Source organism: Pseudorca crassidens, chromosome 14 (assembly GCF_039906515.1).
Source record: "Pseudorca crassidens isolate mPseCra1 chromosome 14, mPseCra1.hap1, whole genome shotgun sequence".
Classification (NCBI taxonomy): Eukaryota; Metazoa; Chordata; class Mammalia; order Artiodactyla; family Delphinidae; genus Pseudorca; species Pseudorca crassidens.
This window is the reverse complement of record NC_090309.1, coordinates 33,787,245-33,931,423: the sequence shown is the minus strand read 5'-3', so window position 1 is coordinate 33,931,423 and position 144,179 is coordinate 33,787,245. Positions and strand designations below refer to the sequence as shown.

The 144,179-nt window shown below is 41.3% G+C and overlaps 1 protein-coding gene and 1 long non-coding RNA gene across 3 annotated transcripts; both read right to left on the bottom strand.

Annotated features, from left to right (window-relative positions):
• Positions 1-69,566: 69,566 nt before the first annotated feature.
• Positions 69,567-111,814, bottom strand: LOC137206164 (uncharacterized). The gene is made up of 4 exons (XR_010934492.1): positions 111,260-111,814; positions 108,218-108,401; positions 95,608-95,763; positions 69,567-70,508 (listed from the first exon to the last, which is right to left on the bottom strand). It is a non-coding gene; the product is annotated as an uncharacterized lncRNA (long non-coding RNA).
• Positions 111,815-124,695: 12,881 nt separating this feature from the next.
• On the bottom strand, positions 124,696-142,328 carry C1D (C1D nuclear receptor corepressor). 2 transcript variants are annotated; one of them, XM_067704871.1, is made up of 6 exons: positions 142,206-142,234; positions 133,548-133,679; positions 130,433-130,579; positions 129,600-129,666; positions 129,244-129,299; positions 124,696-126,332 (listed from the first exon to the last, which is right to left on the bottom strand). In XM_067704871.1, exons 3-6 carry the CDS (start codon positions 130,568-130,570, stop codon positions 126,168-126,170), a joined length of 426 nt encoding a protein of 141 aa, XP_067560972.1. In that variant the 5' UTR covers positions 130,571-130,579; positions 133,548-133,679; positions 142,206-142,234; the 3' UTR covers positions 124,696-126,167. The 2 variants fall into 2 exon arrangements, with proteins under 2 accessions (XP_067560972.1, XP_067560971.1); XM_067704870.1 differs by lacking the exon at positions 133,548-133,679 and having other exon boundaries at positions 142,206-142,328.
• Between the last annotated feature and the right edge of the window lie 1,851 nt (positions 142,329-144,179).

Here is a 144,179-nt window from a genome sequence, read left to right as displayed (position 1 = left end):
CTGATGGGATCAATAATTCCACATCCACCCAACACATCCATGAGACACAAATGTGTCCCTCCATATTGCTGGGAAGCTCTACTCCACGTCATTGGTTTTATTCTGATCGTTGCATTGTTGGCTGGTTGTTTTGTTTTCTTTTTTTTTTGCGGTACGCGGGCCTCTCACTGTTGTGGCCTCTCCCGTTGCGGAGCACAGGCTCCGGACGTGCAGGCTCAGCGGCCATGGCTCACGGGCCCAGCTGCTCTGCGGCATGTGGGATCTTCCCGGACCAGGGCACGAACCCACGTCCCCTGCATCGGCAGGCGGACTCTCAACTACTGCGCCACCAGGGAAGCCCTGTTTTGTTTTTTAACAGCCATAGCCCCCTGTGATTCTGGAGCCTGTGGTGGTCCAAAGCAATTGCTCTCAGCTTTGACTGTATATAAGAATCACTAGGGAAACTTTTAATAAACACCAACACTTGGGCATCACCCCAAGAAATTCCGATTTAATTGGTCTGGGGTGGGGCCTGAGCATGAGGTGCAGTTGAGAAACAGTGCTCTAAGCTGTGCTTCTGAAGCTTTAAAGTGCCATCAAATCACCCAGGGAACTTGTTAAAATGCAGATTCTGATTTAACAGATCTGAGAGAGAGGTGGGCCTGAGATACAGGATTTCTAGGAACCTCTTAGGATACTGATGCTGTGATCCACAGAGCACACTTTGGATAGCCTTAGTCTAAAGAAGGAGATCTCAGATTAGAGCATGCCTTGCAATCACATGGAAGGCCTTGCTGAAACAGACTGCCAGGCCCAACCCCAGAGCTTCTGATCCAGGAGGTCTAGTGTGGGGACTGATCATTTGCATTTCCATCCCCAAATCATGAGCACAGGTTACCTGTGGAAGTGGTTCAACCTGAGAGCCTGGAAAGGCCTGGATGCAGCCCTCCTGGAGAAGGTGGCTTCCTTTCTCCCTGTGTTGGGAAGACCCAGAGGAACCCTGCAAGCACTCAGTTTCTAGCCACACTGACCTCTCTGGTGACTCAGTCCACTGGCTCACAACAAAGCTGACATTCTTTCCCTGAGAGGTGAAAGGGGCTCAGCCTACCTTCAGAGCACAGAGCAGCATCTCATCCCATCCCACCACCCAGGAGCCCTGTACTGGGAAACCGAAACCCACGGGTTCCACCCCCTTTCATATTCCCATGAGTTTTAACTCGAAAGAAAAGAATGGAGCCAAGGAAGGTTAAGAGGAGTGATGCAGGGAAAACAATGCACCCAAAGCGCCCTGGAAATACACTCAGTGCCTCCCGGGTTTGCCAGTACTCCTCTAATGGGCTGCCGGTAATGACCATAACCACTACCCCTCAGCCAGTTTTCATCATTGGATCTGGACAGCTCCCAGGTAACAAACTCCAACGGGGAGGCTCGATCGCTATCAAGCCGAGCGAGGGAGGTCTTCAGCTCAGTAAAGCTGCCAGGCTGGCAGCAGCGCGTGTGTAATCCACGTGAGCGGTTTCCAGCTCCAGGATGCCCCAGAAGAAAAGTCTGCTAGCACAGCAGCTGGAAAGCCAGGCCAGGCTGGGGACCACTGGGGCTTCATCACATGATGATAATCATTCGATAGGACGTCCTGTCCAGCCCCGGGGCAAGCTCACCAGAATTACCACTGCCCTGTGTTTGCCGGCAGCCTCCAGGAGCATCACAGGACCCAGGGACAGCAGGAATTTGGTTGTCTGTTAATTACAGAGTAATTAACCAGGGTCATGGCAGGGGCTGGTTTCAGAGAAGCCTGCCTGGGGACTCACATCACGTTCCAGACCCCCAGGAGCTGGCCTCCGCTGCCTTATTCCTCTTCGTCTTGGAGTCACACGAGCCCCGAGTGAAGTGCTGCTGACCTGTGGGTCCCAGGCTCTACGATCCAGCCCTCACATTTCACTTCAGTGGACCCTGGACTCTGCAAAAGGTCCCCCCAATAATCAACAAGAGGGCTGTAACTTGGTATATTGGATAAACCTAGGATTTCAGCCAGAAGGACACTTATTCCAATACTGGATCCAGGACTTAACTAGTTTTTATCTGTAGTTTTTATCTGTGGGCAAAATAGCTTAACCATTCTGGGCCTCAGTTTTCTCATCTGTAAAATAATAACAAAAAACACCTACTCGTGATGTTGTAGGAATTAAAGAAAAGTAGGTATAAATCACCTGAAACACAGTGGACACTATATTATTATCATTATTATCATGATTATAGTTTTCAGCTATTTTTATTAGTAGTGTTACTATTCTTGGTTTCGACTTCTCTCCCTCACTTCCACCAAGTCTTTGTAATGTTCTTGAATAGAGCAGCCAAGGAGATTATTCTATTGAACAAGATCATAGACACAAATGGTGAGTTCCAAATATACCATAGATTTCAACCTCAAAATCTAGAATTCAGGAACTCAAAGAGTAAACTTCTCAATTCAGTTTTATCACCAGCATTTAATGAGTCCCTCTCTGCTTAAGCTGGTTTTGGAGTTTAAAGGAACATTGGCTAACCCAGCTGTCTCAATCAGGAGTTAAACACAGAGATCTCTGCCTTCTCAGCCCCCCGAACTGGAAACAAGAGTAGGAGAGGGGCTCACAGAAGTGGAAGCAGGATTTAGTGTCTTCTAGTCTCTCGGAACTTCTCCAGCACAAGAACATCGGGCCTAAAACAACTTTCCCACTCGGTAAATGTGGCCAATTCTGATAGGATCCACTAGAGTCGATCAACCAGCAAGTGTTATTTGAGCGAAGAATGGTGAAGGGGTATGAAAGATCCGCTCCTAAGAACTCAGAACAAGACTCCCAGATGCAACTGAGCTAGAGAAAATTCCACCGCTGAAAATCCTGGGCCACATACAGATGGTGTTCAAGTTCTATATGTGGGTGGGCTTAACTGGCAGCACGTCACCATAGAACATGACAAAGTGGTGCTGGGGAATCATTTTCAGGTGATTGTGCTCAGGGTGGGGTGGTATGGTGTGAAGGGAGTGTTGAGAGAGAGAGAAACCAAGCAGAAAGCCACACAGGAGCTCCCTGCAAAGGGAAAACTCCCTCTAGAGTAAATCACTGAGCACATGAACATTTGGGGTCAATGCTGTTGATAGTTGGAACCCCTTTAGTGGCAATGGAATGGAGTCAACAAGATGGATATGAGAGGCTCAGTACACAAAGAATGGACAGAAATTGGAATCCAATAAATGTCTAGGATATCTAGCCCTTAATGCTTCTTTCCAAAGAGGCCTCAGCCTATGGGATGACCCAGTAAAGTCCAGCTGAGCTTTGCTCACCCATTTCCCATATTATATGGACATCTGTATTTTAGACCAGGGTTAGCAAATAAAAGTATGAATAATTTGTAATCATTGTTTATCTGAAATTCAAATTTAACTTAGTGTTCTGTATTTTATCTGGCAAGCTGAGAAATCCTCCCCTAGAATTTGAGAGTCAGTTCCATTCTGTGAAAGAGCCTTTCCTCCAAAGCATGGGTAAATCCCATTCTTATTCTATAGTCTTAAAGTTAAGTACCAAGGATTGACCATCAACCTCCATGTCAACGCTCCTCCTTTCTTCAGAGCTGGACACCACCACAGGCCCTACAAGTAGAGAAGTCAGCTTTCTTGGCAATTAATTGGCTTGCTCACAGGGTCTAGTTGTTGGAAGGATTTTTTCATAAGTGGAATGATATTTATAGATCTTTACCCTTCTCTAACATCGCAGCCAGTGAAAGTCGCCATATTGCCAAAGCACGAAGCTGGATAAACAGAAAGCAACAAGGAGAGAGCTACGCCATATGCCAATCAAGCAGCTCTTCTTCCTGCACCCTGCTGTGCTAACAGAACCTTGATGGCTGGTGGCAAGGCTGCTAAACATGGACAGGAAAAGAGAGGCTAGATTCCTGCCAAGTCAGGGATTTATGGCCATTTGGGGAACTCCGGTGCCATTTGAAAAATTTTTCACTTGAAACAAGATTTTTTTTAACTGTCTTACTATTCATCTACTGCTCTCACTTCCCAGGAAAAGCAAATCCATGCTCCAGTTGACCCCACTATAACATCAGGGAAAGCTAACTTTTTCACATTTGCATTGCATGCCAGTTTAGGGTTGGAAGCATGCTCACTATAAATGAAACCGTTGATAATCAGTTCCCATGTGAGCCCACAGATTCTGAGACTGGCACCTGTGTTCCTTGTCCAGCTGCATGTGCGCGCACGCACGCGCACACACACACACACACACACACACACATCACATAGGCATCCAAGCTTCTGGATTTTTCTATCACATGTGGAGGACTCTGATGAATGCAATGAGTAGCACATAAAAGACAAGGAAGAGTAGCATGTCTTTCTTTCCTGCATGATCCCTAACCACTCTCATCTTTACTGCATCACTCTCTCAGCTGGCTCCTGGTATAGGTCCCATTCCCTCCTACTTGACTTTGACAGCATTTGATAGTGTTGAAATCCTGCTCTTCAAAATGCATCCTCCCCTAGCTTCCACTGCAGTCTCCTGATTCTTCCCCCCACATCTCTCCTTCTCTTCCCCTTCATGCCTCTTTTCATAATTCTTCCAGAATATACAAAAATCAATGGCTTTCCTAATGCAAACAAGATGCAAAATACGATGGAGGGAAGAAAAGAATCATCTGTCCAAGAACAAAAACAACTATAAAATATCTAACAATAAACTTAAGAAATGTGCAAGACCTATATGAAGAAAACTTGAGAACTCCATTTAATAACAAAAAACATTTGAATATGTAAAATAAACTTTCTTAAACAAGAAGATTTGTTATTATAAGGATGACAGTTCTGATTTATCTAGTAACTCAATTCCAATTACAAAAAAACATCCAGTAGAGCTTTTTTTTAATTTGATAAAATAATGTTAAAGTTCATCTGAAAAAATAAACATGTGAGAAAATTCTAAATAGGAAGGGTAATTGAGGATGACTTAGTCTTACCAGATATTAAAATGTGTTATAAAGCCAGTTATTAAAACAGTATAATATTAATGCTTGAATAGACAGATAATTGGAACAGAATAAAGAATCCAGAAACAAGTGCAAATGTATGTGGAAATTTAGTGTATGATAAAGAGAACATTCCAAATTACAAGAAATTACAAGAAAAAAACAATAAGAGCAAAGAACAGGAATAGAAGTTTGAACAGAAAGCCAAATAGCCAATGAACATATGAAAAGGTAATCAACTCCTCTCTTATGAAATAAATACAGACTAAAACAGATACCATTTTCCATCTCCAAAAGTAAACAACTTAAAATTTGAAAAATACACAGCATTTATAAGGGAATGAGGAACTTGTAGTTAGGCATATAAATTAGTACAACAATTTTGGAAGACAATTTGTTAATGCCTATCCAAATTTTCAATATACTTAACCACAGACCTAGTAATTCCATGTCTAAGGATTGGTCCTATGAATAAACAGAACTTCCAAAATTACACAAATGTATACACGAGAAGGTTCGCTGAAACATATTACAACACAGTGAACTACTAACACAACCTAAAGGGCTATCACAGGTTAGGGAAATTATGGGGTCATACCATGGAGTATCACACAACTGGCAATAAGTATGGGGTCATTCTAAATTCACAGACATGGTATGATAATCACTTAGCATGATCATACTAAGTGAAGTAAGTCAGAAAGAGAAAGACAAATACCACATGATATCACTTATATGTGGAATCTAAAATATGACCCAAATTAACCTATCTATAAAGCAGAAACAGACTCCCAGATATAGAGAACAGACTTGTGGTTGCCAAGGGGTGTGTAGGGGAGGGACGGACTGGGAGTGTGGGGTTAGTAGATGCAAACTATTACATATAGAATGGATGGACAACTAGGTCCTACTGTATAGCACAGAGAACTATGTTTAATGTCCTGGGATAAACCACAGTAGAAAAGAATGCATACATATGTATAACTGAGTCACTTTACTGTATAGCAGAAATTAACACAACGTTGTAAATCAACTATACTTCAATTAAAAAAAAAGACAAAGCTGAAAAAAAATACACAGACATGGAAAGATGTCAAAAATATATCGAAATGTGAAAACAAGTTACAGAACAATTTACACAACATGGTCCCATTTGTGTACAATATTAAATGTGCATACATATATGCTTATACACAAAAAGAAAAAAATGTTGATATATACACACAACATACCATCCCAAGAGGCTCTGGGAAATGGAACACAGGATGCTAGAAGAGAAACTTTTGCTTTATATTCTTCTGTAGAGTTTTAATTTTTCCTTTTTTCTACAAGTCTGTAGCACTCTTTGGATTAGAATTTTTAAAAAACAGTGTCATTCTAATTAAATAGATATTCCCTAAGGTTCTGACCATGGATGTCTCAAGTACAACACAACCCAGCATCAGTAAAACCAAACTGATGACAGAAAAGGAGAATTTTGCAACTCTTGAACTGAAAGAAATTTAGGGGCCATCAAGTTCAACTCTTCACTTTCCATATAAGGAAACTGAGGTCCCATAACAAATTCAAGGCAGAGCTGGGATGAGAATAATTTCTCAAGTTCTCTGTCCTTACCTCAGGTCCTTAATGGCGCTCCGGGCCCCAAATCTCCCAGAGTAGAATATGTGTAACATGACCTGTGGTTCTACGCTGACAGGACAAGGCTCTGCATGGCAGCCACTATCGCAGCCAGCCCAGTCTCTCCTCCCAGCTTTTCCCACATCACAACTGTTGTTTTGAGGTACTACAGTACTATGTTTCTTTCCCAGCACATTCCAGGCTCCGTAATTCCTCTTTGCCCATGCTCCTGTGGTTTCTTCCATCTCAAGTATTATCCACTTTGCACATTAGAATCACCTGGAAAGATTTAAAAGCTCCTTCCTTGCAAGTAGGTCACACCCAGAAATTCTATGAAATCAGAATCTCTGAGGGTGTAGAGCAGGCTCAGGAGTTTTGTAGGCTACCACAGTGATTCCAATGTGTACCCAAGGTTTGAGCACCTTCCAACCTCCTGCTTTGCCCGGTGATACTCAGTGATCCTTAGAAAACCCTCTCTGGGTATCCTCCCTGATCTGACCTTGACCCTATTCATCCTGTACATATCTGCACCATTGGCCTTTCCACATGGAACTGAGAATAATCTTTCATGTCTTAAGCTCCTGGGGGACAATAGTAACATCTTACTCTTCTTTGAGCTGCTGGTGTTTATCACAGTGACCCATAGTAAATACACAATAAACATTTGTGGAACTGAACTTCCTCCCTCATAGCTCCCATGAAATCAATTCATCTTCACACCACCTCTATATCAGCCTCCACCTTTCTAAACCCAGTACCACATCGTGATTTCTGCCTGAACTATTATCATAACCTTCTAACAAGGCTTTCTTTCTCTGCTTTCTCTCCTCTCCACTTGGTTTTCCCCCATAATCTTGCCATATGCTGGGACAGATCACAGCAATTCTGCTAAAACTTATCAGAATCAAGTCCAAGTTCATCACCACGTTCCTCCAAATCCATCCAGAACATTTTTCTTTTAGCCAAATGATCTGAACCTTGAAAATTAAGGAAGATGATGATTACACGCCTTTTCAAAGTCATTTTAGAGCACTGTGAAAAAAGTCTGCTTTGGAATCATCAGATGCTCTAGAAAAATGCAAATTTTGTTTGTCTTACATTTTACCATTGATTCTGGCCCAGGTTCTACAGAGTTGGGTGAACATGTATAAAATTGGCAAGCTACAAATGATTTTTTTGGCCCAGTACAATTGCAAATGAATACTGTCTGACAGAAAAAATAGCTCCACAGGTTATAACTTTATTGCTCTGTAGAACATTAACCAGATTCGTATCTAACTGTGCAGCCTTCTTTCAGCTTTCCTTCTTTTATTGATTATATATGCTTTGGTCTCTCCAATTCTTCTTTGAACCAATTTTCCACTCTGCTGGTTCCCTAATTAATGAGTTGAATAAGTCTTTGACATGGGCTCACCAGATGTTTGTATGAGAATTTTTTTTAGGTGTTTTAAAAAGTTATATTTTGACATTTCAGACCAGAAGCTCAGCCGCACTGCATACTTGCCAGTGCAGCTTTGTGCCTAGAAGCCTGTGCTCTTGTCATTGACACTAACCAAAAATCCCCATCTTGACCCAACATCTTTCAAAATCTCATCCTCCAAGGCTCTTCCCCCAGTGCCCCTCTCTGTGACGACATTCCTGGTCTCTCAGTCTAATTGATTCCGTCCTCTGTGTTCTCACTGCAGCTGGCTCGTCTCTATTCCTGTTGTGGCCGTTCCTACTCTGCATTCCACCAACTCCCTTGCATCTTTCTCCTACCACAGCATCCAGCTCGATGCCTCACCAATAAATGTTCACTGACTATCTGTTTAATTGGGAATAATCAGTCTTAAGCAACCCACGATTTCAACACTTGGCCTCCGCCAAAATCTAAGCAATCCAACAGAGGATGGCTGGGGTGTTTCCCAACTTTTTTCCAAAACCACAAAAGATGACTGAAATCGACCGGCATCTATGGAGCACCTTCTAGGTGCCAAAAGCAAAGATGACTAAGACATGGAACTAGGTTATCCTCTCAGGAATCACTGAGCTTGCTTTCCAAGCCTTCTGTGCTCTGTTTAAAAAGAAACATTAAATCCTAAATAAGTTACTGAGAGCTGCCCAGGCTAAGTTTACCAAGTGTTTTCCTTGGCCTGTGGTGTCTTCCTGAGATGGAGGCACTGGTGGCCACAGGGGTTCTCAGCCAGCTGTGGCCCCCAACCTCCCTGGGGTGGTTTGGCTCATGGCAGAAGGTAGCAGCTCCCCAGGGGGGCTGGGAGGAGCACAGTCGAGAGCCTGGGGACAGGATCTGGGCTAAACCCAGCCTCAGCCTGGGGGTTCCTTCTGTGGAATTCTCTAGTAGCCCTGTATTCCCAGAGTTCTCTGTACACCCCAAGTTTGCCTCAACTGTGCCAAAAGGTACAACTCAAGAGTCGACACCTTATCCAACTGCATCAAAGGGATGAGCTGGAGACTCCCCAGTCTCCCACCAACATTGCAAAACAGCTCTCCACTTGCTGCTCTGGGCTTCAAAGGGATATTATGTTTTAATGAGCTGCTGTGTAATTCATCAGCCTTCACCCTTCCTAGCTGAAATTACCGGCGGAAATAAGCAAACACCCCAAATTTGCTATTTCCCTTTCCCAATGCCAAGAGTCAGGAAACGTCCCCATGTAAATCAAAGCTGGGTGTGGATGGGTTTTGGGCTCCAACAAGTCTGCTCTCCAACCTCATACCTCAGACTCACAGCAGAGACCTTGGCTCCTCTAGGGGATGGCAGAGGTCACAAACCCTGCCCTCATCCATCCGCATCTACTGTGCAGAGGGCATGGCTCTTGGTGCCGTCTGCCTGGACACACTGAGGCCATTTAATCCATCCAGATGCCCAGGACCCAGCCACACAACCAACCATGGGCACAGGATGCCAGCAGCTTTCAATCTCAGCTCTGCCCAGGGCTGTGCTATGTTGAGCAAGTTATTTGCCTCTCTGGGACTCAGTTTTTTCGTCTGTAATAATAATAACAACAATGACAAACTCTTTCTCGAGTGGCAAGTATAGTAGCAAGACAACTAAGAGTAAGTGCTCTAGAGTCAAACAGCCCAGGTTATGACCTGACTCTATCATTTACTGGCCATGTGACGTGAGCAACTGCCTTAACCTCTCTGAGTCTCAGAGTCCTCATCTGTCAAATGGGGATGATAACCTCATAGGGTTATTGTGAGTATTAAATGAAATAATATAAGTAAAGTACTTCAATCAGTGCTTGGCACACAGCAAGAACACTTTAATGTTAGTTGTTGTTAATGTTATCATCATTATTATTACCTTTTTTTAGTATGCATCAGGTAGTATGCTATCAATGTTTTAATCTCCATTATATAGATGAAAAAACTGAGACTCAGAAAGGTGAAGGAACTCAGTCCAGGTCATAATAACGATTAATAGTAGATCCAGGATATTAAAAACCTATACAACTGCAGAACCACCATAAGGATTTGAGATGACAAGGCTGGCACAACAAATTCTCAAGAAATGTAATGATAGTTACTAGAAAAAGAAAAAAAAAATGTGCTAGGAAATAAGACAGAACACGTTTCCAAGCACTATTCCTGATTTATCTGTGCAATTCACACTTCACACCCAACCAGAGGAAAGATGCTTCCCTCCATAAAGAAGAAGGACCATGTTTGTCATGAGCAGGAGACTGGTAGGAAATTTGAGCAGAACTCTTTCCCATCTGTAGTATAACCTGAGTGTCGCTTGTCCTCCAAACTTCTGGGATCCCTTTTCCTCTCAATACCAAATAAGTACAAATGCTTCCACCCCACATAATATGGAAAATCCAGAGCCCACCTCAGTGCATCCACAGACACTCAAGAGAAGGCTGACACTTTCCTGGACAGCTCTGCCTCTGAATTCCCCGACTGGGCTAGACTCCCCAACTGGGCTAGACCTATGGCTACCCCCTTACTCTCTGCTGTCCACCAGCTGTGGATATAGACCCAGCCTCAGTCTCCAAGCACCACCAACATGCAGACATTGTGTGTAACAGACTATTTGAAGGTTGGGGAATTAGCACAACCCAACAAGGAAACAAGTTAAAACCGTCATTATGCATCGTCCCCAGCACGTGGAATTTCTTAACTACTACTCTCCTCTTTACACTTTGGCCAGCTGTCATTTTTCCCCTTCTCTCTCTTTGAATCAAAACAGGCCCTTCCCCCATATCCCTTCTCTGAGTTTTACACCCATTTACTAGCTCATCTGCCAAAAACAAAATACCTATGATTGTTCAATGGAAACTAGGTTAGTTCTCTTTTTGTTTGAAATCTCTTCCAGCTACAGTAGTGTTCCTTAAAGTGGAATCCACTCAGTGGTGTTGGTCCAAGAACTTTGGTTCCCAGTCCACAACGAGGTAAGTACAGATGTTAAGGTTTTACAACAACTTGACAGAGTAATTTTATGTCTCCTGAAGTAATTTTCTGTCTCCAGAGTAATTTTATGTCTCTTAATAATAAAAGAAAAATAGGATTTGTGCTTTGTATGTCTTTTTTATTTCATGTTTTTAAGACTACGTTTTATTGTATTTTACAAAAGTAACTGTCCACAATGGATTGGAATTTTAAATGGTCCTTCACCATAGGACATTTGAGAAGTCTGATCTAGACTGGCCCAGGGGATCTGTCTTATGAACAAAATATCCCATTTGTATATTCCCAAAGAAAAGGGTAGTTTTTCCTCTCCAAGGAATTCTGCTACTCTCCTAGGGAAACTGGAATAACTCATAAAATATTTTTTTCCTCCATGTCAGACACAAAAATACTAAAACATGACTTGCCAGGCAACACGTGTTATAGGACAAGAGAAGGATGTAGGGAGGACAAAAACATCCATTTGCACCACCCGCTGGTGTTTATAAATCACATTCCCATGCATCACGCCATTAGATCTTCCTGACAGTTCAATCAAGCAGCATTAGTATGCTCCCTACTGTGTGCATGAGGAAATCGAGGCATTGAGAAGGGTCTTGATGCCTCACCTAAAACATGAGACCAGGATTCAAAACCAGGTGCTTGGATTCTAGACTCCGTGTCCTACCAAGATGTCACAATATGATAAAACTCACTGGACAAACTCACTTCTGATTACAGTCTCCAGGTCTTGAATAGATACCCAAATCCTTTCAATCCTGATCAGCCATCTGGAACTAAAATTGTCCTCCATATCTCTAGCTAGTTAATAAAAGTAGCTGGTTTTGATTGTCTTTTCATGTTGCTTTGCCCAGAGATACACATGTCCCTCTCACCTCTGCTCCTTCCCTGTTCTGCTTTCCAGCCTTACCTACCTAGCTGCTACCTTCTTGACTAGAAGAAAACGGGTCAGGAGTTGCCAGGGACCTAGTTCAAGAACAAAAGCCAAGCTCAGAAGGGAACCTTGAGCTTCCCCAATGTTGTCCCTGACTTGAACCCAGCCATCTAGTACGTGCTGTTTTCTAATAAGGCAAATACTCTGGGTTGACATGAAATGCCTTTATGGGGCATAGCCACATGCTGACAAAAGAGGTGGCCAAAACAAGTGTGAGGCAAGAGTTGAAAAACGATTACGGTTTTAATTTGATTAAGTTGTTGCCCAAAAGAAAACCAGAGGGATTTTTTAGAACCCTACTTCTGTAATTCCAATTTCTTCCATTCTTATAGCATATAAATAATTAAAATTATGCCCACAATACATGTGGCTTCATTCAGCAGGTATACTGACGAACATTACATTTAGTAATTTACATACACCAGAAACATAATACATTAGATTATCCAGAAAGCTAAGAACAGCAGGCCAACGTGGACTAATCTCTTATGTAACGTCTGCAGTAGCCTATTGCAGACACATAAAGAGAGCTTGGATTTTCCTAGGAACCATATTCTTGCAAATGAAACATTTAATTACGGAGCTGAGTCCATAAATAGACCGTTAACATTGGGAGTGGGGGATGGATGCAGCTATATGGCTGGATTAGCAGGGGAATATCTTACAGGAAATTCATCAATGCCATAGATAATTAATTACAGCTCACCTTCTCCCCATATAGCCATGCCTTTATCAGCCAGCGCTGGAGAAACAGCAGATGGCCAACCAAACAGAATGCAATTTTCTGTCAACTCATTACTTACAGAATCATGGATTAGGTACAAGACCCCTGGAAGGTCACCTAAGCCATTCCCCTATGTCCAGAACAATCTGCACCAAAATCGTCTTGGTCACACAACTACCTATCTCCCTTACTCAGAAATCATCCCCAGAGAGAGAACTGTCAGTGTCTGCAGAAGCTTTGAATTCCACAGACTCTGAGCCCTTCCACTGGGAAATGTTCCCTGAAGACTAAATTTCTCAGGATTTTTTTTCTTCATCAGTCTTTGGACCAGTGTCCCCAAGTGATGCTGACTGTCCCAAATCTGCATGGCCCCCTGGGTTCAGCCAGGACGCTGTGCTCCAGGTCCCCTATTCTTTCCTTACTGAATACCAGCTGGATGGTACGACAAGGATACTTATTCCCAGGCGCTTTTCTTTTTTTTTTTTGGTACGCGGGCCTCTCACTGCTGCGGCCTCTCCCGCTAAGGAGCACAGGCTCCGGACGCGCAGGCTCAGCGGCCATGGCTCACGGGCCCAGCCGCTCCGTGGCATGCGGGATCCTCCCGGACCGGGGCACGAACCCATGTCCCCTGCATCGGCAGGCAGACTCCCAACCACTGAGCCACCAGGGAAGCCCCAGGCTATTTTTTATAAAAGTCTCAAAAGACAACTGAAAAGTTTCAAAAGGCTTCATGACTATTTTAAGTTTGTTTATTTAAGATTAAAGTTTTTTATTTGAAAGTTCACAACTTTCTTTTTATCCATATGTATCACGGTTGCTCTGTTATATCACAGTCAGTTGTACATGGAAATGAAGTTTCTTTATTCCCCGAAAAGGATCTGCTCCTAGCTAGGTAGCTGGGAAACTTAAACTTGAGAAACAGTAGTACAGTTGACCCTTGAACAACACAAGTGTGAACTGTGTGGTATATGAGGATTTTTTTCCCTAAATATATTGGAAAATTTTTCTGGAGATTTGCTACAATTTGAAAAGACTTGCTGATAAACTGCGTAGCCTAGAAATATCAAAAAAATTAAGAGATAGCTTCCGGGAAGATGGCGGAAGAGTAAGACGCGGAGATCACCTTCCTCCCCACAGAGACACCAGAAATACATCTACACGTGGAACAACTCCTACAGAACACCTACTGAACGCTGGCAGAAGGCCTCAGACCTACCAAAAGGCAAGAACCCCTCCCCCCCCACACGTACCTGGGTAGGGCAAAAGAAAAAACAGAGACAAAAGAATAGGGACGGGACCTGCACCAGTGGGAGGGAGCTGTGAAGGAGGAAAGGTTCCCACACACTAGGAAGCCCCTTCGCGGGCGGAGACTGCGGGTGGCTGAGCGGGAAAGCTTCAGAGCCGCGGAGGAGAGCGCAGTCACAGGGGTGCGGAGGGCAAAGCAGAGAGATTCCCGCACAGAGGATCAGTGCTGACCAGTACTCACCAGCCCGAGAGGCTTGTCTGCTCCCCCGCCGGGGCGGACGGGGCCTGGAGTTGAGACTCGGGCTTCGGTCAGAGCACCGGGAGAGGACTGGGGTTGGCAGCGTGAACACAGCCTGCAGGGGGTTAGCGCGCCACGGCTAGCCGGGAGGGAGTCTGGGGAAAAGTCTGGACCTGCCGAAGAGGCAAGAGACTTTTTCTTCCCTCTTTGTTTCCTGGTGCGCGAGGAGAGGGGATTAAGAGCGCTGCTTAAAGGAGCTCCAGAGACGGGTGCGAGCCGCGGCTAAAAGCGCGGGCCCCAGAGACGGGCATGAGACGCTAAGGCTGCTGCCGCCGCCACCAAGAAGCCTGTGTGCGAGCACAGGTCACTATCCACACCCCGCTTCCGGGAAGCCTCTGCAGCCCGCCACTGCCAGGGTCCCGGGATCCAGGGACAACTACCCCGGGGAAACGCACGGCGCGCCTCAGGCTGGTGCAACGTCACGCGGCGCGCCTCAGGCTGGTGCAACGTCACGCGGCGCGCCTCAGGCTGGTGCAACGTCACGCCGGCCGCTGCCGCTGCAGCCTCGCCCTGCACTCCGTGCCCCTCCCTCCCCCGGCCTGAGTGAGCCAGAGCCCCCGAAGCAGCGGCTCCTTTAACCCCGTCCTGTCTGAGCGAAGAACAGACGCCCTCCGGCGACGTACATGCAGAGGCGGGGCCAAATCCAAAGCTGAGCCCCTGGGAGCTGTGAGAACAAAACAGAGAAAGGGAAATCTCTCCCAGCAGCCTCAGAAGCAGCGGATTAAAGCTCCACAATCAACTTGATGTACCCTGCATCTGTGGAATACATGAATAGACAACCAATCATCCCAAATTAAGGAGGTGGGCTTTGAGAGCAAGATTTATGATTTTTTCCCCTTTTCCTCTTTTTGTGAGTGTGTATGTGTATGCTTCTGTGTGAGATTTTGTCTGTATAGCTTTGCTTCCACCATTTGTCCTAGGGTTCTATCTGTCCTTTTTTTTTCAATTTTTTTCTTTTTTTCTCTTAATAATTATTTTTTTATTTTAATAACTTTATTATATTTTATCTTACTTTATTTTACTTTATCTTCTTTCTTTCTTTTTTTCCTTCCTTCCCTCCTTCCTTCCTTCCTTCCTGCCTCTCTCCCTCCCTCCTTTCTTTCTTTCTTTCTTTATTTCTACTTCTACTAATTCTTTCTTTCTACTTTTTCTCCCTTTTATTCTGAGCCGTGTGGATGAAAGGCTCTTGGTGCTCCAGCCAGGAGTCAGTGCTGTGCCTCTGAGGTGGGAGAGCCAACTTCAGGACACTGGTCCACAAGAGACCTCCCAGCTCCACATAATATCAAACGGCGAAAATCTCCCAGAGATCTCCATCTCAACTCCAGCACCCAGCTTCACTCAACGACCAGCAAGCTGCAGTGCTGGACATCCTATGCCAAACAACTAGCAAGACAGGAACAGAACCCCACCCATTAGCAGAGAGGCTGCCTAAAATCATAATAAGGCCACAGACACCCCAAAACACACCTCCAGACGTGGACCTGCTCACCAAAAAGACAAGATCCAGCCTCATCCACCAGAACACAGGCACTAGTCCCCTCCACAGGAAGCCTACACAACCCACTGAACCAACCTTAGCCACTGGGGACAGAAACCAAAAACAACGGGAACTACGAACCTGCTGCCTGCAAAAAGGAGACCCCAAACACAGTAAGATAAGCAAAATGAGAAGACAGAAAAACATACAGCAAATGAAGGAGCAAGATAAAAACCCACCAGACCTAACATATGAAGAGGAAATAGGCAGTCTACCTGAAAAAGAATTCAGAATAATGATAGTAAAGATGATCCAAAATCTTGGAAATAGACAAAATGCAAGAAACATTTAACAAGGACCTAGAAGAACTAAAGATGAAACAAACAACAATGAACAACACAATAAATGAAATTAAAAATACTCTAGATGGGATCAATAGCAGAATAACTGAGGCAGAAGAACGGATAAGTGACCTGGAAGATAAAATAGTGGAAATAACTACTGCAGAGCAGAATAAAGAAAAACGAATGAAAAGAACTGAGGACAGTCTCAGAGACCTCTGGGACAACATTAAACGCACCAACATTCGAATTATAGGGGTTCCAGAAGAAGAAGAGAAAAAGAAAGGGACTGAGAAAATATTTGAAGAGATTATAGTTGAAAACTTCCCTAATATGGGGAAGGAAATAGTTAATCAAGTCCAGGAAGCACAGAGAGTCCCATACAGGATAAATCCAAGGAGAAATATGCCAAGACACATATTAATCAAACTGTCAAAAATTAAATACACAGAAAACGTATTAAAAGCAGCAAGGGAAAAACAACAAATAACACACAAGGGAATCCCCATAAGGTTAACAGCTGATCTTTCAGCAGAAACTCTGCAAGCCAGAAGGGACTGGCAGGACATATTTAAAGTGATGAAGGAGAAACACAAAAGACCCCGAATAGCCAAAGCAATCTTGAGAACAAGAAACGGAGCTGGAGGAAGCAGGCTCCCTGACTTCAGACTATACTACAAAGCTACAGTAATCAAGACAGTATGGTACTGGCACAAAAACAGAAAGATAAATCAATGGAACAGGATAGAAAGCCCAGAGATAAACTCATGCACATATGGTCACCTTATCTTTGATAAAGGAGGCAGGAATGTACAGTGGAGAAAGGACAGCCTCTTCAATAAGTGGTGCTGGGAAAACTGGACAGGTACATGGAAAAGTATGAGATTAGATCACTCCCTAACACCATACACAAAAATAAGCTCAAAATGGATTAAAGACCTGAATGTAAGGCCAGAAACTATCAAACTCTCAGAGGAAAACATAGGCAGAACACTCTATGACATAAAGCACAGCAAGATCTTTTTTGACCCACCTCCTAGAGAAATGGAAATAAAAACAAAATAAACAAATGGGACCTAATGAAACTTCAAAGCTTTTGCACAGCAAAGGAAACCATAAACAAGACCAAAAGACAACCCTCAAAATGGGAGAAAATATTTGCAAATGAAGCAACTGACAAAGGATTAATCTCCAAAATTTATAAGCAGCTCATGCAGCTCAATAACAAGAAAACAAACAACCCAATCCAAAAATGGGCAGAAGACCTGAATAGACATTTCTCCAAAGAAGATATACAGACTGCCAACAAACACATGAAAGAATGCTCAACATCATTAATCATTAGAGAAATGCAAATCAAAACTACAGTGAGATATCATCTCATACCAGTCAGAATGGCCATCATCAAAAAATCTAGAAACAATAAATGCTGGAGAGGGTGTGGAGAAAAGGGAACCCTCTTGCACTGTTGGTGGGAGACCGCCTGGAGGCGTGGGGTAGGGAGGGTGGGAGGGAGGGGGACGCAAGAGGGAAGAGATATGGGAACATATGTATATGTGTAACTGATTCACTTTGTTATGAAGCAGAAACTAACACACCATTGTAAAGCAATTATACTCCAATAAAGATGAAAAAAAAAAAGAAAGATGAAATAAATGATGTCTTACCTATGAAAATTAAAAAGAAAAAAATTAAGAAATGGCATGAATGCATAAATATATGTAGATATAGATGTAACACAAAAATATATATGTTAATCAACTGTGTATGTTATGGTAAGGCTTCTGGTCAAAAGTAGGCTATTAGTAGTTCACTTTGGGAGGAGTCAAAAATTAGACTTGAATTTTCGACTGTCTGTGTGGGATCAGTGTCCCTAACCTCTGCATTGTTCACGGGTCAACTGTATTTCTGTTCCATCCCTTAGAAAATGTCCCCTTAGACACTTAATCTTTTCAAAATAGAATTCCCTATTTAGATGAATTTTGGTCTCTTGGATTTCATCTCCCCTTCTTTTCCCTAAGATGTCGTCTTAATATATGAAGGGATCATTTTCTCCTCTTGCCAGCAAGGGAGAAGGTTCTCTGGATTATCCCTGGTCCCAGCTGCTTATCACCCAGAGCAGATCTGTTCCCTAGAGTAGTGACAGTAGAAGTGGTAATGACAGTGGTGTGCTTATTTCTTGGGGAAGGGGGGGAGGGAGCATTAGCACTTGAGGCCAACATGATGGCACTCACCACTAGAGTGTGTGGTCCCTGCCTACTGCAGCCTCTTCACTCTGACCACAGGCATCCAGCACATCAACAGACCCTCTCAGCCCTCCTCCATGCCCTCACCAGGTAGATGGGTCCTTCTGGGCTCCTTGCAAGCCCCAGTCAGATCATGGTAACCTGGCCTCTGGTCTTTCAATCTATCCTTCTTCTGTTGCCTAGCTTCCTCCTCACCAGACCTCCCAGGTCATGATGGAGGTCTGGGACCTCTTTTTCTCTCTCAGTCTCTCTCTCTCTCTCTCTCTCTCTCTCTCTCTCTCTCTCTCTCTCTCTCACACACACACACACACCACTACCAGCCCACTAGCCCAGTGTTCTCCTTCTCCATCATGCTTCTCTGAGCACAGAAGATGGGGACCAAAGAAGTGAGAGAAACAGAGACCCTTAGGTCTGCTTTCCTCCACTACTCGTCCCCATTCCATTCCAACCTTAGCTCAGTGCACGGGGTGGGTTTTCCCTTTTACTCCAGTCTGTCTTCCCCTTAGTCTAAGGCCACAACCTCACGACCCAGTCATCATGCCAGAAGGGCACTTTCCTTACACATAGGAGCATCTCAATGATCTAATCCTACAAATGTAATGGCTCTTCAACTCCAAGTTCATTTGCAACTAGGAATTCCTGAGGACAAAGAAAGTTGACTTGCCATCTCAATGTACTCTCACGACATCTAGTTTTCCTCTGTAAATTCTGTGGCTCCCAGCCAACTCCCTTCATACTCGCACAAACACACCCAGTTGTGCACATGTAGCAAACATACGCACATACGCACACTCCTCGTTACCTTGGATGAGAGAAAAGGGCAGCACCAAGATTCAGACCGGCAGATGGTCCAGGTTTACTAACAGCCCAAGGAGCAGGAGTGAGCCCTTAAATCCTTCTTCCAGAAAACGTATCATCATGGTAGAGGCATAAAGATCATGGAAATGGTTGTCTCATTCCATTATTATTTATTTTGAATCTTAGGGGCTTATAATATTCCACTGTATATGAAAAAGTGTGTCAAATGCCTCTAAGCAATGTTACCCTAAACTCCAAAACACATACATACACAGAGAGATAGAATTTTAATAACTAGATCTCAAATTGATATGTTTTCAAATTTCATTACCTTCTCAATTGTATCTTTAAATTGCAAGTTAATCCTATGTATATCCCCAGCACATATCACACAGTAGGCTCTTAAAAACTGTGTGATGAAAGTCAAACCTTCCATGCAATGCCATAGTGAGAGGAGGAATTGACATCACAGACAAATCTTACCCCCTCCTATAGTTTCTAGCAAAATGAGATCAAGCCTCTTAATCATAGGGTATTTTGTGAGAATTTTTTTTCCTCAGCTATTTATTTACTAGCTCACTTCTCATCATAATGTGTGGAATATGCAGCATTGTAAAGAGATTTATGGGACAGATTTTAATCTCAGCTGCAGGGCATGCATCAGTGCTTATCTCTAAATTGAGGTATGTTTTATGTGGTCATTGTTTCATGTGATCACAGGGCTCAACCAGCCAAATGACTGCATACCTGAGGCCCAGGAGAAAGAGCAACCTTGGGGGAGTAGAATGAGCTGGAACAGAGGGCAAGGTGCCTGAGAGAAAGGTGTTTGTTATGAACTCTTAAGCCATGGCACATAAATTCAATTCATCTCAAGCATGGTGAGTGGAGATGAGGAATTTGGGCCTGAGATGTGAAAATCTCATTGGTGTATCAGATGCCCCAAACCATGGAGCTTCCCTAGGTGTGAGCTCTCGGCTAAAGCACAGAAACTCAGAAGGCAGATTCTTTCCTGGAAATCTGATCCCTCCACTCCCTTCCTCTGCATTCCAGACTGAGAGAGGAGTGTGAGGGATGAAACTGAAGGGACCCACAAGATGTGGTTTAAAGTTGCCACTGAGGGAGTCTCAGTGACCTCCCCCTGCCCTCTGAGGCCCAGGCAAGCTGGCTTTCTCATCAGGGCTGTGGGGAGGGGTAGTTCTTGGCTCCTATTACAGGGCCAAGGAAAGCCCTACTTAAGGTCCCTGGGGCCTTTGACACTTGATCCTCTGTCACTGTCTTCCACTGACCTAATGGGCCAGAATATGTCTTTTAGATTGAAAAGATATTTTTGAACTTGAGAGCTCATCTGTTTTCTTCCAGAGAAGGCCCATTTTAAGCAGCCCTTGACTGTATTCCTTCATTCAGCAGTATCAATTAAGGGCCTATTCTACCAGATAGGGTGTACGATACTAGTTAAAGAACAGATCTCTGAAGGTTTGTGCTATTTTTGCCAAAATTTCTCTTCAGAGAAGATGGAAGATGATATAAGGAGACAACTGCCCAAACACAGCTTTATAAGAACCTTAGGCCAAGGTCACTCTACTCCTCACCCACCTGGGTTTGGAGGTGCAGAGCATGACTAAGTGGGAAGGCGACCCAGCCGTCCTAGACCACTTCCCCTCCTGACCTGCCATCATAAATCAGGAAGCAGATCACAGCCTGAAGGATGCTCTAGGAAGTCAGAGGGAAGTGTTAGGGCCAGGTCGCCAGCTCTGGTCCCGCCTTCCCCTCTCTCTAATCCTTTCTGTGCTGTGTGTTTATATGAGCAGTGAGTTGAATCGTGTCTCCCAGACATTCTTGTCCACCAAGAATCTCAGTATGTGACCTTATTTGGAAATAGGGTCTTTGCAGAAGTAATTAGTTATGGCTCTCAAGGTGAAATCACCTTGGAATTAGGGTGGGTGTCCCTAAATGACTGGTGTACTTACAAGAAGAGGAGAAGACACACAGAGAGACACACAGAGAAGGGCATGTGAAGATAGAGGTAGAGATTGGAATGTGTCTACAAGCCAAGAAGTGACACAGATGGCTGGTGATCACCAGAAACTAGGAGAAATGCAGGGTGGTTCCTCGCTTAGAGACTCCAGAAGGAACCAGCTGATGGGGTTCAGGGCAGGCTGCCCAGAATGTGCCACTTGGGCCTGTGAATTACTTTGAGCTGAACACAATCATGGCCCAACAGACTCAAGAAGGGCTTTTTACCTTTCCTTTAACTGCCTAAAATAATTTACATATGGGGCCTATACCAGGAAGAACACTATTACCAGAGATAACTTTTTTCTTTTTTCTTTTTTTTTTTTTGCGGTACGCGGGCCTCTCACTGTTGGGGCCTCTCCCATTGCGGAGCACAGGCTCCGGACGCGCAGGCTCAGCGGCCATGGCTCACGGGCCCAGCCGCTTCACAGCATGTGGGATCTTCCCGGACCGGGGCACGAACCCGTGTCCCCTGCATCGGCAGGCAGACTGCCAACCACTGAGCCACCAGGGAAGCCCCAGAGATAACTTTTTACATCAGAAAGACTCATCTGCATGGCATGGCAAACATTGTTTTCCAAACATTGCTCTTTCCATCTTCCTGTGAGTTCTTTTCCTCCCCTTTGAAGTCCTAGACCCCTTGCCCCTTCTTCTTATCTCAGGATGGCATATAAGCCTCACTTGCCTGACTGAGAGTCCCATATATTTAGGATTCCCATGTCTACAAAATTAAATTTGCTTTTCTCCTGTTAATCTGTCTTACACCAATTTAATTATTAGGCCAAGAACCTAGAAGAGAATAAGGGAGAAGTTTTCCTCCCCTACACAACCCTGTCAACACCTTGATTTTAGACTTCTGGACTCCAGAACTGTGAAAGCATACATTTCTGTTGTTCTAAGCCACCCAGTTTGCTACTGACCTAGGAAACTAATACAATATGGGAGTCACCAGTGTTTCCCAGCACTAGATCTGCCTCCCTCTTGTCATTGTCTTCCTCTGAACAGTTCCTGCCACCTAAGCTCCTAACATCAATTTTGGGACTAGAAGTGAGAAGAGGACAGGAAACAGGCAACCATCCCAATTTCTCTGTTCAGTGATGCGGAGGACCCAGGTGGTACTGACTTACATGAGCCAATTATATATTTCTTCCTAAATCCATGTTCAATGACATCACATGGGTACCTTGAAATCCAGCCATAGTGAGGGTATTTACACCATGGAAATTGGCAAACACTACAAACCAGAGCTTTTTTCACCAGAGGGCTGATTGCTAAACACTTACCAGTACACCACTGTCCCAACTGTGTTCCAACTACTTTCCCAACTCTCTGCATAGCTCCATTCTGTCCTATTCCTGCCAGAGGATGAGGGGATCAGGAAAATGACACTCATGTTACTGTAAGCAAAGCAGCAGCCACCTCCTTACTAGAGAAGGCCATCATTGAGCTCCATTTCCCTCTGAGCTCTGATCATTACTCTGTGTATTATTGTGTATGAGGTCAACCCTCCATGGGCATTTGATTATTTATAACTTCAGAAAGTCTCTTTTGCACAGTTATTTGCCAGGCTTTCATCTACAGCAGGCAGCATTTGATAGAAATATGGAAAATGGTCTGAACCTTAAATGACAAACAGATGAGGAGGTCTGATGAAAATCACACATGTTTGAAGACCATGTGTTTTCATGTGAAATATATATGGGATTTTTAATTGATGTTGACTTTAGCTCATGGTAACATTTTTAGTTATCTTAATTAGTGAGTTACAAGAAACAGTAAAGGAAGGAATGTGATCAAGGTCACCCTAGAGAAAACCTGGCTTTGAGTGACCTCTCTTTACCCCCATGGCCACCCCCACCCCCAGCACAGTATCCATTATCTCATTGAAAAGGAAACATTCTCTTGTCCAACCTGTCCCTCTGACCACAGTGCAATATTAGCAGCTCTGCCTGCCTGACTTTGCTAGCCTCCCCAGTCATGCAGGATTCTAAAGGGACATTGTGGCATTCGTATTGTAGGAGGTCGTTAATGCTGTTCTCCAAATATTCCCAATTGTCTGCCCTTGGGGCACATGGTTAAGATTGTACCTTCTACCCGCTATGGTTGGATGGGCCCGTGGGACTAGTTCTGGTTAGTGAGTCAGGAGAGACCGAGGCATATGCCGTTTTCTGGGCCAGAGTATTTAATTCCCAGCGTAATACCTTCCAGAGCTTTCTTTCCCTCAGGCAGAGTGCCCCTCAACATTAGAGATGGTAGCTTCCCCACCAGTCTGGATTCTGGGGGACCACTGCGTCCCTGGACCCCCGAAATGGACACCGAAACACACGAGATATAACAAACGCTGGGTTGTTTATGGCACTGAGATTTGAAGGCCATTTGTTACCACAAGATATCTTGACCATTAATTCATCCCTCTTTACAAGAACACCAGGGCTCAAATAGTGCTAGGGCTGAGCTCCAATCAGAGCTCAGGAAATGAACACTGAAGATCACAGACACAGACCACTTTAAAAATCATAGGTGAGACCTGAGATGGACTTACAAATTATCCCGGTCAACCCTTTGATTTGCCCCTGAGGAATCTGAGGCCAAGAGAGGGACATTTCTTACCTTACATCATCCAGCTAGATAGTGGTGTTTTGCATACACCACGTCTTCCACTAAGGAACCAGGTTCCCTTGATCCGATCACAATTCCTCTGCATGTCTGTATCCTCAGAGCATAATCCCACCAAGAGGTTTCAAGTTGACAAGGATAGGATTTGGAGTCAGACTGGCTGACTCAGCTCTTCGACTTACCAGCTGTGAGCCTCACCCAAGTCCCTTTAAGCTCTGTTGGCCTCATGTCCAACAGCTGCTAAGTGGGGATCGTAATAGGCTTATTGTGATGACATCTAAATGAGATCTATTTAAAATGCTTAACAGTGCCTAGAACACACACCAGTTAACGTCCACCACTGTTATTACATTCATGGGGTTCCTCTGTGCCATACTCCCAAGGAGGTGAATGGGGACAACCAAGAAAGCTTGCTGAAGTCCATTTGAGTATCCCCCAAAGAAAAGGTGCTTTCCTTTCCTAGAAGCTAAAAAGGACTGAGCAGATTCGGTGTATTGTTCTATTTGGGTAACTCCAAACTTTGCAACCCATTGAGGATAGTTGGTTGTTTTGTCCAAATTATCCAGACAATTACCTCAGCTCTCCCTTTGCTTTAACTGTAGTGACTACTGATGTATTAGACTTCATCAGCCCAGGAGGCAGTAAGTTCTATTTTAGCATCAAAAAGAGGAAGACATCCCTCAGAAAGCTGGCAACGGCCCAGGAAAGAAAAAATTATTCCGTGAACCCCGTTTGATCCTAAAATGCCAGCTCAAGGATTGTTACTCAGGTAACAGTGCGTGGCTGTGAGTGCTGTTTGCAAAACAGCAGGGAAAGAGTCCAAATTACAAAATACAATGTGCATTTGCTAGGAGGTTTCCTTATTTACTTTCTCTCCGGTCCCCAGGGGGCTCTAGAATGTTTCTGGCAAAAGAAAAGTGCCAGGACTGGGCTTCAGCCACAGGTTAGCATTTCAAGATCATTGAAACACACAAAACCCCATCCCCTTCAAAAGGATTTCCACCTTCTGGAGAAAATTCTTTCCAAACAGTAAAAATCTTGTATCCTGGTTAGAAACAAGACTTGAATTGTAAGATATACTGAGAAAGGCAACATTTAAATGTTTCCTGAGTTTAAGCAGATTCTTTCCTGAAATGAGACTGGTGGAAGGAGAGAGTTGTATATACCTTGGGTATAGGGAGGGAAGGAAGGAAAGAAGGGAGGGAGGGAGGGAGGGAAGGAGGGAGGAGGAAGAGAGAGAGGGAGGGCGGGCCATGGAAAGGAATAGCCTAGGGCTGGTGTGGTAGATGATTTTACCCACTTCACAGTTTCCTCCACCTCAGGCTTTACAGACAAGCCTAAGGGTTTCCCTAGGCCAAGACTTGAGTTTAGGATCCAGTTTTACTTGGCATCCTGGGACTTCTCACCAACCCAAGGACAGAAATACCGAGGAGATCATCATCAAGTAGCACCAGCAGCCAGAGGATGAAGCTGTGTCCAGCAAGGCCTGTCTGGCATCTGGTTTTCCTTGCTTCTGTCCATGGCCTCCTCTTCTCCTTAGGATGGGGTCCAGAGCATCACACCTGCAGAAGAGGTGTTCTTAAACCTCAAGCAGTAAGGGGATGGGGCTGGATGGTGCAGAAGGGAAGGCAGGGGATGTATTCATCCACACTAATAAATTACATATTTGATGCCATAGAATTTTGTTTTCCTCAGAGACGGCAGTGCTTGGTCTATGAGTCATCTGGGTCAGGCTTGGCTGATCTTGGCTGGTCATATTCACACACCTGTGTTTGTCTGGCAGGACTACTGGGATTTGACTGGTCTAGAATGGCCTGGATTTGGAGGTCCTGGCTCTTCTGCTTGTGCCTCTCACATTTCTCTGGCAGACTAGTAGCGGGATTCACAGGGCAAAAGACATGAAGACGGGGAGAACATTAATTGGGATGAGTAACAAAATCAATCTACTACAGCATCTATCTTTCGTGTTGGCAGGCTCTCTCAAATGGCTCATGATCCTTGGCTGTCCATTTATATTTAAGTGTGAGGCAACCGAAAGCCTGTTGGAAGTGCAGTATAGGAGGGTGGGACTAGCTGACAGCTGGAGATCACTGGAGGGTAATCAGATGACAGCTGGCCTTTTCACTAGGGTCCTCCAAACACTGGTATCTGGGTCTCTCCTTGGGGACATTTAGCTCCTCTAGATAAAAATATTCTGATCTTCTTGTAGCATTCTTTTATTTTTTTAAACTTTTTCCCAGCTTTATTGAGATACAATTGACATATAACATTGTCTGAGTTTAAAGTATACATTGTCTGATACAATTGACATATAACATTGTCTGAGTTTAAAGTATACAGTGTCATGATTTGCTACAGGTATATTGCAAAATGATTACCATAATAAGGTTAGTTAACACATCTACCACCTCACATAATTACTTGAGTGTGTGTGTGTGTGTGTGTGTGCGCGTGTGGTGAGAACATTTAAGATTTATTCTCCCAGCAACCTTCAAGTAAATAATACAGTATTGTTAACTATAGTCACCATGCTGTGCAATAGATCCCCAGAACTTATTCATCCTACAAATGGAAGTTTGTACCCTTTTGACCAACATCTCTCCATTTCCCCCACTTCCATTCTACTCTCTGTTTCTATGAGTTCAACTTTTTTACTTTCCACGTGTAAGATCATACAGTATTCATCCTTCTTTCTCTGACATATTTTACGTAGAAAAATGCCCTCAAGGTCCATTCATGCTGTCACAAATGACAGCGCTCCCTTCCTTTTCATGGCTGAGTAATATGCCATTGTATATATTTACCACATTTTCTTTGCCCATTTCATCTATTGATGGACACTTGTGTTGTTTCCATATCTTGGCTATTGCAAATAATGCTGCAATGGACATGGAGGTGTAGACGTCTTTTTGAGATAGTGTTTTCATTTCCTTTGGATAAATACACAGAAGTGGAACTGCTGGACTGTATGGTAGTTCTACTTTTAATTTTTTTTGGAACTTCAATACCATTTTCCATAGTGGCTGCACCAATTCAAACTCCCACCACCGGTGCCCTAAGGTTCCCATTGCTCTACATGCTCACCAACACTTGTCTCTCGTCTTTTCGATAATAGCCATCCTAACAGGTATGAGGTGGTATCTCATAATGGTCTTTGTTTGCATTTCTCTGATGATTAGTGATGTTTAGCCTCTTTTTTTTTTTATTTGGGGTATAGTTGCTTTACAATGTTACAATGTTGTAGTTTCTGCTGTACAATTAAGTGAATCAGCTAAATGTATACGTATATCCCCTCCCTCCTGGAACTCCCTCCCACCCCTCTAGGTCACTACAGAGCACCAAGCTGTGCTCCCTGCACTACACAGCAGGTTCCCACTCGCTGTTTTACACATGGCAGTGCACATGTGTCAATCCCAATCTCCCAGTTTATCCCACCCTCTCCTTCCCGCCCTGTGTCCACACATCTGTTCTTTACACCTGTGTCTCTATTCTTGTCCTGCAAATAGGTTCATCTGTACCATTTTTCTGGATTCCACATATGTGTTATATGCAATATTTGTTTTTCTCTTTCTGACTTACTTTACTCCTTTTTATATACCTGTTGGCCATTTATATGTCTTCTTTGGAAAATGTCTATTCAAGTCCACTGCCCATTTTTTTTTTTTTTCTTATTTTGCGGTACGCGGGCCTCTCACTGTTGTGGCCTATCCCGTTGTGGAGCACAGGCTCCGGATGCGCAGGCTCAGCCTCCACGGCTCACGAGCCCAGCTGCTCCGCGGCATGTGGGATCATCCCGGACCGGGGCATGAACCAATGTCCCCTGCATCGGCAGGCGGACTCTCAACCACTGCGCCACCAGGGAAGCCCCACTGCCCATTTTTTAATCAGATTGTTTGGGGGAGGTTTGTTTGTTGTTTTTGCTATTGAGTTGTACAAGTTCTTTATATATTTTGGATATTAGCCCCTTATCAGATAGGTGGTTTGCAAATATTTTCTCTTATTCCATAGGTTGTCTCCCCGCCCTGTTGATTATTTCCTCTGCTAGGCCACCTCTAGCTTTGATAATTCTGATAGCAAGTCAAAGAGAGGGCCTGGGGGTGGCACAGTTCAGCATGTAGACATTCACAGAACACTCTAGTTTTCAGCCCAAGCCTCACCTCTGCCTTCTGCTGCACCCAGCATTTCAGAGTCCAAAGTCCCTCAGATTCCTTTTTGCCAGAGCTTAAACGTCTGGACTTCTGTGGAGGGTGGGTGAAGGAGAGGGTATTGTGAGAAGAAATGTAGCAAGGAGGAGTTGCCTGGCTGTGACGGATGGGTGAGGTGGCCTCGGGGAAGTCCATGGTCCAACTGCTGTACGTTCAGACTTTCACACAACCTCCCCAATGGTGCATTGACAGTGCTGGTGTCTCCAGCACTGTGCCTGCTGGGGTTCTGTGGGGAAATCAGGGCATTTCCCTGCAGGATCCTCTTTCCATAAACACTGAAGTTCCAACTAGAAAGTGACTACTTCTGGGGAACCTGAACAGAACTTGGAGGGGAGGTACAGAAGACCCATGTTTTCTATCTTTGTACTGCTTGATTTTAAGGGACATGCATATATTTCTGTGATAAATCTAAATTTAATTTTAAAAGAAAGGTAGACATGAGGGGAAGAAGAGTTGTGACATTTTTGCCTGGGAGCGGGTTTCCAATTTGAACCACTAGGTTAAGCCAGTTTATTTGGAGGCTGTGGTCTAAAGAACAATTAGCCCAGTCCTCTCTTTGCCTATTTGCTTTTTTGGAGAAAAGGTAGCACTTTCCAACTTTATTCACTTCAAGGCACATGTAGAAAATGATAATATTTGTATAGTACTTTAATTACTCATGGCCAGAGGTAACTTGGTCTAATGGCTGGTCCCAAACTGGCCCAGGCTTCTCCCAGGTACCCCATGGGCCAAGGGCACAACTCCTAGGCACACCTGTAATTCAAGAATGGCATGCCATTGAGGAAGCTCTGCCTCAATCTGGCTGGTAACGAACTGACTTTTTTCTTTATTTCTAATCCATTACAGATCAAGACATGGTTCTACTTCAAGTGACTGGTACACAGCTCACGTCACATGCCACGCACTACCCACAGCTTCAAGAGCACCCAGACTGGTCCACACCCTATTGAAGGAAACGACCCGCTGATCATACACTTGGATGTCACAACAATGTCAAATGGATTTAAATGTTTCTAAACACTTCTCCAGTTCTGCATTGCTTTGTCATGGACCAGTCATGAAGAGCTTGCAGACACGCAGACAATGGGCGGCCCACACTTAATTTTCTAACCCTTTCCTGTCCAAGGAAAGCTGAGAAACAGAGTCATTTAGATCTAGAATAATTACTACTTTTCTTTGTTGTTTTTTTTTAATCTGTTTTATTCCAGTCAGCTTCACACGGCCATAGCCATGACCACAGCCTATGTGAAACAGTCTTCTGCCTTCGAGAATTAAATCAAATGCCTTGTTTTCTCAGATGAAGATGCTGAGAGCCAGAGACATAAGTGACTTTCCCAAAGTTCCACCATCAGTCTGTAACAAATCTCTGAATCCAGCTTGATGTTTTTATCCACAATTCCAATCTGACCTGAACTAGAAATGTATATTCTTGTTACTAGGTCTGTTTCATGAATATATAACATTTTATTTTATTTTATTTTATTTATATTTTATACAGCAGGTTCTTATTAGTTATCTATTTTATACATATTAGTGTATGTATTCAATCCCAATCTCCCAGTTCATCCCACCCCCACCCCGCTTTCCCCCCTTGGAGTCCATACATATAACATGACTTTTGGTGATGCTAATGTCCTAACTGCCAGCTATCACTTAAAGTAAGAATAGGGCTGCCAATTTGGTGTGTCTTAGTCTACTTGGGCTGCTGTAACAAAAATACCACAGACTGGATGGCTTATAAACAACAGAAATTTATTTCTCACAGTTCTGGAGGCTGGGAAGTCCAAGACCAAAGCACCGGCAGATATGGTGTCTGATAAGAGCTTGCTTCAGGTTCACAGATGGCCGTCTTCTCCCTGTGTCCTCACATGATAGAAGGGGCAAGGGGGTATCTTATACAGGCAGTAATCCTATTCATAAGGGATCCACCTTCATGACCTAATCACCTCCCAAAGGCATCACCTTCAAATACCATCACACTGGAGATTAAGTTTCAACATATGGACTTTGAGGGGGACACAAACATTCATCCTATAGCAAGGAGTGTTCACTTCTCCAACGACTCCTAAGTTCCACTCTGACGGCTAGCAGCACTGCTTCAGGAAAGGATCTGTGACTAAGCCCAGCTCAGGAGGCCAGAACTTCCCTGGCATGGTGAATGTGGACTTGTGACAACAGGCACAAAGCCATGTCTTTGGAGTCATTATTCAGGCCTCCAGATCCCACCTGATTACAAAGGCTCTAAACAAGCCAGAGCACATTTCACCGGAGGGTTTGCAGCCCTGAAACCACATCACTTGAGGAAAAATTTAAAGAGCAGGAGATGTTCAGGCTGAAGAAGAGAAAATTCAAGGAGACACAGGGCTGTTAATGAACATTTGGAGTGTTGTCACATGGCAGATGAATTAGGCATATTCCAAGGGGCCCCAGAAGTTCACACGAGCATCAGATGTGTAAGAATGCCATCTTAATATGCAGAAGAGCTTTCTAGCAATTGCCCCTGTCTGATGACAGAATGATTGTTTTGAAAGGTAGTGAGTCCCTGTCACCACAGGTATGTAAGCAGGGATGTTTAGAAAGTCATCACCTATTGCCAGATAAAATCCAGACTGCTCCATTAAATCTAAATTTCCAATAAAGCCACAAATACTTTTTTAGTAATAGTCTGTCCCCAATATTACATAGGACATACTTATACTAGAAAAATATCTGAAATTCAAATTTACCTATAGGTGTCCCCTATTTTATTTGCTAACTCTGGCCATGGTAAGTATTGGCAGAGCAATCTGGGCTCTGATTGTACCACTCTTTTTAAGATTATGGGAAGGTATGCTGAGACAGTCAGACTATTGTTGGTCTAAATGAAAAACATAATTTTCCTAAAGAAAAACGGTCCTCCTGGGTCTCTTAGAGTTAATACAAACTACCCAGCTGCTCCAGCTGGGCTGTCATTACAGAGCTCAATAAAATGGATCCTCTTCAGCTCTGGGGGATTGAGAGTTGCAGGGCGTCCTCACTCAACAATGAGAACTTGTCGGTTTTGTTTAGTAAACATAATGTTTGACACCAGGCCCTGCCCTCTGCTTGTTTATATCTGGCTGCACTGCCAGCTAGGGGCAAGGCCTGTGGCTCCCTGGTCAGCGATCTTGTCAGAAAGAAAGCACAGACCATAGGTGTTCCCGGGAGAAAAGACTTAAGAGCCAATCAGAAAAGAATTCATGCAAAACCTCACTGCTTCCACCCAAGACCCACAGCCCTGCCCCTGCCACCGCGTGGGAAAGAGGCTTCAGCATCTGGGATCTCCCCCAGCCTCCACCCTGAGCACTGTGCCCTCAACTCAAAAAACAAGCTTATTTCTGGGCCTTGGCAGCCCTCTGTCAGCTGGCCTTGAAGAACCCTAAACTGAAGCACAAAGGATCGGGACGTGATTCTGAATTTCCTGCCTTTCATCAGTTTAAGCCAGATGCCGGCCCTCCTCACCAGCTCAGCCCACCAAGGGAGGCTGACCACTGCACTCAGCCAATCGTTAATGCTGTCAAAGCTTCCAGAGGCTCATGGTCTTAAAAAGGGGAAACAGAAAATGAAGCAAGCCTTCAAATGCCTAGCCCGTCGTCCGTGGCTCTCCCCACACCGAGAGCCCTGTATACAACGGGTCCGCTGCACCTGCGCATTGTGCCTCAGAGGACCCATGAGAGGAGGGGGCGTGGCATCCGGTGCTGGGAGGAGCCGACACCACCCAGCTCCTGGCTGTGTGTTGGTCCAGCTTTGACTGCTCCACGATGTCCTCATGAACAGAGAGGGCCGCAGAGGAGGAGAAGCCCATCCTGGGGAGAGGACTCAAGAGATGGGGAAGAGGGAAGGGACCCAGTTCAAACTGCAAACAGCCAAGTCCATTCATTAACCGACAGAGCAGGAAGCAGGTGAGGGTGGCTTGTTCTAGACGTATCCAGAACCCCCATCACCTGCTCCAAAGCAGGTTGATGCTAAGCCAGAGTTTAAACCCAGCGACCTCATGGCTCAGACCAAGGTGAAGAGCAGAGCTGAAAATAGACCACGTTTATCTTTCTATTCAAGCAGCTCCTTGTTGGCTCGGCTCTCAGCTGGAAGACCCAAAGGCTGGGGGCTGGAATCATCTGGAGCCTCCTTCATTCACATCCCTGGCAGCTGATGGTGGCTGAAGCTGAGATAGTAGCAGGGTGTCGTCAGCCACAACACCTATTCGTAGCCTCTCCACGTGGTCTGGGTTTCCACGTGGTGGCTACACTCCCAGGGTGACCATCCCCTGACAGAAAGCCAATCAGAAGCCATATCACCTTATGACCTAGCTCAGAAGTCGCACGGCCCCTCTTTTGCCAATAACGGAGGCCCACCCCACTGCAAAAGTGGGTGATGATTCCCAAATCTCTATCTCCGGCCCATTTCTCTCTCCTAGATTCTGGACCTGATCAGCCAACTACCTATTAAATATGTCCCCCTGGTTGGTTATCAAACTTCATCCTGGCAATGCAGGCTCGACACATCCCACACTGAACTCAGTGTCTCTGCCCTGCTTCTCCTGAGAAAAAGTGGTTCTTCCAAGTCCCAGAGCTGGTTGGTTCTACTTTTTCTGGACATGCATCTGTCTCTTTTTCTCCCCAAAATACATGCTTTCCCAAATATTTCGTACAGACTGTTCATTTCCTATGTCCATATTACATACAGAAAAATTAATTTTTTTTTTTTTTTTTTTTTTGCGGTATGCGGGCCTCTCACTGTTGTGGCCCCTCCCGTTGCGGAGCACAGGCTCCGGACGCGCAGGCTCAGTGGTCATGGCTCACGGGCCCAGCCGCTCCGCGGCATGTGGGATCCTCCCGGACCGGGGAACTAACCCGTGTCCCCTGCATCGGCAGGCGGACTCTCAACCACTGCGCCACCAGGGAAGCCCGAAAAATTAATTTTATCAGATAAAGATAGTGATCATATTCCAAAATATTAAGGATGTTTTTGCAAGGAAACAAACTTGTATTTACATAATTCTAAAAGCCTGAGGATACACCATAGGAGACTTGATGAGGTAGAAAAATGATGCGATGGAAAGGTGGAGTCAGAAAAGTCACAGGAGAGAAGATAAGGAATAAGAGGAGGAGAACTAGGGGTTGGGAGAAGGAAGAGAATAATTATCAAAGTCTCTCCACATCCTCGCTCTCACAAGGAGGACCAGCCACGCCTGTAAAATAACACCTCATTTCTAGCCTCGCACACTTTCCTCAGTTGCTCTTTCATGAATGCTACTGATGGCTCTCTTCTTGAGGGGTGATATCTATCTCCAATCATCCATCCCCAGAATCCTTGCTGGTGAAGTGTTTAACAGACACCCAAGCCATCAAGCAGGCATCAGCAAACCACAATCCAGGCCAGATCCAACTCACTACCTGTTTTAGTACGGCACCCAAGCTAAGGATGGTTTTTCCATTTTTAAATGGTTGGAAAGTGTCTAAACAAGAATAATATCTCATGATACATGAAAAGTATATGAAATTGAAATTTGCGTGTCCATAAAGTTTTGTTGGAACACCCTGATGCCGATTCATTTACATATGGTCTATGGCTGCTTTCACGCTGCAATGGCAGAGTTGAATATTACAACAGAAACCACATTGTCCATAAATCCTAAAATATTTACTATCCTTGACTGAAAAAATGTGCTGACTTCTGACTTGAATCCACCCAAGTTATATCTCTTCCCTCCCCCAACTTCCTTGGAAGGAACCATGTGGATTCCTATACTGTCTACTAGGCTCTTTTCCTATCTAGCCCCAGAATCCTTAGCTGAAGTATGAGTTATGTCCAGACAATTTAAATTTACAACTCCTCTCCCCTTTGTCCACAAAGCCCTTTGCCACTCTTCCTGTCTACACTGAACTTTTCCTATCTCTGAATCCACCTGTGGTACTACTAGCTAGTGTGACAATTTACTATGTTACAGTCTTTACGTTTTGTTGTGTTACTGCTATAAATTCCTTGAAGTAGTTTCTATGTGTTACTCAAAATAATACACATGGTTTGAGCTCTTAGTATGTGCAAGGCACTGTAGAGAAATTGAAGAAGCATAAGACATAATCTCTGCTTTCGTGGATTTATAATCGGGGCAGGGAATAAATTGAATTTTACGATGCACACACACACGAAATATATATATATATATATATATATATATATATATATATATATATATATATATATATATATATATACACACACACACACACACACACACATAGGATGTGAGAGTTCAAAAGAGAGGAAAATATCATCCAATTGGGGCACAGAGAGTGGGAGGCAAACCAAGAACCAGCATGAGCCTTCAGGGGCCAAGAGAGGGCAGTGAAGTCAATAGGAATGGTGAACCCCAAGGAGACAAAAATTACCCCTGGGTTAGCGCTCTCTCCCCACCTGGTGAGTTGCCCTCTTTTCAATAGGAGAGTTGTTTCCTTGCCTTGCCATATGTATTGAACAGGACCAAGGACTAGAGCCAGGGCCAGTGATTGGCAGGTCCAAGGAGTGAGACCATGGCTGCAATATGAAGAAAAGCTAATATTCAGAATCATTCAAGATGGAACAGACGGCCTTAAGAGAATATGAGTACCTCCTACTAAGAGGGTTTAAACATACACTAGATGCTCATCATAAGAGAATGCAGGCTACGGTTGGGCTAGACCCTGTACTCAACAGGATGATTCACGGACCAGAAGCATCTACACGGCTTGGGGGTTAGATGCTATGCAGACTCTCAGCCCTAATCCAGAATTACTGGATTAGACTCTCCCAGACCCTAGTTATTAGAATTAACTAGTCCTCTAGGTGATTTGTAGACACATTAAACTTTGAGAAGTGTGAACTAGACAATCTTCAAATTTCCTCCCAACCCTGAGAATCTTGCCTTCAAAATTAGGAGTGGGGACGCCTTAAGAGACTAGACATTAATAATGTTATTCTGGATAACATCTTTGCTGCTTCTTTTAAAGAGATTCCTAAAAATCACCCATGAGCTTTCAGATATTCAGTATCATTAGGCCTATACTGTTGTCAGGGGCATCAAGTTTAAGGGTCAAGGAGATTATACCACAGATAAGAGCTTCTAAATGATGTACCGTTATGGACATTTGAACTTTCATACGTGCTCAATTCCAACACACCATCAAGGTTAACAACACCAACCAGTGCTTTCTTGGTTCACATCAGATCCATATCACGGTCTCAGTCACAGCCAAGAGGGGCCCATGGCCTATTTTGATCCAACTGCAGGAGAAAGACGACTCCCTGGGAGCCTCTGCAACCCTAACAATTGACATTGTGAGGCCCATTGCATGTCAAATACTCTCCGAGTGTAGTTCCCCACTCTCAACACAAAAGGAAAACGGAGGGCAAAGGACTTATGCAATCCCTTCCCAGTGTCCCCACCCCCGCCCATATTGTATTCTGCACACATGCTGAAACATTAGCATCGGCTGATTTGGAAGGAATATTGGAAATGAAGTGATAGCAGAGTAAATGTCAATGCATTCAGTGTGACACCGTGAGCACCAGATCTTAAACAGCTTCATCACTGTGGCATTTACTGTATCCTGAAATAATATTAATCCCACTGTTGTCCTTCTTGATGGAATCATCCGTGAATATGGTTTATGGGCCTGGCCAAAGTGATAATAGGTTAAAAGAACAGCCCATCCAGTGTTCCACTAAATTAAGGTTGCTTCATGGAATTTAATGAAACAAGTGCTGCATGGGGTTTTCAAAGGACGTTCTTGTAATTCATGTCTATTTAGGGCTCCTGATAACCAGAAACCTAATTTCTTAGAGTAAAATGGCTTTTTGTAAAGCCTGGTCATAGAGAAAAAGAAAAAACTTTAAAGAGCAATAATCAACTGTAATATTTTGTTGTTTCAAATCCAAAGTTTAAGCAAAAGAAAGTTGGGAGGGAGGCAATGAGACATTTTGAATAAAACAAAATGTGAAAATTCATCAGATTCATATGTCATTTTGCAGTTGAGGGCTGAAATAAGGATCTTGTCCTACCTGCTCCCATTAGCCACATACCCAGAGAAATAGAAAGATCTTGGGTTAGAGAAGGCCATGGCATGCTAGAAATGATGAGAACTGAAAGAACTGTTCAGCCGTTGAGAATGGTAAAGGGAAAACAATAACAAATGTCCCTGCATGTCTATTTCCATTTCACCGGCCAAGGCCAAACAGGGCTCAAGGGTTTAAACCTTCTCTAAGAAAGCCGTAACCCCAGATTCATGCCCTTGGAAGTATAGGAATATTCCATTGCCCCTGTCAAAGACTGAGCCAAAAGTATCAGACAATCACAAATATTTATTTTGCAGCCAATATGGACAGTAGGACATTACATCTATGTTTTAATGTAGAGGTAAGTCCCAAAGGGATGCTTCAAGTTCTTTCTGGACTGTGCCTTTTTCTTATTCCCTATTACCAATGACTTCATATATTTTTGTTGGGGGGAGGTCACAATCTCAAACAGCAACAGAGGTCAGACAGGTAATTTACATAGGTAAAGTGGGCTAGGTGAAATAGACAATAGAGCCTGGTTGGTACTGTGTTCAACAGGGCAACGTGTGTCCCTTTGATATGGAAAAGCCGACATTTGAGCTCCTGGTAATTGTTTCCATGCCAGAACCCTACATTTAGTGTTGCTAGAGTTTCTGACTTTTCAAAACATGCCAGAAACTTCATCTTTATAGTCTAGCTATAGAAATATTCTAGCTTTAAAGGGGCACCATTTAAAATTTTGTTTTTAAATGTTACAGGACAACATGTATATGGGCTGTGGCTCTAACTCGGCTTATAAACTGAGAATCTGCGACTGTGTGTCAGCGCTACAGCTTAAGGAATATCATTTAGGCTTTGAAGCACTAGATTGGAAAAGAGAATGTAGTATTAAAAATAAACCCAGAAAGTATATATAATAAGCATGCAAAAAACAATCGTTTGATTTTTATCACATTAAATAAAAAGAAGTCACTTCTTTTCTATCTCACCCACTTTCTCTCTGCACTGGGCCAATTCAGTCAATTTTCAGTTAAATTTGCTTTTTAGGCAAATCTTTGCAAGGCTCCTGAGGTCAAGGTTATTTTCTCTGACCTCAGGCAGGTGGGAGGGACTATATCCACCCACGACCTTCTGAGGGACTCTTGCCGTGAGTTTCCATGAATAAGTCCTCCTTCCCATCTCTATATGATGAATCACCAAAGTCTATTCTGAACTGCCCCTTTCACTAAAAATGTGTGAGGATGTCTCTCTCAGTAAATTTCAGTTATACCTCTCAAGACAAAACTGGGTTAGTCACTCAGAAAGTTGGCTGTCTTTTAAGAGCCCAATTTACTCTGACCCAGAAGATACATATGTAATATATTCCGCACAAGCTGCCCCGGCAGCCTCCCCAAACCCCAGCTCAGGCATGGCAGGACAGCCCAGTTTTTCAGGTTCTAAAAATGCTGAAGATGTAATCTGCCCACAGACAAGTGCCCAGGTGCCCTCTGGGAAGGTGTCCCCTAGCTGGAAACCAAGTAGAGGGCTGTACCAAGGGCACGCACTAACCCTTGCAGTGGGCAGGACAGAAGAAAATGGCAGAAATTGCAGCAGCCATGCAAGTCCTCTGGGTTGGAGCAGAGTGATAGCGCCAGCTGTCTGGATTTTCCAGGAGACAGCACAGAGTGAAAGTGCAAACCAAGAGCCACCCTCACCATACAAGGCCAGCCTCAAGTATGTCTTTACCCTGACACATCGTTTCTCCCCATCATCCCTCCATCTCCTCCTATGAGCTCATAGAAAGTTCAGTCTGTGCTCAGTGACACCTTGTCTTGCTTTACTATTTAACTCTTCCTGTGTCTATGCCTGAGCTGAATTACAAGCTTTTAAAAATTAGGGTATATTTGTGATATCTCTTTATATTCGACACAGAGCTAACACTGAGCCTTAAGTGTTGGTGGGGCTCAATTAATATTTATGGAAGGGAGATGGAGTGGGAGGTAGGGGTTAGCAGATGTAGACTATTATATATAGAATGGATAAACAACAGGTCCTACTGTATAGCACAGGGAACTATATACAATACCCTGTGATAAACCATATTGGAAAATAATATAAAAAAAGAATGTACATATATGTATCAATGAATCACTTTGCTACACAGCAGAAACTAACACAACATTGTAAATCAGCTATACTTCAGTTAAGAAAGAAAGAACGGCAGCAAGAAAAAACATTTATAGAAGGGAAGAGAGGAGTTGTCCACCAACACATAAAGTCAAACTCAACCACTGAGAAGAATTCCACTGCATAAAGGACATAGTCAGAAGCAGGAAAATCAGCCCACCACCCATCAATTAACAAAGAATTTATAAAATGTGATTTTCAGGTTGACATCTCAAGCTCCTGGTCACAAGAACCTGGAGAGAAATGGTGATGTGATTTCTACTCAATCTTGTGGTACCATCTTAGTCAATTCTTAGAATATTTATTGGGTCCAATCATGCCAGCAACAAAAACCTATAGGAATATATCCCCTGAAATATGCACAAATGACTGTTGCTTGATGAAAATATATTTATTATTTTATCCAATATTTATCCATTTGTTTCTAGTGAATCTAGAAGAAAGTCATTAATGATGTGACTTTTTTGACTTCCCAAAATCAAAAAAATGGAACCTGATTTGGCAAATATGAGAATATGTTTTCAGTGCAACCAGGTCAGTAGGAATCAGCATGATCTCCAAAGATCAGTGCTGGTCAGCTCAGGTCCACCCTCCCCTCTGCTGGCTCAGACTCCCTGCCCCTTGCTCCAGGTCACTGTATTAGCCTTTCTATGGGGCTCTCTCCACATATAATTGAGGTTAATATACCACCTGAACTAAGAAGAAGCAGATAAGGTTTGGGGCTTCAAAGTACAGAAAGATAATTCATAGGAAGATGAGAAAAGCAAATATTTGGAAAACAAATGTTTGCCATGCAGATAAATCTTTCTGATATAAAACTTATCTCTGACAATAGTTCTCTTCCAGGTACAGGTCCATATCTAAATTCTTTTAGGCAGTTAAGGTGTTACCAGACCAAACATGGGTCTGCTGGCCCACTGCATAGCAAAGCCAATTTGTGTTGTGGTGAAGGAAAGTACAGTGTTTGTTTATTGCAGGGCCCAGCAAGGAGTATGGGTGGCTTGTGCTCAAAAGACCCAAACTCCCCAATGGCTTTCAGAAAAGGGCTTAATTTGAAAGGCAACATTTGGGGTGAGAGTTGCAACGGGAATGACTTTCTTCTGATTGGTTGGTGGTGAGGTAACAGGGTGATATTTGGGGAATCTTATTCATCAACCTTCCGGTTTCAGCCAGTCTGGGGTCTACGTGCTTGTGCTCAGCATGAGGTCACCATCCTCCACCTGGGTGGGGTATCTTAGCTCCTGCAGAACAACTCAAAGATATGTGTCAGACTGTTATGTATTCAATATATTCCTTGAGGAGGAACTCTGTTTTATTGTTGAACTATTGTTTCTTGCCTGCTTTTCCTTCATTTCTGCATGCCCTCACTTCTCTAATTAATAACTGCTTAAATCTCTCTTTGGAATTCAGGGAAGGCTTAGGAGACTAAAGGCTTTTTCTACAAACAAGAAACAGGGGGGGATGGAGGGGCTTTTGTAGTCAGTAGGCCCCGCAGGATCCTGCTCGGTTTCGAAGCGGGGAGGTAAGATGCTCTTCCTGAATCTGCTGGCCCCTGCCTTCAAGCTCAAAATAATCCACATGCCAAAGTAGCACATTCTGGGGTGGCGTATTCTGCTCTACCCCCATGACCTATGTAAGCAAACCAAAACCTAAGCCTGCAAATGTCTGAAGGTAACGAAGTCAAAACCTAAGGACAAGCCATCCCAAACAGCCTTTAAGCTTTAAGCTACAGCCAATCAAAAGTTTCCTTTCTTTGTTTCTGTACCTTCTCTATATAACACTTTCCCCAGCTCCTGATGGTGGAGCGCTTCTACCCATTTCCAATTTGATGCTGCCCAACCCAAATTGACTTTTGCTCAAACAAACTTAAAGTTTTAATATGCCTCAGTTTACGTTTTAACTGCAGAAACCTGACTGTGTTACATAGGCAAAGTTCATGATCAACCAAAAGCAAGTCACTTAGTGCTTCTTCTACACCAGGCGTTGTTATCTACTTCTTGGGGAAAACAAAGGTGAAGAGGGTTCTTGTCCTTTTATCACTTACAGTGACCTGGGAAGATAAGAGCCACACAACAGAGGACAATGCCAGTTGTGGTCAGTGTAAGGAGCAGCTGCCACTGCACAGACACCCTCTTCCCTCCTTCTGAATTTGGGAACAAGGTGGAGGGTGATCCTCTCTGGAATTGAAGCCATTAGGGACAAGGTCTGCCATCTGCAGAAGTAATCCACTTGGCTCTGTCTCATTTGGCTGTTATGTTTGCCTTTGAACCATAACCCCTTCCAGCTACTCCTCACCACACACACACACACACACACACACACGCTTTTTTCGGCCTCCTTCCACTTCTTTCCACTTGTTTTCCCATTTCTTCTCCTTGCTGAGCCTCTCTCCACACTTTCGTTTCCACTGTGCTTTTCTATAGAAACAGGCCTCTAATGCGACACCCTGGGGTCCTGCAGAAAGTGTGCATTGAGAGATGGGCAGAGGGTGGGAGGCATCAAGACTGAGTTCTTTAAATAACACTTAATGAACAATAAACACAATCCAGCCCAGCCAAACTGGTACTTAGCTCCTAAGTACCCAGTCAATGGCCCATCTGTCATATTGTTAAGACCTTTAGAAGCTGTTTAACAAAATGTTAAATGAGATGACATTCAGCAGGCAGCAAAATGCTTGACTGCCTAATGCAACCCCAAAGAGCCGGCCTGGTGGCAGTGTCTGATATAATGCTTTGTATTCCCCTCCCAAGAACCCAAGAGCAGGAGATCTCCCTGCCTGTCACTTCCTATCTCGGTAAAGTGAGCCTGGGGTGGGAAGGACACGATTACCATTGCCAAGGAGGCCCCAGCTGGCTGATAAGATGCTTTTCTGAAGAAGCACGACAGAGAGAGGGCACCTGGAAATAAAGCCAGGAGAGAGAAAAAAAAAAACAGTAATTCATCAGCAGTTTCATTCTCTCCCCTTCCTTGTCTCCAGTGGACTCTACCTCTCTCTCTGTTGGCCTTGCGGGGAGAAGGCAGGGGTGATAATGAGAGTTGACTTTTTCTAAGAGCTGAAATATGAAGCCAATTACTAAGGGGAAGATTTCCAGCAAATTGGCTCCTGATAGCTCACATTTAACTGCATAGTCGGGAGGGGAGGGGAGGCTTTGGTCCAGGTAGCAAAGACAGAATCTGTTCAGCAGGAGGTGAATGACTTATTCAAGTTACCTTCAACCTTTCTATCCAGAGTTCAACCATGAAAGGCAATAACGAACACATCACAAATCTCACCAAAAAATTGTTTTAAGGGAAAGGGAGGAAAAGGTTAAAAAAAAAAAAAAGCCTTTTCCCCTTTGACTGATGCTGTAAGAGGCTTCTTTCTCTACAAAGAGGAGAAAGCCCCCAAAACCGTTGTAATGACAAAGTTCTTCACTGGAAAGTAAGTTTCCAAAGTCTTTTCATTTCCTTCTTCCTTTTCAACTTAGAATTCCCTGGCCTTTCTACCATTTTCAAATGCTTACTTCAAGGAAAGGACTAAATATCCAGCAAATTTAATCAGCCCTCAGAACCCTACAGGAAATAGAAATTGTACCATCACCTTGCCGGGTAGAAAACTAAGAGTCTTACTGAAATAAATCCCCCACCTATAAAGTCATCTTGCATAGCTCAACAATAAAAAGACAACCTGATAATCCAATTCAAAATGGGCAAAAGATTTGAACAGACATTTCTCCAAAGAAGATACATAAATGGCCAATAAGCACATAAAATGATGCTTGACATCATTAGCCGTTAAGGAAATGCAAATCAAAACCACAATGAAATACCCCTTCACATGCACTAGGGTAGCTACAATCAAAAAGACAGATAATAGCAAGTGTTGGTGCAGATGTGGAGAAATTGGAACCCTTCCATTGATGATGGGAATGTAAAATGATACAACAGCTTTGGGCTATAGTTCCTCAAAATATTAAGCGTGGAGTTACCACATGACTCAGCAATTCCACTCATAGGTATATACTCAAAAACAATGAAGACATGTAAATGAAGATTTGCACACTAATGTTCATGGCAGAATGATTCATAATAGCCAAAAATTGGAAACAGCCCAAATTTCCATCAACTGATGAAAAATAAACAAAATGTGGAATAGTCATACAGTGGGATAGTATTCAGCCATAAAAACAAATGAAATATTGATACGTGCTACAGCATAGATGAACCTTGAAAACATTACTCTAGGTGAAAGAAGCCAGTCACAAAATACCACATACTGAATGATTCCATTTATATGAAATGTCTAGAATAGGCAAATCTATAGAGACAGAAAGTAGATTAGTGGCTGGTTAGGGCTGGAGGGGGGCTGGGAGACAGAGATGGTGGTTATGAGGAGTGACTGCTAATGGGTACAGTGTTACTTTTACGGGTGATAACAGTGTTCTTAAAGTAATTGTACTATTGTAAACACGCTAAAAACCAATTGAGTTGTAAATTTTAAATGGGCAAATTCTATGGTATGTGAATTATATTGCAATAAAACTGATAAAAAAGAAAAAAATAATCAAAACATTTTTTAATCCCTGCATTAGTTTGCTGGGCTACCATAACAAAGTACCACAAATTGGATGACTTAAACAACAGAAATTTATTGTCTCACAATTCTGGAGACCAGAAGTTCAAGTTCAAGGTGTCAGCAATTAGGTTCCTTCGAGGGCTGTGAGGAAAAATCTGTTCCATGCTTCTCCCCTAACTTCTGACAATTTGCTGGCAATATTTGGCAGCCCTTGGCTTGTAGAAGCATGACTCCAATTTCTGCCTTATCTTCACATGCTGTTCTCCCTTTGTGATTGTCTTCAAATTTCCCCTTTTTATAAGGACATCAGTCATATTGGATTAGGTTTCACCCAAATGAGCTCATTTTAACTTAATTACCTCTGCGAAGACCCTATTTCAAATAAGGTGATAATTCTGGGGTACTGGGGGCCAAGACTTCAACATATGACTTCAGTAGGGGCATAATTTAACCTGTAACAATCCCATTCAAAGGATTTAAAGTTGCCTGAGACATGGTCCCTACAAGCTCACAATGGATTGGGAGATTTAAAATCTAGCACCAGACCCTAGAATTTTCTCTCCCATGTCTCTTGTTAGCCATTAGGCCTGGACTGTCTTAGGGCATTATCTATGAGACTGTGTATCAGTCAGGATAACCTCAGTTACTATATGGTAACGAAACTTCAAAATCTCAGTAGCTTATGACAATGAAGACCATGTGGATCAGTAGAGATTCCTCATAGTCTTTCAGTGACTCAGGATGATAAAGCTTCTACCATTTGCCACAAACTCAAAACATGTCTCATTATCTCTAAGCAAACAAGGAAAGAGCATGAAGACTCACACAGTGTCTTAAACGCTTCACCATCTCACAGTTACCGAACCAAACTTGGGTTTGTTCATTCATCACACAACAAAGAGAATTTACTGCCATCGGGTTGTGGTGAAGGAAGGTGCAGAGTTTATTGCAGGCACCAAGCAAAGAGAATGGGCAGCTCATGCTCAAAAGACCTGAACTTCCTGATGGCTTTCAGAGAAGGGTTTTTAAAGGCAAGGTGAGGGAGAGAGTCTCCAGGCGCGTGATCAGCTCATGCACTATTCTCTGATTTGTTGATGGTGAGGTAACAGGATGGTGTCACAGGGGCTGACATCATCAATCCTCAGGCTCCAGCCAGTCTGGGGGCTACATGTGCATGGTCATCTTGCAGTTAACTTCTTCCATCTGGTGGGGGGTTTAGCATCTGCAAAACAACTCAGGAATGTGCATCAGAGGGACATTTATCTATGTCCCTCAGGGAGGAATTAAAGATTCTGTGGCTCTACTTAAAGATTATGGCTGATCTATTTAAATTGTCACCAGTTTTCCTGGCCTAACTGCTATTTTTTGTTACTACGTGTTCACATTCTTCCAATCATTAATTCTTGAGCCAGCTTTTTGTGGCTCAGGGGAGCCCTGATAGACTACAGTTTTCTACAAACAAGAAGCAGGCAGAGGATATGGGGGGGCAGGGGGGGGTCTGTCCCAGAAGACCCCATAGGACCCTGCTCAGTTACATCACTTTCACTCAATGACCAAAGTGAGTCACATGGCCATGCCTAACCTCAAGGTTCTGCGGAAGTGCCATCCTCCAGTGGGCCTGGATGGAAAGAGCCAGAAGTGCTGAGGAACAGCCCTGATTGATCTCTACCACAGACAGAATCTGAGGGCTGAGGATGGCTCTTTCTGCCAAAAAAGTGGTTTTATCCTGAACCAGTGTAAATCCCAGCTCAGACACACACTTATTCTTTTAATCGTGATTTTCTTGCATTATTTAGAGGAAAAGGGATTGAACAAGACAAGCAACTCATCTCCCAGCTCTGCTAATTACCAAAAAGTCACTTCTCATGTATTCTCTCAGAAAACACTTACGAAGGGTCTTTTTTTTTTTTTTTTAATTTATTTTTATGGTACGCAGGTCTCTCACTGTTGGGGCCTCTCCCGCTGTGGAGCACAGGCTCTGGACGTGCAGGCTCAGTGGCCATGGCTCACGGGCCCAGCCACTCCGCGGCACGTGGGATCTTCCCGGACCGGGGCACGAACTCGTGTCTCCTGCATTGGCAGGCAGATCTCAACCACTGCGCCACCAGGGAAGCCCTATGAAGGGTCTTTTAAGGCCAGGCATCATGATGTTACCTTGGGGATAAAAGGCTGAACAAACCATCTCAGTTTCCTTATCTGAAACAAATAGGGTATGAGTAGCTCAAAGAATAGTCAAAGGTAAAAGTTTATAAACCAACTTAACAAAAAGTGGGGGAAGTGTCAGGGCTTCAATGCGAAAGTATGCAAGGTTCTATTGGGGTTTCTGATGTTAATGGGAATGGGCAGTTGGTCTGTCTCCTTCCTGGACTTTGAAGTGAACTCCCTTGGAGGGGAGTTAATGGCAGCTCTATTTTCTGGAAGCTCTAATTTAGTTAGATAAGAAAAGTTTAGATGAGATTTCAAATGTTTTTCACTGTAAAATAATCTTTATGCCCAAACGGTGATTCCTTTACTACCGAGTCCCCACATGATGCCGGTGCTGCTGGTCCATGGACCACATTTTGAGTTGCAAGAGCCCAGAGACCATCTCAAAGTCACCTCCAGCTTTCTAACCCTGGGATTCTACATTGCTCTGAGGGAAGAAAATATATACTATCAAATATCCTGGACAGGCTATTCTTTATAAGAAATAACATATCAGGATAAAGGCAGTCAGGGAGAACATAGTTCTATCATCCCAATTACTCAACATCCAAAGACTCTGAGCTGCCTATACCCAGCAGGCAAGCCCTACTTGCCATAGGAACAGAGGACAGTCCAGCTCACCAGGCCACATCCTGCTGGGGAGACTATTACATCCCTGAATTCAGGACTCCTTCAACCTGTGATATACACCAAACCCCACCCCTACCCCAGCCCCACCCCATGCCGAGCTGGGTTCCACAGCCTGGGCTAGTCCTATCCCACTGCTGCCAAGAGCATAATATCCTATTGTTGATCTCAATAAGAAAAATCCATTTGAAATGGGATCCCTGGGTATAGGCACCAAACGGACTCTTTATTAAATACTTTCTGATACCTGAATTTCTGCCCTTATACCTACCACTCTCCTTGCCAGTCAGGCAGTTGCCTGAAACACAGCCAGATGGGAGACATTCAATAAACTGGCTAGCTCTTCCCCCATAATACTGAGATTTACGGTGTTAATTTAAAGCCCTCAGACATCTGTGACACCATACCACCTTGGCCAATTTTTTCTCAAGGAGCTGTATGGGTTTTCTAAAGAATTCACTGTTAGATCAATATTAGCTTTAAAGGAAAAGTTGCACCCTGAAGTCAAAGCAACGATATTGCTGAACTACACTCTAATAATTCTGTGTGATGGGAAAAATGCTTACAGCTAAGTGCCATGCCTAGAAAAGTTAGGAAAATCACTCAAGTTGCTCCTACTTTCAATTGGGAGGTTGGGATTGACATATACACACTACTATATATAAAATAGATAACCAATAAGGACCTACTGTATAGCACAGGGAACTCTACTCAATACTCTGTAATGGCCTACATGGGAAAAGAATCTAAAAAAGAGTGGATATATGTATAACTGATTCACTTTGCTGTACACCTGAAACTAACACAACATTGTAAATCAACTATACTCCAATATAAATTTTTTTTAAAAAGTTGCTCCTACTTTGAAAGGTGATCAGGAATAGGAGACTTTGACTTTATTCCTAAATTAATGTCAAAATATGCCTTTCCCACTATATACAAGAATTACAAATACAAATGTGTGCATAGGGAAGGAGGGGAATCTTACTGTAATAATGGAAAGAACTTGGACCAAGTGTCTCTAGAATAGTGCTGTCTAATAGAACTTTCTGCAGCAATGGAAATGTTCTATTTATATTGTCCAATATGGTGGCCATTAGGCATTTGAAGTGTGGCTAGTGAACTGAAATGTTCATTTTATTTTAACCAATTTCAATTTAAATGGCCATGCGTAGCTAGTGGCTACCATACTGGGCAGTGCAACTCCATATGCTATTCCAAGGGTGTGACCTTGGGCAAGTCATTAAACCTCCATGAATTTCACTTTGGAGAAGTTGAGAGTAAGAATAAGAAATGTGTGTGGTTTCTTGGAGTTGTTTCACTCTATAATCCATGAATAAATACAACAGTTGCTCTTGTAGTTGGGGATGTATTCAGATCCTTGGTTAAACTTAGGAACATTCTCTCTCTCTCTCAATCTCTCTCACAACACGTTAGTGACCCAGCATGGACAGAAGCCTTTTGTGGCATATAATCTAAGTACATAACCCAACACCAGCTGCCTGGCCACCACCGTCACTCCTACTTTTCCTCCTAACACAAGACGAAATTAAACTTCTCTTGTTCCATTTTGGCAACAATAAACCCTGGCTGACCTGCACCATGAACTCTGTGTTACAATCAAGGCTATTTTACCTGCACACTGACCAGAATCCTCCAGTGTGGGGTCACAGGGCAGAGTACGGTGGAGAGTCTGACAGCGCCACAATGCCCACGTGACCCGGCCCGCAACTGGCATGGCCCCACTCTGCGAACCTTAGTTAATTTCAGGGCTACCTCCTACCAGGTTTGAAGGGAGCTGGGAAGATCAATTACAGAAATGATTAGCATGCAAATGGCAGCAGCAGGCTACAGGCAAGAACTCTCTCTATAGGGACTGCAGAGGCCAACTGTGTTAGGAGCAAATCATCCTACTATAAACTGAAGAAAAGTCACTAGCTTTTTTATCAGTGGAAAAGGATTCTCTCACTATTTTAAGTGTGTTATTCTGAAACATTTTAATCAAGTGATAAGAACTGGAGACTCGAAATATAACAATCAAGATGAAAGATAGAATACCATTTTGCCCAAAAGACATAGTGGAACTTCTATGTTTTATTTATTCATTTCATCTCACTCATTTTCTTTCCTGCACTTATTGGTGTCCTTGTATGACTCAAACATGAGGCCATGGACAGGTGCTAGCTTATACCAACATTTTTCCCAGTCCAGGGCACATTTTAAAAAATAAGGACATTGTAATCAATTCTTTATAAGGCTAAATTTATTCAAGTTAAAGGAGTTTCCTATTATGTTTGTCCTACTTTTGATATTAAGAAGTTCTTTCTTTTATGAAATGATTGTGATTCTGAACAGGAGTTTGTTTTTGCTTTTTGTAAATATCCTTACTGGTAAAATTAACAATTAACTATTGCCAGATTTGTGTTATGTCTGTTTTGCTGGGTGAGTAAATCCCAATGTCTGGAACCCTCTGGCTTAGATATCAAGAGAGACATTCCAGACCTTGCCAGGGCCGGGTAGGCCATGGTCCATATAAGAGGACTTAGCATGGAGGTGCTTTGATCCTCCACTTCTCTGTGCTCTGTTAGTGGAAAAAATGATTCTCCTAATCCCAGTTATGGAAGAAAGAGACTTTTCTGATAGCATCACCACCCCAGTGATATCTGCTTGACACTGACCAGCCTCAAATTAAAAAATATTTTTTGAGTCTCTTGACAAAACACTGAGTTAGAAAAAAAAAATGTATGAGTTATGCTGACTATAGACATTATAATGAACATTCTATTCATCCATCCATTCTTGACATAGATCATGCCCCTCTGGGCCCGAGTATTTACAAATGAGAGTTTCCTTCACATCACCTCCATGCTTTCTAAAAAGAGTAAAGCAAAGCCCACCCCGACTGTGCAAACTTCAAGTGTTGGGAACAGCACAGTATCATCAGGGAGAAGGACTGGTAACCAGTACTTGGGAGAAAAATGCTTACGGGATAATTTTTCTACCTTCAAGAAGTAATAAGAGGGTTTGTGTGTAGCAAGAGAAAGATGTGAATATGTGCAAGTGTGTAGAGGGTGGGTAGTGTAAGAAGCAGTAGCAAAGAAGCTGAACCCAGGAGAGCTCTTAGGACAATGACAAGGATGGGGGCTAATGGCTCCAGATAGGAGCCAATCCAGAGCAGCTGCCTAAGCAAGATGCAAACTAAGGTCTGCAAAAAGGACACACAACAGAGGGTGAAGACTGAGGCTTTGTACTCCCCAAACCAGGAATTAGAGCATCACTGTGCCAAGTGCACTCTTTGCATAGATTAACTTATTTAATCCTCACAGCAACCCTGTGAGGCAAATGCCAGAGCTGTCCACTTCCTCCTACAAAGGAGGAAACTGAGGCTCGGATAGGTTATGTAACCAGCCTTAAGTCACAAAGCCCGTAAGTTGGGATTTGAACCCATGGTAGCATGATACCAGGGCGCTTGGTAACAGGGAAAACTTTGCTACAAGAAATACCAGGGCAAGACCTTTTCAAATGGATGCTTGAGATAGAGCAATTAGACAAGAGGACTTTGAAAGTGCTATTTTCAAGGGAAGTTTTAATCATTTATGTTATCACATTAAGGCCAGTTTCCTACCTGCTCTCTGGAGATGAAAGTAAAGTTGTTTTTTGGTATTTCCTTTTCTCAGAGTCACAGAATGGTAGAGCTACAAGGAAACTCAGGACACCATCTGGCCCAACTCCTTTATTTGACACTACAATAGGTCTCAGGAAGATGAAATAACTATGGCGAGGGTCCATACTGACAAGTCAGTGATCTGTGCCCAGCTTAAGTTGACAGTCCAGGTGAAATGAGCTGATGTGTCGTTTGGCATTTAACAGGATTTTGAAGGAGTTTGGAACATGCCACCCCAGAATATTACCACTTGGGCATATTGATTATTTTGAGGCACTTGAGAAACAGCAGATGAAGGAAAGGCTCTGTGACCTCCTCTTTCTACCTAAAAGAAGGTCATAACATTTCCCATGAGAAAGGTACCCCCTCAACCCAGAAGAGAACATTCTTATCATCAGAGACTGGGAGTCCATACTGAAGTGGATCTACCAAAAAACCTGCTAAAACAACCCATATCTTCTGTTAGTTTCCCCCCATATATTTCATAGTCACTGTCCCAAAATTACTGCCACTAGCCCAAAACCCTTTGTCTTGTCACATCCCCATAATTTATCCCTCACTAGTAAGCTTTGGGGTCTGACAGCTTCTTCGGGTCTTCATTTTCCTTCTGAAGAACCCCACGTACATGTGAAAACATTAAATAAATTTGCATACATTTTTTTGCTGTCTCTCTCTTATGTCAGTTTAATTCCTAGGCCAGCCACAGAACCTAAGAGGGTAGAAGGAAATTTTTCTTCCCCTACAGTTCCAACAGTGTTAAAAAATATTACACTATCATTTCAGTGCCTAAAATAAACTTGGGCTCAGAAGTATGCACTCAGGCAATTGGCTCAAAGAATTCTGTTGACTCAGAAAAACAGCAAAAATAAAACCTCTCCAATCAGCATAAGAGATGTGAATATAAAGTTGTGGGGCTCTGTGCGGTTAATAAATAGCACCAGTTTTATTTCTCAGTACATATAACCAAGTCGATAATAAATTTGGTTTAAGAATATGAACCAGTCATGATGCATGCTTAGGTAGATTTTTATGCCTACAATCAAACAGGCTTTTCTTGTTCAAAAAGGAACTGGACATTCAGCTCCACCATATTTTATTAAGACTTCAATATGACTCAGAACTGGCTTGAATCAAAATTAGTAACCAGATATTGTTACCTAAGGCTTCGATAATTCCTTAATCTTTTCCACCTCCTTGAGAAGTCTTGTCCTAAAATTCATCATGAAAGGGAGCAAAAAAGATGAGCCACTGGATATTTCTGCAAACCTTTGACTTCACACGGATCTCTATAGTTTTAGCTAATTTCTCACAAAAGCAGTGATCTTTAACATGACTAATAGGACTTAACAGTTACAAAGATTGCTGCCTCATTCTGGCTATTTACATGCAATCTCCAAAAAGGCACATTCCAGCTGTAAACCTACAGTGTTGATTTAGATTGAAACGATAAATTCCAAGATGATAAGTAGTATCTAAAAGAAAAGAGTAAGACCCCCTAAAGTCTAATATTGTGCTAACTCCCTGAAATAAATAGGTTCTCTTTGTAGAATGGTAGAGTTAGGGCAGTAGGTGCATCTTGAATTAAACAATGAATTCACAAGATGAGGTTGTCACTTAAAAATCAGAATTTGATCCTCAAAAGTCATGTGGCTAACTTTTCAAATGATCTTCATATCCAACTCTTACCAAATTACACTCTCCTTTTTATACAGTAAGAGGTAACCGTGGCCAACATGGTATTCTGCTACCTCATGAAGACATGGATGGCCGGGTGAGAGCCGAACAGACTAGAGATGTGGTCCAGAGCCTCTGTCGCAATAGATCAGCAGTCGGGTTGGGGAGAGGTTTTCAGAAACAGATGTGAGTCTTGGTTTATAATCCAGGAGACCATCTTAAAGTTGAGAGGCAAGAGAGTTGGTCATGAAATTTACTGGTAAAGAGCCCACAAGAATATTTCCTGGGAGAAAACTTAACGCTAGCAATGAAGCTGAATCAGAAACCAGAAAAACAGATGTCACAGTCAGGAACACCTTCTCCTAGTGTTTCTAGATGTTTAATGAACAAAGCGCTCTGTGATCAAAAGCGTTTGGGCATGCGCTGGGTTAAACATGTTTTTTTTGTTTTGTTATTTGACCACAACATTTTCACTCTTTTAATTATACTGGTGTCTGTCATGAATCTCCAAGAGGCATATGTAGCATATAGAGTTTCCAAACTCATTTGACCGGGAACTCTTTGTTCACTAAAGCTTCCATTGAAAGATAAGAGCATTGAGTCCCAAGAAGTTAAGAGATCTGGCCAGCATGGCATGGCCACCTAGATGCAGAGCTGGGACTAGGACCGTCCGGAGTGCCCGGTTTGTGGTTCATCACAGCAAACCACGTGGTCCACCTTTTTCTCCTCTCCTTGCTGAAGCCTGCCTTCATTAGACACCACTGAGCTCGGGAAAATAATAGCTACACTCTTCTTCCTAACAGCAGCCAAGCCCACCCCAAAGCACTTCTGCCAAACCTTCCCGACAGGAAACCCAGGACTGTCTACCTCTGGCACTTCCCTCCACCCGAGTTCAGGAAACAACTACAGTTTCAATTTTTAACTCTTCCAGCAAAGCTACAGAGAAGCTCTTTGGTGATTAATAGCTGATTAACTTCTCTGCCAAACATCTGCGAGCTCCATTAATTAGACAAAATGCTAAATGGTAATCGGACAAGCACCGAAAACACCAAGACTGAGAGAGCGTTTTCCCTGAGTAGGACTCACTACCTGTTACACAGGGCCCCAAGCTATGACTGGGGCTCATGGAACTCTGAGTTCTGAGGTCCACATTCTAGATCCTTCTCTTCCTGGGCCCTCCAGATGTAACCAGGAAGGAATGTTTACTTGCTTCAGCACCTTAAGCACTATATTTTCAAAAAAGGAGGTGGAAGGGAGGGAATTGACCCTCTGCAATCTAGTTTCAAACACTCCTGGCTCAAAAGTCATCCACGTCTCCTTAACACTCACTAAGCATGGTTCAAACTCCCTGATCTGGTATTCAGGGTCTTCTACAATCTGTCCCTACCTCTCCCTGATTCTCCTACACAGAACCCTCTTTCTTACCTACACAGGACCACTCGTTGCCCTCATCATGCCTCTTCCTCTCCTACTTTCACCTAGAATGGCTCTCCTCACCCTCTCTCCCCATCTAACTAACCCACAACTATATCTCAAGGGTCAGACTACATTCTCCATGAAACCTCACTGATCACACCTCCAGAAATTGATCTCCTCCTTCAGAAAATTTCTATACTTCTTCTTGTCTATAATTTTCATAGAATTCTTATCAGGAACCAACTTGAAATGCAATTAATTGTGCACATGTCTTATTTCCCAGACCAAATTGTAAGCTTTTGGAGGCCAAGGTCACTGTCTTCAACATTTTCTACTTGACACAGTGAAGGCACTCAATGAGTGCTCAAAATCCTTTAGTTACCCCTCTCTACCCACACTGCCCCCATAGCCTTTAGGGTAAGGTTCCAACATCTGAACTTAACATACAAACTCTTTCATAATTTTCACCTTTCCAACCTCTCCTGTCCAAGTCTACCCCTCTTGTCTAAATCCTGTCTCTAGCCATGCCAAGTTATTGAGATTTCCCAGAGGGCCATGCTTCTACCTCTGTGGACATTCTCCTCTCTCCCTGGAATGCATTTCACCCATTTATCTACCTGGCAAGCTCAAGACTTGACAATCCCACACAGGAGCCTTCATCCCTGGTCTAGGTTAGGGCCCCCTGCCTCAGTGTACACAGAGCCCCTGTAACTTTGTCATGGTACCTGTAACACTTCCAGTTTACTTCTCTATATCCCCCACAACTTGAACTTCCTTAAGAGGTCCTTGAAGACAGGAATTGCATCTCATTCATTGTGCTATCTCCAGGACAGCACAGTACCTGCATGTAGTAACCTGCATGTAGTAGATGTGGTCACCAGCCTCCAATATGCCCCCCAAATGATCACAGCCTCCAGGTGTTCATGCTCGTGTGTATTCTCTCCCACTGAGTGTGGGCTGGAATTCCTAATGCATATAATAATAATAATAATAATAATAATAATAATAATAATAAAACAACACTGAGTGACCAAGACTAGGTCATAAAAGGCAGTATGGTAGCTCTCCCTTGTGTTCTTAAATCACTTGCTGTGAGGAAAGCTAACCACCATGTCCTGAGCAGGACTATGCCCCATGCAGCGAGGCACTGAAACCTCCAGCCAACAGCCACAGGTGTGAGCTTGGAAGAGGATCCTCTAGCCTGGGTGGAGCCTCGGGTGATTGCAGCTCTTCTGACACCTTGATTACAGCCTTGTGAGAAACCATGAAACAGAACCACCCAGCTAAGCTGCTCCCAGATTCCTGACCCACAGGAACTACAAGGTAATAAAAGTGTATTGTTCTAAGCCGCTAAGTTTGAAGATTTGTTGCTCACTCTTAGATAACTAATACATATTTTGGAATCTGGAAGTGGAGTTCAACAGTAGCAAAAACCTCACATAATGGGAGCGGCTCTGGAACCAAGTAGTGGGCAGAAGCTACAAATCTATAGGATCTGGAGTAGATTGTCAGTGAGAGCTTAAAGTGCCTTGAACACAGTGTTTGAAGATCTTTGGACTCTGAGGAAGCTACTGGTGAGGATAATGAGGAACCTCTTTTTGGAAAGTGGAGGAAAGGAAATCCTTCCTATGTAGTGGTAGAAAATTTAACAACACTGTCATCTGCAGTAATGTGGAAAGCAGAACATATAACTAATGAAATAGGTAATCTAGCTGAGAAGATTTTCAACCAGAATGTTGAAGGGGCCACCTGGTTTCTGTTTGCTGATTCTAGTAAAATGCAAAATAAAAGAGATAGGCTAAAAGAACTGTTAAAATAAAAGATACCAAGACTTGCTGGTTTTGAATATTCCCAGCCTCTCCAGATGGCAAATGATACTAAAATTTAGAAATGGTTTCTAAGCAAAGGTCAAATGAGGGCACCCAGGAAACCATGGTCTAAAGATAAAGCCAACAGTATAGGTACAAACTCTTCTAAGATCTCAGATCCTAAACTATAAATGCTTTGTGAAGAGAACTTAAAAGATGAAGTCCTTTTGGCCTAGAGTACTGATCAGAGAATCATGCCCTTCTTTTTTCAATAACATTGACACTATAGTTCATATTGATAAAGGACTATATTTAAAATTTCCCAAATTTGACTCTCAAAACAACACTGTGAATTAGGGCAGATATGAGTAAACAATGGACCCAGAGAGATGGGCAATTTGCCCAATATCTCATAACTAAGTCATAAAAGAATCAGACTCAAGCCACTTCATCATCAAGCCACCTCATTAAGTAAATAGACCCTTGAAAGTATGTCTAAAATTGTGGAGAGCAGAAAAGTTCCAAAGGCACTTGTATACAGATATTTTAACATTTTGTTTTTAAACTCCATTTTTATTTTTAGCTGAAATCTGTAAGATTTATGTAACTTAGATCTCTCAGCTGCTTCCTCATCACCCAGGTCCTGGGTCCACATGTGTTGTGACTGTTTTCACTTTGCTTAAACCCTGGTACAGAACAGCATGTCCTTGATTTCCTCAAGGATGAATCTACTCACATAAGCATTAGTGACCAAGGCACATGCTATGGAAGACTTTTCAAGAGGCAGAACATACTACAGCAAGCCATGTCAAAGTTCCCATTCCCATTAAACACTTCTTTCCAACGAAATAATGCCATTTGCTGCAACATGGAGGGACCTAGAGATTATCAGACTAAGTGAAGTAAGTCAGACAGAGAAAGACAAATACCACATGATATCCCTTATATGTGGAATATGAAATATGATACCAACAAACTTATCTACGAAACAGAAACAGACTCACAGACATACTTGTCTGTGAGTTGCCATGGGGGAGGGGCTGTGGGGGAGGGATGGGTTGGGAGTTTGGGATTAGCAGATGCAAACTATTGTACATAGAATGGATAAACAGCAAGGTCCTACTGTGTAGCACAGGGAACTATATTCAATATCCTGTGAAAAACCATAATGGAAAAGAATATGAAAAAGAATGTGTATACGTGTGTGTATATATATATATAGAGATATATATACCCATATATTATCTGAATCACTTTGCTGTGCAGCAGAAATTAACACAACATTGTAAATCAACTACACTTCAATAAAATAAATTTTTAAAAAGTACTGCTTTCCTTCCAAGTTCCCCTTGGATTTGCTTCAAAATAAAAAGAGAGAGGAGGAAGTACATTGAAGATATAGATGAAGAAGAAATTGGCCATGGGTACCTGGGGATTCATTATATTATTCTGTCTACTTTTGGATATGTTTCAAAATTTTGTGATCAAAAGTTAAACAAACATAGCCCCCCACCCACCCACTTTAGCTATGAAGACTTTGGCATTTCTCTTTTGGGTCTCCTCTCTTTCTCAAATTCTCTCCCGTCCACATCCTGCAACTCGACTTCCTCTTCTCTCAGACCTCCCTCCTCCTCCTGGACTCCGGCACTGGCTTACCAAACTGCTCACTGAATTCAACAAAACAAAGGACTCCCCAAGTAACAGGACCCACCCTCCTTCCAAGGCTGTTGAGTGACTGTCTTTTGTTACTTGAGCATCCTTTGGGGGCTTAATCCGCAGTCAAAGTGGTTTATCAAAGTAATTCTCCCAAACACCTACAGTGCTTTCCTCAAGAATACTGGTGAATAAAATTTTCTCCATCTTGCTACACTTATTATTCTGAATTCCTTTGCACTTTGTTCAAAAGAAGCCAGTCATTGAAACTTGATTTTGAGAACCAAAGCTTGTATTCAACTACTTCTGAAAAGAGTAGTTAATTCTATTTGAGTTTCTCTCCATAGCCCCATTCAAAACAGGTTGTGTGTATCTAAGAATAAATGGAATCACCACACAAGAGGTTTATTATCAGGGCGAAGCTTTGGGAAGCAACTCCCACTACTTAATGCTGAAAGGAAGGGAGAAACAGAAGAAGGAATCCAGGCTGCAATGAATGGAAGGTGGCAGTTAAAGAGGAAGGAGGGAATGGAGAAACAGGAGGAGAGGGGGACAGGGTGGGAAATATTTGAAAAACCACCGTCACTATCATCGCATACAACTTTCTGCTGCACCGGTTCAAAAGAACAAAAACTATCCATACAAACCAGAAAGTCAGCTTTGATTTAACCCCCTCCCAAAGCCTTTGCCCTTCTTTGAGTATCTTTATTTAGACCGCATTTGGCTTTCTACTAGTTTCGTGGGGGTTTGTACTATTTTCACTGCCTCTTTTGGTTAAAAAGATAAACTTAGTCCTATGGACCCTGCAGGCCTGTACAGCGACCTATGATCCTTTATTCTGTCTGCACAGGGTAGGTGTTTGATGTTTAAATCACCCTGAGCCTATTTTGTTTTGTTCTTGTTTGTTTCTGTGAAACACCCCAGTTTTCTTGCCGCTGCACCTGCCGAGCAAAAAAGGCCTGAGATACAGAGAAACTGGTCCCTCTGAAGGGGACCAAGGGCCGATTATGTCAACAATCTCCCCGCCTGATGGGTCCCGCGTTGTCAAATGACAATTGTGACTCCCTGCATTTCAGAGACACGAACAAATGGTTCCATCTGAAGCCCTCTGGGTAATAGTAGCCTTTTGAGGTTATGATATCTCTGGATGGAATTCAATAAGAGAAATTCACTTTCAATTGAGTCCTTGGAACAGAGCCAGGCAAGCTGAACAATGCAATATGCTTCCCATGAAAATTGCACCGATCCTCTTTCTTTTTCTCCTTCTCTTTGCTTTCTGCTTCTAACCTTGTTCACATGTTACCTCTTCCCACTTCCACTCCCTCCTTCTTTCAGGGGACAGCAGAGCTTTTAAAAATAAAACCCAGCACTTAAATAAGAGCGGTTTGTATAGAATGACACAGGTCCCATGTGACAGCCTTGAGAATTCACTCTCTCCTCGGCTGACCTTTGCGACTTCTACCAGGAAAATGGCACAGAGCCACTGTGAAGGGGAGACCGGGGATTATCACAACCACCAGTCTTCCATTACTGGTTCATATAAAGAGTTTGACTCTTTTCTTTCTATTTTTTACTTTTAAACTGAGAGGAGGTGAAATGTACAAAGCCTGCCCAAACACCAAGGCCTAACTGCTGGCTTTTTTTCTCTCGATAACTCTCTGCCTCTCTCTCTCTGTCTCTCTCTCTCTCCCACCTCCGTGTGTGTGTGTGTGTGTGTGTGTGTGTGTGTGTGTGTGTGTGTGTGTGTGTGTGTGTGTGTGTGTGTGTGTGTTCTTCTTCTCTTTCTCTCTTCCCCTCTTTTTGCTTGGTTTATTCCTCATTTTGCCAAGATTTTCCTCTGAATAATTATTATTTCTTGGCCTGGAAAAGGTTGTAATTCTCTTTGTCTTTTGCATTTGATCATCCAAGTGGATTAATGTGGGTGTTAAATGGGTGGAAGAAGTCGTTTTCTTTGTCAAATTCTGTTAATCATCCTTTTGATTTCACACTCTCATTCTCCCCACCCACACACATCCCTCCTGCCCCAACAGAAATGGTGTGGGTGTGTTTCTTCTCCAATGCTGTCTCCTTTTTGGAGAGCAGTCCATCTGAACGCCAGGAATGAGTAGACGTGCAGAAGAGAACCCCACACCTATGTACGGCTTTGTATCTACCAGGAAGGGGTGTGTGAAAGGGATGGGAGGGGTGTGTTTTTGCACTTTTCTCTGGATCCGTCTACAACTTCAGCTTCAAATTTGTTCCTCTGAAAATCTCTCTGGTTCTAATATCTCCAGGTCAAGGGGCTGACTTTGGATTTTGTTTGTTTTTTCTCTCAGAAAAAGCATAGAGGAGGCAGCCATTATGTAATATTTAAACCAACACCAGTGAAGGCCAACCACCCCAAGCCCAAAGCTCTGGTCCTCTGGTGAGTTCAAAATCATGCCTTCTTCTAACCTCAGGTGCAGAACCTTTGACTGGACTCGCCAGAAGGTTCTACCAGCCCACCACCCACAGGCCCTCCTTCCCCAGCCCCTGTTCCCTGCATGGATTCTTACAGAACCATGCTTTGGTGAACTGGGCATGATGATTTAGAGACTTAGAGGCTATCATGTGTGGGTGAATGGGAAATTACTCTGACTGAAGGAAAAGCTACTTTGAAGGGCTTGGTCCACCCTTTCAGGAGGCAGTATCCTGGGGGGAAGAGTGCCTGGAAGGCAAGCAGCCCAGCAAAGAAATTCAAAGATATTTGACCAACTATTAAAATAGTTAATAGAGCTAAGAGTTTGATTGGTGTCTGAAAGTTGCAGTCCCTGAAATCAAGTGTATTTGAGGACAGACCTGTTATGTATCCCCTTGTAATCCAAATAGTTCCATAATGTTCCTAGAGTCATCAAGTCTTTATCCTCATCCCACCAAGGTTCCTACCCTACTAATAATGATAAACTCTTAGGTAGAGAAACTAGCTGCTGTTAAAGCCTTCCTACACCAACCCTGTCCATGAAGCTCCAAAAACTATGACGTTCCAGGCACCAATGGGGGAGTCCCTCTGTATCAGGAGAGAAAACTGATGCATGCTGTTACCTGCATGTGACCATATGGTCACCCAGCCATCAAGATGACTGGTCTCAGCAATTCCACTCCTAGGTATATATCCAAAAAACAAAAACAGAAACCCACTCATTTGAAAAGATACATGCACCTCAATGTTCAGAGCAGCATTATTTACAATTGCCAATATATGGAAATGACTTAAGTGTCCATCAACAGATGAATAGATAATGGATAAAGAAGATGTGGTGTATATATACACACACACACACACACACACACACACACACACACACAGAATACTACTTAACCATAAAAAAGAACAAAATTTTGCCATTTGCAGCAACATGGATGGACTTGGAGGTCATCATGCTAAGTGAAATAAGTCAGACAGAGGGAGACAAATACTTTATGATATCACTTATGTGTGGAATCTAAAAAATACAACAAACTAGTGAATATAACAAAAAAGAAGCAGACTTACAGATGTAGAGAACAAACTAGTGGTTATCAGTGGGGAGGGGCAATATAAGGGTGAGGGAATGGGAGATACAAACTACTGGGTGTAAGATAGGCTACAGGGATGTATTGTACAACACGGGGAATATAGCCAATAATTTGCAATAACTGTAAATGGAAAGTAACCTTTAAAATAGTATAAAAAATGAAAAAGGTGACTGGTCATCATGAAGCATCTGTTATCTACCTAGTCAAAGACAAAAAATAGATTTTTACCTCAAGTTCCAATCTTGATTGACTCATAATGGTTATCTCCAAAGCTGTACTGAAAAAGATCCTGAAGCTACATCAAAACCTAGCAGACAAGAATACTGAGATCAACAGATAAACAACAAGGACCTACTGTATAGCACAAGGAACCATATTCAATATCTTGTAATAACCTGTAATGGAAAAGAATATATATATATCCTTTTTCAGATATACATATATATATATGTATATATAAAACTGCTGTACACCTGAAACTAATGCAAAATTGTAAATCAACTATACTTCAATTTAAAAAAAGAAGAGAGAGAGAAAAAAGAATACTGAGATCAATTAGCTATGTCTGCCATGGGTTAGAGTGGTAACATAGATGCTGCCTATTAGCTATTCCTGACAAGGGGATTCCAAAGTCTAGAACAGAAGACTTCACATCAATGTTTCAAATTCTATCAAGTGGAAAAGCCCTGTGTTTTTCCAGAACAGTGTTTCAACCATGTAAAATGCTGTTCTTCTCTAAGCTGCCACTGATTGAATATCTGTAGTGTGCCAGGGACTATGCTGTGATCAGTACTTACATTATTTTATTCAATCTTTATTATAACACTGCGAGGTAGGTGATATCCCCATTTTGCAGCTGACAGTTCAGAAAGGTTAAATAACTTGCCCAAGGATTCTTAGGCAATAACTGGTGAAGCCAAGACCTGAAGGCGGTCTGCCGTGAAATCTAAAGGCAAGGATCCTGCCATAAATCCTGCTGCCTCCTTGGGATTAGAAGACACAAAGGCAGACTCAGGGAGCGGGAATCCTTGGCAGTTTGCTGCCAAGCCTTACAGCAAAGTCTTCAAGCTGCCCATCACTCTTTTTGGCTCCTGACAGCTCCAGCTAATTGTCTGCCATTAGGCAGTTGAGATTTTTAATTACAGTTATATTCCGCTGAGCTGAAATTTCAGCTAATTATAATTGAAATTGAGGGCTAAAAGCAAGTTTCAAAGGTCATCCAGCAGTTTTCTTTGTGTGTATATATGTCTTTGTTAATGTTGTGTAAGTAATACATATATATGGTTTAAAAAATCAAATACTATATGAAAAGACTTACATTGAAAATTGGTGACCCCTCCTGTGCCCCACCAAGTCCTGCTTCCCAGAAGCAAGCACTTTTAATCATTTCTATTTTTATTTCTCCTGGTGGTTACTTCCAATCTCTATATAATAGATACATAGCTCAATTTCTTGATTTACCATCTTTAGATATTATCTACCGACTTCCACTACGATGGGAGGAAAATTTAACTCACCTGCACCACCTCTTCCTTACTGCCCCTCCCCCTCCTCATCCCAATTTAGTTACACCTCCATTTTCAGTTCTTCCTCTTGACATCGGCAACTTCAAGTGGCATATTAAAGCCTCACTTCTTGTTCCGTCAACTTTTCACAGCTATTTCCTTCTTCTTCTCTTCCATTCCCCAACCTGTGACAGCTATACCTGTAATGTTTACATTATCAAGACTCATAATGTTTATATTCTGCTTGGAACCATAGTTAAGTCCTCGTGATTTGTATGAGTGAAAGTTAAAAACTGAAAAACAGAAAATAATGTAACATTTCTGGCATCTATTCAAATGGATTCTCCTCTTCACATCCCATCAACTAGTCAAAATCATACCTCAGGTGAGTTGGCTTTATATTTGGACAATGCCTTTCTTGTACACTTCTGTTATTACTGTCTTCCTGAAGTCTCTGATTCACTTCTCCTTTTTCTTATTTTCTGCAACATTATAAAAGCCTCATGATTTTCAAAGTTCTCAACATACAGTTTAACCTATAAGCTCCACTGTCCTCCACTTGGCCAAGACCTCTTTCACAGCATCCCCTGTCTTTCCTCTCCCATCGGGACTAGTTTCTCCCTAGACTTGAGACCCAGCTGCTAGGATGGGATTTTTGTTTGCTGCTTTTTCTGGGTTGGAGGCTTTGTCTCCCATAGCTTCCTCTTTTTTTTGTTCACTCCTTTGATTTCTTTTTCTGAAACACATTCTCTAATGTGCATGGTCATAGTATTTCTGAGTCCTTGAGAAAATGATCTTTATTCTGACCTCAAACTTGATTGATAGATTAGCTAGGTATAGAATTTTAGAACAAAAGCCACATTCAATCAGAACTTTGAAAGGATTGCTCAATGTCTTCTAGCATTCAGTATCACTGTTAAAATTAATTGCCAGACTAATTGCTATGGTCTGAATGTTTGTGTCCCCTCAAAATTCATATATTGAAATTCTAATGCCCAATGTGATGTTATTAGGAGGCAGAGACTTTGGAAGGTGCTTAGCTCATGAAAGTTGGAGCCCTCATGAAGGGAATTAGTGACTTTAGCCCCCTTCCACCATTTAAGGATACAATGACAAGGGACCAGCTATGAATCAGGAAAAGGGTCTCACTGGAATGTGACCATACTAAGACCTTGATCTTAGGCTTCCAGACTCCAGAACTGTGAGAAATAAATGTTTGTTTTTATTAGCCACCCAGTCTCTTGTATTTTGTCGTAGCAGCTTGAAGAGACTAAGTGACTCTTGTTCGTTTCTAAATTGCCTGCTTTTCTTCTCAGGAAACTTTTAAGACCTTCTCTTTAACTCCAATGAAACAAAATTTTATGATTATTTGTCTTGGTGTAGATCTCTTTTCATTTATTCCATTCAACACTTTAGGTCCTTATAATCTGAAGACTTGTATCTTCCTCCAGTTCTGGGTAATTTTCTTTTATTTATTTAATAATTTCCCCTCCTCTGGTTTCCTCTGTAAATTCAGGAACTCCTATTAAAGCCAATCTATTATTCAGAGAATGGTACTTCTGTATTGATCCTCCTACCTTTTCTTTTTCTAATTCTTTCAAATTCTTTCTATCTCTCCTCCCTTCCTTTCTTTCTCTCTATCACTCTTTTTATTCTAAGTTTTCCTTCACTTATCCTAAGATTTCCTTCACTTCACCTTCCAATCTTTATATCAGTTTATTTTGTTGGCAGTCATCATTTATGTTTCACAAGATCTTTCTTATTTTATCTCTTTTTTCCTTTTTGTAACATTCTCTCTTGTTTAATGGATGCAAAATTTTCTCAAGTCCGTTTGAGGAAACTATTTTTTTAAGTGCTCCTCTGTCCCTTGAATTATTTTCCTCCAGGCTCATTTTTATTCGTTTCTCTTAGCCATTCTCTTTCAAGTTACTGGCTTTTCTCAATACTCTGATAATCATCAGATATCTTTTCATATTTAAGAAGGAAACAATAGAATGGCTGACCAGGAGCTCTGTGAATAAGGGTTTGGCTTATCAACTGGCAGGATTTGCTTCACATGAACTGGTGGGAAACCATCCATTACATCTAGAGATTCCTCAGTTCCAGAATCAAGAGAGCTTTGGTCTGGGGCAGTAATCCTCACACTAGTCCTCTTCCAAAGACTGTGTTCAGTGTCTGTAGAGATATTCACTTTGAGAACAAGGGCTATTCTGGGTTGCACAGGAAAGATAGCAAGAGTGGGATCAACAGTTCCATGGAGCTCCAATTTGTCTTCTGTTTTCAATCCCACTGACATTCATGCTATCTCCAAGGACAGAGCCTCCCTATAGTTCTTTTGGGCAACAGACGTCCTACTTTAGCTAAAGCCCAAGTACACATTCCTATGCTGAAGCTTTCTTTACTCTGTTTTATTAGCCAATTATTTCTCCAAATGTTTTCTACCTTCTAGAGATTTGTTGAAATATATGAACCATCACTACCCACTTATACACTTATTACTTTTAGTTTTTATAAGTTTATAATTTTTAAAATTCTTTACTATAATTTTAATGCCATCTGAGAAAGAGGGAGAGACAGAATACTTCTGCCATTTTGAACAAAAGTCCCTGAAATGGTTTTCAGACAGTGCTCCACAAGGCCAAGCTTATGAAGAGAAAGAGCAAGGATGGGACACCAAAGTAAGAGATGAGTGGTGAAGCTGTCCAACTTCAACTAGAGTGCTCTGTTTTTATTGATTGTGCTTCTGCAGATTTCACTTGACTAGATCTTCCTATAAGAAAGAATCAAAGAATAATTCAAGATAAAATCTAATCAAGTGCTGAAATAAGTGGTCCAGAAAATGAGCTTTCAGGTATGGGCTAGAACAGTCAGAGAAGGGTACTTGGGAGAGGTAGGACTTCTAGAGAGATCTGGGTCTGAAAATGTATGTTGGGGCCAGATTCTACAAGACCTTTTAAGCTATGCTAACAAGTCTGGGCTTTATCTAAATATGAAGAAGCAATTAGATGGTTTAAAACAAGGAAGTGAAAGTATTTGATGTGTGTTTTCAAAAGGTCACCCTGACTTCAGATGCACTGAGGTGATCATCAGTAAGTGGGCAAGGACCTTTCACGCTTCCTCTCCCTTGATCCTTACTACACTCTCTGCAGGTAGGCTAGGCAGGTATTGTTGCTATTCCTAATTCACAGGTGAGGAAACAGGCTCAGAGAGATTTTGTGATCTGTTCGAATTTACATCAGTCGTAAATGTCAGAGCCAAGCCAGAAATCTGGCTTTTTTTGTTTGTTTTGTTTTTGTTTTTGTTTTTGTTTTTGCGGTACGTGGGCCTCTCACTGTTGTGGCCTCTCCCGTTGCAGAGCACAGGCTCCGGACGCGTAGGCTCAGCAGCCATGGCTCACGGGCCCAGCCACTCCACGGAATGTGGGATCTTCCCGGACCAGGGCACGAACCCGTGTCCCCTGCATCGGCAGGCAGACTCTCAACCACTGCGCCACCAGGGAAGCCCAGAAATCTGGCTTTTTAAACTCTTTTTAAACAGGTTTAAAGGAACCATAGTGGTGTCTAGTCAAAACCGATCAGTTGGGACTTCCCCAGTGGCACAGTGGTTAAGAATCTGCCTGTCAAGGCAGGACACATGGGTTTGATCCCTGGTCCAGGAAGATCCCACATGCCGCAGAGCAACTAAGCCCATGTGCCACAACTACTGAGCCTGCACTCTAGAGCCTGGGAACCACAACTACTGAGCCTGTGTGCCTAGATCTCGGCCTCTGCAACGAGAGAAGCAACTGCAATGAGAAGCCCGTGCACTGCAACAAAGACCCAACGCAGCCAAAAATATAAATAAATAAAATACAAAACTGACTAGCCAGTGTCACTGCCCAACCTGGAGGACCAGGCTGGCTGCCCTCCTGGCCCATTCCCTATATGCCTGGGAGCTCCTACCACTAACTCCCTAACTCTTTAGAGCCTTGCTTTCCAGCTACCCCAGGAAATCAAGTTCAGAGAGATAAAAAGCAGAAGGAAGACAATAATGTGAATTCATCATCCACTATGTACCCTACCTTCTTTTCCAAAATCCCTTTATGGATACTGAAATGGGTTGGATAGTGTCCCCCCAGATTGATGTCCACATGGGACCTCAGAATGTGGCCTTTGTTACAGCTAGCCTAGGAAACGAAAACAAATGCTAAATTCAAAGCCAGTTTGTAAAAAAGAAAGAAAGAACTATTAATTACATATAAAATAATCACCAAAGATACAAATTTCAAAACTGAGAAAGGGTTTAACAGAAAAATTAAACTGACTCTTGGTTTTGGTGCACTTCCAGCTGCTTTCCTGGGTGCTAAGTTTGTAAAATAAGGATGATGTCAGCTGAAAATATGGGCTTTGAGAGAGAAGGGAATCTGCAGAGCTGAAGTCCAGGAAAACTGCCCCTGCCCCTCCCCACCCCCAGAATATTCTTTTTTTTTTTTTAATTGGAGTATAGTTGATTTACAATCTTGTGTTAGCTTGTGCTGTACAGCAAAGTGAATCAGTTATACATACTGAACATTGGCTTTCTCAGCCTACAGAGCACCTTCCATACCACGAAAACTACCATTTCTGAACCAAGTGCTTCCACTGTGCTAGGCACTTGACTAGCTTGACCTCACTCTCTCCTCTCCACAACCCTGTCCGGCAAATACTAAGCTCTCAATTGCTATTTGTTGACCAACAGACTAGCCCTGAAAGGCACGTCCCAACCTGCGTCAGGAAGCCAAGTGCTGTTGTGGAAAGCTTTCTGGCAGGTCACCTCTAAGATCCCTTCCAATGTCTGAGTGTTCTTCATTCTCTGACTCTATCTCTCTGCTAAAGCAGCACCCAGCCAACACCCAAGAAAGGGCTTTCCTAGTCAATGAAACACTCCCCGTTTCCTGAGCTCCAGCTAAGCCCAGAAATAAACACACTTTAGGGCAAAGTAAAATTCTTCTCTGTGCTGGCTTTTTGCCCATGTCAAGTTGAGAGAACAAAATTCCAAAGGTGATTCATAGTTAGCCTCAGAACAGAGACATCAAGCAGAGACGCACGTACACACGTCTTTCTCTCTCACACACACATACCTCCAGCCACGTGCCTGTTCCCAAAGCCTGACTGTCTCAGACCTGGCCCCACTGGTATCCTAATGGGTGAGGGAAGGTGGAAAGAAAGCAAGAGTAAACCTATTCACAAAGCTGGTAGATTTCCAAGATTAAGCCCTCGGGACCATGTTGCCTTTAAACTCCCAAAATGGGCTCCTCAAGGTACTTGTCACAGATGGCCAAAAATAAAGCAAAGTTAAAAGCTTCTTGTAATCCAAAGTGAGGAAGAGAAAACTTACTGAACTGAGAACCAAGAGATCAGGGCCAAAATCCACCCTACTGCCAACTGCTAGCCATGTGACCTTGGACAATTCGCAGCTTCAATCGACGAAGGATTAATTATCTACAAGTCTCCACGACAATCCCTCATCCACTGGGCAAATCCCTCCACTGCCTTTCCCCAGTTCCCTGGACTCCCCACTGCTCTCATACTGCTGCCCACACACATGCTGACATTTGCACACTTCTGCCTTTGCACAGACCATACCCTCCCTCTGGAAAGTTCTTCCCAGCCCAATCCCTGAGCGTTCAAATCCAGCCCTCCCTTCAAGGTTAAATCCAAAGGATTCTACAAAGTCTTCCTGGATCCTTTCAGTTGGAAGTAATCTCATTCTTAAGCTCCTCCCTGTGATGAAATTTGACTCTTTCTATCTCATGCTTTAGTCATTTAAGGTATATTTGTTAGCACCCTCCTTCATTAGTCTGTGAGCTTCTGGAAGGCATGATCTGTATCTGGTTCATCTTTGAATCACCTGTCGATCTTAGTGCATGCTCAGAAAGCCTCCAGAAGTTGCCAGAGGACACAGAATCCCTTAGTTATAGTTCCTGTCACTGTGGTTCTCTTTTTGTTCTCACCTGGGGCCAGAGTCCCAGGTAACTAATAAAGTTGGTTCATGCAAATAACTCCACATTATGTGACAAAATCTTACACGCATATTACAAACTTGGGGATGCATGAATGACTATTTCGTTTTGCAAAAGTCAATTGCAAGGAAACCCCACCTTCACTTGTTAGGCTGAGCCTCCTTCTGGGGAGCAGATATGGTGTGAATGACTGCTGTCATCAAAGGACCCTAAAATACTTCAGCCCTAGCAGGTGTTCCAGGGCTGGGCCTGGGGTCTGGATTCTGTGTATACTCTTCAGAAAGACATTTATGGGTTGCTTTGGAAGCTGATTGTGATGGGGAGAAGGAAATATTTGCTCAGCAGCAGTTTAAATAAAAAGTCCCTTCCCCCAGTATACCCCTTATCCACACAGCCTGACCTCAGGCTGGAGGATTAGAGCATTTCTTGAAGAATAATGGATCTGTTTGCCTTCAGAGTCATGACCTGTTTCTTCTAATTAAGACAAACATTCTATTTTGGTACAACATGAAAAAGTGAGGAAAGTGAGAAGGTTTTGAAAAATGAAGCACTTTTGTAAATTACCTAATCCTATTTTTTTTCTTTCCCAGGTGTCACCAGCCATTCCTACTTGAAACCTGACATGGCAAACACCCATCTATTTGTCCTCTAATGACAGACTAAAATTATTTTTAAGGCCATCTCTATGATGAAAAGCCCAAGATACAGCCATAAATTACCAAGCAGAGCCATCTATTTACAAATATCATAAATAATCATAAGCATTATATATAACCATAAATAAATATCACAAAGTTCACCCTTTTCCAGCAATCAGATGAAGCCAAATAAGAAGTCAAATGGCCCCGTTCTGCTGACCCTCACCTGCCTGGTGAATGAGACCTTCCACTTCTCCTGCTGGAGTCTGGCCACTCTCTCCAGGCTCCCTGAGAAAAATCAGCTTGGTGTACAACCCCGTGCTAATGCTTGCACATTAAATGTTGGTAATCAAACCCCATTCATCACCCACACAGAGCCTAATATTGATTTGCATCTTGGGATTTCTAGTATTTAAGAGCTCTGCTCTGACATCAGACAATGGAATCAGATCAGCTTCGCCATTCCCCAGCCAAGCCACTTAAAGTTACTAAAACTCTCTCAGCCTCCATTTCCCTGTGTATAAATAGGAACGATAATAGTGCCTCCCCCATAGGATTTAGTAAAAGTTAGGTCGTGTATATAAACCGCTTAGAACAGTGCTTGGCAGATAAAGACCAATCCAAAAAATGTTCACTGCTATTATTCCTCAAATGTATGTCTTGCCCCAAATGAAGCTTGACCTCCTTTGCCTTGTTTTATGTAGCTTAGAAAACAAGTGAGGACAGAGAAGGACACACACACACAGTGGAGACTCTATGCTAACAAGGTAGTTCCAGGTAACATCTGGCTGGGAGCACCTATCTATCATGTTACAGCATATAGGCTGCATTTCCCCCAAAGCAGAGCCTGAGACAAAGGCTTGCGTGTGAGTTGTTTCTCTGGGGCTGTGATCTCAAGAGGCAGAAGTGGGAAGCAACAGGAAAGAAAGAAGAAGAAAGAGACAACATAAGCATGAATTATTGAGTTAGCCCCTGTTACATGAGACTGGGTACTGGGTCCTGTGGGATCATGTGTGATGCCCATGTTGTCCACTAGGGAAGCATTGCTCCATCAGCTCCTACTGTCCATTGGTCAAGAGTTGGCCCATCCACATGCATGAGAGCCAAGCAATTCCTAAAGAACCCTGTCCTGCAGCAGTGGAAAAGATGCACAGTGAGGAGCATAGCACTATCCTGAGAGTTGCACCCATGAAATTGCTGGAAATCTGTACTGAACGGGTCACCACAGCAGTAAGTGGAATAAGAGATAAAGCCAAAATGCTATTAGGTTATAAAGAGCTTTCAACAAGAGACAACCAGAAGAGGATGAAATGTTCTTAAAAGTAGACTTCCAAGAGATTGCCTCTTTTCTGACAAATATACCATCTCCACTGTGTTTAAGTACATGCCATTAGATGATGGGAACTTGATTACTTCTTGGCTCCTGACTCAAAATAACCACCTGAAGGTGTTCTTGCAAAGTTTACACCCCAACCTCACCGACTTCACTCTTCCTCACCCTCTATTTCCAAATCAGAGAATCTTATGGTGGACAGTTCCAACTACCTCCATCAGAAACATGGCTCCTTTCTGTAACGGCCATGACAAAAGGCAGCTAGTTCATGCTAGGACTCTCTCAGTGAAGGAAATTTCTGTTCCTCAGGATGCAGCTGATCCGTCCTCCCACAGCTCTATTAAAAAGTTATCTGACCTTCAGCTATACAATTCAGATTGAACACACCTTAATCAGTACTCTTTCCACCAAACAGCCCAGGTCTCTTTTGACTATCCTATATCAGAGAGTAGGAGCATTAACATAGTTCTAGGGTGAGACTGGAAATGGACACTGCTGTCCATTGCAAGTGAATAGCAGGTGTTTCTGATCCTTTTTGAGAAGACCAGAAAAGAACGCAATTGACAGATGAATGACCTCTCATACCTTGTACCCAAGGTTGTGTTGATCTGCTTTGGCAAAAAATACCACAGTAGGGACTTCCCTGGTGGCACAGTGGTTAAGAATATGCTTACCAATGTAGGGGACATGGGTTTGATCCCTGGTCCAGGAAGATCCCACATGCTGTGGAGCAACTAAGCCCATGCACCACAACTACTGAGCCCACATGCCACAATTACTGAAGCCCACCCACCTACAGCCCGTGCTCCACAATGAGAGAAGCCACTACAATGAGAAGCCCACGTACTGCAACAAAGAGTAGCCCCCACTCACTGCAACTACAGGAAGCCCGCACTCAGCAATGAAGACCCAACACAACCAAAAATAAATAAATAAATAAATTTATTTATTTATTTATTTATTTATTTATTTATTTTTTAAAAGACCACAGTAGAAATCAGAGCTACTACTTGGGTGAGTTTGCAGTAGTCTACTACCAGTCTCCAGGATTTGTCTGGATTTCTCAGGTGTCAGTCTGATGAATTCAATGGGAATATGATGGGAAATATCTTGCATCTTTAGATCTTGAAGACTGGCAATCATTTCTGCCAGTGCATCACTTGGCCTGGTCCGTTTTTCTTTATCACTTAGGATGACCAACTTATCTCGGTCTTCCTGGGCTTTCCTGGTTTGAAAACTGAATGCCCCACATAATGGGAACCCCCTGAGTCCCAAACAAACTAGGATAGTTGGTCACCCTAGTGCTGCCTCCCTTTACCATCCCCAGAAAGAGATGAAAGCCTATTTATATGCTACCATGAAGGCCCTCTAGGTTTCACACTTAGCTTTTAATTGCTGATTAATCATTTGCTTCTTATTATCTTTTTCCAGAACATCAGATAACAATACACACACAGTTCCATCTTCTTATAGTTAATATTACCCCAGTATTTCTCAGCACCTGCATTCTTTTCCACCAGCATGCAATTCTAATTCACTGCCAGTGAAACTTTTAACTGTGGCACTGCTATGTTGTTATTTGTGCCAGGAGTTAACTGTTTACCTTCTTCTGGTGATGGACTCTTTATTGGCAACTGGGCAGCAAGTGATCCAGCTCTAAAATCTCACTCCAGCATCTGCTTTCTTGACCACTTGTGGCACCAACGGTTGCAAGCTGGGTTCCCTTGGAAGTGGATCCTGAGCTGGAGAATAGCATGCTGGTGAATTACTAGGAAGCGAGCTTGGAATTAACACCTGTGGCAGCAAAGGGAGGAAAACAGGATTGGGTAGAGGCACAAGTCGTGCCACACCACAACCTCAAAGGAGGATTCAGCTCACCCTCCAGTGAGCTCTGAAACTAGTATGACCCTTCAAAATTGTCCCAGGTTGAGGGAGGGAGTCTTTATGTCCTGTGTAGTAAAAAAATTAACCTGGTCCAAAGAGAAGTCTTGCCTTTGTCCCAAGCTCCTGGAAGGTCATAACTAAGCCCTTGGAATGTCCTGCCTGGTAAAAGTGTTTTTATTTACCTAAGAGCCTTGGGCCACAGCAGATAGTTTCACAATGTGATTTATGGTAGGTTTATTGGGTCACAGGTATCAGCTTGATCTCTAGTGAAGTTGGAGACTGATGGCAGCCATGTGGGCAGTCAACCATGTCCATGTGATTGAACCCCAAATAAAAACTCTGGACGCTAAGGCTCAGGTGCGCTTACCTGGCTGGCAATATTCCATGGATTTTGTCACATATTGTTGCTAGGGAATTTAGTGCTGTCTGCAATTCCCCTGGGAGAGGATGACTGGAAGCTCCATGAGTGGGACTTTCCTGGACTCTATCCTGTGAGTCTCTACCATGGATGATTTCAATCTGTATCCTTTCATTGTAATAAACTGTAACCATGATCATAACAGATTTCAGTGAGTTCTGTGAGTCTTTCTAGTGAATTATTAAACTTGAGAGTAGTCTTAGAGATGCCCAAACTCTGCAATTAGTGTCAGGAATAAGGGTGGTTTTGGGGAATTTTGTATATCCTGACTTTGATCAGTGATTGGATGTGATATGTATTACCCCTGGAAGGATGGTAACTTTGGGTGTGGTTTTCTTCTACCAAGGCAAACCCAGGAGGGGGCTGGCAGCTGGGGGTTTTCTGCTAGTAATGGTCCCACAGACTGGGGAATGAAGCTTTTCATTCCTGAGGAAAGCAAGTACATCACAGCATCCACCACAGTGGGACAGGCATTAGTCATCGATGTAAAGGACTGGATTAACATTTCTTTGAAAGGAAGGAAGAAGATTCACATATCCACTAAATGGGAAGAAAGTTGTATTACTGTTTCATTTTTTGGAATACTAGAAAACGGAATGCTTGTTTCCTGGACAGAATCTGTGTCATTGTGTGTCCCTCCATGACTTTCTGGAGTTAGTCATTCAATGCTGATTTCTAATGACCAAAATCACTATCATAATCAGCACCCATGGCTCCTTGCTGGAACCCCTCTCAGCAAGTATCCATGTACTGACTTCAACAGTTCTCCTAAGATGTGAAACCTAAATGTAAAAGAAGCCAAAACCATTGCGTTGTTACGTGTTACTTTGCCTATGAGGTAGACAGTCCCCTTTGCGATTTACATCATGCTGAACAGGGCCAAAGAAATAATCTGAAGCCATGGGTGGGTGTCAAAATTGCATTAGCCTCATAAGAACACAATGCTAACAGTAAACACCTATTAGCTGTAATAAGTAATGACCATCCAATACACACCCAATTTCAAGTCAAATTTGTTAAAGTCTTCTGCTATGGGTCTGTGGCCACTGATCAAAATATACAACAACTATTAAAGCTTTAATGGAGTTTTCAAAAGGTCATCAAGTTTTCCTTGGCCTTCCTTATTGCCTGCCTCTGCCCCACTCCAAAGTTGGAATGATTTCTCCTGTCTAGAAAGCTTCGTTTTTTATTAAACATCTCTAGACAAAGAGTTTCCACAACTTCCCCTGGTAATCACTTCCCCTGTTCTTTAATCTTGAAGTTTAACTGAAAAAAAAATTTAAGACATTTCCTTCTGTCAGACTGCCAATGAAAAAATATATGGGTTAGTCTGCTCTGGTCTGAGTTAAGTGTTCAGTAAATATGAAAATTCTTTTTCTCTTCCTCTTCCCCCTTCAGACTCTTAGCAAGCAGTCACATTAGTATTCTACTAACCCTAGCAAAGTAAATAGCTGCTACTTTCCCTGATGTCTCTCCTAAATCAAATGACTTATCATGGCTACACAAAAGAGCTGGGTTTCAACTCAGGAACCACAGGGGGATGGATCCATGCCAAAATCCAAATTCTCTTCCAGAAAGGGCTCTGGTAAAGAAGGGTCTTCCCCCAAAACAAATCCATTCATAAGTCCTAAATAGAGTCGACATTAAGTCCACAATTGAAGGATAGCCTTCTTTTTCAAAGCTGAGGGCAAGATAGAGGGTTTTTTTCCCTAATTAAACAGTTAGCTGACTTCTGACTTCCATAAAGATGGAAGCATCTTTATCACGACAGATGGATGATTAAATATAAGATTTGGGATTTAATGTTTATTTTAAACTGTACTATTTTATAGCATTAAAAGGTATTGTGTCATCACTATAATTACTAAACATGCAAAATAGATTATGATAATGCAAACTGAACTTGAATTTTAGAAGATAAAAGTGGAAGAAACAATAATTCTTAAGCACTTTTCAACACTCAAAAACAGGCTGTAAGAGTATCTGTCTCTCAAGTCTACAAATACAAATGCTCACAGTAAGCAGGCAGGCAGGAAGGCCAGTAATGCAATCGTGAGTGCTGAGGACTCTAACACTTGGAGCAAAGGCCCACATGAAGGAGGTAGCTGCTACGCAGAAACACAGGACTGTTTTCTTACCACGATGCCAGCCCAGTGTCTCCAGATCTTCTGATTTTTCCCAGAGAAGCTGGAAATTCAGGTTTCATGTAAAATTTAATCATTGTTAAAACTCACAATTCTGAGAGCCAAACAAAACCCTCTTGAATGCCAGATTTAGCCATTAACCACCAGTGTGTAACCTCTCAACTAGAAATAGGTGAGATTCTGGTTATTAGGTAGAAGGTAGCTTAGTAGACACCAAAGTTCCGTCCCGACTCTGCAAAATACTGCTGAACAGTAAATCACCCCAAATTCAGTGGTATAAAACAACAAAGATTTTATTATGCTCAGGATTCTGTGGTCAGAAATTTGGACAGGGGCTTCTCTGATGGCACAGTGGTTGAGAGTCCGCCTGCCGATGCAGGGGACACGGGTTCGTGCCCCGGTCCAGGAAGATCCCACATGCCGTGGAGCAGCTGGGCCCGTGAGCCATGGCTGCTGAGCCTGCATGTCCGGAGCCTCTGCTCCACAACGGGAGAGGCCACAGCAGTGAGAGGCCCGTGTACCGCAAAAAAAAAAAAAAAAAGAAATTTGGACAGGACATGATGAGGATGATCTACCCGTGATTCACAGTGTCTGAGCTTCAGCAGGGAAGATTCGAACTTTTGGAGGTAATTGAATGATGAGGACTGGAATGATCTAGAGCTTCAGTTGCATGTCTAGCACCTGGACTGGGATGTCTCAAAGTTTGGGCTTAGCCAGAACTGTCAACTATAGCTGTGATGCTTACAAATATGGCTACTCCATGTGTTTTGGGCTTCTACCTAGCATGGTGGCATCTGAATAGAAGACTTCTTACCTGGTGGCTCAGGGTTCCAAATGTTCCAGCAAATAAAGCAGAAGCTCATGGGCTTCTGTGACCCAGCTTCAAAAGTCACATAGCATCACTTACATTGTAGTCTACTGGTTGCAGCAGTCCAAGCCCACCCAGATTTAAAGGGAGGGCATGTAGACGAACTGCTCAATGTTAAAAGAGTCAAGATTTTGCAGCCATTTTTTTAAAAACACCCCAGGTAAGAAAAGCTTATGTTTGATGCGGGAAAGATCTGTATTCAAATCCTAGCTCTACTTTTTACAAAGCAGCATTAAGCAAATCATTTAACATCATTGATCCCCAATTTCCTCGGAAGGTTAGAAATGTGTGTGAAGTCCATGATATATTGTGCACGCTCGGTGAATAGTAACCATTCCTTCCATTCTATTTATCTATTTTATATATAGTACTGTGTATCTGTTAATCCCATACTCTGTTTTATCCCTCCCCCACCCTTTCCCCTTTAGTGACCATATGTTTGTTTTCTATGTCTGTGAGTGCGTTTCTGTTTTGTAAACAAGTTCATTTGTATTATTTTTTTAGATTCCACATATAAGTGATGGCATATATTTGCCTTTATCTGACTTACTTCACTTAGTATGATAATCTCAACATCTATCCATGTTGCTGAAATGGCATTATTTAATTCTTTTTTATGGCTGAGTAGTATTTGATCGTATATATATACCACATCTTCTTTAACCATTCATCTGTTGATGGACACTTAGGTTGCTTCCATGTGTTGGCTGTTGTAAATAGTGCTGCTATGAACATTGGGGTGTGTGCATCTTTTTGAATTAGAGTTTTTGTCTTTTCCAGGTATATGCCCAGGAGTGGGATTGCTAGATCATACGGTAACTCCATTTTTAGTTTTTTTTAGGACACTCCATACTGTTCTCCATAGTGGCTGCACAATTTACATTCCCACCAACAGTGTAGGAGGGTTCCCTTTTCTCCACACTCCCTCTAGCATTTATTATTTGTAGATTTTTGATGATGGCCACTCTGACTGGTGTGAGGTGGTACCTCATTGTAGTTTTGATTTGCATTTCTCTAATAACTGTGATATTGAGCAACTTTTCATGTGCTTGTTGGCCACATGTACATCTGTTCTTTCCATTTTTATCATATTGTAGAGGAAGATGATATGGACTTTCTTAACTGGGTTCCCTTTGTAGCTTTTCAGAATTTATTGCAGGGTCAGTGACTAATTTGACAGGCATTTTATTTACTGACAACACACCCTGAGTGCTTAAGAAAGGTCACCTGCAAACAAAATCATGACCCAACTAGAGTACAACAAAGCATTCTCATACCAGTGTCATGATGGTCTATTTTGAGCAAGCAAACATCCTTTGAAAATGGCTGCTTGCTCTGGAGTCTCAAAAACAACCACCAGTCTATAGGTTTTAGAGAGGAGAGAGAGGACTCTAGTAATAGTGGGTGGTTGAGTCAAGATGGAAATGATCTTACAGTGCTTATCTGCCTTAAGTTGAAGGAGCCTCTTAGTATCTGCATGTGTCATAAATAATATAATCACCTCTGTGCAACTGGATAGTGCTAATGGAACCAGTGAGGCCCACAGTATATAATATTTATTTGAAAGAGAAAATGATTTCATTTTATTTCTGGTACAGCCAAGCATTCGAGTAGCACAAGACGAGCCTTTCAATTGCATGTTTAATTCATTCAGATGATTTGTGCACAGCAAGGAGATTTTAATCCCAGGGATTCTTAGTAAGAATGTCCTTAGGTTAGTATGTTCTCAAAGGCTTCTGAGATTGGATTCTACTTAACGCCATCTTGCAGACTAAGCTATAGAGTCAGAAAGCCCACCAAAGGCCCAACAAGTAAGAGTAAAACTTCCCTCTGCTACGTCAGTTCCTCAGAGATGGCTGCTCACACCTCCCAGGTCAGACCAGCTCGCAAGCTGAGCCTACACTAGGATCTAGTATCTCTCACATTTTTAAAAATAGTAGTACAGTTTTATTTGACCAATAAACAAATCCAGATTATAGTGAGAAAGTTCAACACAGCTTTATAAGTAATTGATTAATCTAGAATACCAAAAAAAAAAAAAAATCAGTAAGTATGTGGAAGATTTGAATAACACAACTAGCAAACTTGATGAAATTATCATGGTTATAATACTATAAGCCAAAACTCTAGAGTATATCATTATAGATTACATAGATCATTTGCAAAACAAGATCATGTTCTTATCCATAAAACAAATCTAACAAATTTCAAAGAATATCATGCAGAATATTTTTTCTGATTATAGTAAAATGCAACTAGAAATCAGTTTAAAGATATTTTTACAGTCCACATATCATAGGCACTGTTTTTAAAGGTAAATAGACTTTATTACTTAATTTTTATTAATACTATAAAGCCCTTTTAATCATGTAAGAAATCATTTGTATCATTTTTTTTAGATTCCACATAAGTGATATCATATGATCACATTTGTAATTAAACAGTCTTTTGTGTCATCATTTGTAATTGTGTAGGCCCCACGCTAGAATGTAAACCCCATGTGGTCAGAGACCATGTCTTACTTATCTCCAGCGCCCAACACAATGCCTGACTCATGGTAAGTGTTTGATACAATTTGGTGCATAGTTTGCAATACTGCACTGTTTATTCTGGAAAAATAAATTAGAAAATATACATAAGATATTATCTTATGGAGCAATTTCCATTTATGATATAGATACATAGTTATTATTGTGAAAAGGCATCCATGGATTTGTTTTCCAAAACTGGTTACAAAACAATATACATATTAGGTAGTAGTAGAATGTAGTGCTTAAAAGTAGTAGATGAATGTGGGCAAGCGACTTACCCTCAATGAGCATCAAAAGAGGGATTAATAATAATCTCAAGTGTGAAGGGCTGTTAGAAGGATGAGTGAGAAAACTGACTAGATAAAATAAAGTAAAAATAAAATAATAAAAAATCTCAGCAAAGTACCTGAGATATATACTAAGTGCATGATAAATATTAGTTGTATTGGAAATTACAACCTCCGTTTATGGAGAAAAGTACTTTTCTGTGTGTATATAAACAACTCAAAACTATTCACATCAAATTTTAACATGAATACGTTGGTAGGATTTTCGATTTTTTTAATTTTCTTTTTTATTTTTGTCTATTTTCTGGACAATAAGGCTATTTTAATCTGGGGTTGGGGATAATAACTTAGTTTTCTTCTGTAACTCTAGCTGCCTGATCCTTTATTACAAAGCAGAATATTTTGGAGGTGGCTTGTCCAGAAAAATGATCTCAGACTTATTTGAGTGAGGAAGACCAAATGAAGGTTTCAAATGGCTGACTGAAGAAAAGGGTTTGCCTGGTCACATTCTCCAAATTCCATGGACATGACAGAGGAAATGTGCAAACAAAATAAATTTTAGCAGAGCTGAAAAACCAAGAGTTGCCACTAGCAAATCAGAACCTTGAGAAGCTTCTAGAAAAAGCAGATGGAAACAGATCTAAAGAATCCAGACTTCCAGAAAGGAAATAAGAAGTCCTCCAAGAAAGAACTCTAAAACAATCAAATGATCAGAGGCAGTAGGGATAGAAGAAGGAATAGGTGATAGGCCTGGGCAATGTTTTCAGAGTGGAGGAATGGTGTTCCTGCCCAGGTAGAGTGCCTGGTGCTGGCTTTGACCTCAAGTGCAGCTCTGGACTCTGGGAATTTTGACACAGGAGCCTCAGAGTAGATACTGGGGCTGGAACAAAGCAATTCCCTAAATATTTTGGGCTGCCTCAAGGGACGATCCTAACCTTCATCTGAAGACAAACTACTGGTTGCCCTAAAGGGATGTCTAGCCTACCAGGACCCATAAGTGTTCTTCAGTCCAGAACGAGCACCAACACCACCCACCAGAAGCGTAGTGATCGTCAAGAGAAACAGGGATTTCCATTTGCACTAGAAAAAAAACATATCTGAGCTGTCAATTCTGTCTATTTATATGCACTCACCTAAAAATATGAAGTGCCATGAAGTATTGTCAAACATTCAATGGAAATCAATAGTTGACAGAGTGAAGGGAAGGTGAAAAGGAAAGAAGGAAGGAAGGAGGAAAGGAAAAGGGAAAAAAGAAATAATTTCAGCATGTCTGGAGGAATCTCTGAACTCCAGCATTTAAGAGAAAATTTTAAATAATCAATAGAGAGGGTAAAAAAAGGTTATGTTCAGAAGAACAAGAATCTGCCTGGCATAAGGCTTCTCCTCTGTAACTAGGCTCTAGAGCGCCGTGGAGCAATGTCTTCAAAGTTCTCACGAAATACCATTAATTATGAACCAAGAATTCTCAAATTAACTATCATTTAAGTGTCAGGGCCAAATAAAGACATTTTCATACACATGAGTCCTCAGATGTTTTAAAATTCAGAAAGCTTTTCTGAACAGATTATATAAGTATAGACAATATTAAGATGGAAAATGAATCTAAGAAAGAGAAAGGATTGTTTTAAAAAATAGTGGTAGATAAAAATAAAGTATAGTTAATGCTAAGTACATTTAAATAGCATGGTTGTTAGCCTTAAGCAATTTGTAAGACAGCAGTGGAAGTCGCACCCCAGTTCTTAAATACCTGGCTTGGAAGTGGCACTCTAACTAGTGGCACTAGTTAGAGCCTGCTGGTCAGAACTAGTTTATAGCACATTTAACTGCAAGGGGCTAAGAAATCTGGGAGAGTGCATGAATATTATATTAAATGAATATGAAATGTCCTCAATAGTTCATAATGATTTTAACTTCCTAATGGACTGTATCTTTCAACAACATGTTATGTCCCTCTTTAGCCATATAATGGCTTTCATATTGGAATCTATTTTTCTAGAAATACTGACCTCTCTATCTTTTTTTGGTTATAAGTTGCTTATTTTCAGTTTTTCTGTGTCACTTTTGTGTGTGTGTCTCTTGTGTACATCAAATAACTGAAATTTATTCTCTAACTCAATCTGTCTCTACATTTAATAGGCTATTTTAATATAACCACCTTTATTTTATTACCTGATATTTGATAACTGATAACTGTTTCCATTCCTGTTACCTTTTTTCCTATGAGCTATCATTGCATTGTTTCTTCTTTTTCCTTCATCTTTAATTTTTGCTGATTAAAGAAGTTTTTTGTTTCCTTTTTTGCTCTAGTGGTTTAAAAATAACATGTTCTATTTCCACTTTTCTCAAGATTAAATGTACACTGAACACATTTTAAATACACTGAACACATGTATTTAAAATGTTTTAATTAAAAGTTTTATTAAACTTTTAAACTTGAAAAATAATTTGTACATACAAGCTCTTGAAACAAAGCAAGATGCTTATCATGCTTTCATCCACTCTTTCCCTTTGCCTCCTCCTATGTTTGTTGAAAACATTTGAATTCTTGTTTCCTGTTTTTATTATTACTATGATTATTTTAAAGTTAGGCCTCTATTTACTAATAAACCATTTAAAATTGCCAAGTAGGTTTTGGCGTTTAATGTAATGGCGTTAAAATGTAGGGTTTATTCAGGGAATATAATGAGGGTTCCAATTTAGGAGATTTACTATTGCAACTCACTATATTTACTTAGTAAATAAATGTCCCTTAATTTGATAACAGGAGTTACAGAAAACATCATACTTTAGGGTGAAATAGTAGAGGCATTTGATTAAAACTCAAAACAGGGAAAGATGCTACACAACATTATTCTGGAAGTTTCAATAAATACAATTAGATAAGGAAGGTGGGTAAAACTCATAAGTAGAAGGTGGGAGGGAGACGCAAGAGGGAGGAGATATGGGGATATATGTATATGTATAGCTGATTCACTTTGTTATAAAGCAGAAACTAACATACCATTGTAAAGCAATTATACTCCAATAAAGATGTTTAAAAAAAAAAAAACCTCATAAGTATTGGAGAAAAAGAGACAGAACCGCCATTATTGTCAGTTGACGTGATTATCTATTTTTTTTAACTAAATAAACCAAAAAACATAGAGAACTAATAAGAAGGCTCAATAAGGCAGCCAATTATAAGATTAACATTTTAAAAAATCAGTAGCTTTGTACTTCAAAAAAACAATCTAATAGAAACTGCAATGAAATTTCAAAATCCCCAGAGGAAAAAAACTATGAAATACCTAGAAATAACCAAATAAAAAGATGCACAAACTTTGTGAAGAAAACTATTTTACTGAGATACTAAAAAAAATTTTTTCCAGATGAATGGGAAGACTAAATTTTGTAAAATATCAATTCTCCCATAATTAATTTATAAACTCAGAGACATGCCAGTCAGAACATCAACAGGGAACTTGTTGAAAAGGTGAATCTAAAATTCACAAGTGCGCAAAAAATGTCCGAGGTGAGAAATGTCGGTATTTTATAGGGTGATATTCACATGATACTAAACAATGAAATAGAATACACAGGTTCAAAACCAAATGCAAATTTAGTATATGACCACAAAAGAGTGAACTAGATAATAGATGATATTAGGACAAATGGTTATCCAATTGGCAAAAAGGTATAAAATTAGGTTCTTACCTTACACTATATGCAAGAATAAATCCTGGTTAGATTAAAAATCTTAATATTAAAAAGTTACCAGAAGAAAGTTTGAGATCAGAACTTTATAATCTTGGGGAATGTTTTCCTAAGCAAAACATAAAATGTATGAATCATAAAAGGAAAAGGTACTGATTTGATGACTCACAAATTTAAAGCATGTCTAAGGCAAACAACACCATAAACATACTTCAAAGAAAAGCAATAAACCAAGAAGAAAGATTTGCACCATAATAAAGTCACTATCCATTCATAAAGAGTGCCCACAAATCGGTAAGAACAATTTTTCTAAAAAGGAAACCAGGTACGATTAGGTAATTAACAGAAGAAACACACATGGCAAATAAGAAAGGATATTCAACCTCACTAGAAATCACAGAAGTGAATATTAAAGCAATATAATGAAACACTTTTTCCTCTCAGAATGGCAAAATTTTTAAAGATTGATTGTATTTATTTATGCAAAGAATGTGATAAAATGGATAAACATACATTGTGGTGGGAATGCAACTCAGCGTAGGCTTCTTTGTGGCCACCTTGACAGTACGTAGCCAAACTTGCAGACCCTGGCCACAGGAGTGGCTTAGGTGTTTTGCCCACCCCTCTGCTGGTGTTGTGTGCAGGGGGCATGTTCAGTACCCTGCTTTTGCTCCCAACACCCTGTTTTTGCTCCAGGCTCTTCAAAAGCGGCAGTTGGGTTTTTTGGTCTCTTTGTATCTTTTGTCCAGAATTTGCCTCAACTGTGCATGCATGCAGTTATTTTTAGTCCCATACAGTTTCTTTGTATTTTGTTGCTCAAGGATAGGTGTGTCCATGTACAAACACTGCAGTACCGCAGCAAAGGGTTCCGGGTCCCAGCCTTCTCACTGGGAGCAAATAATCTCTGGTTGGTCTGCCCTTCTCAATAAAACCACTCCTGTCACACCAATCGCCCTTGGTTCTTTTTTGTTTTGCTTTCATATTTACATATCTTCCTCACCTAATTTACCATGTATAAATATAACACATCTATAAGAATATATATATATAATATGTACAACTTTAAAACTAATGAAAATGCTGGAGAGGATGTGGAGAAGAGGGAACCCTTCTACATTGTTGGTGGAAATGTAAATTGGTACAGCCACTATGGAAAGCAGTATGGAGGTTCCTTAAAAAACTAAAAATAGAGCTGCCACATGATCCAGCAATCCCACTACTGGGCATATATCAGGAGAAAACACTAATTTGAAAAGATACATGCATGGGATTGAGACATATACACTACTAGATATAAAATAGATAACTAATAAGGAACTACTGTATAGCACAGGGAACTCTACTCAATACTCTGTAATGACCTATACGGGAAAAGAACCTAAAAGAGAGTGGATATATGTATATGTATAACTGATTCACTTCGTTGTACACCTGAAACTAACACCACATTGTAAATCAACTCTACTCCAATAAAAATTATTTTAAAAAAAAGAAAAGATACATGCACCCCATTGTTCATAAAAGCACTATTTACAATAGGCAAGACATGGAAGCAACCTAAATGTCCATCAACAGATGAATAGATAAAGAAGATGTGATAAATACACACACATACAATGGAATATTGCTCAGCCATAAATACGAATGAAATAAGCCATTTGCAGCAACATGGATGGACCTAGAGATTATCATACTAAGTGAAGTAAGTCAGAAAGAGAAAGACAAATACCATTATAGGTGGAATCTAAAATATGATACAGGGGCTTCCCTGCTAGTGCAATGGTTAAGAATCCGCCTGCCAATGCAGGGCACACAGCTTCAAGCCCTGGTCTGGGAAGATCCCAGGTGCCGTGGAGCATCTAAGCCCACATGCCACAACTACTGAAGCCCGCGCGCCTAGAGCCTGTGATCTGCAACAAGAGAAGCCACTGCCAGGAGAAGCCTGCGCACAGCAACGAAGAGTAGCCCCCACTCGCCGCAACTAAAGAAAGCCCGCGCGCAGCAACGAAGACCCAACACAGCCAAAAATAAAATAAAGTAAATTAAAAAATAATAATAAAATAAAATATGATACAAATGAACTTATTTACAAAATAGAAACAGACTCACAGACATAGAAAACAAACTGATGGTTACCAAAGGGGAAAGGGGGGGATAAATTAGGAGTTTGGGATTAACAGATACAAACTACTATATATAAAATAGATAAACAAGCATCTACTGTATAGCACATGGAACTATATTTAATATCCTGTAATAAATCATAATAGAAAAGAATATGAAAATGTATGTATGTATATATACATGAATCACTTTGCTGTATACCAAAAACTAACACAACACTGTAAATCAACTATACTTCAACAAAAAATAAAATAAAACAATAAAACTAATGATACAACAAATATCCACATAACCTCTGTCGTGTCTCCACACACCCACCTCCCCATCTCATGACAGTATTGCTCTTCCAACTCATCAGTGTTAACTAATATCCTGATTTTTTGGTCTTTCATAATTTTCTTGTTTTTCTTTACACTTGTACCAAATATGTAGAATTATCTTTTAAACGAGCAATTTTTTTCATAAAGTTCCTATGAGGATTAAATGAGATAATGCTTAAAATCCTTAGCACAATGCCTGACACATATCAAGTACTCAAAAATGTCATCTATTGTCATGTACTAAAAAACGTCATCTATTGTCATGATTCTTTTAAATTTCCATTAATATAATGCAGAAGATCTTTCATTTATTCAGTAATTCATCTCATTCATTTCTTAATCACCTACTATGGGTCATCTCATCTCTACAATGGTAGATGCTATAAAGACATACAGTTTGGGGTGGGGTTTTTTTCATCTTTTTACCTTTTATTTTTAAATAATTATAGACTCATGAGAACTTGTAAAAAGAGTACAGGGAGGTTCTGTGTACCCATCACCCAGCTTCTACAGACATCTTATATATCTATAGTACATTTTCAAAACCAGGAAATCAACATTGGGACGATACAATTAACAGGACAACAGACTTTCTTCCAATTTCACCAGTTTTTGTGTGGACTTTTTTTTTTTTTTTGGTATATATATTCCTGTATAATCCTGTGACATTTTATTCCATGTGTAGACCTGTGTAACCACCACCCCTATCAAGATATAAACCTGTTCTGTCACTACAAAGGAATTCTCTATGCAATCCCTTTAAAGTCACACCCTTCCTCCCTTACCTAATCCCTGGCAACCACTGATCAGCTCCCCATCTCTATAATTTTGTCATTTTGAGAATGTTATGTAAATGGACTCATACAATATGTAACCTTTTGAAATAAGCTATGCAGTTTTACACTCATGGGAAATTGGCCTTACATCCTGACTCTGGATTTCTTGGCTGGGGAGAATTCCTTGACTAGATTTTTACTGAGGAGAATTAATTCCACCTTCAGGTCATGTAGAGTGTTTCAGTGTCTGGGAAATCTGAGAATCTGATGAAACCCTAAAGATAAAGAATCTAACCATTAATTAGAATTCACCAGGACACTGGAAGGTGTCCATGAAGGATCCAGAATGGAAGAGAGGGAGAAAGAGCAGAAAACAACCCTGGAACTAGACCCTCTGGGATGTTTGGGGGCCCTGATGTGAACTCCATAATTAATGGCAAGCCTGTTCAGTTGCTGCCCGTGCTGAAAACTAACTTGGAAGAGGTTTGTCTATAAATGTCAGAAATGAGTTTCAAAGACTTTCATCAATCCTTCACCCCCAACTGACCAAAAAAGGGGATTGTTTGCAAATTGCACAGCAGGCCAGGAAAACAGTCTGAAAACCCTTTTAATCAGCTATTTTGGAAGGCGCTTGTCTAAAAATCACCTTTGCCAAGTTTCCAGGCCGCTCCTTTGTAAGCTCATTTTTGAAGACATGTCACAAAGCAGGAACTGGAAGGAGAAACATGTTTTATTTTGTGATACAATGAAGTCCTTTGTCCAACAAATAGATGTGATAATATCACTGTGTTGGATCCACAAAACCGTTCTCCAAAGTGATTGTGGCTGCTTTTTAAATTTTTGCACCTTCCGTCTGGTTGAGAGCACTGAAAGAATGGTGCTAAAAGCCTCTTTTCAGACACTTCAGGGGCATTCTTTTGTTTGAATTTACTTCCCCTTTCCCAGCCGGTCCCTGGCACCAAACACAGCCTTACAGATCGCCTCAGACTGGCAGGCGGGATGAAGTAAGCAGGGGCCATGCCAAGTTCCTCTTCCAGGCTCTGCTCACCCAGGCCCTGCTCGCTACCCTCTCTCCACATAGACAGGGCGGCCTGGCTGCTCTCAGAAACAGAACCTGGTACACATGCCAAGTGGCTCCTGCGGACAGTTACAGCACAGCCCGTCCCCACTTTGATTTTTACCTAGACTGTGTCAGAGCGGAACACTTTGCAACTTACCACCTTTTCTCTTTACTTAATATTAGAAGCTCTGTCTGACTCTGCAACTGATTCCTGGAAGGGAGTTCCAAATGAAGACACATTTCCGTAAGCCAGTGACACCCAAAATTACTTCATAGGACAAACCATTTACTGTCTCCGACTGGATTTCAGAGATCACTCATGTGCATGCTACAGTTTTCTAAAACACACAAAACCATGTGAAAACGTAAAGACATGAACTCCAGTGGTGTTTCCCAATTGCAGGTCATGGATTTTTAGGCAGTACAACTTCGAATTCGCTGAGCTGCATGGTTTAGAACACTGGTTCTCAACTGGGACAATTTTGCCCCCCAAGGGCCATTTGGCAATGTCTGGAGACATCGCTGGTTGTCACAACTGGGTGAGGAGTGCTACTGGCACCTGGTGGGTAGAGGCCAGGGATCCTGCTAACCATCCTGCAGTGTACAAGACAGGCTTCCCTGCAAAGACTTCCTGGTCCTAAATGTCAATAGTGCTGAAGCCGAGAAACCCGGGTTAAAGGAAAGCACGGGGCCTTTGAAGTCAGATATCCTGGATTTGAATCCTACCTTCGTCTTCCACCTAACCTATCCAAGCTTTGATTCCCCTTCTTTAAACTTGAAATTATCCTACTTGCCTTACTGACCAGTTGGGAGGATCAAACGAGATCAGAACCTGTAAAGAGCCCACTGCTTAGTATTCATTGGGTATTCAGTAAAAGAGCAGATTCCTTCCCTTTCATTCCTTGCCTTACACTCCCTCCTTTGAGACCCCCAAGTCGCCTCTCCTTCACTGCTGAGTCAGCTGTCGCAGGAAATGCCTGCTGTGCTTCCCCTGTGAGCGCTGACCGTCTGGTCTGATGGGCTGGCTACCACCCAGCCCTGATTCTCCCATCACAGGTGTGATGACAAATACAGAGCACCCCAAGCCCTGGCCACAGAGTGTTTCAGAGGAGGGACCCCAGCCCAAATCTGACCAATCATCGTCATCCAAGGACCGGAACCAGAGCTTTCAGGAAACACACATCCTCTTTTTTCTCTGAGATTGATCAGAAAATGTGAGAGCAAAATAAATCTGGAGTTGAGCTGCCCAGAGCTAGCTATCTTTGCTACAAGCAGAAAAGAATTAAATCAAGAATGAATCAATGTAGGGGACTTCCCTGGTGGCGCAGTTGTTAAGACTCCACACTCCCAGTGCAGGGGGCCTGGGTTCGACCTCTGTTCTGGGAACTAGATCCCACATGCATGCCACAACTAAGGAGCCCACCTGCCGCAACTAAGACCCAACACAATAAAATAAATAAATATTAAAAATAAAAAATCTCCCTCTGCCTTCCTCCAAAAAAAAAAAAAAAGAATCAAAGTGTAGAAATTAGAGACAATAGAAGGCAGGGAGCAGGCAAGATGGGGTTCCAGTGATAAACTTTCAGTGACCTTGTAGCTTACATTAGTTTGAGTTAGGTTTCTGTCACTTGCAACTTAGAGGTTTCTGACTAATAGAACTGAGTAGGGGTTAGAAAACACAGGATGTCAGGATACCAACCAACCCACAAATATCTACTGGGTGCCATGCCAGGCTCTCAGAATGTCAAAAGGTATAGTTCCTGCCCTCAAGATGTTTCTATTATAGTTGGGTAGACAAATACACAGCAAAAGGTTAGCATTACAAGGTTGTGTAAATGCTAAGAGAATCAGAGCCATATGGCTGGTAAATCAGGAGAGGGGACATTTTTCTGCATTGGAAAGAACAGGGACCATTTTTATGATTTAGCTGGCACTGTTCCCTAACTGCCTGAGCTAAGAAGCTGCCCTTTCATTACCCCAGTACACTTAGGTTCAGAACTGGGGAGCACCTTATACCTCCAAGGGGCTCAGCTCTTGCTGAGCTGTCACCACCCCTAGTCTGGTGCCAAGACCTCTCTTTATTGGCCCCTGGGTACTGTCCACTACTCTCATTTATCAGCTCCCAACATACACCCCCCTCTCCATAACCTCTCCTCTGCATTATTAATACCCCCGGGATGCTCTGTATTTCCTTGCCCCACGCACAAGCCCCTGTTCCTCCCCTCTTTATCAAACCCTTCCACTGTGGTTTCTGAAGCTCTTACATCGAGATCAGCAAATGCTCACATTTCATTTTGTCTCAGAAAGTTCCTTCCACCCCTTTTCTATATTGAGACTCAGCTGTCCACTGAGCACAACCGCATGAGAATCTTTATCTTCTCATTCCCCTCACATCTCATTGTCAGAAGGTAACCTTATTCCCAATGCCACTTCTAGGCAGTTACTGCTCTGGCCTCCAGCCAAGATCCCTGCTCCTTTGAGGACAAGGCCTTCTCACCCTGCCACCTCCTCCCCTTTACTCTCATCTACACATCTGGCTCACAGTATCCTTCTTCGCCCAATTATTGCCATCTTTCCTGGTGAGTTCAACACCCATGTGTAATTTTCATCCAACATCCTCTGTTTTCATCCCCTGGTGCAGTTGCCACATTGCCCAACTCCAGGGGCGTAATGAACATTGTAGCCTATGGGAATGGTGCCCCCTGGAGTTGTTAACTGCACACTCTGCACAGCCCTATGCAGCATCCCAGTGTCTTCCTATCATTTCCAGTCACCTTCTCTTCTCCCCAGCTCAGCCAGCACCTCCCTCAATCACACCTTGAACTCTGCGTTACTACAAATTATTAATTCAAACATTCCAATCCTTTCAAGTTACTTGCTCAACTATCCCCACAATAACAGTCCTTCCCTATGGAAGACTGGAGAATATCTTTCCACTTTCTGTCAATTCTCTCTGCTTTCATTTCTTTCTTAGTTTATCCTGGAATTCATAGTCTATCATTATAATTAATCCCTGGTAAATTCTCCCAGTCCTTTGCTGCCTCCATTCCATTCAACCTGGCTGGCAGAACCCCAGCCCTGAATCAACCAAGTCACCCACCATCTCTAACCATGTGCATCCTGGAAGCAGTACTTCCTGAGAAAATCACAAAACAGAAGAGGTAGGTATCACACAAGTCATGACACGTCCCTCTCCCTCATTGGCCACATCCCCTAAATCACCAAGTCCTGTTGAGTCTTCCTTCTTAGTACCCCTTGGGTACACACTCTTCTAACTCAATGCCCCTACTGAAATCTATACAGTGTCAGCACCCAAACAGACCACTGAAATAGTACACAGTGAGGTTTTTTTAAAACATAAATATCATGTCATTCCTTTGTCACTGCCTGAACCTCCTCAATGATATACACTTGTTATTAGAATAAAATCAGATATTCTTATCACAGCCTACACAGCATTGTATGACCTGACTCTGCTTGTGTATCTACTCAGATCTCGTGCTCCCCTCTCTCTGTGTAGTCCTTTAAACCAGCCACATTGACTTTCTTTCTGTTCCTCAAATTTGCTCCTTTTAACCCCCAAGCCTTCCCTCAAGCTGTTCCCTCTGTCTACACGGGAACAAAGCCATGAATCCCCAGAATGATGTTGGAGAGTGATTCCAAGATGGCACCTGGGCAGCTGGCCTGGAGAGCAGCCGGTCCAGATTAGAGCATGTCAGAAATATTTTTTGGAGACTTCCATTAGTTGGATGTTGGTCATTCTCAGTACTTCTCTCATTTTCTTTCTTTTTCTCCTCTCTTTTCTATTTCCTTGTCTTTTTCTTCTATCTTCTGGAAGATTTCCTCAAATTTACCATTCTAGTAAAGTTTTTATTTCTGCTATAATATTTTTATTTCTAAAACCATTTTCTGGTTTTCTAGATGTTCCTTTATATAGTAGCCTGTTCTCATTTCATGGTCGTGTAAAAGAATGTTGAATGGCCATTATGGAATAATCTTTCTCTGTCACTCTGGCAGGGTCACCATCTTATTCATTTGGGAGTATACAATACATAACACAGGGCCTGGACAAATGTCAGTTAAATTATTGAATATCCATGTGTAGATGAACTGAAAGAACAGCAGAATAAAAAGAGAGAGATCCAAGCTTAATTATTTACCAGCTGTGAGGATCTTAAGCAAGTCATTTTTTCCTCTTCAAGTCACAGTTTCTTCATCAATGAAATGGAGATACTATACTCTGCCCTGGCTAACTCCCAGGTTACTGTAAACGTAAGTGAGGTCCTCGAATCAACAATTAGGCAAAAATATCAAGGAAATTACCCTTGGGAAAACTCTTAAAACATTCACTGAGCATATCTACATGGTCTTATGTATATAGATCTGAACAGTTATTCTTTGCACACTAAGAGTTGAAAAACAGCTAAATTTAAGAAAATAAAAGCAAAGTTTATATGTAGATGAAGGCATGAGATTTCATGAGTATTTATAGTAATCTGCTTTTTAGATACTATCAAATCTCTAGGTCAGGTTTTCTCATTTCTATTGACATTTGGGACCAGATAATGCTTTGTTGTGGGGTACTGTCCTGTGCATTGTAGAACATTCAGCAGCAACCTGACCTCTGCCCACTAGATGCCCATAGAAACCTCCCTTTCTTCCCCCTCACCCGTCCCCACAGTTGTGACAACCAAAACTGTTGCCAGACATTGCCAAACGTCCCCCAGGAGGGTACAAAATCACCCCAACTAAGAATTGAGGACTGTTGCCCTAGGGTAAATGAGAATTAGGTTTCCTAAAGCTTTCCTGCTTGCCTGCGGTATTTACTCCATTCTTCCTTAAAATTAAGTCTCTGAAACTTTATTACATGTTAATGTATCTGTTTGCTGTTCTGATGATTAAATGACAAAATGTATGTAAAAACATCTAGCACAGGGCAAAGCACTTTGATCAGTATTTGCTGGCTTTGACATGGAAACAACCTAAATGTCCATCAACAGATGAATGGATAAAGAAAATGTGGTACATATATACAATGGAATACTACTCAGCCATAAAAAAGAATGAAATAATGCCATTTGCAGTAACATGGATGGAACTAGAGATTATCATAGTAAATGAAGTAAGTCAGACAGAGAAAGACAAATATATGCTATCACTTATATGTGGTATCTAAAATATGACACAGATGAACTTATCTACAAAACAGAAACAGACTCACAGACTTAAAGAACAGACTTGTGGTTGCCAAGAGGGAGGGGGGTGGGGGAGGGAAGGATTGGGAGTTTGAGGTTAGCAGATGCAAACTATTCTATATAGGATGGATAGATAAGAAGGTCCTACTGTATAGCACAGGGAACTATATTCATTATCCTGTGATAAACCTAATGGAAAAGAATAAGAAAAAGAATATATATGTGTATACAGATACAGATATATATGTCTCTGAATCACTTTGCTCTACAGCAGAAATGAACACAACATTGTAAATCAACTGTACTTCAATAAAAAAAATTTCTTTTTAATTTTTTTAAAATGAATATCTGCTGGCTGTGAATCTACACCTGGCTTGGTCAGACTCATGGGCACATAGCTTTTGAAAGCATAGAAAAGAACTTGCCCCCCACTTCCTGTCTTTCCAAGCTGGCACTTCCTGTCAGGGTCTCCATAGTGCCATGAAGCTACCTACTTCTCATGCCCTGCACCACAGGTCTCATCCTAGGAGGGGGGTAGGTTTAAAGTCGGCATATAAATCAAATGCACTTACCATGTGACTACACAGCATGTGAAAGTGTTTTGTAAATGTACTACTACTTGCAGCTTCCAAGTTCACAGCTACCCTCCCAGACCTCCTCAGCCCAGTGAGAAATCATCTCAAGAGCCTCAGATTTCCTAGCTCTGTCTTTGACTTTGTTCAAAGTAATTAATCTCTTTTAGAGATAATGTTCCTATATGTGTTTCATCATTTTTTCCTACTCTACTGTCATCTTACTTGGTATGACCTTACATCCAGGCTGAGATGCACCTAGATGAGGGTAGGGCCGTGGCTCATGTGTCTCTTTATCACCAACTGTGCCTCCAGAGATGCTGGCAGAGATGCTCGAAAACATTTTAGTGATTTGCAGCGCTTTTAAAATATGTCTGGAAATTCTTTGACACCTTCAAAAGTGGAGTGGAGGGCTTCCCTGGTGGCGCAGTGGTTGAGAGTCCACCTGCCAATGCAGGGGACACGGGTTCGTGCTCCGGTCTGGGAAGATCCCACATGCTGTGGAGTGGCTGGGCCCATGAGCCATGGCTGCTGAGCCTGCGCATCCGGAGCCTGTGCTCCACAACGGGAGAGGCCACAACAGTGAGAGCCCCGCGTATCGCAAAAAAAAAAAAAAAAAAAAAAAAAAGTGAAGTGGAATTCCACCGCCTTTGGATGTGGGCCAGCTTAGCAACTCGCATCTAATAAACAGAAGGCAGTGGAAGTGATGCAGCATATCTTCCAAGACAGGGTCACAAATGGTGATATAGCTTCTCCCTGGCACTCTCTCTCTCTCTTTTTAAATTTTATTTTATTGTGATAAGAACACAACATGAGATCTACCCTCTTAACAAAAGTTTAAGTGTACAGTGTAGTATTGTTGATCATAGCCTAGCTCTCTCTTAGAATGTAGACCTTGGGATGCTGAGCTGACATATAAGAAGGCTGGCTACTCTGAAGCCACCAAGCTGGAGGGGACACATGGAAACAGAAAGATGCCCAAGGAACTCCAACTGTGCTAGCCCCCGCTGTTTTACTCTTCCCAGGATTAATCCCCAGATATCGGAGGGAATGACCTTCAGATGATTCTAACCCCAGCCTTCAAACTACCCCAGTTGACTTCCCAAAAGTCCCCATTGCCCAAATTCATAAGCAAAATAAATATTATTGTTTCAAGCCACTGAAGTTTGGGTGGTTCGTCATGCAGCATTAGGTAACAGGAAGAGATTTGGATCCACAGGCAAGGAGCTATGGAATACCCAACCAAAAAGATTCCCCAGTTTTAACACATCCCCGAAGCTGCAGGGTGAACGGTTAAGGTCACTCTAATTGCACCATTTCACTTTGCTGGTTCCGTCCCTGAGCTTTAGAAAGAAGTGGTGCTACTTTGATGACAAAGACCATCCAGAAAATCACTGGGTTAACGTATTACTAACCTCCACGTTCCACATCTAGGGGAGTTTATATTTTTACTTTCCAACCTACACTGTTTTGCTAGATGTTTTCAACTAATGGTTTCAATGCTATTAATGATGAAATGTGGCTTTTTGCTAGGCAGAAGTGGAATATTTGTCCTTTACTCCTTCCCAATTGAACTTCAGAGATAATCTCATTAAAGTCTTCCAAGAAATTCAGCACAGCAACCAGACTCATTTTTGTTTAAAATTATAGGTGCCCAAACGCAGAGGCCATTGTCCGTTTTGAGTCCCACTAGGATGGAAATGGCTTCCTGGACTGGGAAGTCTCTCCCATCAGCCCTGATACGCTCAGTGGATCCCTTTGCCTTCTTCTGGCTGCATTTCTTTCCTAGTTTGGTGTTTAAAAATCAACTTCTTTGACCTTCACAAACAACTTACCAGGAACTGAACAAAGGCAACTTAAAAACGTAAACTAATGTCAGATGTTAGATCGTTGAAAAAATCCAGGAAAATTGGAATATTGCATTTTAACCAGTTGGCAGGTAGTCCATGATCGTGATGAATTTCTTACTCTGGTTGACACATTTTCAAATGTTAATGTCCTCTTGAGGAATAAACTTTGTTCTAATGATTGAAGTAATGGCTTCAAAGGTGAGCATTCCACTTATTATGGTTTCAAACCTTGGCACTGTGCACCGAGAGGTGTTAGGTTATGTGCTCGACAGAGAAATAATTACGACCACATAATGAAAAGGAAAAGGCTTTGAGAGAGGGATTATGGAGGGGACCTGGGTCATGGGGGAAAGAGACTCCATCAGCAGGATGAAACGGCCCTTAATCAAGTGCAACGTGATGTCAAAGACACAATATCAAGTTTCCTCGAAACTGTGCAATTCACACCCACCAGGGCTCCAGTTTGTGGATGCATTTTCTTCCTCTAACCTGAAAGGGGAGAGAGTCTGAGAGATTTTTTTTCTATCAAAACTCAACTTTCTTTCCACTTAATGCTGAGTCAAAAAAGGCAGGAAACTCGAGAGTAACAGGGTGAGTTCCCAGTTTTTTCATCTCTCTAGGAGGAATGCAGGGCAGAGAACCTCCTGGTGACCAAACACACTTCCAGCTGCGGGCCGACTGGTAGAATTCATTTGAGAACAAATAAAGAGCAACTGTCAGCAACAGGAGAGAAGAATGGGAAATATTATCCGGAAAGGAATTATTGGTCTCCTATGGCACTGCTTCTTTCCTTGAAGCCATGGCCGATAAAAGCTTCTCATTCTCTTAAATCCATCCTGAGCTACCTTCCAAAGAAAACTTGCAAAGTGCTTCAGCACAGAAATTCCATCACACATGGAGTCCATGGTTAGCTGGACCTTTAATACTGAAGCCAATACAGAGACTCTCCTCACTTTTCCTGAGAGAAATATATTGTGAATCATATAGGTGCAAAAATTCAGCTGAGTGACACTAAGAAGGAAAGTGACGGAAAACAGGTTACCGCCCCCCCCAACTTTGTCTTGTCCTGAGCAAAGGCAGCCCTCCAACAGGCAGTATGCCTCAGTCTTCTAGGCTATGCGACAAATCACCACACACTTAGTGGCTTCAAACCACACCCATTTATTATCTGTCAGTTCCATGGGTCAGGAGCCTGGGCATGGCTTAGCTAGGTTCTCTGCCCAGGATCTCACAAGGTTGCATTTTCATCTGAACCTCAGGGTTCCTGTCCAAGCTCACTGGTTGTTGGCAGAATTCAGCCCCCTGCATTTGTAGAACTGAGGCTCTCAGCTTCTAAAGACCTGCTAGTCCTGCTGCATGGCCCTCTGATAACATGGTAGTTTGCTTGTTCAAGGCTAAATGAATCTACTCAGGTTACCATAACAAAATACCACAGACTGGGTGGCTTAAACAACAGAAAGTTATTTTCTCACAGTGCTGGAGGTCCGAGATCAGGGTGCCAGCATGGTCGAGTTCTGGTGAGAGCTCTCCAGCTGGGTTGCAGACAGCCACCTCCTCACTGTGGGCTCACGTGACCTTTGCACATGCATGTGCTCGGGGTGGGGAGGCGGGGAGGGAGAGAGACAGAGAGAAAACTCTCTGGTGCCTCTACTTATAAGGGCACTAATCTCATCATGAGGGCCCCACCCTCACAACCTCATCTAACCCTAATGACCTCCCAAAGACCCTAGCTCTAAAACCATCATATTAAGGGTCAAGGCTTCAACATACGACTGGGGAGACGGGTGGGGCACAAGCATTCAGTCCATAACAAAGGCCAACAGGAGAGTATCTCTAACCTCTTCCATCTCTGACCTCCAGACCTCCTTTTAAAGTGTTCGCCTGATTAGGTCAGGCCCACCCAGGATCATCTCCCCTTTGATAATGTAAAGTCAGCTGATTAAGGGCTTTAATTAAATCTACAAAATCCATTCACCTTTGCCATATGACATTAACCACAGGAGTGAAATCTCATCATGTTCACACACTCAACTGGGGGCAGGGGGAGAGGGATTATACAGGCTGTGTACTCCAGGAGGTGGGTATTTTGAGAGCCGTCTCAGAATTCTGCTTACCATGCCCTACCATTGACCCTGTGCTGTCCTTTCTCTCATAACCCTTTACCCCTCAGGGCCCTCATCTGTCACTCTCACTACCACACACACACATGCATGCACATTCACTACTTTTCACAGGTACCTACAAATTAGCTGCAGGCATTTGGCCATTACCAATGGCCTCCCCATGTCCTCCTTTCCTGTGCCCAGATGCATCTTGACCTAAAAGTGCTAACCAGGACTTCCCTGGTGGTCCAGTGGTTAAGACTCCACACTCCCATTTCCAGGGGCCTGGGTTCAATCCCTGGTCAGGGAACTAGATCCCGCATGCCGCAACTAAAAGATCCCCATGCCACAACTAAAGATCCCGAATGCTGCAACTAAAAGATCCCACATGTGGCAACGAAGATCCCACGTGCCACAACTAAGACCCGGCACAGCCAAATAAATAAATAGATATTTTTAAAAATGCTATAAAACATAAATAAATAAAAGGGCTAGCCTATTGGAGCATAGAGGGAGGCTCTGAGAAAGGAATTTTTTTCTTTTTACCAACTGACCTAAGTCTTTTCTCTAAAGACATTTACCAAGCATTATTAGTTACAGTGACAAGTAGCTCTGAGTTTTTAAAGGGCCTACCAAGAAGGTTTGAGATCAAGAAAAAACAAGTTCATCATCTCCAAAATATGAAACTCAGTATAATTTAATTAAATGCTTATAAAACATTTTATCAGAATAAAAAACATACTGTTATATGTAAATTTATTTAATGGGGATGTGAGAATATTATAATATGTTCGCTATGATGAAGCACGGGACTCCAAAAAGAAGGGTATCAAGGATTTGTGAAGGATGCAAACAACTTAGTGAGACCCGTTTACCCACTGGTACTAGAACGTTTAGGTGGTGTTAGAGAAGGAAAATGTCAAAATGACACTTACTTTACCATCCTTTCTACTTTTAAGGTAGGTATTCTGGCTGTCAAGCTTACTTGATTCTATTTCCTTGTGAATTAGAAAAAAAAATAGACATTATTTTTATTTCACATATTGGGAAAGAATCATAAAGTACTTACCTAAGGCCACAGTAGAATTATGTCAAAGAACATGGTCTAGAGGACTTCCCTGGTGGTCCAGTGGTTAAGACTTCACCTTCCAATGAAGGGGGCGCAGGTTCGATCCCTGGTCTGGGCACTAAGATCCCACTTGCCTTGTGGCCAAAAAACCAAAGCCTAAAACAGAAGCAACATTGTAACAAATTCAATAAAGACTTTTAAAATGGCCCACATTAAAAAAAAAAAAGAAGAACACGGGTCTACCCCTAAACTATAGAATCACAGATTCTGAGCTTTGAACCACTGACAGCCATCACCTGACAGATGCAGAGAAAATGTGATCCTCCCAGCACCACACTCACCAGCGAGATCCCAGTGGAGACAGGAATCAGGGCTGGATGACTCCTCACCCAGAGGTCTTTCCAAAACAATGTGCTTTTTCCTTTATCTCTTAATACTAGACTCATGTTCTTTCAGTCCATCATTATTTCTCAGACTAGACCTCACACATATGCAGGGGGATTTTCAGTTTTAACTCCTTCCTTCCCAAGCCTCACCTGGAATTCTGAGAATAAACCATAAGAAGAATCCTTGTATCTTGGTACTAGGATACCTCTCAGGGATCATCTAATCCATCCTATTCTTCAGGCTGGATATCCCTTTCACAATATCCCATGAGGTCAACAGGCCTCTTCTTGAATACCTCCAGTGTTGGGGAGCTTACTACCAAAGACAAGGACAAGTCCATCCTGAGCAGCCTTAGCTGCTGAGATGCTTGGTCTCCATCTAATTTCACATGTGGTCTTCCAGAGGTACATGGAAAAGTGTAAGTCATTTCAGAGGCCATGATGTCTCCTACTTGTATATGATTCACTTTCTTCAAATCACTTCTCCCAGAGTTTCTCAGTGTTGGTGTCATTAGCATTCGAGTGAGACTTCTTCCTCAAGTGGGCCTGTCCTGTGCATTGCGGGATATTTCGCACCACTAGTCCCCTGGGAACTAAATTCCAGTAGCTCACATACACTCACCATGAGACAACCTATTCACTGTGATCCCTCCCATATTTCCAAGAACCCTTGGGGAGGGCAAGGATACTGTCCCTGATTGAGAACCACTGTGAGTCTAGGTCAAGACCTCCCCCGAGCGCCCTCAACAATTGACTGTATTGCGCACGGCACAGTTATAGAGTGCTTCACCGCCCATGGAAGTCTCAAAGTGGCCCATGATGGGAACTTTGTGTCACTGTCCTCATGAACACAGGATTACAGGGAGGAAAGAGACAATTAATGCCAACAATTTAACAGTGACTAGAAGACAACCTTTTCTCTTTGCCATAGTAAGGAATCTTCCATCTTGCACCATTCCACGTGTTCCCCACTTAAAAGACACCTCCCTGGTCTGCTACAGTGATTGGGAACCATATGTTGTCAGTTAAGTAATTTTACCGAAACTAGAAATCTAGATCACCTTGCTTCCCGCCCAAACAGCCATCTCTCAATTATTCTGCCAACAGAAATGCCTTGTAGTTCTTTAAAAATCTTTCACCTCTGGCCATTGTTTTCGTAGCTATTAACCAACTACGGTTGGACCTTTATGATTTTGATTTAAATTGCTTCAGTCAGAATGACTGTTAAGACAGAAAATAATTGAAATCCAAATTGCCCCTGAAATTGCTTTGAAATCAGAGCACAAACTGGCAAGAGCTCATGATGTCATCGAACGTTAGACTGCCACACAGACCCTCCAATATTTTGTTCACTCTTTCCCCAAATATTCTCGATTACACACATGACAGCTGCTGTATTTGGGGAAGCACCATGCAGTATGGTGGTAAAAGCATGGGCTTCTTGCTTTGAATCTTGGGTCTGCCACTTCCTAGCTATGTGACCATAGGCAAGTTAACTTCTCCGTGCCTCAGTTTCCTGTAAAATGGAGACAATACTACTTACTTCCCAAGGTTGTTGGAAGGATTTGTCAATGAAAATAAGCAATAAACAATCAAGAATAAGAAATAGAAAAGAGTTTTATTTGAGCCAAACTGAGAGCTAGCCTGGATGCCCACTGCCCAGATTACTCAGAGGAACTGTCCCAGAGAAGCATGGTTTCCAGCACAGTTTTATACCTTGTCAGAGCAAAGAACATTAAAGTCAGGGATACATTTCTTCAAGGTTTCAAAAAAAAAATAAAAAAGAACAGACCAGAGCATGTACATAGCAAGTCAGCATGGCCTTGCACCTGCGGAGGGTGTCTTATCGTTAAAGGAGTACCAGCATTGGCATCCCAGGAAGACAGGCATTTAATCTTTATTTTTAACATGGACATTCTTTATTTTTGGTCAGTGTGTGCTTTTCTCTAATAATTAAAGCACATGTACAATGTGTGTTTGATAGGCCATAAACAGGCTATTTTAGTTAGTGTAAAATTCAGGTTAATTCATGGATAAGCCAGAATGACTTCCCTATATCTCAATATGTGAAAATTTCTTTTGTCAGTTTGAGTGAGCTGAGAATGAGCAAGCAGGCCCTGTGAACACTCCACCAGAACCATCAGAGCATTCACATGGTTTCTTGGGCTTTTTCCCTTCATCTTCTTTCTAACTCTCATCAGAAAACTGTTTGAAGGCTACCAAGGCTGCTCTGTGATGTGACACAAAAAGCCAGAAGCACCTGGGAGTTCACAGCCCCCAACACCACCATCACCCCACTGAGGTGGCCCTGAGCCCGCAGTGGACCGGGGTTGGTATATGAAAGCCCAGTTCCCTTGCCATCAGTGAGGACAAACTCCACAATGTAACTTACACTCCAGAGCCCCCTACGTGATCAGGCTGAGACTGGGGCTTCACCTAAAATCACACCCCTGCCTGGTTTCTTCTCTTCCTCTGCCCTGCTTCGTCTGTTCTCAGAGAAATCCTACATGAGTCTCCTGCATACAAATTCTTTTCTCTGGGCTTGAAAGTCCAACCTGAGACAGGCACTCACACATAATTCACAACTAGCAAGCATCTAATAAATGTTAGTCTATATTACACTTGCCATTAACAGGCACTATGAACTCAGTAACACTTTAATAATAAATTACATATATACAAGACATTATGTCTTCATAATGTGTCTGGACACCCTGTTGTCATCTTAGTTCTCTGTGGTCACATTTGGGAAACATGGCTTTTAAAAAAGCTCCCTTATTTCACTGAAAACGAAACCAAGAAAAAGAGAGTCTGTGTGAATGGCCCCAGTCCCAGGGCTAGGGAACAGCAAGCAGAATTTGAACCCAGGTCTCCTGCCCAGTTCAATGTCATTTTCATCAAACCCTTTAGGCGCCCACTGGCCAGTTTTCTGAGAGAGGGAAACAGTGGGAACCCAGAAGCCTGCTCGGAGCACTGGTGGCAGCACCCCAGCGGCCGTTATGGAAGGCCTGTGTTCACACCCCTGCTGGGTGTTTTAACAACAGTCAAAGTGTATAGAAGCTCCCTGCCCTCTAGAAGCTTGTCACTGAGTATGGACAAAGGCCAAATGCTTGAGAATCATAAGAAAATACCCGGAAAACATCAGGAAGTTGAGGTTACCAAGAAGTGTGGGATACATTTAGAGATGGGAGGAGCCTTAGCAGACATGCTACCTGGCGATTTTCAGTGTATTTTTTAAGCAACAGAATCTTTGGTTTGAATGAGTCCAATGCCAAAATGCAGAGTCTAGAACAGGTAAAAGCGGGTATATTCAAATGAACTGGGGTGGGACGGTCCCATCTCCCTTGCCCTCTCCACCCCACGGATCCAGTCTGATGCCCCACTCATTCATAGAGGAGAACACTAAGGGTCACCCTCCCTTGCCTTTGCAGTCCCACCACCAATGTCCTGATCCCCTCTCACCTGTCTTGGCTAACAGCCTTTGTGCCCTCTTCCTCCCATCCCTATCCACACCTCCCTCTCCTCCCCTGAGCCCGACCCACACATCATTGTGTGCAGGGGCCTTCCCACTCTGCACCTCCCACTGTCACACAAACCCTGTCCCGGCAGCCTTCTGGTCAACCTTCAAGGACCACCAGAAATGCCTCCTCCTCCAGGCAGCCTCCTGGGATCTTTCCAGTCAAAAGTGCCCCTGCCCTGCCCTCCAGGCTCCTGCTTCACACACCCCCAAACCCCCGCCAACTTCCTCACCCCCAGGGATATTTGTGAACATCTTGCTTTCCCGCGCTGGGCAGTTTAATTGACTTTGTTCCCTCCCCCCAACACACACACACCTTGGGGAGCACTTTGCCCACAGTGGATGCCCAACAAAAGGCTCTTGAAGTGATTGCCCAGAATTACACCACAACCTTGGTGGCATCAACCAGAGAGGGGACCCATGGACAGGATGGAATATCTGGGTGGGTGTTTGGAAAGACTTTGTACAGAAAGAGCACACACTCCCTTTGCAGATTTGTCATTATCTGTAGGAAAAACCATGACACAAATCTGTTTAAACTATGCAGGCACAGAGCCTTGGGACAGTTTGGGGAAGCCACAACCAAGGGGTGTGTATACAAATTGACAGGAGGTATTTGTCAGGAAGGAAGGAAGTGCAACTGAGGAAGAAACTTCAGAAGTTCAACTTCACTGAGGATGAATCATCACGCTCAGTATTTTTCCTTAGACGGGGAATTTTCTTCTCGGAGGATGGGCTGTACAGAGTAAATCCTCAGGAGAATGGCCCCTAGAAAGTCCTGTGCCATCTCGGAGTCCCCAGCCTGTCACAGTTAAAAAGGGGCTGCACCCAATTATCACAAGAACCCTAGGGCCAGGTGGCTGAGGTTCTAGACCCGTAAACACAAACGGGGCTGGAAGAGAGAAATAAACCCCTCACTGCTAAGCACCCCTGAGACATACCTGCCCCTTTCAGGGCAGACGTCTGGGCCTTTCTGCCTGGCTCAGCTCTTCAAAATCTACCCAGCAATGTGAAAAATGCAGATCTGCTGGCATCCTCTGCAAGGAGTAGGCACATGGGTGGGAGGATTACACTACTGCATACTTTCCAAGGGCTCAGTCACTGGCTTTGTGGTCAGGAACTCAGCCCAGGAACGAAGAAAAGATGCCCCAGGGGTGGTCTCAGGCCAGGGTCCGCCTATTCTCCGAGCCCTCCCCCCACACATCACTTCTCAGCCCATCACAGCCTGCTTTCAGGGATCCCAACAGCCACGTATACACCCTGAAAGCCATGGTTTCCCAAAGGGTATTCACATATGTTGAAAAAGTGAAAAGGATGTTTTGCCCAAACGAGTTTGAAAAATCCCAAGTTCAAAGACATTTATTTTCTCGAGGACTTCTCAGAGCATTTAAAAGCTAATGAGCACTGGGAAATCCCAACACTGTCATAGAATACATTGCATTTTCCCAACAGGACTTAATCACCCTTTCCCCACATGGCATCTCCTAGAACCAGCAGAATTTAATTCAATTTGTTCCCTTTCTACCTCAGCAGGTTCTCCAAGAGTGGCCCATGGACACACTTTCAAAGACCCACATCTTCTTTATCCATTCATCTATTGATGGACATTTAGGTTGTTTCCATGTCTCGGCTATTGTGAATAGTGCTGTTATGAACATAGAGGTGCATGTATCTTTTTGAGTTAGAGTTTTGTCCAGATATACTCCCAGGAGCGGGATTGCTGGATCATATGGTAGTTCTATTTTTAGATTTTTGAAGAACCTCCATAATGTTTTCCATAGTGGCTGCACCAACTTACATTCCCACCAAAGAACGTGTGTGTGTGTGTGTGTGTGTGTGTGTGTGTGTGTGTGTGTGTGTGTGTGTGTGTATAAAACTGAATCACTTCGCTGTACAGCGGAAATTAACACAACATTGTAAATCAACTATACTTCAATAAAAAAAAGATCCACAAGGTCAAATCTATGTTCATAATAATAGTAAGATGTTATTTGTCTTCTTCACTATTTGGACATTCACACGGATGATCCAAAAGCAATGAGGGGGAGGGTAAAACCGCTGGTGCCTTAGCATATGTCAAGGCAGTGGCCTCGTACTGTATGTCTTTCCCACCACGTACTCACAAGAAAGAAGAAACAGTTTTACTTTTAAAGTGTCCTCTATGAAGCTGTAAGAAATATTAACTTTATTAATTGCAACCTTTGAATATATATATATATATATTTTTTTTTATATAACATGCTGTGTGAATATATAAAAAATACACATAAAGCACTTCTGCTTATTGAATGGTTGTCTCTGGGAAATGCTCTTGTGCAATTGTTAGAGCTGAAAACTGAATTAGTCCTTTTTTAAATGGGACACCACTTTGACTGACAGACAAACTATGGTTATACAGATTTGAGTATTTGGCAGACATTTTCTTGAAAATGAATGAAATGAGCAGATCCCGACAAGCAAAACAACTGGCAGAGTTTGATGTCAATTATAAAATTTGAGCTTTCAAGCAAAAATTAGAATTTTGGAAAACTGTATGCACCATCATGCGTTTGACAGCTTAAAGACTCTTCTAATGAGCTCGATGGGGATATTAACAAATGTGATGTTTTGATATGACACAAAATGAAATATGTCAACATTTGGAAGATATGAATAACTCAGTGAACTAATATTTTCAAAATAATTAATGCATGATGTTACAAAAATCTTACATGGGTATAAGAACCATTCAAAGTACAATTTAGACCAGTGGATTTTAACATAACAGAGTATGAAATTTTCATTGCTATGGTTTCAGATTCTACATGCACCCTTCTAGAAATTACCACTTGTCAAGATTGGTTGTAGTCAAAGGGAAACACCCATAAATATCTGAAATGACTACTAAGATACCCCTCCCTTTTCTAACTACATACCTTTACGGGGCTGGATTTTCTTCACCCACTTCAAACAAAGCAACATACCACAACAGATTAAATGCAAGCAGATGAGAACTGAGCTGTCCCTATTAAGCAAAACATCAAAGGAATTTGCAGAAATGGAAAACAACGCCACTCTGAGTCTCACTAAATATTTTTTGTTTTATTATATTTTGGAAAGTATGGACATTTTTCAATTTAAAAAAAGTTGTCTGTTTTCTTGTAATGGTTTTATTACTGACTTTTTAAATGAATTAATAAATAAATATTTAAACATTTCTCATTTTACTTTTTATATTAGCCGTCAGTAAACTTCTCCTATAAAGGTACAGATAATAAATATTTTAGGCTTCACCAGCCAGTCTCTAGTACAACTAATCAACTCTACCATTAGAGCGTTAAAGAACCATAGACAATACATAAACAAATGCATTTGGCTGTGTTCCACCAAAACTTTATTTACAAACAACAGTCATGGGCTAGATTTGGCCCATGGGCCACAGTTTGCTGACCCCTGTCATGATAAATGTCAACAGATATAACCAACTGAAACAAAAGTTCTGTGGAGTCCTCAATAATTTAGAAGTATAAAGAGGTCCTGTGACCAAAAAGATTGAAAAATCACTGTTCTACCCGAAGTATGAACACATTATCATCTTCAAAAGGAATTTCAGGGCTTCCCTGGTGGCGCAGTGGTTGAGAGTCCACCTGCCGATGCAGGGGACACGGGTTCGTGCCCCGGTCCGGGAAGATCCCACATGCTGCGGAGTGGCTGGGCTCGTGAGCCATGGCTGCTGAGCCTGCGCGTCCGGAGCCTGTGCTCCGCAACGGGAGAGGCCACAGCAGTGAGAGGCCCACGTTCCACAAAAAAAAAAAAAAAGGAATTTCATACAAGAGAAAGGCTGGGGGAGACAGGCCAAGGTGGGAGCCCTTCATCCAAGGGGCAAAAATCAGCCTGCTTATTTTTCCCTGGGGGGAAGATCCTGTAGGCAACACATGGTTTGGGGAGGTGAGGTTCTGAACACAAGAGCACTCCACTTTATATTCCCAGTCACTCCTGGAACCCACCTCATCTAGAAAAAAGACTCAGATTTTGGCCAGTGCGGCCACCACCAGTGCCATGAGCCTGTCAACAAAATTCCCCTCTTTAGGAAGATGAAAGTCATGTGTGATGTCAAAGCACATCCGTAGGGTAAACTGCAACCATCCCCAGGGAAACAACAGGGGGTTCTCCTGCACGTCCCAGGGGCAAGAGTGGCCTGCATGGTGCTGAGGGTAGCAGGTCTGATCCTCCCACAAATAAGTCACTTCAAACCTAGACAGCACACAGAAGATTCCAGACTGCTCAGAGCATGCTCGTTACGCCTGCCAAAGGGCTGGCTCCTCAGCCCTGGCCTCCTGTTGTATATTTTAGTGCAGGAACTGAGTCACACCTGCAAATTCTATGACAGATGATGTTTTATCAACTTTGAAGAGTGCCGGCTGATTTCCTGGGTCCCAAGCCAAAATGACATAATAGAGTCCTTTCAAAAGCCCACCAGAAGAAGTTGGTATAATGTCCAAAATAGTCCAAGGAATAAACACTTCTAAATGTCTTAATAAGTTCTGTGCCAATCAGCTCTAACAAGACAAAAGCCTGTCATGAGAGGCCCAAGGCAAACTCAGGACCGCCATCCCCCTATCGCCTGCTAGGTCTTCTTTCCTTGACTGTTTGTTTTTTTCCTTCTAGCAATGCTTTGGGTGACAAGAAGAGTTTTCTGGTGTCTTTCACACACAGTCAGCTCTCCTGCCCACCAATCTTCTGGGTATTTTTATTTCACTCCCCGGATGATTTTATTGGATCAACACATCAAGCTGTGAGGTTTTACAAACATGAAATGTCAGCACAAACATAGATACATCCAGAATAGCACCATTCCCTCTCTGCCAATAGCACCCCCGAAGCAACACACAGATGCACACACACACACACACACACACACACACACACACACACACACGCACCATCTTTCCTCAGTCATAAAAGTTACCCAGTTGAGCCCTTCTCAGAATTCTGCTTCAGCCTCATTGAGTGACAATACACAGGGGTTCCAGTATTGAGCTCACCAAAGAATAAGGCAAACACAGACAACACATGCAAAGATATGGCAATCCACCTTCTAAGGGACAGGCCAGGCCCCAGTCTGCTTAGAGTGAATAAAAGCAGCCTCAAGACGAGAGAGCATAGTCTTGAGAGGTAGAGAACTGCCTTCTCAGAGCAGAGAGTCTGCCAGTGGCACTTGAACAAGTCACCAGGAGAGAGTGGGTTCATGGGGGAAGGGCAAGAGAGGAGGAGGGAACAGAGGCCCGTGCAAGGGCCTTAGAGTGATTTTGAACAGAGCAGGTTAATATAGCTACTCCCCAAATTGGACAACTGTGTGAAGTCAAGAGGAAGCACACAGGAAAATTGAGGCCTGGATCACTGAGGAAGGGTCAAAGGCCAGGCATGGGTGATGGATGAGACAAGAGGGCCCTGTCACTAAGGTTTCAGCCAAAAGCAGGGATTTATACCCTCAGCCACCCAGGAGATGGGGACCTGCAGGTTGACAAGGACAGAATCACACAGGCCACAACCAAACCTACTCTGCTGCTCACTAGCTGGGTGAACCAGGACAGGTGACTCGGTCTTTTTGAACCTCTTTTTTCATTTGTAAAATGGGATGATAATAGTACTGTATTTGCTCTGGTTGCCATGACAAAATACCATAAGCCAGGCGGTTTAAACAACAAATTTATCTGTCACAGTTTTGGAGACTGGAAACCTGAGATCAGGGTGCTAGCAGAGGCGGGTTCTGGAGAGGTTGCTTTTCCTGGCTTGCAGATGTCCCCTCTCCACTGTGTCCTCACATGGTGGAGAGAGAGAGGGCTCTGGTCCCTTCCTCTTCTTATAAGGACACTAATCCCATCAGTGGGGGATCCACCCTCATGACCACCCTCATCTAAACCTAATCACCTCCTAAAGGCCTCACCTCCAAATACCATTACCTTGGAGGTTGGGGCTTCAAGATATGAATTTGAGGGGTGCAGACTTTCAGTCCATAGCAAGTACCCACCACAGAGAGATGCTGTGAGGGTTAAATGAAATTTACACACACAGGGCTGATTTAACACGGTGCCTGGCACATCATTGGAACTGTTTAAAGATGGCCATTGTTCTCATTTGTTTTAGGGAACGGGCAGAGGAAGCATTTCCACAGGCCAGCACCACTGTTCACCCAGCGCTGTGTTTGGCAGGCAGTTTGCAATGACATTTCCAAAAGGGATATCATTGCCTGTTACTGAGAATTAGGCAGGCCTTGCTCCCTGGTCCCAGGAAGTCTCACTCCCCGTGTCTATGTCCTTGGTGCTACACAGAGGTCTGAGTTATGGGAGGGGTGATCGGCCTCAGGGCCTGGTGTCAGGGCCTCCATGGGCAACGAGATGAAGACAAGGACCCTCCCTGGGTGCAGGAATCCAAGCAGAAGCCTGATTGAAAGTCACATCCTCACTTTTCCTTTTCCCCTATAACATGGACCAATAATCTCAAACCTGAGGGTGCAAACCAGAATCACCCCCAAGAGCCTGTTACAAAACAGATTTCTGGGCCCCACCTCCAGAGTTCCTAATTCAACAGATCTGGGATAGGCCTGAGAATCTGCATTTCTCACTAGTTTCCAGGAGATGGTGCTGCAGCTGGTTTTGGAACTACACTTTGAGAATCACCACCGTCAATCATGAAACAGAGGGTGCAGTAGCATGTTTCCCATGACAATCCAATCATTTTGGAAAAGACTGACTTTCCTATGCCTTTCCTCAGGATTCCAAATTGAGGACAGAATCAGCCACTGCAGTTTTCAACACAGGAAAAAGTGGAGTCACTTTGAAAAGGAGAAGTGATATCTCCTATTTGAGGTGAGTAAAGGTGAAGCTCAGGTAAGCCTGGACTATGTTCCCAGGGTATATGAAAGGGATCGGCCAAGCCTTTGAGAACTAGAACTGAGGGAGGAGTCAGGAATCCTAAACTATCAACTAGATGACAACCTATCTCTTTTCCCTAACCATTTCCCTGGCATTGGACAGTCTTATCTTTTCACACCTAGCGTGAAAACAAAGTATGTCAAATACTTGTTCGATTCCCACCCTATGTCGCTCTAGGATGTGACTGGATTGACTCTTGTTGTGGAAAGAATTCTTGGCTTCCCGTCTGCATCTGGGATTGGGTCTCCCCTACACCAAACCAGAAGAGCAGCAGGTGGAAACATCAAATGCTCTTTATCTACCTGCATACTGAAAGCAGGAATTCCCAGGTCTTCATGAACTCCCTCTTACTGAAGAATTGCATCCACTGGGCATTCTGCAAAATTCAGTGGTAACTTCCCAAGTTACTTCAGGACACCAGCCAGCTGCCACCTTCTCTAAAGATGTTAACTTCTCTCAGACTAAGTATCACCACCCAAGAACCCTTACTGCCATACAAAAATTCTTCTAATATATACCTTTTATATGTATTTTATTGGGAGGAGGTAGCTCCAATGCAAGGGGATAACCACAAAGATTTTTTTCAGGTCATCCTCAATCTGTCCTTTCCTTCCCGTTGGGTGATCAGAAAGCCTTTAAGTACCCTAAACAAACTTGCCACATTAGACCCACATAAACTTGGATCTAACTCAGTAGTCCTCAGCTGGGGCCAACTCTGGCCCCCAGGGACTTTTGGCCATGTCTAAAAATATTTGGGGTTGTCATAACTCAGGTCAGGGATGCTCCTGACATCTAGTGGATAGAAACTAGGGACGCTGCTAAACGTCCTACAATGCACAAGACAGCTCCCGCAACAAAGTTATCCAGCTCTAAATGTCAGTGGTGCCAAGTTGGAGAAACCCAGATAAGTGACTGTCTAGAGCGAACAGCCAACCTGACTCAGTTCCTAAATAATGAACAGGATCTCTGGTTAAATTTCCAGCCTAATAGCACTCAAGAAAGTCCCTAGAACAGTGTAGTTTCTTCATATCCACATGAGAAGAGTGAGAATTTAAAGCCATGGTGTCATCCTTGGATGATGGGTACCTTAGGTTAGGTCCTCCCAGAAGGAACAAGTACAAGTGGTTCATTTGGGAAGTGATACCTGGAAACCTCAGTAGGGGAGTGGAGATGTAATACCAGGAAAGGAAGGAAGCCATTAGAAAGTGTGTTTTCAAGCAAGTTGCTACTGTGGGCAACTTCATCTTATTTCCAACAGGGAATGCCGGGAGAGACTGCAGAACATTCATTATTTTCAGTTATCCCAACCAAGAGGCAAGGAGGCTGAGATATTTACTCACGCATCCTGTCAGTCACTGGTCGAGGGATCCCAAGGGTTACTCATTCCCCAGCACTTCCAACCATCCCAAACACAGGTAGAGTGGGCCCTCAGGCAAAGTCCACAGGCAAGAACTTTCTGGTGTTGGTAGTGATACATGAAACTGACAAGTGTATGAAACTGACAAGTCTGAGTGGTTGTGGATGGGGCCACCAACAGCATCTGCTACAATGAGATTGCTGAACGCATTCATTTTTTACATTGTATTTCTCTCATGTTGAATATTTACAATAAATTTATTAAATTAGTAACAAGAATAAAACACATATAACTAAAAATACCAGAGGGAAATGCAAAGAGCATTTAAAAGATGGGATAAAATGTAGCTCTTACAAGCAACTAAACTGTCCAATTCAAAACTAAGAACAAGGCAATTCAGAACCATATTGTACCCAACATGAAAGAGGTGACCCACCTTTTGGTGTTGGTAGCACGGTCATTTTAGATCTGTCATCTCATGTGCCACTAAGCTCCGAATCAGAGGGCCTTCTCAGTCATATTCCTAGTGCCTGCAGCAAGCTCCTGGAGGTGACAGAAGGAGGAAGCCAAGGCAGAGGTCCTGGTTTCTTAAACTTCACGCCTGGCTTTGGATCGCCTGTCTACAAAATTTGAAAATCCAGACTTATAAAAAGTACCTAAGTTTAAATTAAAAAAAAACTATCAGCGAAGTAACTCTAGCAGAAACAAGAATGTTATGGGGAAATTAACTGATTTCAGTCAACACTGGAATGTTAAAACCACCCAGTCCATTTAGTGAGAACTCGCTTTCCAAAATCTGGTGTTTGTGGATTCATACACAACATAACTAAGAAGTCTAGATCTCATCAACCATCAAATACTTTGTTACCTTTTTTTCACATTACTTTTTAATGCCAATAGTCTGAACCTCCACTCAAGTAATACATATAAAAGAAACTGAACTTGTTTCAACTGCATTAACATAAGGTGAATTAATTTAAATTATAATACTCCTCAGAAAAATGCAATATCAGTCTAGGATTAATTTTAGCATCTTTCCTACCAGAAGAAGGTGCTCAATTATTCTAAACTTAAGAATAATTTGAAGTAAATTTAAAGAAACTTTTCATATTTCAAGAGTATCTCAGAAAATAATAATTATTTATTGATGTATATATTTGTTTTTCGCTACTTAGCTCCAATTTAAAAAGTTAATCATGAACATTTGGGAAGGAGAAAGGGCAGAGTTTTTTGTTATTCCAGATAAGGATGATAGCATTGAAACCCAAAACAATAAACACACACAAACATTTGTCTTTTTAAATTAATAAACATATTTCAGACAGTTTCATTCAGCACAGAAAAAATCATTTTAACGAGAAACACACATCCTTTTGAAATATTAACTATTCAAAAATTAATGTAAATTTAAAAAGGGGATTCTTTAAAAATAGAAAATGAACAGATTATTCCTACAGTATCAATATGAGAACTTAAAATATTAGATATGTCATTGTAGAGGAAAAGGCCAGTCCAACAAAAATACACCTCATAGGACAGCTCTTTGGGAGGGCATTCTACCTGCTTGTGCTTATTCTCTACATGAGGTATGTAGGTCACCCCATCCAAGAATCTGTGGATAAACATCACCTGGAAGAGTCCTTTGAGCTAAAACTTAAGGCAAAATAACTTGCTGAGAGTGGCTAATTCACATTCTAGAATGAGAATGATCAACATTTTCCTATGGCTGACCTGTGGCGAAATGTACACAGTGAACATGGAGTTCTGACATCCCCTTCCTCCACCCTGTCGTCAAGACCACACATCTTCAGCTTGACCCTTTCTGGACCTTTCATCTCCCTACATGTGTTTCATGATCATGAAACTTTCGTCTTACGTCATCATGCACTGAAATTCCAATTTTTATTGTTCAGGGTATCTTACAAATGGATGATCATTTCAAAAATTCTTTTGACTTTTCACTCAAGCTGGTGCAGTGATTCACCACTCTGCTTCATAAAGAAAGCAATGATAAAGTATAAAGACAAAAAGACAAAAATCCAAACTTGGGCTCAAACACCAGATAAAAATCTCTGTAGGTCAGAAAAGGATATAAATGCTAAGCAGTGAATGGGGCTGTAGCTGCAGACTCACTGGGGCTGTGTCAAAAGTATGCAGCAGACAACTTGAAAAGTCTCCCACTGACCACAGATGATAAATGAAACCTTGAAAAGAATGATATCTACCAAAAATTGAAACACAGTGAAAGTGGGAAATCCGGAGTTGACTAACAATACTTTTTTAAAAAATTAGTCGCCTTTTAAGAGTGCCAGAGACTCAAATCATTATTCTGAAGACTGGCAAACAAAGGAAAAGAATCAAGTATTTATTCCCCCTTTCCTATATGAACTATACCTCTGGGTAACAATGGATGGAAAGGGAAAATTCTTCTTTAGGAGAAGAATTCCAAAATAAACAAGAAATGATGGAATTGGAATATCACCATTTTGCAACCCCTAATGAAATAATGGACATGGGCAGATACCACCAATGGCTGCTAAAACCAGTAGGTGAAAAGCTGATCAATCTTAATGTCATGAAAAACAGAAACAGATGTTATGTGCCTTCTCTTAAGTGCCATGGGAAGTATACACCACCACCTCCGAAGTATTCTTGGAAAAAGAAAAAAAAAAGCCAGAACTCATCAAGCCTCATCTATAGGTCTATTATCATTTTATGGGTAATGGAGAAGGTGGACGTACATATTGAACCATATCACGGAGGAAAAGAGAAACTACGTTAACCTTCTTAATAAATAATTGTAAGAAAACAAGAGGTGAGAGTTGGAAACGTTCTACATATTTATTTTTTTTAAGTAGTGTCATTTTTTTAGATCTGATAACTGCATTGTACTAATGCTTTAAAAAGATTCACACTGAAGTATTTACTGATAAAATGATATAATGTCTAATTTTACTCCAGAATAATCCATTGCAGGAGGGAGGAGGGAGATTCGAGGAAATGCAACTGACCATGTGATGAGAATCATGGAAGTTACACCACTAGTTAATATTACAGAAAGAGAGAGAGGTGGAGGGAGGGAAGGGGTGAGGGTACTAGGGCACTGAGTGGAATTCCATTGAATCTGTACACCTTTAGTAGCCAAGGTGTGGCTCAAAGACCAGCAGCATCAATGTCACCTGCCAGCTTGCTAAAAATGGGGAATCTCAGGCCATGCACAAGATCTCCTGAATCAGAAACCACATGAACAAGATCCCTTCGTAAAATCTGTGTACACAGTAAAGTTTGAGAAGTACTTTTGCAGATCACTTGGAAGAAAATGATTATCCTCCAATCCATGCTATACTACTCCATTTATTTAGGTCTACCCTAATGGCTCTCAATAATTTTTTATAGTTTTCTGTAGAGTCTGTATTAGTCAGACTGGGCTGCCATAACAAAATACCACAAGCTGGGTGGCTTAACAACAGAAATTTACTTTCTCACAGTTCTGGAGGCTCAAAGTCCAAGATTAAGGTGTCAGCTGATTCAGTTCCAGGTGAGGGTCACTTCCTGGGTTGCAGATGGCCACTCTGTCTTCACATGGTCTTTCCTCTGAGAATGAGCAGAGAGCAAGAGAGCCCTCTTGAGTCTCTTCGTATAAGGACACTAATCCTACCAGATCAGGGCCCCACTCTTGACTTTATTTAACCTTAGTTACTTCCTTAGAGGCCCCATCTCCAAATACAGCCACACTGGGGGTTAAGGTTTCCACATATGAATTTTTGGGGTACACAAACATTCAATCCATTAACAGAGGCCTTGGGCCAAACTTTTTGCATTTATTCCTGGATAATTAGTATTCTCAACTGATTTACGAATTATAATAATTTATTTGTAGATTCTTCTAAATTTTCTATGTACATAATCCTATCTTCAAATAAAGGCCGTTTTTGTTTGTTTGTTTGTTTATTTTGCGTTACACGGGCCTCTCACTGTTGTGGCCTCTCTCATTGCGGAGCACAGGCTCCAGACGTGCGGCCACAGCTCACGGGCCCAGCAGCTCCACGGCACGTGGGATCCTCCGGGACCGGGGCATGAACCCGTGTCCCCTGCATCGGCAGGCAGACTCTCAACCACTGCGCCACCAGGGAAGCCCCAGGCTGTTCTCTTTTTAAGGCTTTTACAAAGTTGTTATTATTCCCTACCTGTCTCTAGATCAATGCTTCTCAACCTTGGATAGTCATTACATATCTTGAGGAGCTTCAGACAATACCAATGCCTGGACACCATGCCCAGAAAGTCTGATTCGTTCTTCCTAAACCTGAGGTTTGTTTTTTTTTTTTTTTTTAAAGAACTGTGATATTTTTTTTAAAAAAATTTTTATTTTATTTATTTATTTATTAATGGCTGTGTTGGGTCTTCGTTTCCGTGCGAGGGCTTTCTCTAGTTGTGGCAAGCGGGGCCATTCTTCATCGCGGTGCGCAGGCCTCTCACTATCGCGGCCTCTCTTCTTGCGGAGCACAGGCTCCAGACGCGCAGGCTCAGTAATTGTGGCTCACGGGCCCAGTTGCTCTGCGGCATGTGGGATCTTCCCAGACCAGGGCTCGAACCCGTGTCCCCTGCATTGGCAGGCGGATTCTCAACCACTGCGCCACCAGGGAAGCCCTGAGGATTTTTTTTTTAAACTCCAAAAGTGATGTGGAGCCAGAACTCAGAGCCACTGGTCTAGACACTGCTCTGGAGTCAAGAGGAACAATTCCCACTCCTAACAAACACAGGGGAATCTATTTCTTGTGGTGTGGTCTTCTCTCTCCAAATAAATTAGAGAAGGGTTGACACTTTCTCATATAATATAATACCTTGTCCTTTGCTAGAAATTGTTCACTGCCTGACTCCTTCAAGGGTCAGCCCATGATTTCAAACAACGTAGCAAAACCTTAGCTATCCAAACAGAGTACATAAGACTCTAGGCAAAGAACCATACATGTGGAGGTCTGAGAACACTAACTTCCCAACAGGACCTCTTCAAATATTAATTTAGAAACCTTATTTGGAACAAAGAAAATAAAGGACAAACTAGAAGAGAAACTTTCCATTAAATTTGTCCAGTTTTGAGGTAAGTCATCTTAATTTTAGTACTATCAACATAACATTTTAAGTAGCATTTTCTTACAAAGCCCCTACTCCCTTTCATTTGCATTTGTATAGTTGATGGTGAAAAATGGGCATGGTTGTACCCACTTTACAGCTGAAGAAACACAGGCATAATTTCAGTGACTTATTTCAAAGTCAGCAATCATTGACAGAATCAAGAAAATCAAAGCTGGGCTTCCCTGGTGGCACAGTGGTTAAGAATCCACCTGCCAATGCAGGGGACACGGGTTCGAACCCTAGTCCGGGAAGATCCCACATGCCGCAGAGCAACTAAGGCCGTGCGCCACAACTACTGAGCCTGCACTCTAGAGCCCGCAAGTCACAACTACTGAGCCCACACACCACAACTACTGAAGCTCACGTGCCTAGAGCCCGTGCTCTGCAACGAGAAGCCACCACAATGAGAAGCCTGCACACTGCAACGAAGAGTAGTCCCCGCTCGCCACAACTAGAGAAAGCCCACGCACAGCAATGAAGACACAACACAGCCATAAATAAATTAAAAAAAAAAAGAAAATCAAAGCTGTGTTGTAATGTTCCTTCTGATGTTCTACAATTTATACTAAAAAATACGCTATTAAGATATTTTCCTCAAGATATATTTTAAGAAGCAGTATTTAAGCCTGGATCTTCAAATTCCATTAAATTTAAAATAGCCACAGGACTTCCCTGGTGGCACAATGGTTAAGAATCCGCCTGTCAATGCAGGGAACGTGGGTTCGAGCCCTGGTCCTGGAAGATCCCACATGCCGTGGAGCAACTAAGCCCGTGTGCCACAACTACTGAGCCTGCACTCTAGAGCCCACGAGCCACAACTAATGAGCCTGAGAGCCACAACTACTGAAGCCTGTGCGCCTGCAGCCCATGCTCCCCAACAAGAGAAGCCACTGCAATGAGAAGCCCGTGCACCACAATGAAGAGTAGCCCCCGCTCACCACAACTAGAGAAAGCCCACTCACAGCAACGAAGATCCAATGCGGCCAAAAATAATTAATTAAAAAATAAAATAAAATAGCAACAAAAATAAGTCAAGCAAAATAAATCCTGAAATTTGAAAGCTAGTCTCTATGGTCTGTAAAGACAGCTACAAATTATATTTAGTTTCAGCCTTTAGTTTTACCATCGTTTACTTTCAAAACGAACTTTGTTTCATTTATTTATAATTTCCCTTTATCTTGATAGCAAATACAAATAAATCAAAACCACATGGCCAAGTGATAGACACAGGGGAGATGTATAGGTGACTATTACTGAAGAAGTGTGTAGAACTTTCTTTTTTTAAATTATTTTTATTTATTTATTTATTTATTTATTTATTTATTTTTGGCTGCGTTGGGTCTTCGTTGCTGCGCACGGGTTTTCTCTAGTTGCAGCGAGCGGGGGCTACTCTTTGTTGCGGTGCGCGGGCTTCTTATTGCGGTGGATTCTCCTGTTGCAGAGCACGGGCTCTAGGCGCGCGGGCTTCAGTAGTTGTGGCTCACAGGCTCTAGAGCACAGGCTCAGTAGTTGTGGCACACAGGCTTAGTTGCTCCACAGCATGTGGGATCTTCCTGGACCAGGGACCGAACCTGCGTCCCCTGCATTGGCAGGTGGGCTCTTATCCACTGCGTCACCAGGGCAGCCCCAGAACTTTCTTTCCTAGAAATTTTCCAAGAGGATTTACAACCCTCGGCCCCCAGATACTCCGGACTAATAGCAACTGAGACTCTTTCAGTGTAGTGACTCTATGTAGTTTCTAAAGGTACTAAATACATCTCACATAAATCTGTCTTGCATTGAGACAATACACATGCTTCACTTCTGCCCCTTCACCCCCCTCCAAAAAAAAAAAAATTGCTCCAAAAGGAGGGAATGGTGAAAATAAGAATTATTTCTCTCTCCTTGTTCTTGGTTTACAGCAGACACTGATGGCCACAGTCCAAACCCAGGAAGGTTATCAGATATAGTTTCAGGTTGGGGTTTCAGGTCTCAGTACCCATAAATACTGCTGGAACTTCTTGAGTACTGTTAAAGGAAATTAGACATTGAGACTCTGGTGGCCATATACTTCATTATTGGGGGAAAACTATCCCACTTTCCAAAAGTTCATTTCCACTTAGAGTTAAGTAACATAACGTCAACCTGATCCATATCATACGTACATCAAAAGGCAATGATAATGTGCCAGTAAGAAATAAAATCAAGAAGGGTTCAGGTTCCAGGCACAACTTGGAAGGTCCCAAACTCAACAGGGGAAGAAACACATGCTCTGTTCTTCCATGATCCTCTGACAAGAAGCCCCAGGATGATACCCTGGCTTCACTCAATACTCAGTTTTCTGGACAAATGCAACCTTTCCATTCTGCACTTAATATTTTATGTAACTCACTGAAGCTTTCAGATAGACTAAATATATTTTGTCTAAAAATTAAAAGATTCTTTTAAAGTAGTACGTTGACAAATGTTTGGGAGACAGGGACAGCTGTATTTTCACCTAAGCAGATTTCACATATCTGTACAAAATCATAAAATAAAATAAAAAACAAGTGTTTGTTACTTTGTCACTGCCTCAATTCCATTTCACATTTTCAGTTGGAGCTATATATCATTTGTAAGGTATGCTCAGTTCAGAACTAAAGCCATTGTAACTTTATAGAAATGGGATGAAATCTTCAAAGACACTCATTACTTTAAATCTGCTTGGTAAGCAATTTTTTAAAAGAAAAAGGAAAACAAATTCTTGTATATGAATGAGATCTCCAAACTCAATGGTTTTTCTCCAAGAATGATCTTTAAAACAGGGTATCAAGAAAATGACCCCTTTCCACGGTTCCTTGACATTCAAAATCTCTGTTCACAAGTTTCCTGCTAAACAAGTTTTTCTTAATATCTAGTTTGGCTCTTATTTTTCACTTTTAAAAGCAGAAAAGTAATGGCATGGGAATTTTGAAAGATATTTTGTGACTAAAAGAAACTGGAATAGAACTTTACAATATGGCTTTGGTAACAATAAAGCATACATTTAATCTTTTATGTTACTACCATAACATACATCCAGTGATGAGATGTGTTGGCGTCTCACCTGCTTTAGTTACATATCAAGTTTTAATCACTTTATTTTCTCATCACCCACGAAATCCAAATAGCTTTCTCTTCATTTTTGCGAATGCAAAAGCAAAACGAACTCTTCTATGTTCTTTTGCTGCCACCCAGTGGCTCTGATCAGCAAGTGCCAGGATGACAAATCTAACTGAAGAGACAGAAACACACCTTCAAGAAAACCCAAAGCATGAAAATCCAAATTATGAAAAGGGATAAATGTTGAAGCAGGCAGTTACATGAAAAAGGGTTCCTTTATGTTGCATAAAGATTGAGGGAAAACCTCCCCTAGATTGTAATTTAAAGCAAAAATGGGAGCACGGCACTTCACTCTTCCTAGACTCAGGCTGGTTGGGCGTCAGCGCGTAGTAGGCGTTTAAACACCTGTTTAGCCTAATCCATTTCATTAAAATGCTTATTATAATCAAGCGGAAAAATAAAAAACAACGAAAAAGCTGTATTTGCATTTGAATATAAATGGATAATAGGCTCAAATAAAGTATTTTAAACGTTAGTCAACTATCTTTCAGTGAGAGGACTTCCTTCTCTCCTTTTCTTTGGCCTCCCCGCGCGCCATGAGGGATCTTAGTTCCCCGACAAGGGATCTAACCGGCGCCCCCTGCAGTGGAAGCGCGGAGCCTTAACCACTGGACCGCCAGGGATGCCCCGAATACTTTTAAGACGGTCTGAGCAGGAGAACAAATTGTCAAAACCGGTCAAAAATTCAGGATGATTTTCCCGTCGCGGACACAAGCGATAGAGCACGGGGTCAGAGATATGATATTGCTCCAAATCATGCTCCAAAGTTGGTGTGCAAATTTAACACCGAGACTACATAAACCAAAACTGAAACCAGCTTTCCAGTGTTTGAAAATTCAGTGTAGGTTTAGCCAATCAGCAAACAGCATCCATGACCCGGGTCCTCTCCTCCTGCGAAGCCCCTCTGTGTGCAGTTTCTGGGCGGGTTATAAAGTTCAGGGCAGAGACAGTGAGAGAGGTGCAGTCTCCAGAGTGGACTCACATCCTTGCCTCACTAATTATGTGCTCTTGGACATAAATACCCACTTCAATTGGCTTGTATAGATCACAGATGAGATAACACAGGTCTGCCCCAACCATGGCCAGGACCTGGTGTTAGCTTCCACAAATGCTCACACATGGACCAGGCACGACCTTAATATACATATGCACAGAAAAATTATTATTCAGAGAGGAAGGGATGATTGGAGAATTTTATTCATTTGTAATTCATTTTTTAAATTTATAACCTATGCTTTAACTACAGGTACTAGTACAAAAACAGTAAACAATGAGCCTGGAATCCAGCAGTGAAAATGGCAATCCAGTAGGAACTTTAAGATATCACTTATTCCACTTTATCTTGATAAATGGCAAAAATATTTAAAACAATTGGAAAGGACAAAGCCCTAGTAAATTCAGTTGTGCTTCCCAACTCACATATTAACAAGCATTTCTTATTTCTCTCTAACAAAAAATATGTATTTGGGGAAGAGGATTCCTATGCTTTGCCTCATAGAAATTTGAATATATTGAAAATACCTTCCAATGAGTCAGGAAATTCAAAAACTTTTAGGACACATTTTAAAGGAAAGCCCAAGTCTTATTCAGAATGAAATGTTCTAGTTGCCAGCTTCTCAGGATGCAGCCCCTAGCTCCATTTCTATTTTATCATCAAGAAATGTAAGATTTTCTACCTCTCCTTTGATCACTTAAATAATTTTTTTGCTTTGAACCCCTACAAAAACATATAGCAGAAACCACAAATAAAAGCTTTAAAAATAAATTCCACCACCACCAAATGCTGGCAAGACATGGAAAAACAGGACCCTTATTCATTGCTGGTGAGGATACAAAATGGTACAGCCACTTTGGAAAAGCTTGGCAGTTTCTTACAAAACTGAACATACTTTTACCATATGATCCTGCAATCACACACCTTGGTATTTACCTACAGGCATTGAAAACGTATGTTCACACAAGAACAGGCACGTGGATGGTTACAGCAATTTTATTCGTCACTGCCAAAACTTGGAAGCAACCAAGATGCCCTTCAGTAGGTGACTGGATAAATAAACTGTGGGACATCTAGGCAACAGAATATCATTCAGCACTAAAAAGAAATGAGCTATCAATCCATGAAAAGACATGGAGGAATTTAAATGCAAATTACTAAGTGAAGGAAGCCAATCTGAAAAGACTACATACATGATTCCAATTGTATGACATTCCGGAAAAAGCAAAACTATTAAGACAGTAAAAAGATCAGGGGTTGTGAGGAGGAGGGGATGAATGGGTGGAACACAGAGGATTTTCAGGGCAGTGAAACTACTCTGTACAAGACTATCATGAGGGATACATGTCATTATATATTTGTCCAAACCCAAAGAATGTACAACACCCCGAAGGAACTCCAATGTAAAGCATGGACCCTGGACGATAATGATGTATTTATGTAGGTTCATCCGGGTATGTAACAAATGTACAACTCCGGTGGTGGACGTCTGGTGGTGGAGGCAAGAGCGGGTATGTGGGACCTCTCTGTGTTTTCCGCTGTGAACCTAAAACTACTCTAAACATAAAAGTTTATTAATTAATCTATTAAAAATTACATATAAGAGGGAAGGGGAGTACAGGCAACAAGGATATCTCATACAATTATAGCTTAAAATGATTAATTCAAATATTTCTGTAAATTTCAAGGCAACACATAAGAACTAAGCTTAACAAGTCAGAGTCTAAGAAGATATGTATTAAGTTGTACCTGGTACCTCCCTTAAAGGATTAAAACACACATTGACACTATTCCCAACAGCTGCTTTTAACATTTCTTTTCAATGTTATATATTTAAATTATTGTAAGTTACTTTAAATGCCTAGCTAAGTAAGAGAATGAAATTTAATTACAGATATTTCCAATGTTATGTATCTAGGTATAATATAGCTAAGTATATGTAATGTAGCTCAAATAACAATTTATGCTAAAATAAAAATTTAAGTAGTCAATAATTAAGGAAACACTATTAGGTTGGTCTTTATTACTGTCTTCTACAAATTTAAAAAGTGATAGATAAAATCTAGCAATTGTAATTCCTTAAGGCTTAGTTTAAATTGTTTAGAAGAAATCCTAAAAAAGATTTTATATTTTGCTACACTTCTGACGTATATAACTTCTGATACTGAACAATTAATTTCCACTACAATACAGTTAGATTGCAGTGAGAAAACAGATCCTGAAAAAAATATAAGCATGTTTCCTATGAACTAACCTCGCTTTATGAAAATTAGGTGCAGTAAGATCCCTCTTCCGATTCGGCATTATTAAGACAATCAAGCAAAGATCCCACTATCACTTACACATAACCCTATTTTTGTGGTATCTCACCTTACCTTAAACAACATTTACAAGTTTCAAAAGAGTATAGAAAGCAGGTTAGAAAAAGAGCCACTTTCAACTAAGAATTCTCATTTTTCTGGCTATATCTGAATGTAATTTGTCTAACATTAAAATTAAAAATAAACTGGGCCCACATGTAGGAAACTATTAAATGCCTACATTTTTATATACACATGGTGTTTTTTTAAAGACAATGAAATATCTGCTATTACACGTAAGCATTCTCACATTATTTCCTTGTCACGGAAGGATTTTACTTCTTGCCTAACATCTCACAAATAACTAGCATTCACTAGGTTATCCGATTCTCGTGCTGCTTCTTTGAGCAAATGTTGATCAGTACAACTATTTTTTCTCATTTCTTTTTACCGAAGAAACCATGCACACAACACAACAGAAAACTAAAAACCTTTGCTCCCACTTTACTTCTGCTCATGTGAGGGATTATCACTTTTAAATAACTGGTCTTTAATTCTGGTGATTACCTTCATAACACACACCTACACTGCTATTTCGTTGGCCCTCGTCTATTGACTCCCCAGCCTAAAAATGAGGATTTAATTTATACCACTCCCCGCACCTTACTCCCTTACTCCTTCACTCCTTCCAGTTTTTGACAGAAGAATGAAATCACTTTGTACACCAGAAATGCAATCACTTTGACTGAATCACGTTGCTGTACACCAGAAACTAACACAACATTGTAAATCAATGATACTTCAATTTAAAAAAAGAAAGAAAAAATATAGCTATTACCTTTACAACTTACTTAAAATCACATTCACCCAACAGTGTCGTGCAGCACCCAGGTTTCCTGCCATGAGCATGCCCTCTTCCCTCCTCCCCATTTCTACCTCACTTCTGTCTACATACCTTCACTTTTACATTATCAAAGTTGATTTCCTTCACATTCTTGTCTTCTGTTTAATCTACTGGTTGATTGTAAAAGCTGAAAACCAGTAAGCAACATTTACAATTTCTTTTAATTAAATTGGTCCCTAATCATTAAGATTAAAAACCCACTTCTGAGTTCTCTAATACCTAACTTTAAAGGGAAAAAAAAACTGAATGGTACACTAGAGTTAAGAATTTGGGGGGGGAAAAGTTTTAGGGCTTTAAAAAAAAATCTCTATACAGATGAATTCAATAAGCAATTTTTTAAGTGGTTTGTGCTCTTGGATGAGCACAAATTACATACAATCTGTGTAAGATGTATGTATTTATTTTCATTATTTGAACCTGACTGCTGTGTTATATTAGGAAGAGACCACATGGCACATGATAATAGGCTTAGTGAAAATTTCTCCCCCATGGAAACCTGACAGGGTTTTCTTTCCTTCAGGGAAATAAGTTTCTTCAAACCAAGGTAAAGTTTAAAAGATGGTACACTCAATCAAAACTAACAAAACCTGCTAGAGAGGTCTGAACACTTTGGCTTCAGAAAGAGTATAACAGACCCTTGACATTTCAAGGTCTAAATTTTGAGATCTTTGCTCCAATTCAAAAATAGTCCTAGATTAAGTCTACATAGGCTCCTGGTTTTCTTCAACATTACATTTTCATCTTGTGTCATGAAGTTTCTTTGCACATACTTTCACTCCAAGTTATAAATCTTTTTAATTCCTTCCATCTAAACGGCCATTGTATTAGTTTGCTAGGGCTGCCATAACAAAGTACCACAAACTGAGTGGCTTACAAGACAGAAATGTATTTGCCTCACAGTTGGGGAGGCCAGAAGTCCAACATTGTAGTGTTGGCAGGGTTGGTTCCCTCTGAGGGCTGTGAGAGAATCTGTTCCATGCCCCTCATTTAGCGTCTGGTGCTTTGCAGGCAACCTTTGGTATCCCTTGGCTTATAAAAGCAACGCCCTGATCTCTGCCTTCATCTTCATATGGTGTTTTCCCTGGGTGCAAGACTATGTCCAAATTTCCCCTTTTTATAAGGACACGATATTGGATTAGGGCTCACCCTGTGGTCTCCTCTTCACTAACTACAACCACAACAACCCTATTTCTAAATAGGGTAATATTATGAGGTATTAAGAGTCAGGACTTCAGGCTTCCCTGGTGGCGCAGTGGTTGAGAATCTGCCTGTTAATGCAGGGAACACGGGTTCGAGCCCTGGTCTGGGAGAATCCCACATGCCGCGGAGCAACTAGGCCCATGAGGTTTTTTTGCCATACCGCACAGCTTGGGGGATCTCAGTTCCCCGACCAGAGACTGAACCCAGGTCATGGCAGTGAAAGCTTGGAATCCTAACCGCTAGGCCACCAGGGAACTCACTCTATCCATTTTACCTGTTGATGGGCACTTATGTTGTTTCCATACCTTGACAATTGTAAATAATGAACATTGGAAAACTAAAAATGGAACTACTATATGATCCAGCAATTCCACTCCTGGGTATATATCCGAAAAAAACAAAAACGCTAAAAAAGAAACTAGCACCCCAAATGTTTATACATACTTTTAATGCTTTTTTTTTTCTTTTTGCGGTATGCAGGCCTCTCACTGTTGTGGCCTCTCCCGTTGCGGAGCACATGCTCTGGACGCGCAGGCTCAGCGGCCATGGCTCACGGGCCCAGCCGCTCCGCGGCTTGTGGGATCTTCCCGGACCGGGGCACGAACCCATGTCCCCTGCATTGGCAGGCGGACTCTCAACCACTGTGCCACCAGGGAAGCCCAATGATTTCTTTCTTAAGGGAAAACAGTAAAGAAGGAAAGGATCAGAAATGGGATAGTAAATGATTTCAATTTAAATAAGTCAAGGAATGTATTATTAGAGAGAGCAAAGGTCACTAAATGAAACAATATCAGCCAGATACATTACAACATGGTCTACAGACCACTGTTCTAGCACTAAATCAGAAATGATTCCTTGTTATAATCATTCTTTTGTATTTTAATAATTAAACATCTTTGGACAAGGTCCAAGATGAATTATACACTATAGTAAATTGCATATAACAAGCCTCTATCCTTTTTACAATAACATTTTTCAACATAGGCTCTCAATAGCTAATACTCACCTAATAAGAAACTGAAGGTATTCTTTTCTATTTCTCCTAATCATCTCATTCAAATCCTATCACCATGAATTTCCTGGGTACTTGGCTTTAAAATACTGTACTACTATAAACTTTAAATTCAAGCCCTGGATAGGTCTACATTCATTTCAGCAGAAGCATCTTGAAATGTTGAATTATCTTCAATTTCCTTCAATCATTTATTGCAGCTGCCAAACTGAAACGGCATACCTTAAAGGCAACAGTAAACTGAAAGGAAATAATAAAAGAGTCTCTTAAATGTTTCATTTATGAAAGCTTATCTTTCCTGCCATGAAATTTTGTGTACTATCTGAAATATATCACTTTACAAAACTGACATCTTGCATGCAGTTATTTTGCCATGATACACTTGCCAGACTTCAAGGTTTGGGGGAGGGGGGTCGGAGGGAAGGGACTGGCATGTTTTCTCAACCTTTTATAAACAGATAAGTAATAAAGAGCTAGGCTGGTTTTGGTTTTTGGCCTAAGATTGGGAGTAGGGGGTTACAGAATTAAAATTAAGTCTCAATTGCCAGTAGATATCACTATAGCTACCCCCTTTTCTGGACAGCTTTAACTAATCTTCCTGGCTATATTAAAATTATACCATAAAATAAACACTTTAAAAGGCACATCAGGTCAGAGGGTGGCTGCTCTCTGAAAGGAAAACAAATCTGCAAACCAAAATTATTCAAAGCATTTTCTTGAAATCCTGCGCACAAGCAATATAATAGCAAATTAATCAAGGAGAACAAATCTACAGAATAATGTAATAAAATCTGTATACTTTTCCCCCAACATAATTGTTAATGAAAACTATAAAATGCTAATATTTAAAATAAGCAAAATATGGTTTGTATTTCCAAAACTGATGAGTTTTAGACCAGGATATAGGGAAAAGAAATGTTTTTATTAGTTAAGTACATTCAGATCACATTTATATAAAATAGGTTGCTATTCAGTTAAAAGAGCCCCTGAATTTATCAGAGCAAGTTTACTAACTATTCTATGAAGAGAGAAAACAAGATGCCAGATCTTCTTTTTCTCCGCTTTATCTACCAAACTTAGCTATTACATGAGGCTCAGAATCACTGTTCAAACCTTTCTCAGTTAATGTTACTTTGTAAAGCCAGAACTTCTGATAATTTATTGCATAGAGGTATGGTTTAACAGTATTATAAGCTAAGTGATTCCTAAAACATCTTTTTCTCCAATGACCTACGCTTAGGAAAAAGTATCTATATTCAATACACTGTCCATTTTTTAAGCATTTCCTGTATTTCTAGTCAATTTTTAAAGGCTCATTTAGAAATAATACTAATCCATTTCTAATAGTTAAGTAGAACAATTTTTTTAATTTGCAGGGTATCTTAAAAACCAATCAATTTGACATAACCTCAAATTCCAGGAATGTAAACCATAATTCAAGCTTCAGTTTTCCTCTTAAAATATTCTACTTACTAAAATGAATTCCCATCCTGCAACTATGAACAATAAGAAAATTGTGCTTAAAATAATATTAAAAGACTAAATCTCATTATTTAGTATTAGATTAATAATCCATAATTCTAATCTTAAAAGTATCTATAGCTATAACCCCTCCAATTTGTTAATTCCCAAAGAGACTAATACAAGATATAATTAACATCTAACCTTAGAGCAGACTGTCATTTGGAACAACCTATGCTAACAATAACTGTACCATAGTCAAATAGATCAACCCATCACCCTTTATGATTCTGACTAAGGTTAATGAGCACAACTTGTCATAAATTTTCCAGTAACTCTGAAAAACTGAATTGAATGGAAAGACTAGTTTTTTCATAATACTTAAAATAGAATAAAGGCTGGAGTTGTCTTATCTGGAACCTAGCACAGTATTTAACAATGTAAATGTCATTAAGTATTTGTGAAATGAATAGACAAAAAATAAGCAACCCAATACACTATCACTCAGCTCCTTACTATGTGCTAGTAAGTACTTAAAATCATACATAATAAAATGGAATACACTCAAATTGTTTTTTACCTCTAATAAACACTTAAAAGAATTGTTCACTTAAGAATCTCCAGTTTAAGAGAAGGTAGAATTGGACTTTCACAAACCAATAATTTGGCTAATGACTTTCTGCAACTGCATGACATTTTTCATTTAACTTTTTTTTCTTAATGAAATGAGAAAATATAAAGAAATGCAAGCTATAACCTTCTTTGCAATAAATAACACTAGGCCACTATATTTGATCTTAATAACATTTATTTCTCTCATGAAGAAGCTACTTTAAAAAAAAAAAATTTGAATTTTGAGGAGCCGAAGGTGAAAAAAGGAGTGAACTAACTATAAGTGTTCTTCCACTTCAAAAATCGTCTGACATCTGAGCCAGAAGTCTTTCTGCATCTATCAGTGACCACCTCTTCATGTGTCATAGAAAGAGTTCAACATGCGTTACAAAATCCATTACATTTTAAGACCATTTCCAATATCTGCTACCATAAATCAAGAAATCCATTTATTCAAGGTTACTTATGGAGAATTAGTCACACAAAAAATTGTAACAACTTCATTTTCAAAAATTAAAGTATTTTACTGTACTTGGCATTCCTATACATAATGATGTGAATTCAAAGACTGAAAGCATTAAGGGTATATAATTAAAATTCATGGGCTTAGACATAAAAAAATTCGTTTAATATTTAGAATTCTCTGTAGCAAATACTGCAGAAAAATAAATCAGAATATAAACACAATGTAATCTCCTTTGGATTTCTCCTCTGCTTAAGTGGCATTAAATAACATACAAAGTTGTTCCAAAATACTTCTATGTAATTGCTATAGCCTCAGAAACATACAATAAAAAACTCTGAAAACATGAGGCCAAGAGAACTGTGGGCACTATGCATAAGGAACAAAAACTCGTGAATTCCCCCATTCCTAAGGATTTCTAAAAACTACCTTCCTAATTTCAAGAGAAAATTTACTCAAAAGAGAAAAATAAAAAACAGGTCAGCTACACAACACTTACAGCTTTACTGATAGGGTACAGCCATTATGCCAAAATTCAGCCATCAACATACAACCTCATTTCCCATCTAAAGTTAATGAGAATATATTTTACTTTAAATGGGACATAGTGGCAAAGTACCAAGAATTAAAGAATAACCTTAAAAGTCTTAATTTCATACTTCAAATATCACAAAAAGCAGTAATTCCCAAAATCATGAAAGCGTAATGAAATAACTTCACAGAAAAAAATGGGACATTTAAGTCATTTCTTTCTTTCCTAATATTATATAGTGAAAACAGATGTATTTAAAACTTCAGCATACTTCATAAAATCATTATTCGTCGAAAATAGACAAATGTTTGCAAAGAACATTTAACTTAAATTTCATAGTTGCTTATAAAATGGCACTTGCAAAATTGACCTATATAAGGAAATAAGAGTCTTGTCAAGAGACGGTAAACTATAAATATAAAATATACCACAATGTTAAAAAAACCACATAATGTTCTATAGGAAAATCAATAAGGATAACTTAATCTTTCTGGGGGAAAAGTATTTAGCATTACAAATTTAAAATGCAAATTTTACACACGAATTCAATATGGAATACATTTAAACCTTACAATGGCACATAATCATCATCTATTTTGTGGAAAACAATAAAAATTATGTACTTTTTGAATATGTGTACATCAAAACCAAAAGGTTAACTTTTACTTTTTCCTTTATTGGCAATTTTGGATGCATTTTTAGGTTTTGGTTCCCATAGGGCATTTTTTACAAATCTTGAAGCCGCAGCCCTGTCTAGCTTGCCAGCCTTTTTCTTGTCTGTTATTTCCTTGACTCTGTTCATGTATACTCTGATTCTCTCCTTAAAGACAAAAAAAGAAGAAAGGCAACAGATTTACTAAGCTGCTCACCACTAAGTTCTATTATACTATACCTCAGTTCAATTCAACAGCTTTGTATTTATTGCTTATTGAGTGGCGCTAATAAGTGCAAAGCGAATAGGATAAACACATTCCATGTGCTCCTGGAGTTCACAGTCTGAGGGGAATACAGATATCAAAAAAGTCAGAAGTGTTCTGAGTGTTTCAAAAGAGGAAGATCTAGACACTACAGAGATAAACATTTAATTGTTTATATGTGGTTATACTAAATTTTTAAATTTAGCATTCACCTAAATCCACATACTAACTCTCTTGTATCTGAAGTCTATAATCTAAAATAGAGCTTTCGGGATTTCCCTGGTGGTCCAGTGGGTAAGACTCTGCACTCCCAATGCAGGGGGCCTGGGTTCAATCACTGGTCAGGGAACTAGATCCCACATGCATGCCACAACTAAGAGTTTGCAAGCCGCAACTAAGAAGCCCACATGCCACAACTAAGAAAGCTGCATGCCACAACTAAGATCCCACATGCTGCAACTAAGACCTGGCGCAGCCTAAATAAATAAATAATTAATTAATTAAAATAAAGCTTTCACATACTTTCAACATACAAACTAAACTCTCCAGAAATTTTTCTAAACAGGAAATGGCTAAGGCGTATTTAACTATTTATTTTTTTGTGTTACCTTCATGTCACAATTAAAATAAGTATAATGAAAATACAAGATCTTTTTATCCGATGTCATAGTTCTGACTGAAAAGCACATGATATTTTCTAATGAAATATACAGTTCTAATCAGATTTTACAAGGTGAGAAACATACTAGGTTGCTGTACCACTTTGAATCTTCTGAGACCACTAATCAGAATAAAGGGCTATTCTATACTTCAGTTGGAGAAATAAAGGCGTGAGAGCTATAAAACAGCAGAGTAAATGATTGATCACTGCTTAAAAGTTTCATTAAAGTAATCAAAATAGTTATATAAACATACAGAGAAAAATGCAGAACCTTAGAATTTTTTAATTTTAAGAAACTGACAACCCTGTTCAAAACCCTCTCATGGCTCCCTATTTCTCTGAGTAAAAGCCAAAGTCCTCACAACACACACCCAACCCAGCCCTGCCCAGAATGATCTTCCCTCACAAACCCACATGGCCAGCCCTCTCTTCCTTCCAGTCTCCTCAAATGTTCACCTTGTTAATAAGTGTTGCCTTTACTACTGAAAATGGCAATCCTACCCAAGCACTCCAATGCCCCTTACTCTGTGCTATTTTTTTCTTTTTTCCCACAACGTAACTTTCTAACATACTATATATTCATATGTATTTATTATTTGTTGTTTGTTTGATTATGTTGTTTGTTTCCCTCCACTAGATAGTCTGGCACCTGCCACAAAGGCAGAGATATTTATTGGCTTTATTCACTGAGGAATTATCTCACTTGGAAATAATGCCTGGCTTCCAGTGGGCATTCAAATATTTGTAAAATGAATAAACTATTTTCAATGCCCTTCTCCATTCATGATAGATATGGCAAATAGGCTTCCTCTCACATACTAACTCTGTGATCAATTAGTGACATCTGTCACAAGGTCAGAAAAGGGGAATAGGTTTATGGATGCTTTTCATTTATCAACCCTTGTCCAAAATATAAATGTACTCCTCCATAAAGTGGATTCTGAGGGAAAAAGAAGGCAGATGATTTTATCTTTTTCCAGTGACAGAATTAAGTATTACACTACTCCAAATAACTTTGTGTTTAAGAGAAGAAAGAGGAATTTTATAAATGTAAAGTCCATATTAGAAAGGTGAAAGCAGATGATACAATGCATACTTCTTAAGATTTAAAGCCAGTATCACTTGTCAAATCAAGCTCTATGGATCATACTGCTTTATATTTTTGCTTTAAGTATCTTTCACAATTTCTGTATTTAAAAATAAATTTACTTTTCCCCCAAGAAATTTAAAAGAAGAAAATGTCTTAGTCTACACATTTAAAAATTGAAGACGGCAGATCTGGTTTACTCATTTTTTTAAATAAATGACCAAGTGCTTTCCTAAGTTATAAAAAAAATACATATCAACCACCATAAAACTTTAGAATAATACAGTGTCAAGTATATTTCACATATATATTTACCTTATATTTTATAAACACAAAGAATAAATTTATTAATATTCTTATTCATAAAGCTAAGTCAAGAAGGTAACCATAAGTTTGATTTCTAAATTTTTTTCTTTCAAATTGAATGATTTGATTTAATTTTTGAAGTCAGCAAAAACTCCAAGATACCAGACCTTATATAATATACTATACTTATACATCTAAATGGAATACAAAGACAAACCTAGAAGATTTATTACAGGTTGTAAATATGTCACTAATGCAGAATTACTGGACAGTACACATACAACTGGTGCCAAAAAAGCTTTTAGCTTTGTTGCCGAAGTGGATTCTTTACTGCTGAGAAAATGAATTAATGGAAGAATTGAAACGGTGGAGGAGAAACTTTCCCGTCTTGGCTAGTAAATCAACTAGAATATACTTTTAAGAATTGCGTAAGAGTTTAAAAAAAAAAACAGGCAGTTGTAGAGATGAACAGGATTTCAAGAATTTATAGGAAAAATAATATAGCACTTATAAATAATTACTAGAATCGTGACATTTTCCCATCCAGATTTATATAATATATGGAACACCCTTCTCTGACAAAGGTGAGAGAAAGAAAAACTAAAGGCACGATGAAATCTGGCTCACTTTCGTAATTTCATCCCTAAATAATTCTGTTCTCCACAATTAGTGTGATAAAGGTACTGCGATTTTACCTTTAGAAACACTACAACAGACATTACACGTAAAATAAAAAGAAATTGATCCACTGCAATCTTACCAATTCCTGCTTTACTGGATGTTCCTTAGGATTAACTCCCTGTGTTGCCAAATAAACTACAAGAGAAAGATTTCATGGAATAAAATGTATATTAATTAAGAGCATTAATTAAAGAAACTCCAGTTACAAAAAGGAAACGTCACACAAATTATTAACTAAATCTTAAATTATTCAACCTCTTTGTAATATTAAATGTATGTGTGGCTCATGGGCATCTGGTATTCTGATTTAAAAAGAAATAAATATCTGACTATTAAAATTGCCATAAAGTATAATTGCTAGCATTTTAAAAAATAAGTCACCTTTGACATGGTAAATAATTTGCTTTCTAATTAACTCTAAAGTAATATACATACCCCAAAACATTGAATTCAATGTGTAAGCAGAAACTAAATCCACTTTTGCTTGTTCAAGTGGGTCCAACTATTAAAAAAGAGGGAGAGAGAGAAAGAAAAAGAAAAAAGAAATTAAAACTTTGAGCACCATCACATATTTTAAACTTTCACCAAGTACAATGTATCAAAGAAATGTTTTTTTCACTTCCTATAATCCAATAATCAAACCAAATAATCTGGAAATAATTTGCAAAAAGAAAAGTTTTGTTAACCAGTGATTTTTGCCCACAAATTTTCACTTCAGCGTACCATCTTTAAGTTAAACAAGGAATGTGTATAATCCAAAATAAAAAAAAATTCTTTTGAATTATTTTAATTTCAGGATTTACAATCTGGGCTTTGTATGTCAAAAGTAATTCATCAATATAAACATTGTACATGATGCATTTATGTATAAGAAGCAGGCTAAAATGCTTAGGCAATACCAAAGACAGAAGAAACATAATGAGATTTGTTTTAGACTGTCAAAGTCAATTTACTCTTTTTGTCCTATAGGGTTTCCAGAAACCCTGATAACATCATTGTAATACTTAAAAGGTCAAAGGTAGAGTCTGTCAAAAAGAATGCTGGGAGAGCTTTTTTTTATTCAAAACCAAGTCAAAATAAAAATATAGTTAGGAGGTATTTCCTAAGCTTGGAGTTTGTTATATTTTCCCCTTAAAGATATCCAAACACTTAAAAATTGAAATAAAGGGGGAAAGGGGCATATTTCATGTATCTTGTTTCTTCTTCTATGTGTTTCATAACATAGCACTCGGTTTTATGAATACATTTTTAGAAATTACTTAAAATACCTTCTGCAACAACTCATTTCTAGAAACAGACATCATGGTCTTCAGCATCTCATCCACAGCACCAATGGAATTCTCAAATGTTGATAAATATTCATGAATTTCTACTGGATAGTCTTCATTAATTTCTTCGCCTGCCATTATGTTCAACTGGGAAAAAATTAAATTCTTAGTTCATACTGGAGACAGAGAATGCTCTCTAGGTTACAAAAAAAAATTAATAGGTCATATCATATGTTTCAAAAGTGCTAAAAGAGTTAAAACCTGAAGTTAATTAAACAAATCTTCTTAGAATATAATTCTGGAACAACCACATTTAAACTTCCCCTCTTCTTAGGCTGCTGGGGAGTGGGGGTGGGTTGCCAGGATAGGACCCACCCAAGTTCATTAATGCTACACATATCAATCCCTCAATCCCTCGATGCTTTTTGAGAACTAAAGAGATACGACTACCAAACATGTTATATCAATAATAAAAATCTTACATTTTAAAAACTTTCTGTTGAAGTTAAAGACCAAGCAAAGCAATGAAAGTGTGATAAATATACACTACCCCCTAATGCTTGCTGAAAAAAATAAGCAAAGCTCTTTTTTTAAAAAACATACATATTAGCACTTGTAAATTTAGATGTTGATCTAGCAGCATGGTATATTAAACCAAAAAATTAGAAATCTTAGATCTGAAATATTTTATGATTATTTATCACTAAAATTACTTTTCAAGCCTATATTTATATTTATATATATTCCTTAAGCTTAAAATATTAATAAGAAATTCAAGAGTCAATAGATCACATAAAGTCTGTAAGCAGAAAAGATGAAACATGGGAGAAATAAACTATATGGTTTTCATTTAGGCTAGAGCATACCTTGATGGCCCATTCTTTAAAATTCACATTTACATCATAATATTTAATAGCTATATGAGGAAAAGAAAAGTCCACATCAATGTATTTAATATGGTATCTAAGATCAAATTTCAGAAGCAATTCCAAGCCACTGTACCATCCTTAGGTTTTATTAGCTGAAAATACCTCTTTCATTACACAGCTAAGGAGAACATCAAGAATGTGCAAAATAACAAACAGCATAGCCAAACTGAAGTAAAGGGACTCGGGCTTTCCACCTTGCCTGATCACTGACTTTGTTACCTTAGATATATCACTGAATCTCTCTGGGCCCCAAATATCTCATCCATTAAATAAGGCATTTGGTCTAATGATCTCTAAAGTCCCTTATAATTCTAAATGTTATGACTATGTCATTTAAGTTTTAAAAGTACTACTTGAATATTTAGTCACAATATATCCACATTTCTATTCAACAAATACAGTCCACTGAGACATCTGGTTTCATTTAAAATTTTAAAAAAGTGAAGTCCAGGGGTCTATTACTACTCACACTGTAAAGTTATTATCCAACTACTGTGCAAACATCAATTAAACAAAGGACTATGAGAAAAGAAAACCACACAGGAAAGAACTGTGACTTCCTATTTCAAAAAGTTAACTGAAAATACGGATTTGCCTCTCATTCCTCCCAGAAAAATCTCTCCAAAATGACAGAAGAAACACAAAAATAAGTCCATAGTAATGCTGGAAACCAAGAAGGGCACATATCCATCAGCCGACCTCAACAGCAGACATTTTTATAAGCTAAAGAGCAAATGGGATTAGACTGATAGGGAACAGAACCAAGGAGCCTGCAATCCCTTACAAACAAAAGAGAAGGAGAATCTAGGAATAAACCCAAGATGAAGGACAGTAAGAGGTGAACCATGCGGGCTGAAAGCTGCTAAACCAATCTCCCAATCTGTGAAAGGACAGCTCCAGCATCTACTGCCCAGATAAAGGTATTAGTACAGGGACAGACACACATATAGAGAAGACTTGTTATTTCTTTTCTTTACATAAAATTTTAAACCAATAAATTTGAAAAATCTGGATGATAAGAATGAGGTGCTAGGAAAAAAAATTACCAAAACTAACCTAAAAAGAAGTACATAAAACAAATAGATCATTACACAGACAAAAAAAAAAAACCCACACACTTTAAAGAAGTCAAAGATCTACGCTCCAAAAGGGTTCCAAGTCTAGAAAATATTATAGGTAATTTCTTCCAAACCTTTAAGAAACAGTTAATTTTTATGGTATTTAACTGTTTAAGAACATAGAAGGAGATGGAAAACTTAGATACCTATTTCACAACATACACAAAAATAAACTCCAGATGAATTTAAAAGATAAATGTATAAATGTATTAAAAGATTATATACATTATATAAAATGTGTATATAATCCAAATGAAACCCAAATGCTATAAAAGGAAATGGCTGACAGACTTAAATACATAAAAACTGAAAAAACGTCTATATGGTAAAAGTATACCATAAGCAAAGTTAAATGCAAGAAACAGCATGGGAGAAAATATGTGCCAAAATACAACAAAGGATTAGTCAGATTATATAAAGAGTTCCTACAAAGCATAAAACAGATTAAAATAATGAAGATCTCACCCATCAGATTGGCAATAATTTTAAAGACTGGCAAAGTTTGACGTTAGCAAGGGTATACACTGGAGGTGGAATATAAATTGGTACAGATTTCTTAAATGCACACACCCTTTGACTCAGGATATCCTCTTCAGAAAGTAGCCTACAGAAATCCTTGCATACATGCATATAAGTTTATTAAAATGGACTCTTCAGACCCTTCTCTTAAAGTGGGGACTTTGCCTTACATCAATTTTTCTCTCTGTTGGATCATTGCCCATAAGCTTGAAACATTTTATTCCTCCATCTTAGATAAGAAACAAAAGAAACACCTTGACTTCATATCCCCCTCCAGCTTAAGCCCCATTTTCTATCTCCCTTTTAGAACAAACTCCTCAAAAGGGTTGCTAATATTGAATACTAGGGTTCCAGTTCCTCTCCTTCCATTCTTTCTTGAATCTACTACAATCAGGCCCCCTATTTCTCACTCAAAATTGTTCTTGTCAAGGTCACCCACTCAGCCACATTGTCCAATTCAATGGTCAATTCTCAGTTCTCGTCGTTTGACATAGCTGGCTCAGTCTGTCTGGTTTCTAGGGCAGCACATTTTCTTGGTTTCTCTCTTACCTCACAGGTTGCTTTCTTGGTCTTCTTTGCTGCATCCTTTTCATATCCTCAAGCCTCTTAACCTTGATGTGCCCAAGGGCTGTCCTTGAATCTCTTCTCTAATTTACTCTCTAGGTGAGCTCTGGGTTTAAACTATATTAATAAACTGATGACTCCCAGGTTTGCATCTCCAGCCCTGACCTCGCCACTGAACTCCAAATTTAATGTCCAACCGCTTACTCAGTACCTTGGTTGGCTGTTAATAGATTCTCAAATGTAATGTGCCCAAAGCCCAATTCCTAATCTTGCTTACTTTATCTTGTAATAACCTATAATGGAAAAGAATCTGAAAAAGTATATGTATGTATGTATGTATGTATGTGTGTGGATATACAGTAAGTCCCCTACATATGAACGAGTTCAATTCCGAGAGTGCATTCGTAAGTCCGATTTGTTCGTAAGTCCAACAAAGTTATCCTAGGTACCCAACTAACACAATCAGCTATATAATACTGTACTGTAATAGGTTTATAATACTTTTCACACAAATAATACATAAAAAACAAACAAATACAAAAAATAAAGAAAACATTTTTAATCTTACAGTACAGTACCTTGAAAAGTACAGTAGTACAGTATAACAGCTGGCATACAGGGGCTGGCATCCAATGAACAGGCAGGAAATAAACATACCGTACTACTGTACTCTATACAGTACTATACAGTAAAGTACATAAAAGGACAACCACTTGTAGGGGATGCATGCAAGTGACAATGTACGCCAGACACTTGAACTAACTTACATGATTGGACATGTGAATGTACATTCGCATCTTTGAAAGTGCACAACTTGAAGGTTCGTATGTAGGGGACTTACTGTGTGTGTGTGTATACACACACACACACACACACACGCATATATATAACCAAATCACTTTGCTATACACCTGAAACTAACACAATACTGTAAATCAACTATACTTCAATAAAAAAAAAAGAATCTAATCTTGCCTACTACAGTCCTCCCCATCTCATTTCATGGCAACTCCACCTTTTCGATTGCTCAGACCTAAAATTACAGAATAGTCCTTGACTCCTCTCTCACCCTATCTTTAAAACATATTCACAGGGCTTCCCTGGTGGCGCAGTGGTTGAGAGTCCGCCTGCCGATGCAGGGGACATGGGTTCGTGCCCCGGTCCGGGAAGATTCCACATGCCGCGGAGCGGCTGGGCCCGTGAGCCATGGCCGCTGAGCCTGCGCGTCCGGAGCCTGTGCTCCGCAACAGGAGAGGCCACAACAGTGAGAGGCCCGCGTACCGCAAAAAAAAAAAAAAAACATATTCACATCCTACCACCTCTACTGCTACCACCCTAGTCCGAGCCAGTCCGAGCCATCATTGTGTCTTGCCTGTGTTGTTGCCATAGCCTCCTAAACGGCTTCCCTGTTTCCATTCCAATAGTTTATTATCAAGAAAGTGATCATCTCAAATCTAAGTCAGATTCTACCATGCCTCTGCTTGGAAACCTTCAAAGGCTTGCCGCCTCACTCAGGAAGAGACAAAGTCTTTATAGTGGCCGGAAAAAACCCTGACTCTCTGCTGCCTCCTCTGTGACCTCATCTCCTCCCACTCTGCCCCTGGCTCACTCCATTCCAGCCATAATGGCCTCACTGCTCTTCTTCTTATTGGGCATGCCCCTATCTCAGAGCCTTTAGACTTCTCTCCTTCCTAGAATGTTTCTCCCCCACCAATGGCTTCAAAGCTCATGACTTCACCTCTGCCAGATCTCTACTCAAATGTTATCTATTGGTAAAGCTTTCCTGACCATCCTATTTTAAAATGCATACCCCTCTTCTCATTCCCAGCACTTCCTATCTCCTTCTTCACCCTTCAGGCCTCAACAGCATCTGACATATTTCATTTATTGTCTACCTCCAAAAGAGGGTAACTACATGAAAACAGGCAGTTTTGTTCACTACCACTGCCTAGCAGTCGATAAACATTTGTTGAATGAAGACATTATAACCAAATACTGGGAATAATTTAAATAGTCATCAATAGGGGAACAGTTAAATGAATTATACCACATCCATCCAAAAGAGTAAAAATAAAGAAGTAAATCTTTATGTAGTAATACACGATAAGTGGTGAAAAAAAGTCATAGAACATAGTATATAACACGTAATGTGTCTAAGAGATGCCATTTATTTTAAAAAATTGTATATGTAGATATGTAGAAAAAGGTCTGGAAGGAGACATACAAAAATAGACATTCTTTCTGAGAAGGGATAGGAAATGCGAATGGGATCAAAGCAGACTCATGCTTTTAGCTCTTCATTCTTCATTGTTTAAATTTCGTTATTTCAAAAAGCATGTATTAAAATTGTAATAAAAATAAACAATCATTAAATTTAAATAAAGGCATATTTTAATAAAGTATTTTGGCTTTTAACAAATACTGCAAGTATAAAAAAACACAAAAAAGCCTTTATTCAAATGTGAATTTTTTCATCCGATTTTTCTATTGGAAAATATTTCCCGTCTCAAAATCAATCATGATTTTTCATCATGCACCTGCAATTATTCCTTGTCCCTAAGCCCCAGGAAACAAGTAGTTATTTATTGTTAAAATGGGTTACGGTGAACACTGAAAGCAAGGCAGTAAGAATAATGACTCTCATTAAATCTGAACTGAACCACTTGCCTTTTTCCTAACTAAAAAATAAAGGCAAGGTAGACTGAAAAATAAAGGTTCTTCTATTATCAGAAATTCCCCCCAATTCAAATGATTTCTCCTAACATTCTGTACAGATAGTTCCTGAGTGTTTGTTCCTTCCACAGGGAGCACTGCAAGGAGGGAGCTGCAGAAGCCGCCCTCTGGTCCCCTTTGTTACTCAGATGCCAGGATGAAGCGGTGAATGGATGGTTACCAGCAGCCATAGCCAACATCTGAACCCCACTGCCTGTGAGCCAGGCACTACTCTAAGCAGCCACACACATTCATTCATTTACTCCTCACAGACAACAGACGGACCCACAGTGAGTTTCCGTAACTTGCCCGAGACTGTACGTGGTAAATGTCCAAAGAAGAGAAAGAAGAGAACTCACCCCCCTCTGCCCTTCACTCGCTGCCTGGTTCTACAGGGACTCCCCACCCCTCCACCTACTCCTTCTAAAGCACAGGCTGCAACTGGAGAAAGTGGAAGAGGGCATGAGAGAAGGTGCCTCTCTTCATCCCTCAGGAAGGTCTGGCTGAGACTCAGGGGCAGAGGGGAGAAACCCTGCCCAGCAATCCCTACAGGACGTTACTGCCATTCCTTCCCTCCTCTCGTTGGTGATGAGAGCCACAGTGCCGACAGGAGAAAAGGAGGGGCACACGACATCATCCCCTACCTCCTCCCCTCCATTCTCTGCTTCAGGGAGCTCAGTGCAGCCTGGAACCTGGAAGTCGCCCCTCATCGCTTCCTCAGGCCCCAGTCCCATCAGTTCTGTCAATACGGCCTCCTTAATCTCCTTAGCCACAAGCTTTCCCCCATTCTCACTAACCAGATCATTTCAAGAGCCTTGGAGTAGTCTCCCTACTGTCAATTTTTCTCCACTCTCAATGTCAGGATGTTACAAAACATAACTTTTCCATAAAGATAGTCTGGTCATGGTACACCCCTGCTTAAAATCCTGCAATAGTTTCCCGCCACCTTGAAGGTAAACTCCAAACCCCTTACGTGGACGTGAGGCCCTTTACGATGTGGCCCTTGCTTGCCTGACTAGCCTCATCTTTCATTGCTCCCCTCTTCCAATCCTATAGCTGTAGCCACCACGGCAGTTTTCCAGATGTTCTATGCCCCTTCAGCCTAACCTTTCGCCTGTATGGCTTTCTATACGTGAACCATCCTTCCCACTTCACTTTGTTCAAATCCTGCTTACGTTTGGAGGTAAGATCAGGTTTCCCTTTAGTGCATAGGACTTCTCTGAGTGCCACCCTCCCATTCCCTCTGTCTGGATAAGCACAGCTACAGGTTCTCATGTCACCTAAAACACTATCTGGTGACATGTGTTGATTTACTTAACCTTGACTACAAGCTCCCTGAGGGGGTGGTGTCATCAATATGTCACCGCCATGCTGATGTGTCACCAGTGGCTGACACACAGAATGACTTTATGTCTCAACTTGCCCAAGAGAGTCCCCATGTATGTCTATTGTTTCAGCTTGCCAACTGCTCAGCTCCCCTTTTCTCTTTCAGAAGTCCCAGTTTGAGCAATAAATTATAGGGTTACCCTAACAAAAGTAGGTTCTCTGACCCTTGCCACCACTCCTCACCACACTTTGTTAGAGAACATGAGAGCCTAGAGAGTGGCTCCTGGTACCAGCTGGGGTTCAACCAGAGCAGCGGAACCAGTAGGAGGTATTCTGAAGAGATGTACTGCAAGAAACTGGTTTATGCAATTGTGGAGGAATCTGCAGGGCAGGTAAGCAAGAAAGAACATGCTGGAACTCTTGGCTGCAAGCTGAAACTGCTGTCCACGGGTGGAACTTCTTTTTCATCAGGGAAGCTTCAGCTCTGCTTCTAAAGCCTTCTAATTAATTGGATCAAGCCCACCCAGATTATCTAGAATAATAAAAGTCAACTGTTTGTGCATTTCAATTATATCTACAAACACCTTCAGAGCAATAGCTAGTTTGGTGTTGGACTGAATGGGGGCTGCAGCCTAGCCAAGCTGACACATCAAAAAGACCATCACACTCCTTCAAGCCTCCAGAACTACAGCCAGGAAACATATATTCCTGGCATCACAAATTGTTGCTCTGACAGCATTTTTCCACAATAGACATGTTATTGATGACTGTCAGGTTCCCAAGTAATAAAACTAGAGTTCAAATTCCAGTTAACAAATGTGGAAGAAATCATAACCTTTAAAAAAAAAAAGAAAATCACCATTTTGCAACCCCTAGTGAAATTACAGATTCACGTAATGTTCACCGACAGATAAAAGGGGAGGAGTGAGACTGCCCGCGCACCGCAATGAAGACCCAACGCAGCCAAAAATAAATAAATTTATTTTAAAAAAAAACCTATATTCTTTAGCTCTATTTTATTCAAAGAACTATATGAATGGATTGCCTTCCCTACACCTAAATTTTCTAGCCACCGTAAGGCCACTTTCTCCCTGTTCTCATGGTACAAAAGCCTTTCTAGCCTCGTGCTCTCTAGAAACTCCTCCTAGAGTTGTTGTGAGGACTCCCTGCCACCAACATGTTTGGCCTGCTTAACTCGGCTCCCTCATCAACAATGCTTTCTCAAGGAAGCATTCCCTCTTGCCTCACAATGAGTCACATCCACTAGATACACAGTCTCACAGCACCATGTATTTCTCCATATCATTGTCGTAATTTTATATTTCTGTGATTATTTGAATAGTGTCCATCATCCACACTGGACTGTAAGCACCATGCAGGACAAGTCTTTGCTCATATACACTCCAAATATCAGGGTAGCATGTCATAGATGCTAAATAAATATCTATTAAAGAAATGACTCCTCAGTGCCTGGCACGTAGTCAATGCTGAGTAAATGTGGAGTATGTGCTAGGAAGAGAGTAGGGATAAATAAAGCAACTGTCAGACAACCGAGAAAGGACCCATTTGAAGGTGGGTAGCATTAATTTGGGTCTTTTGTGAATTTCTTTAGCAGGGTTCGTAGGCCTGGAGCAAGAATGGTAATCCAGAATGAGGAACCGACTAATGGATACAAAGGAAAGGACTTGCAAAAGCATCTTGAAGACAGCTGACTGGGAGGTATGGCTTTGAAGGGAGAGAAGTAAGGCTTTTTCCTCTGCTTGCAATACCCCCTCCCCCGACTCCTCCCCTGTCTTCTGGGCCTAGTAAAACCTATTAATCCTTTAAAACACACATCAAATGCCCTCTCTTATATAAAGGCTTCCATATCTCCCAAACAAAAGTAGTCTCTTCTTCCTCTTTGCTCCCAAGGTTCTCCAGACCGTTATCACTTATCCATTAATAACACTCCTTCTCATGTATCTTGATAAATCCAAAAATGTCAGTCCTCGTTTATCTATCTGATCCATAACCAGCGTCCGAGAATAGTGAACACATTACTTCACCCTGAATTCCACAACACTATACTCTCAAAACTGTCCTTGTCCCCCGATGGCTGTTCTTTGTCTACTTTGTTGGGTCTTCATCTCCCCAAACCTATAAAGGCTAAGATGCCTAAAGACTCACGTCTTGTACTGCTTTTCTGTTTACACTCACTCCTTTGGCGATTGTCTCCAGTCTCACGATTTTAAATACCATCTGACTCTCACATGTTCTTTTCCAGCAATGACCTCCCCTCTGAACTCGACTTGGTAGACTCAATTGCCTACTCAACATCTCCACTTGGATGACTAACAAGAGATCTCAAACTTAACACATCATAATGAACTCCCAATTCTCCCTCACAAAGCTGCTCCTCCCATAGTTTTCCACTTCTCAGTTAATGGCAATTAACCATTCTAGTTGCCCAAGCCCAAAACCTTGACAGTTCTCTTACAACCCACATTCAATCCATAAGCAAATCTGTTAGCTTTACCTACAAAATACATCCAAAATTGAACTGCTACTCACCACAGTCTTTCCAGCTGTGAAGCTGCTATCATCTCATCTGAATTATTACACCTTCCTAATTAGTCTCCTGGCTTTGCCCTACCCCTCTCTCCAACAACTTGCTCTTAACACAGCAGGCAGACTGATTCTATTAAAAACCTAAACCAGATCATGTCACTCCTCTGTTCAAAACCTTCCACTGGTTATTTACCCACTGTATCTCCAAATGATTAACATAAAGTCTTGCCACGTACTTAATAACTATTTGTTCACTAACTAAAAACAATGAAAGTAAACTGGAACCAAATTTTGGAGAATCTCAATATCAGATTAGGATAGTGACCATGTGGATCCAAAAGAAAATATATAATAATGTACATTCCAGGGCTGTTTCCATTCCTATACTAAGTAGAGTTACATACAATTATGAACTAAGCCAGGAACAAATCCAAAATATATATAATTTGGGGAGAAAACTAGAGAGACATCCGCAAATGTTGCATCAGAATTCTATTAACGTAATGACCTTTTTGCACTGCATTACCTTAGAAAATGATAGTGAAACGTATATACAACAATCTCTCCATAAATATTGTTGTCTTTGGCAGATAGTCTACACTAGTGCAGCCTGTAAGTCTCCTTCATACTTAGAGTAAAATCACGGAGAAAAGATAGAGATGCTGGCCTCTAAAAACAAATTTATCCCAAAGTCTCATAGTAGAAAAAGATATAAATTACAAAGAGGTTGCTCAAGATCGAGATGAATAATTAAATCAGATTACAATGAAATTACTTCAATTGTTAATTCTAAAGTTTAATTCGAAGTGTTTTCAAAATTATTGATGTGAAGCAGTAAAATCACCTTCCAAAACTATGGAATTTGCTTATGACAATATTCTCATCTCCTCTCAGGTGTACTGTGCAGGTTAAATAAATAATATAGGTTAAGTTCTTAGAACAGTGCCTGGCTCAGGACTCAATACATTAACTAGTAATACTAGTTATTATTTTACTAAAGTGAAACTGATCAAACACCCCAACCCAGTGGGGACTATTTAGAGCCGTATTTTAAGGGTCAACTGTTTGGAAACAGTCGCTAACTGAGATAAAACACATAAAGAGCCATTTGAAAATTTTAAGACTGTTATGAAAAATTATATCACCTCTGAACTGCAATACATACAACACAGCTATCTGAAGACAGCTATAACATCTTTTGACTCAGAACCGTTCTAATTATTTTGAAAAAACATTGTTCACACAATCATTATTTTCTTTCAACAAAACAGTGAGCTCTATCATTTTCCATCAATCACAAACAGTTCACGGAATTTCAATAGGAATTATTTGGTTATTTTCGAATCCAAAGTCAACATTCGGTTAAGTCTCGGGTCAGTCTACTACAGACAGCCCAAAAAGATTAATAAGTGTTTACTTATGATTAATAAACATCTCATTGGGACTGATACATCTTTATCAAGCCAAAACTGTTGCAGTCAACAAACAGCAAGACACAAAAGATACTTTCAAACAGAAGTTTCAGTCACAGTAAACTTTCCTGGGCCGTAAAGAAAAACCACTTTTTTGAGATTCCATTAGATTTCACCTTAAAGTCGAAATTAGCCTACCATCTCGGGTGGGCTAATGTTGCAGTGGCAGGCAGTGCGTGATCATGTATGTGAATGATAACGGATGACACGGGAAAGCTACTCCCCTACATCTGCCACTTAGGCCTTCCTCCCTCAACCAGGTTTGAAGGCAGCTGAAAATTAACAGTGAAGTCACGTGCTCTTAATTTCTCCGCCCTCCAATACTTGAGAGGCGGAGCTAAGAAGCGAGGAAAAAGCGAAAGGCCGGACCCAAAGACGTGAAGGGCCAAGGTAGGCCGAAGCCAGCAAGCAGCCACAGGAAAGCGGAAGTGGGGGATCTTGCCACGACGCTGCCCCAACGCTCGCATTCGCGGAAGGCTACGCAGCCCAGTCCCCCTCCCCACAGTCAGCCGGAGGGTGACAGGGCGCTTCCAGAAGAAGCGAACCTAAAAGCACGAGAAATTCCAACCCCAGCTCTGAATAATACCTCGCGGGCCTTCCACTCCTGTCTCCCAGAAAGCAGTCGGCGGCGGTGACGTCAGCAGCGCGCGCCGGCTTTGCCCGCGGCGCGAGCGGCGCTCTCCGGTGACCTCACGCTGCTCGCCCCGCCCCTTCGCCCCTTTCCCTTCCGCCTCCAAAGGCCATGCTCCAACCGCGCCGCAGGCCGAAGGTGTAGGAGGGGTTTGGGGCGGGGCGCTGGCACCTTTTTCAAGATTTGCATTTGGCCAACGCCCACCGGATTAGAAATTGAGCATATTTATCCAGAAAAAAAAAATGTTAGTTACTAAAGCTTTGTGCTGGTTATTACGTTCGCTGAAACTCGTTGCAGGGCCCAGGTTCTCTCCCATTGTCCGCCTCAAAATTAGCCTCCAAAGCAGCTTCCCAAGTTATCCGTGGTGAAAGTTCGGGTTCTTTGTTTTTCCAACCCATCGCTACGAAATTATTTTGTAAAATACAATCAAAATGAATTGCTTGAAAGACGGATAAAAAGGCAAAAGAGAAGCCTAGATTTCTAATTGTTTCAAAAAACATAAAACTGCACTGCCATAAATGAAATCAGAACAAACATAAGAGGAAAAAAAGACAAAGATTGCATATTGCTACTTGAACGATTAGGAGCATCGTTTTTACATTCCTGACTTTATTCCACAATCGTAATTTAACGAAAAGTTATGCATGAAATAGCGATTCCATATATTAAATGCCTACAAAAGCACTTTGAACAAACACCGTGTGTGTCAATATCTAAAGTATTTTAAGTGGCAAATGAGCTTTCTTCTGGTTTCTTCTTCTAGTCTACTGGGATTAAAGATAAGTCTTCTGGTTGAGGGTGGTGAGTATCTAAACTGTTTCTCTGTTTTGTTTTTACACTCAGTAGAGAAACAGAGTTAAGTTGATGGGAATGGGAGAAGAGTTTTCAAAGAAATTTCTGCAAGCTAAGAATATCCATTTTTAACTTTTATCTAAAATAAAACAGGGACTTCCCTGGTGGTCCAGTGGCTAAGACTCCATGCTCCCAGTGCAGGGGGCCAGTGTTTGATCCCTGGTAAGGGAACTAGATCCCACATGCCACAACTAAGAGTTCATATGCTGCAACCAAGGAGCCAACTAAAGATCCCAGGGTGCCACAACGAAGACCTGACGCAGCTAAATAAATAAATAAATATTTTTAAAAAGTAAAATAAAACAAATGATGACGTTTTCAAAATTCATCTTCAATCCTTCGTCAATTGCCATTTCCAACAACTTATCCTTTAAAGTTATCTTTAAGATTAAATTATCTCTTGATGAAAGAAATAGATTCCAGATTTTATACATAGTTAGAGTCACCTCAAAATATCGCAAGTTGCAATGTGGTCCTACTACATATGACTACTACACAATCCACACAACTTGGGACTCACAGTGTGAGTTCAACAACATCCAAACTAATCTTATACCCTACTCAAGAAAACCAGTTCACAGACCTTAGTTGTTGGAGTGATGCCAAATTGTCATAAAAGGTTTTAAATGATTATTCTCAATTTCTGCATTCATCTCATTGTGGACAGGTAATAAGAAATAGTTCAGAGATGGGCGCCAGTCCAGAGATCACATTTTCAGTAGCACAATCCTTGAGAGTTGGGTGCATAACCTTACCAGGAAGACTGTTGAGATCTGGGAAGACTGAAACACCCAGAGTAACTCAGAACCTGACAGTTCATCCAGCACCAAAGTGATAATGAGGCTTCAAGGCAAATTGTCAGACCTTGTGTCATTTAGGTCATCAGGAAGCAAACACTGAAATGGAGTTAGTAGTACAAGAGGTTTGAGGTGTGGGGGAAGCAGAGATGTCTCTGAAAGATAAAGACGTAGGAAGCAGGATTGAGCAGAAAGCCTCAGACCATGATGGACATCTGACAGGGTCTCACCACCCCAACAGTGAGTTCCAGAGCAAAGACTGCCCCTTAAAGGAGACCAC

Coding starts and splice junctions, on each gene's coding strand:
- C1D (XM_067704870.1), bottom strand. CDS start 130,570: ATGGCAGGCGAAGAAATTAATGAAGACTATCCAGTAGAAATTCATGAA. Junction 129,667..130,432: donor GAAATGAGTTGTTGCAGAAG/GTATTTTAAGTA, acceptor CTTTTTTAATAG/TTGGACCCACTTGAACAAGC. Junction 129,300..129,599: donor ATTGAATTCAATGTTTTGGG/GTATGTATATTA, acceptor TTTCTCTTGTAG/TTTATTTGGCAACACAGGGA.